The sequence below is a fragment of the Erithacus rubecula genome, assembly GCF_903797595.1.
Source record: "Erithacus rubecula genome assembly, chromosome: 15".
In the NCBI taxonomy this organism is placed as follows: Eukaryota; Metazoa; Chordata; class Aves; order Passeriformes; family Muscicapidae; genus Erithacus; species Erithacus rubecula.
The window spans coordinates 8,858,596-9,002,774 of NC_136667.1; positions in this window are offsets into that span (position 1 = coordinate 8,858,596).

A 144,179-nucleotide genomic window follows, 5' to 3' on the forward strand; every position below is an offset into this window, starting at 1 on the left:
TATGATATGTGTTAGAATGCATTAATATTCCAATGATTACTGTCATGACTGAGAAAAAATGCTGATATAATCAGGGTGCAGAGTGATGTGCATGCAGGCCAGTCCAGTTTGGGCATGACTGAACTGTTAATCAACATGTTTGCAAGAGCAGGGGTTATGAACTCACCAGGTTACCAACACTGTAATTCTCTCTAGAAATTCTCTGCTGTATTTGCCAGCCATAAAGAATAGTTTTTGGCAGTAGAGCATGAGGAATGGTTTGTTGGAGGCTTGGCCTTGAGAGGCAGCCTGCAGTGCCAGTCTGCAGCACAAGCACTGTGAGTAACTGGAGCTCTGGAGGCTGAACAGAAGTGTAGAATTGTTTCACACTGTCTTGAGATATGAGAGCTTTGTTCCATGCCAAAGTGAAAATCCTGAACAACTATCCTTCTAATGGATTGTCCCTTCAGTTTTCAACTTTTTTGACAGTTTAAATGTATTTATTTTTGCTGGTAAGTGTGGTTTTAATCTAGGAGTTTACTGTGAAGCTGCAGAGAAGAAAGAAATAATTTCTTTGTGTAACTTTCATATCCATCCTTAGTCTTTGGAAGCCATCCCCAGACCTCAGAAGGTCACATGTGCCATAGGCAATTCAGAGCAGCTTTGTGGGTGCTAAACACCTCTGTCCCTAGCAGGTGCTAAAGTAAAAGCCTAATTTGTGGAGATTTTGCACTTAAATACCAAAGGAATACATTACTAGTCTCAGCTGCTTGTATTTTTTTGATGGTGAGCCCTTTCTTTTCAAGCCTGTCTGTGTGGAGGGGTGGAAGGAGTTTGCAGTGTGGTGTTTGCTGAGTGTCTGTTCAGCCACTCCTTCTCCTCCTGCTACAGCTCAAATGTGAGACCTGCATGCAGCTCCCTCAGTTCTTTTGCATTCAGAGCCTTCTCCAAGGCAGTTATTTTACCACTGAGCCAAACATAAAGATGCTGTTTACTGGACATGCAGTTTGCCCAAAGTAATCTTCTCCAGAACAATGTTATGGGTAGGTTTTTAAATGGTAAGAGCAGGGTTTATGTGGCTGGTGCCCTGACTTTGCTACCTGAATTTTGGGAAGGAAAATGAGGCAAAATGTCTGATACAACCACTTCAATCACTAGTACCATGTCACAGATGCTGTTCAAGACAGGTGGATATTGCCTAGCAATATTTTGACTTGTAAATGATAAATATTACTGGGTTTTGAGAAACTTGGGCACTCAGAAGGTGTGAGGAACTGTGGTACCTGGGAGCTGTGCTGGAAGGACTCCATTCTTTGCTTCTTGTTAAGTACCTGAAAGCTCAGTGCAAACTTTCCCTTCTGGCACCTGGGGGCTGTGCATGCTTATTTTAGAGCAGAAAGACAACTTGCAGTGAGCTACATTTCAATCATCCAGTATACCCCCCTAAACTTTTGGGACAAACTCCTCTCTGCTGCAAACCTTGCATGCTGAGCAGCTTGTGTGGGAATGACTCAGTGTGGGCATAATGAAAAGGTTTAAAAAAGGGTAAATATTGTGAACTGTGGCTTCACTCTTTTTACTTGAGGAAGAAAGGCTGCCTCATGAAACAGCACCTCCTGACTTGTTCCAGCATCCATCCTTGTGTGGGGTCCTGTGCCCCATGCACACTATTGAATTTCTTCCCAGTGCCCAGTGTCTTTATCTGCTTAGTGCTCTGCAAGGTGCAGTGCTGCTGTTGTCCCCAGGAGTGGGCCAGTGCTGCACAGAGAGCTCTTGTCTCCTCCAAGTGACACCAGCAGTGACATAAGGATTTAAATCAGGGGCTCCCAGTGGGTCAGTGCTCAAACTGGGCATCTTCTCTTCCACCTTGCTGTGCCTTCAAATCTGGCTTTTAACACACCACAGGCATTCAATTATTTCTTGGTCATTGCTGACTTCAGTAATTGTCTGGAAAATTCTGAAAGAAAAAAAGTGTCTTTAAGTCTTTTTTTAAAAAGTTATTTATTTAGTCACTTATCCAAGCCTCTGGGACTTTGCTACCTCCTTGTTAGCCTGCTGGGGGATAAGGCCAGTTGTGAGTGTGTTTTTGGGACAATTTTAGCTTACAGACTCTTGTGAATATCCTGCTGTTGAGTGTTGGCATGGGTAACATTGCAAATGCATAGTTTTTTCATGAGAGTGCTATTTTTATGAAGAAAACATGGTATTGGAAGTTTCTGGACTCTTCTTGATTTGATGATAATGATAATTTGATCAGGGTGGTAGTAAAACAGTTAAATGTCTTTTAGTGTAACCATATGTCCCTAAAACACACTTATCTGCCAAGGGATGTTTTAGTCTATAATGAATACTAAATATTGTACTGGCTTAATGTGCTGTTTTCCTGACCAGGTAAGCTCATTGTCTTTTAAACCTCCTGATTGTAACAGTGGGAAATGTGTATGTATGTATACATTTTCTTCCACCTTTCTGAAAAAGTTTGGTGTGAGGCAGCTGTGATATTAAAAGTGTAGAAAATTTTTGATTGTGATTACAGTGTTGCTTTAATCTTGTTGTGGAGGTGAATTTAGACAAGCAAACTATTCCTTACAATATAGTTAAGTTTCACTCAGTGTGGTGGGATTTTGACCTCTGATTGCTGTGGATCCCTGATTTGCTTTACTGAGATTGATTCTGAGGCTCAAAAGGAGAATGGCTGCTGAGACTTCACTGGTGAAAGGGAATGACTGAGTCCCTGCAGTAGCATTAATTACTGCCTGGAGCAGCTCAAGAAAGGAAGGAAAGAAGCTGACATGTCACTGAAACATTCCTGTTCTAACTCAGTTTCTGAGGGACTAACAGAAGGAAAATACAGTGCTCTTTATGTAACATTTTATTGTTTACTCCTAATTAGGAAAGATCATACTAAAATGACAGTTTTTCATATTTATTTTTCATTTTGCTGTTCTTGAATTGTTTTAGATTTCTGTTGTGCCTTTTAGTTTTTTATATCTATGCACTTGTGTCAAAGGAGAAAAATATATTATTGTTGTATGCAGTTGTTTTTATATCAGGGAGATGTGAAATATTTCAGGCAGTGCATTGCAAACAACTGGAGGGGTTCTGCGTGTTCAGTAGTGGTGATTTGTGCTATTCTTAGAGGAATTTCTTCCTTAATTTCTGATTTCTTCAGCAGTAGCTGAGTATTTGTTTTTAAAGTTGGAAGAGGAGTGTATTTTATACCAAGCAATCCTGGAGATCCAAGTGGGAGTTATTGGTGTTTAGCAGAGCAGGGATAAGATTTTAGAATGAACTTGAAGATGTAAAGCTGCATCAAGGTTTATTTTAACAGTGGAGTAGTTCAACATGGAATTTGTTGTAAAGACTTTTCTACTGGAAGAGTTCCCTTATTCTCATTACTGTTCCTGCCCAGGTTTGAAATGCTGAACCATATCCTCATGCTGAACCATATTCTCATGTTGAATAGTGTGTAATGCTTATATTTTTTCTAATCTACTCAAGGAAGAGTGATAACATATATATTTTTGGGTGTTATCTCTATTGATATATCTGCTTTAATAACACAGGATTTTAATTATTTTAGTGCCTTTAATATATTCTCTGTCATGCTTATGACTTAAAATGAATTTTAAAACCGGTTTTGTTGTAAAGGGAATAATACAGGGTAGAGGTGATTTGCTTGTGCAAGAATGTGACTTTTGCATGTTATTACACCAGGATATTTGCACTTGAATTAATACAGGGATGTAAGGAGGGTGTTTTGTTCCTGCACAGTTGATTTGTATGTGCAAAGGCAAATGTACACTTGTGTACATTTCCCTTTCTGTAATCTGCAACATGCCTCTAGGGCCTCTATAGTTTTGAAAAATGTGTTTGTTGTTTGTTTGTTCCCCCCCACCCCCTGAGTTTTACAAAAGTTTGGATGGTGGTTTCAAATGCCTTTTTAAATTTTTTATTTGAAGTCTCCTTGGTGGCTTTGGTGATCTTGCACAAAAGGGAAGGAAATGCCAAGCAAGCTTTTCATTTAAGTGAAGTTATTTGGAAGAACATTTCTTTTATCAAATTGTGTAAATGAAAGAGGCCCAAAGGAAAAGACGGTGTCTAGAAGCAGAAGAAAAGCATCAGCCTGACTACAGAAGAGGGGAAGTAACTAAAATATTTATTTCTACTAGGTTGGAGAGCAACATATGTTAGGCAGGCTTGACTTTTTTGAAGCATGAACTTTACTGTGACATGCTCTGCTACACGCAGCAACAAACACTCCCTAAAGCAGAACATCAGACAGAACATTCCGTGAGCACAGGGTGGTGGATGCAGGATGGTGTTTATTTAAAAAGAAGTTGGCATTTCTCAAAAACCATGGCAAATATGCCGTTATTTTTATTTTCTACAGAACCTGTGAGGTATCAGACATGTTCTAATGAGATTTAGAAATACCAAGCTTATAAATATTGATAAGGAAACTGTTCACATCCATGGAGAGAGATTGCATTTTGCAATTATACAGCTTCACTCATGTGAACTGTATTGCAATTTGTTCTTCTGTCTCCTTCACAGGAGAAACTGTTCACAGTTACAGTTCAATCTCTGTTCTCAATCAACTCTCTTTTTGCCACCTGCATTTCCTAGTTGATGAGATATTTAAAATTGCCCAGTGTTCAGAGGATGCCAAACAGGGAGATTTCAAAGACTTATGTGCAAAGCTTATGAGAAGACAGCAGGTATTTTTCTACTAGAAGAATGTCAAAAATTATCAGTTTGTCATTTTAAGGAAAATATATTTTTAACCAAACCTGCTAAAAATATGGATATGTTAAAAATTTAACTTTTTTTTTTATTTTTGCATTTATTTTAGGGTTTTATGGATAAATTCTGTGCAATGTCCTCTAGGACAGGTCACAGTACATCCCAGATATGGCATGTTATTGTGCAAAACTGTGCTGTAACCCAGCAGTGTGTGCTGTGGCTTTTATATCAGTTGCAGTGAAACCACACAAGATTTTGTTTGTCTTCAGTTCATCACAGTAAAATCCATCAGAAACTTCCAGGTCTTATTTAACTTCAGACCTAAACCTAAAACAAAACAAGCTCCAAAATCTCATAAAACCCAAAGGAAGCAACACAATACTTTGTTTTCTTTGTTAATTGTCCTTCTGCTGATATTTTATCAGATGGACTTAATTTTGAAGTCTGTGAATATTAAAATTGGACCTCCTTTCATTATGGAGATGTCTCTCCTTAAGTCTGACTGCTGCACTGATTTGCAACTGACACGTGAGTGCACAGATTGCTTTTCATTCTTTCAGCCTTCACTTAGATATATTGGTTTAGATGCATTAGAGAGAATCTGCTGTGAAAGATGGCTGACAGGTACAAAGCCTCTTGTAAGCTAAACCCTGTATGTAATCTTATGCTGCTTGTGTAGTATCTTTGAAGCTGAAGACAAAGCTTTTGAATCTGATTTGAAATAAAAGAAATATCAAGCAAGTGCTTCCTGGGAAAAATGACTCATCTCTGCTGCTTACATGTAACCCTGATTACAGAAATTGAGCTTTGCAGTGCCTGTTTTGAAACACAGGCAGCAAAACTGGAATAGGAAGGTGGATTGTAATAGACCTCACATCCAGGAGGATGTTTGTAAGGGCATGGAGGGCTGTTGAAGCTGGCTGCTGCTTGTCTGTCTGTCTGTAGTGCTGTCCCTGGGTTTTGGCTATTAGGCAAATTCTTCTGGCTATTCTTTGCTCTTGCTTGACTTGCTCTTTTCCTCTCTGCTGCAGGGAAACCCTGTTGATCTTCAGCTGGGGGGCCCCTTTCAAGGGCCCTTGCTGTGATAGAATAGGTAAAAACCATCATGGGGACTGGCTACCAGGTAAAGATAAAATAGAAGGATAAGGATGCAGTGGCACTTCATTTCCTGTGCCAGCCACAGGCTGCTTGCCTGCCATCCCACAGCTGCTTGTATTTTTGAAAATGCTGACTGTAATTTTCTATGATTCTGACTTTGTTCTCTAAGTAGAAAACAAGAACAGGTCACACAGTGAATAGATCAAAGCTGCATTAATAGTACATTTTTTGTCAAAAGTACATACCTATAGCAGAGCTGTATTCAAACTGAATGCTGTTAAGCTTTTATTGGTACCCAGTGAGAGTATGTAAATACATAAGATATTGAAGTAAAATTACATCTTGAAGTTCTTGCCCCCAGATTTATGCAGGCATTGATTTTCAAGTATATATTGCAGTTCCTTCATGCAGAACCATAATGTATTTACTTACTATCTTGTAGAAGGGCATATGAAATTACTTGCTTCTGGGAACATGAACCTGTGTCAGAAATGAGGCAAAAATCAAACACAAGCAAAACCCCAGATATCTCCAAGTGCCTGAAGCTATACTGCCCTAGGCTGTGATTTAGCAAAAGGAGCAGGGGCATCCCAGCTTGTACTTGAGTCACTGCAGAAATCCAAACCCAGCTGCAGAAGGGAATGGCTCTTCAGGTACAACTTCTTCCATAGATGAGACCATTGAGACTGACACCTCTTCTGTCAATCTGCCTGGAGACCTTTTTTCTCCACAAAGTGAGCAGCTTCATGTGATGGCCAGGGGTGAATATCACAGGCTGCAGAGAGAAAATCCTTGTGGAAGGAATAAGACAGAGGAAGATGAGACTCACCTCTGGAACTCAGCAGAGCATGTCTGCTGGGTCACTGAAATACGAGGTGAAGTTAAAACAACATGAGCTTAGAAATTGTTTTTTATGGCGTGCAAACTGTTCTGATAAATGTACTGTGAGGGAGAAACCTGCTGTGGATGGGAGCTCCTCTGGGCTTTGTGCCAACAAAAAATCATATGGCTGTGGCGGGTACCATGCTGTCCCTGCACTAACAAATTCTAACAAGTGGGTGAATAAATGTTTATTGGCAAAAATTTAGAGAACTTGGGCTCAGCAATGCATAAATATGATTGTATATGTTTTGGCCTCCTTGGACCTTGGCTGGATCAAGTGGACATTCCCTGGGTATTATCCTGGACTTTAGCATATCTGTTTGGGATGAACATTCCCCTGGAATACCACTGTGCAGTGCAGCCCAGGAGACTGAACAGCCATGTGGCAAGAAGCTTTGCCCACTTGTGTTTTATTAAACCAGCACAGTAAGTGTTAAACCACATGTACTTTGGCTTTTTTGTATAATGAAATTATTTTTCTGTGCAATTAAATACAAATACAATGTTCCTCTTTCTTTTTGTCCTTTGTGTTGGCAGTTACAATAATTCATATCTCTGTCCCTTTTTATCATTTCATCCCCAATACATCTGCTTTTTTTCTGATGATGTAGACAATCTCTTCAAGACCATGTCCCCTGCTTTAAAGTATTCTTTGTGGCAGTGGGTGTTCTTCATGCACAACTTCAGTATCCAGACCTGAGACTTTTAAGAAGCCTTCACTGAATTCACCAAGTGAAAATGCTGTGAAGTGTAATTACCTTAAATTTAGAGTAAACTTAAACCCTCTTGATTTATATGTGTGTAAAACTTTGATGTATTGGTGGAGAAAATACGATGATGATCAGTCATGGATGTACAACTCATCAGTGTTTCAGTGCTGTCTATAGATAATTCCAAATGTGAAGCTTTGCCCAGTGCAAAGCAGCAGTGATGTGAAGCTGTCTGTGCTTTGTAAGTCATTTAATACAAGGAGAAATTTCCCAACCACAGGCTGTGATAAGACTGTAGCTTTAGATGTTCCCCTAATGCATGTGTGGGAAAGTTAAAATGCTTTAGAATGTGTGAAATGTTAGTAGAATATCTGCTGAGAGTGTTCTCTGCTGATATTAAGGGGAAGTGACTAAGGGGCAGAATACCTATTAAAATGCATTCTGTGCCTCATCAGCTAAGGCTGCAGATTTCTCATTGAAAGGTGGTGTTTGATGTGCCTCAAGGACAGGTGCAGAGGTGTTTCCTTCATTCTTACCTGGGAAAGTTTTTCACAAGCTGATGCATTAGCTATCTTGCATTTGTTCAAGGATAATTCACATACAGAAAGATGGGAATTTGAACTACCCTGGGCAGTCCTTTTATTATAGCTCAAAATTAGAAGGACGACATTTTTCATAATTAGGGAAAAAAGCAGGAGCAGCTTAATGACTTCTTGTTATTAAAGGACAAGTGAATATTCCTGGCAGATATGTGAATATGAAAATGAATTATGCTTTTGAACTGCTAGTAATAAGGTAGTGAATATTTCTTGCTAATGTAGGAGATATTTCCCTAGAATTGTTTGCTTACTTGCAATGTAGTGGCAGTGTTCTGGGACAACAAAAAAATAATACTGTATATCACTGTTTTCTTTCTATATTTTTATAGCCAACCGAAGCTCATAAATTCATAAATTCTGACAGATTCTAGTGAAATACAAGTGCAGTAGGGAGATAATATGTTTATTTTTGTTACTGTTATTAAAATTGCAGCACATGAAGACAAACACTGAGTAATGGAAAATCAATGCAACAGTAACTTCTACCAAAATTGGGCAGCAAAGATGTTTGACAGTAGGAAAGAGGGAAAAATATTTGTATGTGTTTAGAATGATTCCCTGAGAAGCTGCATCCCTAGAGAGGTCTTTCCTATCTTTTTCCTTGAGGAGGTAAAGCTGTTTGGAATTTCAAGACTGAACTTCTACTGTTGGGATTAAATAGCAAAAAAAAAAAAAAAAAAGAAATTTCCTAATTACTGAGCAGACCACACTTCCAGACTGTTTCTTGATAGAGCTTCCTGGTCAGAGCTGGATCCAAGATCAATTCAAATTGAATACCTAGGTCAAATTCAGAGTGATGGAGCTGCAGTGTGCTGGGAGAGAGCTGAGCTGCTGCCACCCAAGCTGCTGGATCTGTGAGGTGAGGGAGGATGTGCACAGGGCACGGTGGCTTTCCTGATCTGGGCCATGCTGCAAAGCTGACAGGAGTTTCTTTTGCTGTTGCAGAGTTCATCAGTGACTCTTGCAAAGTCCTGTTTTGTCCTCCATTCATCTGCCTGCTATTCCTGGTGCCCATCCATGGGTTTTCATCTGGAGTATTGCTCAGCCACAAGTCTATTCTTCACCATCCACTTCAAAATTGGGTGTGTGACTTGACAGGGACAATGCATGTTTTGCAGATGGATGATTTAGAGAGGATAATTGTGCACAGGGTGTTTCACTTGCTAACACAACATCTATTGGGTATCTGTGCTTTTTGTCTACTCTGAAACATTCCCTGTGAATGGAATGGAATGAATGACAGAATAAGCCATTCATAAGCCATCAGATGGAAGAGTCCCTTAAGGATGCTCCTGGCACAACACAGAAGCAGTTATGATCTCTTGCTGTCTTGAGGTCAGTTTCATAATTGTGAAATTTGGTTTTATCCAAGCTGTTGAAAAGCATGGTGGGATTTTTTGATATTTATTTTGAATGTCATCACTAAGATAAGGCATCACTAAACATAATAGAGACTTATCAATTCACTGCATACCACAGGCCAAAATATATACTCTAAGTACATTTTAACTTCTTTAACACTCTGTCTGTCAACAGTTTTGCAAATAGATCATACAGTTGAGAAGAAAATGTTACTATCATACTGGCAGCTGGGGCAACTCTGCAGTGCTTAGAAGGAGTAGGTGACACTGAAAAATATATATAATGTATCATGTTGAAGCAGTGAGACTAATCTGCTGGATGCTTTGTGGTAGTTAATTTCATTCTTGCTTTCTGATTATTGATACTGAGGCTTTGATGATATATATTTTCTTTTTGTCTTTAACCAGTTACTTGGCATGTATTAAATCACTTAAAGCACATAATAACAAATGGGTCTTCATCACTTTGTACTTAGGTAGGGAGAGGAAAGGTAGGAGGTAAAGACAGCTTCATATTGCTGCTGTTTGGTTTGCATGGTGACTGGGACACTGTCCAGGACTGGCCTGGACACATTTCACCCTGGCAAGCTGCTGTGAGTGAAGGGAGAGGAGGAAAGGCTCTGTGTGTGTGGCTCTGCCCTGGCTCCCTGCAGTACTCCCACTAGCCTGTGTTTCAATGCACTGCTCTGTGCAAAACTATTCCCCCTGTGTGTTTCACTGCCTTACTTCAGCCATTACCCCTTGCTTTGGTTTACCCTTCAACATGAACATTTTCTGTTGCTTTTTCCTCTGGAAGGAGCAAACAATTTTCCTATTGTAAAAATCATATCCCCTGTCTCTACAGAGCTGTGTCCCATGCAGGTGGGAGCTGAAAATTCCTGCTGCCTTCTGGCCTGTGATATAAATAGATTCTGAAAAGGTGAGGCAGGTTCAGCAGCTGGAGATAAGGACAGCACAGGGAACTCAACCAGGATGAAATGATGATGTTGTATGGCTGAGAATTTCTTGCTGAAGCAGATATTGGCTGTGAAATGGTGGGAATTCACAAGTATTGCATGACATCTCTTAAAGGAGAGATTTTCTAGAGATCTGTGGGCAGATTTGACTTCACTTTTTACCACTTTTTTAAATAAAAAATATTTGAAATTGGAAAATGATTATTCCCTTTGTCAGAATTTTCTCCCTGAATGCTGTTGATGAACTGTTATATTAGCTTCACTGGAAAGAGAAGCAAATAATTATTTTGGGCAGATTTGCAGGTTTAATGCTGTTTTCTGGTGCTTGCCCTGTGCAATCTCAAATTAGCACATAAGTTTATATTAATATGTGACAATTCTGTCTCAATTACGTGGCACTGAATATAGTGTCTGTGAACAGAGAGTGGAAGGATAAAATAGAGGGTGCACCTGGTCACTGCAGATGACAAGCAATATAAGCAAATATGTATGTGCTGCCTTTCATTTCAGGCTCTTTGTGGGACATAGATACTTCCACACAGATCCTATTTTCTATTTAGCACAGCAGTCTGACTGTGGTCAAAAGAGGATGCCTATGGGAACAATACATGGAACAAAGTAAATACACTCCAGTTTTCTGCCTTTTATGAACACTCTCAGCAAGTCAATAATTTAAGACTTTTTGACCCTATGGGAATGCAGAAATTCCTTAATATATTTCAAGGAATATATTTCAGATTAAATAATGTTTTAGTTCTCTGTAAAATGGTCATGCTGAGGGGTGAATCTTCCAGCCAGAAAATGGGCTAAGAGAATGATATTAAAAGTTGCAGCATCCTTGGTCAGAGCTGGGGGAAGCAAACTAGTGTAGATGAGGATGACAGATAAACAATAGCTGAGATTTTCAAGAAATTAAAAAAACTTAAAAACATCTGTTAAAATACTGCCAGGCTCAGAGACAGGTAATAAGTAATGTACCTTTTGCTTGTTCAGATTTAGTGAGGAGCTGCAAGAATGGTGTTCTCTCCACTTATTACTGTCATAGAGCTGATAATGCTACTGGATTCAATGTCGTGTATCGTTGTGCTGAGTATTCATTTGTTTTGTGTATGAATGAATTTTCTACTTTGTTAGAATGATGGATTATACTCAGTACAGATGGGACTGTTGTTGGCTGTGGTCTCCTCTCATTAGCTCAGTGAGGAAATTCCCATTGATTTCAGTGGAAACATGCTTATGCCAGTGCTGGAGTGCCTCTACATGCTGATTTTGGCCTGTGGCCACTTGCAGGGCAAAGGTAGGGTTTGTGCCAGAGCAACAGTGCCTTAATTATTTGTGCTGTTTGCATGTGGATGAAATGTGGGTGCAAAAATACAAAACCCTCAATCCTTGTTAATGTCATTTTTCCACCCCTGACACTGGAATTTGGCACATTTCCATCCTCCACAAATACCACTTTAAGTGCATGGCATTGTACAATCTGTGATTTTAGTTGTGTGCAAAGTGTTAGTGACAAGTTCTGTTTTTCTAATTCATTAAAAAACTCCCCATTCTTTGTAACATATAAAATAATGCTGTCCAGAAACTCTCTATTCTGTCTTGGAAAGAGCACTGTCTAAAAAGTGTGGAGAAACTGAATTGTTTGGGAATTTGTTAATGACAACAGTGTGTGATCTTTACCCATATTTTGCTCTGTGTAGCTACTCTGTACTAAATCTGTACAGCTAAACCAGACAAGATCTCTAACAGAAGCTCCCCAAAGCCCAGGAATATTGTGATATATAGTTTTTTGTTAAAGGCCATGATTTTGTTGTTTAATTGGTTAGGAATGGACTGTGAACTTCTGTACATTGTAATCCAGAATTACCAGAATCTAGAAGTGTAGATTTGCATTCCCTTTCCTGTTAGCACTGTGAAGGTAGAGTAATTGAATATTTTGCTTCATGTTTTTTGTCACAATGGATGTTGTTAGACATCCTCATCTGGCTGGAATCTTAGATGCTTGGAGAGTTGAGATGGAAACTGTTTAATTGGCTTTTGCTACAAATCCCAAGCCCTTTCTTCCTGATATCCACTGAGATTCCATTTTATAAATGTCTTTACTGGATGATGGATGTTGTGTTTGAGGTCTCACAGTTGAGACCAAGGCTGTACAATTTCTTCCCTAATTTAAGTCTTCTTTAGATCTTGTCAGTCTGAGAAGTATGTGTTTGAGATTTTGCTCTGTCAAATTGTCTTGTACCAGGAGAGGTCTGAAAGAAATCAGGATAGAGAAGGACAGAAAAGTGTGAGATCTTTCTCCTTTCTTCTCTTCCCATTCTGCTTTAGTAAGAGATGGCTGTGAGACCCAACACTATCTGGGTCTATCTAGGCAGCTATATGGAAGAATGGGAATTCTCTTTCCTGTAGTCCATCCTACTTTCAGCCAAGGAATTTTTCTTTTTATTTGAGGTGGTGGTGCCAGATGAACCTAAATGTGGTGGGTGTTCTTGAGGGAACAGCAGTCTCATTCAGGTGGTAGGCTGACTGGTTCTTTACATGCTTATAGAAGTTTTCCAGTGCTGATTCTGCTCCTGATTTTGTTTGTGAGTGTTTGGTTCACCTGGTATTTAAGTGGGCAAGTGAGCCTTTGTGATAGAGCCACCAAATTCTCACAACTTGGAGCTGATTCTAAGTTGAATGAAGAACTGCATTTTCTCACCAATGATAAAAGAATTGCTCTCCTGTGTGAGATCAGCTATCTTTGCAGAGCTCATTTTAGATTTCCCAGTTTCTACAGCAGTACATTAGATTAAGGGGTATCTCTATAGACTGCTTAAGTTATTCTGTAAATTGCTTTTGGAGGGAGAATATACATGGTGGACTGTAGGACATACTGAATTGGTAAAGAACCAAGAACTCATATCTCTGTTTTCCAGCCTTGTGCATTCCAGATAGCTGAGCATGGGCAGAATAGATCAATCCCAGAGCTTATGACTCAGGACCATCATTTAAGCTCATAGAAGCACATTTCAAAAATGCACTGAAAAATAAAGCTGTTCAGTTGGTCTTTTCTAGCAGTAGAAAATGTGGCTTCTGGTGATACAGTACTAGGTATTGTATAGTGAGTTAGTAAGCATTTTAATAATCCATCTATTCGGGGCTAGAGTTAGACATTCCTGTCCTGAGCAGCATCCTGTTTTGTTGAATCCAGGTACTGCTGACAGCAGGGGCTGCTTAGAGACTGCACGAGCAGTATTTATGCTAACATAAAGATTTTTGCCTCAGTGTTCTTAGGGAAGGTGCTATACCTGTATGTTGCTAATTTTAACAGTAATGTTTTATTACTTATCTGTTCAGTGGTGATGTGTCTTTCTGTTTACCTGAGCTGGAGCCTTTTACAAGCTTCAAGCTAACTGTCATCCGTGAAACTCTTCTATCCTGACTGATTGTCTGTGCCAGTTATGGTGCTTCAGTGAATCATTCTGCTGAGGAGGTTGCTCTACACCTCTGCATCCTAGCAAATTGCCTTCTGAGCCTTGGCACTGAAATGCTATTGGTTATGCTTCATTATCTCATTCAATAGAAATTCAGTCTCCTGAAGACTGCAATTAAGTTTCCTCTTTGTCTGAATGGCACAGAATTTAACTGCAGTCTTGTTGGTTTTCCCACAAGTGGGGGAAGGAGAATGCAGAAAAACACCAACCCAGAGACAAAGCACTTTGACAGACTTTTTACCTTTTTCATTTGCAAACTTGCTTTTCCACTGTGTAACATTGATCTGAGATTTGTGGTTCTTAAAGCTGGGCACTAGTAACTGGAGGCATTTATTATTGCCTGAATAGTATATGGTTTATTAATGGTTAAAGGAATTCTTGTTCTAGTATCTAGAATCCTTTTCCTGTCTTAAGATGAGCTAAATGTTTCTTGCCTTAATTTCTCATGCTTAAACTCTTGGTGAGACAAGGGCTGTGAGAAGTAGTAGAGGGAGAAATGGCTTAGTGATAGGAATATTTGGACAATCCCTTTTCTTTTAGATTGTGGAAGACTGAACAAGAGATGATCAAGTTCTGTGCAAAATCATTGCTGCTGTTCTGCAAAAGCCCCAAAATCCAGGTCTGTAAGTTTTAGTTCCTCCTAGTCCCAACAGCTGTCCCTCCTAGTTCTTCCCTTTTCATGTCTGCCTCATTCTGTCTGCTGTCCTCAGGCCTGCTGAGTTATTCCATATCCCTGTTGTGAGCTCAGTGGATTTTTCAAAATGATAACTTTATTTTTTTCCTGCTCTTCATAGTCCTGCCAGACTACCCTGCAGCAAAATGCATTTCAGGTATGAGCTCTCACCAGCCCTCTAGGAATAAGTCACTGCTTCAGTTCTCATTTGCAAAAGCAATAGCTTCCTCTATCTCATGGGATACAGAAATAGAAAATTCATTTGTATGGGATTTTGGGACTCTGTTGACACAAAGCTGCTCAGGTTTTTAGAAGAGCTGTAGATGTTATCATTCAAGGCATTTCTTTTCCTTGTTGGTTTTTTTTTCCCCATTGGTAGGGTAGTCCTGTAAAAATAATTCATTAATCTACTGCTTTGGCAGAGAAAAATAAGGCTTGTTGTTCAGAGAATAAAACAATATGAGGAACAGCCTCCCTGCTTAGGAACTGTAGCTATCAGTTTCTCTTGGATGAGGATGGATAGTAGTTTGTACTTCCTAGTTACAATGAGAATAAACCTTTTTTCCTGGGCTGTTTTTTAAGTTCAGACAATTCTACTAAGGTGCAGTGTAATGTGTTGGCTTCACTCTCCTTAAACAACCTCCTCAAACTTCATCAAACAACACAGTGGTGTTTCTGCCTGTTTCCTGTGATTTGGGAGAGAAGATGAAGCTCCAGGAAGCTATGATGTGCTTCCCTCCACATTCCTGCCACCTTCACAAGAGCTCAGCTGTAATCTTCCATCTTGCCCTAGGGTGGGGTAGTCCTGGTTGTTCACACAAACTGGGGTGCAGGGGGCTGGAATGCAGCCTTGTGGAAAGAGATCTGGGAGTCCTGGTCAATGGCCAGCTGAACAGGAGCCAGCAGTGCCCTGGCAGCCAGGAGGGACATCCCTGTGCTGGGGTATCAGACACAGCATGGCCAGACAGGGAAGGGAGGGATTGTCCTGCTCTGCTCTGGGGCAGCTTCACCTTGAGTCCTGGGGACAGTGTTGGGTACACCAAAATAAGAAGAGCATCATACCATTAGTGTGTTCAGGGGAAGGGAAACCAAGGTGGTGAAGGGCCTCAGGGGCAAGGAGTGGCTGAGGTCACCTGGCTTGTTCAGCCTGGAGAAGAGTGAGGGGCAGCTTCATTGCAGTCTACAACCTTCTCAAGGGGGACAGAGGAGAGCAAGATGCTGATCTTCCCTCTTTGGTGAGAGGAAATGGAATGAAGCTGCATCAGGGCAAGTCCAGATTGGGTAGCAGGAAAAAGCTCTTCTCTGAGAAGAAGATTGGTCACTAGGACAGGTTATCCAGGGAAGAGGTCATAGCACCAAGCCTGTGAGAGTTCAAGGAGCATCTTGATGGCACTTGTAGTCAAATGGTTTGGTTTTGGGGAGATCCAGTGAGGAGCAGGAATTGGCTTTGATAGTCCTCATGGATCAACTGCACCTTGAGATGTTCTATAAACCTGAGATTTCCTTGCTGAATTTCAGGTTTGTCCCTGGGATATTTAGATCATGGTAGTTACTACTATATGTGACAACAGTGATATCATCTGACAGATTTTATCACTGCTGAGAGTTCCCTTTAGACTTGGGTTTTCTTAGCCTTTTGTAGACACCTAAGGTTGTTATATACCTTTAGGTCCCTGAGGGAAAAGAAGTCTTAGCTGTAACAATCCCTTGCCCCTTTGTGACCAGAGTTCACCATGAGAAGCATCATCTCCATGAAGAGGGAATGTGAATTTCTCAATTCAGACATCTTCCACAGTGAAACAGAAATTAATGTCAGCATTAAGTGCTGCCTCTTGCTTTTCTTAATTTCTGTGCTCTAGAGGTTCTCCCACTGTTTCCTGTGTCTGTTTTCCTAGAGAAACTCAGAAAGTCCTTTCACCAAACCTTGGAGCCCCAAGTGTACAGTCACCAGTCACCTATTGCTGTGAGTGAATGTCTTGGACCTTTCTGCTGTCTCTCCTTATTACCTGACCCTTTCACTGATGACAATCTGACTATGGAGAGAATTTCTGAAGTGCTCAACTCCTTCATTTCAGTTGACTTGAAAGGGAGTTAGATGTCTGTTTAATGCAAGTCTGAGTGCTGATGACCTGTTTGCTGCTATGCAGAAATCTGGGTTGGAGCAGGGCATTAAGCAAGTCTGGATTGGTGTCTTCACAGTGGATCAGTCTCCCTTCTCCAGAGCCTGTTCAGTCATGCAGGCTGTCTCTGGCCCTTGAGGAACTGTTTTCTATACTGACTTTTCTTGTTTGTGCAGAGATATTTTCTGACTGTCTGGTAATAAAGTTTTTGCTACTGCTTGCTCTCTGTTCTGGTTAACTTGCTGATGCATCAGGCTGATGGAAGGGGGCTGGAAAGCTCTTCTGTCTTATTTTATTATGCTGTTCTGTAGAACAGACTGCTTCACATATGGATAGCAGAGTGTAGACAGGTAGTCTTGTATACAAAGCTCAACCTTTTAACATCCACTTAATGTGGAGAGCCCTATTAAAGCCAGTTCACTTTTAAGATATAACTTGGGACATTTTCTCATGGCATTTTCCTTGCTCTGCTGTGAGATTCCTCTGGATTTCTCTGTTGTTGACAGCATGCCCCTGGCACTCATCACCTGCCTGCTTTCATTAACATGTCTATTCTTTTTCTGGAGTGCTAGTAAAGACTGCAGAATTACAGCCTGCTCTTGGCAGATTCCTTGCTGTACCCCTAGCATGCTTTTCCTCAACAGATTGAGGCTTTATCTTTCAATGCTATCCCTTTTTCTAATAATGTTGGAGGCAACTGTCAGTAATCTTACATTCCCAGCTGTTCTTGGTCTTGAGAGTAAAATTTGAGAGACATTGTACAGAAACCAAATATATTCCAGCTGCTGCTATAATAATAAACAAGTACTTTTGTGACTAGCAGAACTAATGAAAACTTGTTTCTATGGCTTTGTGTCTCATGGATGATTGGCTTTTTAACTAAATTATTCTAAAGCTACAGTAGTGAGGTACAGATTTATAAGACATCAGAAAATTCACAAAAAGTGGGAAGGAATTGAAGAGAGCATTTTGGCTATGGGAAGAACTTGAAGTGAATTTATAACTAAGAGTGAGCTTTGGAGGATTCATAGTAGTGTAAAAATGTGAATAAAAGTTACAATTTCTCACGTCTCATAACTGCAAAGTTTTTGAGAGATGCTTTTTCAGCAATTAGGACACTCAAAGCAAGATTTTCCCATAAAGGTTTCTTAATTAAAAAAGGTTGAGCTCATACTGGTATCTTACTTCTTTATTTACCATAAGATCTTTTATTGTAAAAAACTTTTTTCCTCTAATGGATTGTTTAACTTTCATGAAAGTTGAGGGGTATCATAAATTTGAGGACCTCTGTCCAAGTGGAATGCCATCAAAAAGTAGGTTTGTATGTGATTGTGCCAGAAAGACACAAATAAACAAGGACTGTGCTTTCACACAGAGCTCCAAACCAGACTGATGCCATTTAGGTTATGTGGTTTTTGCAGTCAAAGCAGGCATTTCTTGGAGAATGAATGTATTGTGGCATGAATGTTTTGGCATTCCTGTTTTTCCCCATGGCTGCTCTACCCATTTTTCCAAACTTCTGCTTCAGTGTCCTTTTTCTTTACACAGTCCTGTCATTTCAACACTTCAACATACAGTGTGGCCTTTCAGAGTTAAGGATGTACTTGTGAAGCTGAAAGGTAGTTGGAAAGGCAGTGGAATTACAGCTCAAAAATGGAACTTTGCTCTGTGGACTGATGGTGTAAAACTTGCTGTGTTATGAAGAAGATCTTCGATTTGCTGAAATATTGGGACATTAACTGAACAGTTTATCCTCAGCATCTGAAGTGAAGGCCACAAACTAGCGTTTTTTTTTTTTTTAATTTAAATTTTCTTTTTCCTTTTTTATTTTTCTTTTCCACTAGCCCTTGGTATATTTGCCTAAGACTTTATACTTCCCACTTATTTCCCACATACCTTTTTCTTCCTTAGCTTCCCAGTGATACTTGCCAGCAGTTACTTATGTGAAGAATTTGCTAGCTGGGCTGCTATGGGTGATAAAAAAGCATATTGATTTTGGTGAAAGAGCAGGTAAGAAAAAAAAAAACAGTCTGAAAATACTTGTGTAAAACATTTCAAAGTCTTAGCTGCCCTAGGGAGTGAAATGCTCTGGAATTCCAGGGAGATGTAAAGTGTAGTACAAAATGTGTGAGGATGTCTTCCTGAACAGCAGGCAAGCCAGGGACCAGTTATGCTGGCACTGTTTTTATTCCCTCCAGCAATTTGTGTTTTGGAGTTTTTTTTTCTGTTCACCATATGAAAAGCATTAATACTGGGTCTGAATCTTACCTCAGGTATGAAGTGTTGTATAAACATCTTGGATGATGTGTTTAATATCTTCTGAAAGAATTCTGGGCTCCCTGGCAGATATGTTTGGAGAATCTACCACTATATTTATTCAAGGTAAATAAATTGTTTCATGCTGTGACCAGTGAAAGCACCTTCCCCCCAGCCCCATCACCTCTTCTTGAAATATTATCTCTTTGTGCTTAGCCAGGTTACAACTGTACTTTTCACCCAGTTACAGATGGATATGATCTGTTTCCTGTATTGTATCAAGCCAGTTTGAGGGAGACAGTAGATAAGGAGCCTGTCTCTGAGACATCTCTAACAGGATTCTGGCTGATTTTGAGGTTGCAACTGGTGAAGTTCATACCTGTATTGAAAAGTGACAGATAGGCATGACTTGTGATTTCTGTAGCTTCAAGTTTAACCTGAAAGTAGATGGAGTTGGTCTTCCCTAAATTCCCAGAACTCTGTAGACATTTGGTCATCAAAGTGCTGTGTTATGCACTCATCTCCAGAATTTACTACTTCAAAAGTCCTTGCCCAGCTCCTGTCTTCTCCTCCACTGCATTGCCCTGAGCTTGACTCAGCCTGTTTGTGGAGCTGTTTAAACCCCACTGTGCATCCCCCCACCCCTCCCCACTGCCACCCATCTGTCCATGTGCTTCCAAAGGGGATCAGCTCTGATAGCTGCTTGTGGTGGGTCCACAGCTGTTGTGTTGTCTCTGATCTTCCCCAACTCTGATTTCCACAGAGATTTCTTCAGATGATCAGGATACAATTACTCTTTGACACTTGTACCTTCAGTCTCTTTTAGGGGAAGTTGTTGCTGTTGTGTGTGGTAAAGAACATTCTTTATCTCTTGATATGCTTTGGAGAGAACCTTTTCTGTTTGTCATTAATATCTTTCTCTTCTTAATACTTTTCTGTCAAGTTTTACCTTCCCGGATTCTGTAGGTGTACAGAAGACCGCTTCAAGATTTTGTTTCAGACAAAGCTGTACCTTGCTTTTTTAGCAAATTCCTGGTGTCTTTTCAGTCTTTAGAAACACCTGGCCAATTTCACCTCCTTCCTTACTTGTTAGCTATACCCCCACAATGTCAGAGTACTGTGGATACCTATATAACCCAAAAGCAAGTTGCTTAACGAAGTTAGAATGTGGGAATTCAACTAGTTGTGATGGATGGGAGGCCAGATTTTGTCAACAGTGAAAGCATCAACTTAAAGCCTTGGGAAGTGGGATGCTAAGAAGAAAGACATCTGGTGAGGTTAGGGTGGGGAAAATGGGATTATGAGTACAGTTATGTTAATGAAGTAGTTCCTTATATGGTAATGTTATGAGTTAGGATTGTTTGGCAACTTGTTCCATATATGGTGATGATTTTTGTTCTCTCTGTCTATTGGTTCCCTACCCCTCAGATAAGATTATATAAGGTTCTGTTCACCCTGTTTTTGGGGTCTTTCAAGGTTGCCCCACGCTGCCATCAGTTTATGTATGTTTGTTGTTTTTCTCCTTTTATTACAGTTCTTTTCTGGGCTTTCTTGATCGTACCCATCCCGATTATTGCATTTGCCACTCCTGGCTGGCCCAGTCCTGAGTCTCAGAGCTGAACCATGACAGTAGAAAATTAATGCTGGCAAACTAGTGGGTGACAGGAGGGACTATACTAATTTTACTTTCCCCCTTTCTTCTTGTCCAAAGACTTCTGCTGTTTCTTGTGGGCAACCACAGCAAAGAAAAACATAATGGAATTGTTTTCTTATAATGTTCTGAGGCTTACTGAGCTGAGCACAGCACTGGGGGGCTGCTTGTCACCCTAAAAGTGGGGACCTGACCCGACCCTACATGAATATGTGCACACTTGTGTTCAATGCATTCCTTCCACACACAGCTTGAGATCAGTGTGGGTTTAATGTTCAAGAACAGTCTCAAGTGAGGCTTGGCAAACCAGATGGTGCCCTGCTCTCCTGGATCATATTGCCACTTCTTGGGAGCTCACATAGATTTTCAAAGGACTTCTTTGTCCTTTAGAAAATCACAGTTTTTAACTAAAGAGAACACTAGGTAGTATTTTTTATAAACTTATTCAGATGGTTTGTTTGTTCAGTCTTTGTTAGGAAAAGTAGTGTTGTAAGGGGTTCTTAGTCACTCTTTATAGTGCTGAGTTGCTGAGTCATGAATGCTGAAGTTTTTGGCAAGCTGAGAGGGCTGGGCAGAGTTGATACTGAGAAACTGTTATCATGGAACAGAACCGACATGTTAATTTTTGATTTATTTGTAACATGGGAAAAAATAAATCCATGTTTGCCAAAGGGAAAGAACAGAATCAATAGGGAAAGACATTTGCTTTTCAAGCATAGTGGAAAAATATTAAAAAATGGATTTAAAAAATAAAATTAAAAGCTATAAAAATGTCTTAGCAGTGTAATTTTAATCTTAAAATTGGCAAAGCATACAGATGGATTGTAATATGTTTTGCAATAATGGAGAATTGATTGATGGCTTGGATTTTGAGTGAATTTTTGATGTAAAGCATAGAGAATGGAGTAAATACATTTAACAGTGACAGCCCATTACTATCCTTTCTTCTTTGTGTTTTACCTCTATGGAATGTTTTTCTCCAAGGTAGAAAGACAGGTCAGTGTTACAGGTCAGTGTTAGGCAAACAGAAGTTCATCAGAAGAATTAAAGCCTAGGGAAAGGCAGAGAGAGAGGTTTATGTGAGGTTTGGAAGAAATCCAGCAGAGCAGGAGAAAAGAAAAAGATGAAGTAAAGGGCCTCTTCCAGAGATATACATTGTATAAAAAAGCATCCTGGGTGGCAAATTTATCAATTTAATTTTCACATGCTAGAAGGTGGTCTTGAGTCAAGTTTTTCCACATTCTTCTGAGCCCTAAGAAGTCTCTTTTCATTCTTGGAACCATCTCTCTTCAAGTGAAAAAATCTCCTCTTAGAAGCTTTGCACCTTTTTCCAAATTGGTACCATGGGGCTGTGCCTTACAGAACAGCATGTCTGGGCATTCTGTTCTTTATTATCCCTGTGCCTGCTGTTCTGGATTAGCTTCCTTTCTGCAGCATTTTCTCTGCTCAGGGGCAGGTTTATTTTTGCTTTCATTCTATTGATACACTTTCTTTTGGAAACTGTATTTATTTTGAAATTTCTGAGAATTAAATTGATTTATCCCCGTGTTCTTGGTAATGCAATAGTAGCATCAGATTATGGCAAACAGACCACATCCACCCCCTCATGATGGGTCTGAGAATGCAGCATGAAATTTTCAGAGGTTGTCTTGCAGCATTTCCAGCTGCTTTCAGCCTCCCCAGGCACAGTGAAAATGCTCTTGTGAGCTACATGGATGTTCCACCAATATTTCCTGCTGAGATGTGAGAAGCAGTGAACAATATTCTGTCTGTCTGCCTGCAGGAGTGGCCACACTCCTCAAAGGCCTGGTTGGAGCAGATGGATGTGATGGCCCTTCCCCATTCAGCCGGAATGGATGAGGTGATTTCACCCCACATGAGGTGGTGGAAGTGCTGGCAAGTTGCTGTTTCAGGCCTGGGGATGTGTCTGTGGTAAGGCTGATTCAAGGACTGATGGGCAGCAGCTGGGGCTGCGTTCTGCCCCATGGGCAAAGCTGAGCATGAGGAAGCTCAGTGGTGACAGCCCTGGGACGAGGTGGGGACAGCCCCTCTGGGACATGGGGCTCCTGGCAAAGTCTGAGATTCCTCAGCCAGGATGGAGCTGGCTGTTCTTGTTTACAGCCTTGATGTGAATGGGTGGGGCTCTTTGTGGGCTCTTTGTTATTTGTAAATGCATCCCATAAATCCATTTTTGCTTTGGAAAGGAAAAAGCTTATAAGAGTCTGAGTGCTTTCCTAGATACCACAATTTCTTAGTTTTTTGCATTGTGGAAATGATTTTACATCTAGGACTCTCCATCTTATTTCAAACCCATGATGGAAACCTCTGTGTTGTGAATAATGGGTGGGAAGTTCAGAGGAGAGGAAGTGTATGGGAGACATTTCTTTAGTGGAACCCTGGATAAGAAGAGGAAGGGGAGTGGCTTCTATTTCACATATATTTCACAAATAGGATGTAAAACATCTTCCTGAGGTCTAAGACCAACAGTGGACTCTGGAGAGGAATGCAAGTATTTTTATATTCTTTGTGTTCTATCAGGTCCTCGGGGCAGGAGATTCAGATCTTGGACGAGCTCACAAAAGACTGTGTGTCTGCTGCTGTCTAAATAATACTTACCTGTACAAGCCACTGAGAAATTAGCTTGTTTCTGTTCTAGCACTGAGAGCCACTCAACGTGTTTTATATATCTGATTCTGAAATATAAAATTCTAATGAATGCTCCTGTAAGTAGTCCTGTAGTCTGGTCTGCCCCTGAGAACATCCCAGTGGCCCTGGGGAAAAAATGGAGTGTCCTGCCTTTTTCCCATATATCCTGACTTCCAAACATTCATGGATAATTGCCAAACAGGGAACTAGTGAGTCCAGAAGATCAATAAAAAGCATGTAGTGTGTAGAAGTGTGGATAGAAAACTCTTACATCTGAGCATTTTTATACAGTTATAATGTTGAGAGTCAGAGACACACAAACACTAAAACAGCTTTTAATAATTTGATTCAATTTCTAGAGAATGCTGTAGTTGTGAATAAGCCTGTGCTGAGGACTGGAACTGTTCAGATGGATTTGTCATCCTTTAATTAGTCTTGGTAATGAGTCCCCATTTTGGAGGAAAACTGAATTTAACGGTCTCGGTATTGAGTGACCTTGATGTGGTTAAGACACTTGTCTGTATGTGTGTGGGAAATGCAAATCATGGCAGCTCCCACCCTGTGAGTCTTTGGCTCACAGCCTGTGAGCCTCAGTAATGCACTGGATGTTACTTTAAATTTGCTTGCTTTGCAGGTCAGATTGAAGGATGCCTGAGACAAGCAATAATTTTTTTTCCTGCCTTGGGAGGTTGAGCCTGCTGATTAATGCACCTCTCATTTTATTTCAAATGCTTGAATTCACTCTCCCTTTGAATTTTCTTTGTGGTGCTAGAGGCTTCCAAGACTTTTTTTTTCCTAAGTAAATGCTGCATGAGGACTGTGACTCATCAGGGCCTCATAATTGAATCCAAACATGCAATTTGTTTTAACTACAGCAGCTTTGAATGTGCTGCATGAAATTTCTGTAACATGTTGCTCTGGAAATAAAATTGCCCTTGAAATAATAAGGGCAATTGTTTTAATGGTTCATGCCCTACTTCATTGGGCAAATGCTAAAATAAACTGTATATATGATTGCACACATTGATATTTTTTATATACACATACATACATACATATTGGTATGTTTTCTTCAACCTTAAATTTATTTCTATGTGTGTGTTCTTTCTCTTAAGATCCCAACTCTATTTTATTCTTAGCATTTTCTCCTTATTGCTTCTTTGTTTTCAGTCCTAAGCTAGCTCTTAAACTCCTTATTTGAATTACTTTTTCAAACTTAATGGAAGCTTGGGACAAAACATACAACAGTGGTGAACTGGAACAGGCTTGAATTCAGAGAAAACTCTTTATTGCATCCTGGGGACAGTCTAATTTGTGAGAAGAGAAAGCAAGCTGCTGCTTTTACTGGGAGAGCAGCCTGAGCATGCAGTACAGGGGCACTGGGAATCAGGTTTCTATATCTAGTTCTGCTTTTAGTTTGCTGGATGGTCCATGAGTCACTTTATTCTTCTGGATCTGTTTCTCTACCTCTAAACAGGGGATTATGCAAATGGCCATTTGCAGCTTGGTGATCTCCTGATGGAAATCTTTCATCTGGAAAACCTACTATGATTGTCCAAGTGCTGTTAATTAGGCATTGCAGTGAAAGTGGTAGTAAGGAAAATTTGAATGACATCTTAAAACTGAACAAACTTGGTAGAAATGTGTGACAAAGACAGAAGGATGGGAAATAGGAGGGAAATGGTTGGAACTATCCAGATCATATCTACATTCTTCTGTTTAGATGGAGGATTGCCAGTTATAGCACATCCCTGGTTATTACAGAGCTAATGAGCCTTTGCTAATTGGTCCCAGCTAAGGCCCTGTGTTTTGCTTTACTTGAAACTGGCTTTGCACTTGTACTTGATTGCACTGCAAGATCCCATCAAGCAGCTGGGAGTCATGGTTGAAAGTGCTGCTTGAGATACCACCGAGGTGAGAGATGAACATGAACCCATCTGTGTCTCACTTTTCTTGTTTACAAAATAGATATTAGGCTCACTTGTAAAAACATCCTGTGCCTCACCTTGTTGATCTACAGGAAGAAGTTTTCTCTGTGTTTTGGTGAAGTTCAGTTCAGACCCCAAAAACCCAGAGCTGTGCCCAGGTGTTGCTGACTCCAAGTGGTGCAGTGCTGAATAAGGAGGGCTTTGATCAGTGGGTTCTGTGATTACACATTATTGCTTCTTGACCTCTATCAAAGTAAATTTGTGAGGCAGTATTATTAGCACTTGTGGTGAGTGAAATGGGATTGGGGTGAAGCCCAAGGTGAGGGATTTACAGGGTTGATTCCTTGCTTTGGTGTGTGGTGAGGCCTTGAATGTGTCTTCTGTGTTCTCAGTGCCTTCAGGTTTGAAACTGGGTTAGGGTTTAAGCCAAAGTCAGCAGAGCACCTAAGCATCCACTTGATGCACTGAGAAGTTTCTGTGATCATTACACCTTCATGCTAGGTGTGTTTGCTCTGTTTAACCTGGGATCTGTGTTCTGGCCATAGTGTGAATCTCCTCTAGCCACGGGTGGTGCCTTCTTTCTGTGTGTGTGAGTGTGCAGGTGTGTGTGTGGAATCCTGTGATATGCCATATCTCTGAGTACTTTTGGTACTTGAGCCTTTGCCATAATTGACAACATTTCCACCTTCACTGTCACGTGTGTCACCCTGGAAGCCAGTGGGCAATTTAGTGTTAAATCTTGCCTGTTAAGATGACTCAAGTCCTGCTTCTTTAAACAGAAGCTATTTTTCTGCCCCAGTGAAGCATGGTTGACATAGCTTTCAGCTGCTGTCACACAGAGATGCTTTACTGCAGGACAGATGTAGCTGGGGAGCAGTGATAAAATTTGGGTTCTAAAAAAAGTAAAATTATGTCCAGGTTTTATGTTTTTTAAAATTTGGTTTTGGGAGCACATTATCATTGCTGCACTGTGCACTTGCATCCTTCCTAGCTGCAGATGAATGCTGATTAAACTTCTGCTGTTAGACATTTGAGCAGCACATGTGTTGATAGGCAACAGAGGAATGTACAGACCTGAAGAACATAACATTGCATTTCACCAGCTGGGAATTGGTATCCTGTGTTGTGCATTCATTCTTCCTGCTCCTTCTTGATGGAGAACAAAAGGGGAAAGAGAAAAGAGAAATTTATGGAATAATCAGCTAAACTACAGCATATGTTAGGGAGTGCATATGTGCTGTGTGTCTGTTCTTATGACATCTCTTATTAATGTGCATTGTTACATGCTCAGACCACTGCCTTTGAACTTGTGCACTGGAGCAACGATAATAAAATATTTTTAGTTAGTGCTATTTTAGTGCATATTTGTCTCTGCTGCAGCATGTTTTGCTCACATTCTAAATACTAAATAAAAGTTAAAATGAATCCTTTTGTGTCCATAAATTATGGTCCTTAAAGATTAAAATTTGGGTCCCTGCATATCCATACCCTTAAATTTATGAACTTGTAAAACATTCACAGTTTCTTTGTGATTTGTATCTCTTTTTTTCAGATGCAATGCATAAGTGGAGTACACTGTTCCCAGATGACATCAGCTCTCTGGAAACCTATAAAATTTTTCTTGTGTTAAACTGACTTTACACTATTGCTGTAAAAAATCAGAATTTTATGAAGATGAATAGGAAACTTGCAGTTTACATAAGGCCTGCTTTGGAGCTGCTGTGAAAGCTGTTTACCATTCCAGTCTGCACTTTGCCCCATTGGATTATTGTGATGGTTCATTTACACTGACAATAGTACCTGCCACTGATAAAGAGGTGAGAGTCTGGATTTGAGGGAAAACATTTGAATATCAACAGTATTGTATTTATAAAAATTGTCCCTTGGGGGCAGAGCATTGCTGCAGATGAGCAAAACCCAGTTTAGTTCTTGTAATCCATTACGACTGCTAATTTGTTGTTCTCGTTAGGAACCTTCTGCTGGCCATGTGAGAAATAATTTCTTTTGCTGGCATATAGAGCCCTCTGAACTCCAAAATGTCAAACAGAACAGCAGAAATGGAAAGGGAGGGGGAGGGGGATTCACCCCAACCTTGCTTTTGAAGTCAGCAGCTCAGCCTTGGCATCCAAAGGGCAGCTATGGGAGGCAATGCCTCCTGCCCATCTCAGTTAAGGAAAAATAATCTGTTAAAGTGAAAGCATGACAAGATGCTCAGGGTTTCTCTAAGCTCATTAGACAGCGAGGCGGCAGGATCCTCGATGAAGCTGATCATACTGGAAGGCTCAGTCGCAGGTCAGGCAGCTCAGTCTGCTCAGAAGTAGGACAGTAAATCTGGAGGAAGGGATCATGTATCATTGCAGAGCCTGGCCACTGTAACTGCTGCAGGGAAGGGAATTCTGAATGCAGGAGATGGGAATAAAAACACAAGTTATTAAGAAAAGTTAAGAAAAAATTAAATTGAGAAAAATTAAGAAAACCTGTATTGGATGTATTGTTGGATGGTCTGTACAATGAATAAGGCCTATCTTTAAAGCTGAAGACCTCTCTCAAAAAGAACTGTTCATCAACACTCTCCTCAAATATCCCACTTGACAGTAACTGGTTACAGGCTGCATTCCCACTGGTCTGGGACTTTGGAGACATAAGGTAAAAGGTAACTGTCTCCGTGTGGGTAATCATTCTCTTACACACCCTGTCCACATGCAAATATTTTGGATAAAACTGACTGCTCTCTATCTAGCTCAGTTGATGCAGGCAGCTTTGCAGGACAGTCATCCTGATGCTTCTTTTCTGGTCTCTATCCTTGTCATCTCCCTTCCAGCAACTTGCTCCTTGGAGCAGAGGACTGCAACCTTTTATGTTCTGCACTGAATGCCAGCAGCTGCAGTCTATGGAGGGGAGGCTGCATGAGAGGGCAAGCTGAAAAACAGATTATGTGGTCTGTGGCTGGCAGGAAGCAAACTGTCTTGTGTATGTCAGAGCCCTGCTGTGCTTATGGATGTTAGTTTCACACAGTTAGTAGTGTAGGCAGTCCAGGGTATCTGGGTTAGTGGTAAGAGTACCACCAGCTGTGTCTGATATGCAATAGAAGATGTGAGTAGAGCATGAAATGACCACTAAAACTATAGCAGAACCAGTGTGTGGTTCCATGGAACCATTATTATTTTTTTTTTTAAAGAAATATCTGGAAACAACAATTTCTAGTGATTCATTTGCTCTGTCCATTCAGAGTTTGCTAGTAAGAGTTATACTGACCTTCAGTTGTGTCTGAAATCTACATTTGCCTTGGCTGGAATGGTGTTAGAACCCAAATTTTTGGAACAGTATCTGTAAAGTTTCTATTTCAAGAATCCTGACATATTTCAAAGCATTTTGTGGGGGTGAGCTCAAGCCGTGCATGCCTTTATTACCTGCTGCATTCTGTATGCCTGGAAACAGCAGCACTTCCCTTTGGAAAGAGGCTCTGAAGCTTTGTGTGAGTGAGCCAGGGACAGATGGGAATAGAAGCAAGATGATCTCTAACACTTCTGGTATGTTTTAAACCATGGGTTATATAATTACTTGGGACCATCTGATTGAACATCTTCTGTTGGTCCATCTGGTCTCTCCCTACCTCATGATGGACTTAGTGACACAGTTTTTGGATCAGCCCTTGCAGTAATCTCCTTGTGTTCTGACCATTTACAAAGTTTCTCTTTTGGTTTTATTTTTTGTTAATTTGACACAATATTCATTGGGCCTTCTTTTGTTCTAGTCTATAATTTCAATATCCCCTTCTTCAGTTTGTGATGGGCTAATGACTAAGCTGGTCACTAAAGATTTTTTTCTTGTATTTAGTGGTACTGTACCTGTGACAGAGCTACTATTTTGTAGCTACACAATAATTATAAAGTAAGAAGTCTGTCTCACAATTTATGAGAACAAATTTTGATCCTTTGCAGTTTCTTTTGCTCTTAACCGAATGTTTTGCCATACAGAATTTAGTGATGTTTCTGCAAGCTGGGCTGCAGTTTTCTACATTTCTTCTCTGTATGTGAATTCATCTTTAAGCTCTTAAGCCTGAGATATGTTCCTGACTCATTTCCTTTATATCTTGCTCTACTGTAGGTGGGAGGTTTATGGTTAGGATGTGAAGTTTTCCAGATCAAGGAGTGGGAGGCTGCTGCAGGTGAAAAACTCTGCTTGGTACATGGACTGCCTTTCATGCTTAGTTTATTGGAAAAGTGAAAACTGTGCGGGAGGAGAGTTTTCTTCTGCTATATTTGCAATGGTACAGGACATCAAAATCTCTGGTGACAGTTGTTGCAGGGGAGGACAATTGTATAGGTCAGGCAACAAAAGCAAGCATTATTTCAGGCCCTGTTCCTAATTCTTTAGGATAAAATTAGGGCTTATAGTGTAATGAGAACATTGTGAACAGAAGTAAATAAAACAAAGTTGCAGAAACTTGAAGCTAAGGCTGCTTATTACTGAGCTCATTGATGTATGGACATAGCACAAAGTTTACAAATACAGGATTTTGTTTTACAAATAATAGCCTTCTACTTTCAGATATCTCTGTTCTAGGTGCTAAGCCAAGTCTGTGAAAGTCATTTATATCTGCAGTGTGTAGAACCTGCTATCAATTAAACTGAACAAAGCAAGCATTTGATGCCTTTGGTGAGGATAAAGCAAGTGTCTTTTGTTCTCTGCCAAATTAGCTTTATAGCTAAACTGCCTTCTCTGCTGCATTGTACCTTGTATACTGATGAAATGACTCAACAGAAAAGAGTGAGCATCCAGTGGAGTCTCGTCTTGGTCCAGCTGTTCTAACTCTGGTGATAGTCAGCAGCACAGAGTTGAATCAGTGGTGTGCTCTGCTCAGAGCCTGGCTGTGAGAGTGGAGCTGCATCACACTGCAGGGACACAGCCTGTCACCATTGGCTGCTGCTTGCAGGGCTCTGGAAATGAGCATTCCCTTAATCTCACAGGACTGATCTGACTGTGTTAGAAGACTTGAGTCACCAGGAAAGAGATGTCCTCTACCACCTCGGATAGGCAATCCTGCATCTGAGCAAATGAAACAGAGCAGGAGATTGTTTTACTTATGGCTGTCCATGATAAGGCACAGTGAGGTTTTTCAACTCTGATTTGCTCTTGAATAAGAGTACCTGAAGGTCTTGTTGGTGATAGCCATTGGGTATGAATCCCTCAGGTCTGAACCAGGTAGTCATGTTCACTGGTGAAGACACAAAACCCCAGAGTATTACTGGATGCCTAGGACAGGATTGGAAAGGTTAAGAGACCTGAGGGAGGCGTTATTCAATTTTATCCTGTTCTAGCTTCCCTGTGACCTCTGCTTATGATACCTCTTAGGACATGGGAAGGTGGAATATTTGATCTGACCATATTTGGCCATTCTCATGTTTTTTCATTTCAAGCATAACTCTGGAAGTCTGAAGCCATGTCTGCTTTGCAAAGCTCTGCATCCAGTGTTCTTTCTTGGTGAAATGTGTGTGGGCCAACAGAATTCATAACAAATGGGAACTTGTTGGCTATTTGGGGTCTGTGCTGCTAATGATCAGCTGCAGCCCTGATACACTCTTTGAAGAGGCTTCTCTTCCAGCTGGTTTCCCAACCCCGACCTCAACAGCTTCACCACACCCTCCCTGCTGTTGATCACTACATCTTGGACGGGAAGGAGTGGAGACTGTCTGGATAAGGTTGTCTCCTGGTTTTGGTTTTTCCAGAAGTGTGGGTGGGAGTTTCTCCTGCACACCAACTCTCTGGGGTTAACTGGGCTCCCCCTCCCCTGCCATCTCAGTGTGTCTACACAACAAACACTCCTGAAGACAAAAAGGACATTGAGGATGGACCACACTGGTTCAGCAAGTTCTAGGTTCTGACTGCCTGTAATGGAGATGAGCAGTCTTCATTACTGTAACACATAGCTTAAGTTTTTCAAATAAACAGAATTGGGATGTATTTTAGTGGGTGTGGGTTGTTTGGTGGTGTTTCCTTTTATTTATTTCTTCTTTTTTTTTGTTTTTTTGTTTTTTTTTTTAATGAGAAAGGGAACAGGCACAAAGGTCTCAGTTTTCCTCAGGGTTTGCTCATTTTCTCTCAAACCTCTCCCATCCCCCAAAGCTTATAGAATGTTATTTTCTCTGAGAGGAAAAGGTGCTTGTTCAAATAATCCTGCCTCTCTGGTGTGTTGCAGGCATCAAGGCTGCTGTCACAGGCTATTCTCCTTTGCAGTCTCAGTTGCCTGAATAAGTGGCATGTGTTGTTTTGCAGTATTTTATCCCTTCCACCTGCCCTGCCTGAGGGGCTGTTCATTGTATCCCTGTGCTGTTTTTGCGTAAGGTATTGCATCAGGCACCAAAAGGGATATGGTGCTGAATTTAAGCAGCTGGATGTTGTGTTGTGTATTTTTTCAAGCAGACTTGAATGAGCTGTGCGGCTTTTTTTCTCATTTTTGGTGTGAGTCTGTCCATTCTGAATGTTATGACCATCACGTTATTTCTAGCAGAGGCTGTTGAGTTGGTAACCAGGTTTTTCAGTGGGGTATTTTACCTGTTAACCTATTAGAGATTTTCTTTTTGTCATCACCACACACCACTGTGCTTTTTAAGTGGGGTATATTTTACCTATTTGACAACTCAACCATGGCCATGATTGGTATTGAATGTTTTTCTAAATTACTGTGTTGATTCGGCTCAGCCTGGATTTTGGTAGCAGGGGTCACAGCGGCAGCTTCTGTGACGAGTTGCTGGAACCTTCCACGATGCTCGACAGAGTCGATCTCTGGTGGCTCTGAAGATGGACATGCTGCTGGCCCAATTAGGGAAGCTGGTAATGCCTCTGTGATGACATATTTAATAAGAAAATCAAAGCAGCACACGGGCAGTTTTTCCCAGGGGTGCGAGGCGCCGCTGCCGGGCCCATCCCGGCACAGCCGCGGCACCGCAGCCACGGCGCCAGCTCGGTGCGGCTGCAGCGAGCCCCGCCTGCCGGGCCAGCCCAGCTCAGCCCAACCTGCCCAGCCCAGCTGAGCCCAGCTGGGGCACAAGGGCCGGGCCGGGGCCACGGAGAGCAGGGCAGGGCCAAAGGGCCGGGCCAGCCGCGCGGGGCCACAAGCGGTTTCTCGTTGCCGGTGCCCGCCCGAGGAGCGGCGTTAAACAGCGCCAGCGCCGCGGCCGCCGCCTCTGCCCACACAGTGACAGCGGGGCCGCCCGGCCGGCAGAGAAAACGGGGCGGGAGAGACCCCGAGGCTGAACCCAAATGAGATCAACCTCTCAGTGCTGCGGGATCCTGCAGGAATCTTTGGATTGGTGGAACTTGTTGGCAACGGTACCTACAGGCAGCAGTAGGTACCTACTAGACAGAGAAGAGGAGGAGGTGAGGACATGTGAGAGAAAAGAACACGGCAGCACCAAGGTCAGTGCAGGAGGAGGGGCAGGAGATGCTCCAAGCACCGGAGCCGAGATTGCTCTGCACTGGTGAGGAGCGTGGTGAAACAAACTGTGCCCTGTAATGCATGGAGTCCACGGGGGATGCACAAACCCACCCACAGCCCGTGGGAGAAGCGCTCAGGCTGGAGCGGGTGGGTGCCAGAGAAAGCTGAGATGCAGTGACACCCGAATGGAGAGAGGCCCTGCTGAGAGCAGCCTGTCCTTAGAGCTGCACCCTGGTGGAAACGGACCCACGGCACAGCAGCTGTGGGAACACTGTTTGCCCGTGGCAGGGACCCCACAGCACAGCAAAGACTCCTCTGAAGGAACAGATCTCCAGTGATGAACTGACCAAACCCCCACTCCCTGTCTCCCTGCACTATTGGTGGGACAAGGGAGGGGCTGGGAGGAAAAAGGTGCTTCAAAGGCTTATTTTACTTCTCATTATCCCTCTCTGACTCCGTTAATAATAAATTTATACATGTAATTTAAATTTATACCTGTAAATTTGAACCTTTTTTGCCCTTTGAGTGTTTTATCCCAGTCCTCACCTCAACTCATGAGCCCTTTGTTAACTTTTTTCCCCTCTCCTCTGCCTCACTGAGAGCAGGAGAGGGTGAGCAAACGACTTTCATGGGTGCTTAGCATTTGGCCAGTGTCAAACTATGTCAATTGTGCTTTCTCTTTCCCTCACCCTCTGTGAAAAGTTTCTGTCTTTGTCTAGGGTTGAGGTTAACCACTGCTGCAGGGGATGTGTATTAGGTTGTTTTCCTCTGGAAGGAAGGGATGCTAGGGTCAGTCATGCAGGTATAGCAGTGTTTTATGGATGGTTTCTCAGAGCTTTCTTTCCTAGTGCTAGTCTCCATTGCAGGATCTTGGTGAGCTGCTGTTCTACATATATCTGCAGGCTTTGCATGCATCCTTATTTTCTGGCAAAGAGAGGGATTGCCAAAGCTTTGCAGAGATGGCTTTGCATTCAGGTCTGTGGGACCACTTGTGTCCTCCCTCATATATTTTTAATGACTACTTCAAACCTGTCTCAAAATTGTCATGTTTGTTAGCATGACCTCTTGGCTGGTATTTATACACATTTCTCTTTTGTCAAATTTTTTTTTTCTGATAGGTTGTTCTTCTTTTTCATTCCACAGCATATGTTTTAATTTTTTTTGTAGTCAATAGAGATAAAAGTATGTTTTAAAATTAAATAGATTGTGTTATCCTGTTGGAGTGGGTCCAGAGGAAGGCCATGAAAATGATCAAAGGATGGAACACCTCTTCTATGAAGATACAGAGCTGGGGCTGTCCAGCCTCAAGAATAGAAGGCTTGGGGAAGACCTTGTAGCAGCTTTAAAGTAGATTAATAAGAAGGGCAGGGCTTGGAGCAATAAGACAATGTTTTATTGTTTTATACTAAAAGAGGTTAGATTTAGATTGGATATAAAAAAGAAATTTTTATGATAAGGGTAGTGAAACACTGCCACAGGTTGCAGGTGCCCTATTCCTGGAAACATTCAAAGTCAGGTTGAATGGGACTCTGAGCAACCTGATCTAGTTGAAAATATACCTGCTGGTTACAGAGGGTAGAACTAGATAATCTTTAAAGGTCCTTACCAGTCCAAACTATTCCATGATGCTCAGGCATGGGGTTTATCTTCACACAACAGGTTGGGATTTATGGTTTGTTTATAAGCAAAGTCAACCTAGAGCGTAAAATATGCATCTCTGATAAGCTGTCATTTGAAACAGTTGGTTTCCAGTGCAGGGAGTATGAATACAAGTAATTTTAAGGCAGGCTTAGTTCTTGAATATGGCAAGAGCTAGAAATCAATTGCTCTGAGCTGCAGGGTTGCTGGCCTGTGTCAGGTCATGTTTACACACATAATTTCCTGACTTGTGGCTCTATTGCATTCACTTTCTGGACTGCAGGAAAGGTCTTGGCGAAAGAAGTGTATTAAAACAGAGATGGATATAACCTTCTCTGCATCTCCATTTGACTTGGAAAAAACACAACTGGGGACTTGGGCAGGCAGTGGGAAAGCTCCTCTTGGTAGTGGCACAGTGCTGCCTGCAAGTGCAGGCTGGTTGAAGAGGATCAAACAGCTGCTGAAAGGGTGGGTGGTGAAGCCATTAGAAGTGAGAGATACACTGGGGTGTTACACAAATTCCCAGCACCCTCACTTGTTAAGACTGCTAGAACTAGATCCTAGCACATGCTCTACTGGGTTTGGTCACAGGCTGTTCCATGTACAGTAATGCTATTTCTCTAAAGTATTATTTCTCTTATTATAATTTATGTCTGAGGACTTCTGTTCCGGCAGCAGGATTTGTAAAAGGGTAATTTACCTGAAATGAAGATTACATGCATGAATGTATACTGTATGTCTGAAGTCCTCAGAGTGTAAATGTCTTTCTGGGTCAAGAGATTTGAGGGGATGATTTTTTTCTCCAAGGCAGAAAAGTGATTCAATCTCCCCAAGTGCAACAAGGACCACTTTGCCCCCTGATATGAGTGTTGAATGTTGTGGTGCTTCTTGTTGCAACAGGGCTGTACCACTGATATCCATGATAGTCCTTCCCTGCCTGTTCAATGTCTGTGTAGGACAGACCACCCTGCTACCTGTGCCTGCATCCAGGCTGGACATGCAGGTGGCTGGTGGCACCTGGTTATGGACAATACTCAGCCAAGACTTTTAGGTCTGGGTAAAAGAAGCTGATGTAAACTGTACCTATAGGGGATTTGGAAAATGGGCTGGCAAACAAATATTAATTTTTATCTCTAGTGGTAAGAGCTCTTCCTTTTTGGCCTAGGTAATACAGCTCTAAAAGAGAAAGCAACCATCTGTTTTCAGTGTGTCTTTGAAAGTGAATAACTAAAGCAAAACTCTAGGATACAGTAATAAAATTTTTCAGGTATTGTAAAATAGTAGTATTGGTTCTATCTGTGGTTGCCCCAGGTTTTCAGCATGGAGTGGCTTGCAAGTTTGTATATTTTCTTAGTATGTCATGCTTGCTATGAATCTCAGGACTCTATTTCAGGAGTACCTTCAGAGAAAGCAGTATCTAAATTTTATAAACTTTAACAGTAACTTTCAGAATTATAATCATTGTAAGATATCCATCTTCTTAAAAATCTGGGGGATTTTGGGAACTCTATTTTGTCCTTCTGTGCACTAGCTATCTCTTTGCATTTTGTGAAGGTGGTGAACTTGCTATCAATTTTTCCTTTAGATACATTTTTATTAGGTTTTTTTGGTGATAGCTTTTTGATTAAGACTCTTGGTCAAAAGAAAGGCAAGCTGTGCTCCAGGACTCTAAGGTTTGGTGTCACCCTCTGCAGCTGCAGCTCTTCTTCATGTAAGTAAATTAAAACTTTGTGGGAAGGACACTGAACCTTGTAGTCTGTCATAAACTGACTGTAAGTCATGACTTATCTTTGTATCTTGCCAGCAGTAAACATTTACTTATAAAAGTAGCACTGCTCCAAAGGAGTCCTGTCCCTGTCAGGCACTGATAACTGGATTATATTGCTTACTGGATTGTGCCAGGCCTACATTCAAATCCTTTGCTTGAACCAGTCACAGCAGAGACCTAGCTCAGACACTCCTGACACTCAGGAACCCCTTGTTGAAGTCTTGACTTTATGCAGGTCACTAGTCTCTCCCTTTATTAGAACTAAGTGATTAACCTGGGACCTGACTGTCTTCACTCTGCAAATTTCTTTGAAGTCCCTCCTCTTCTTCCTTTTCTTCCCTTACTGTGCAGGATTGTCCTGATATTCTGTGGGACACAGATCTCCCCCAGGCTCCCCAGTCTCCAGGCAGGTCTGTAGCAAATACAAGCACATGTGCCCCTTGTGCAGGGAGTACCACAGACCCTGCTTTTGGTGAGAATTCCCAAGTGCTGAGCAGAAGGTGATTATTGCTGGGCTAGAGGAGATCTTATTTGTTGTTTTTGTTGGAGCCCAAAGTTTGGTGTGTCCCTCTCTGTGCTGGAATAGAAGTTTGGATGGGCTGTGGGACTCTGCTTCCCTCCCACCCCAGCAGTTGAGGAGGAGTGTTACCTCTGCAATTATACTGCTGACAGCAACAATCTCTGAGTTGTTCTGTTTAAATAGGATTATAATAACACATTATCTCATTACAGTAGTGTTAATACTTCAAAAACATCTTCATTGGGAAATTAAGTTAAAAGGAATTTGTAAAAGTGCAGTAAGCAGTTGTCCTTGTGGATGTCAGTGCTCTTCTCGTAGCATGAAGAGGGCTGCAGGGTCTCATCTGCACTGAGGAGTTCCCTGATTGTGGAAGCTGCTGCCTTTGTCTTTGCACCATTACAACCCATATATAAAGCTTTTTCTAAATATTTCCAGAGAACATAAAGAAAATACACTAAGAAAGGGTTTGAGCAATGGTGGAAAGACAACTGCTATGGGAAAAAGTGGGAAATCATCATTCCTAAAGTCTTATGATGCAGTCAGCATTTCAAATTGCTCATTTTTCTAAGGGAGAAGTGAGAATAAAAGTGACTATTTGTAAAAATGCTGTTTCTCAGCTAGACTCTTACCCATGGGAGGTGATTTTTCTACCTTGAAAATAACTTGAAATAGTTCAGCTCTGCTGATCTCAGTGTTGTCTTTCACTTTCTGGGGAAATATAATGCATTTCTGGTTTTATTAATTTCTTGAGGTGGGCAGGTTTTTTGTAAAAAGTGGGCTTGGATAAACACTCGTTTTTGAAGTTGTCTGTGGAATCATGTCATATCCTGTTTGAAAGAGAAGACAATGCTGTGGAAATGAAAAATGAGTTGGTGGAAAAAGTTATCTTTCCTCCAAGATACTACGGAAATAGTGTTCCACAGCAGGGTTTATTGCTTTTCCCTAAGATATATAGACATGTGTTATCAGTTTAATACAGCTACTGGACTTACAGAGAAATAACATCACTTCCAAAGTTGCAGATAATACTGAGTAGATCTTAGGGAGTCAAAGAATTTTGCATTAGCTCAGCTTTGGCCTTTGTTGTTGGTGTCTCTTGGCTTCTCAAGAGCTTTTGTATAATTATTTTAGTAATTCTAATTTTCTGTTCACAAAAGTATAACTAATACAGGTTATAGCCTTTTAAACGAAATTTTCTTCCCAGCAAAATGCCAGGCTATTTAAATGCAAATGGCAAAGGGGAGAAGTACAAATTATCTCACTGGATATTTGAATGCATTGAGTGGATATTACCTCGCTACTTGTTTAGCCCAGGAGTCATGTTTTTTGGAAGATACAGATAAATTTTCATTCAGTGAAGAAATTTGAAATCTTAAAGATAAGCTTAAGAAGTCTGTGAAAAAAACGCTTTGGAGATTTATAGAATTTAAAACTTGAGGCTGCTCTTTTCCCGTTCCAGGATTACAATAAAAATAATTTCATTCAGCTTTCCTGAATGAAAAGGATAAAAGCTCAATCCCTTTTCCATCCTTGTCCTTGATATTAGCATTGCCTCAATGTATTTAACGAATATAATTTTCTTGGGTGTAATAATTTCTGAGAGGGAGAGTAATCTTTGGAAAGCCTAAGAAAAATCGAAGGAGACAAGATAATTACAAGGAGTGCCACTATCTGATGATATGGAGGTGCACACATTCTATGCTTGAAGTGAAAAATCCAGGCATAATCAGGAGCTCATGCATAAACTCCCACGCATCTGGATGAAGTCAGGATTGAGCCTACTGTTGCAAGTGACAGTGGTTATTTAGGGTGGAAAGATATTAGTGATGATATATATAGTGCTGGAAACCTCTCTGCTAAACGTCATAAAGCCATCCTCTGCATTTTGATTTGAATGTAGTGAATTGCAAATGCCAACCTGTAAAAACATCAGCAGTAAATTGAGCATCTCATTTGTTAACTGTAAGGAAGGGTATTGCTGTTTCCAATATGCAAATTGATGAACATGAAAAGTCTTTTACATTTACCTTGAAATTTTTGCTCTGCTGTTGCATGGCTGATGCCTTTGAGGAGTACAAATGATTAGAACAGTAACATTTGTCTAGGTCGCTCTGAATCTAGTAACGAGTCTCAGGGGTATTCAGCCACTTGGATGAGTGCAAATTCTGAATCCTAGAAATAGGAGTGAAACCAATCAAAATGCAGCATCTGTCTACTTCCTAACTGTAATGTAAATAATATTCTTGTGCCGGCTCAAGGCGAATGCCTGAATGTGTTAGCAGTAAAAAATGAAATCATTGTTAGGTGTGCCTTGCAGGGCTTTCACAGTATGACTTACCACTCAGAGCAAATAAGAGATGGGACAGCTATTAGTCCAAAATTGCTCATATGAAGTGGAACAGCAAAACCTAATTTTAAACCTTGACCTTTGAGGTGCTGCTGCAGGGCACATGTTCCCAGTGCCCTTTGGAGTCTGAAGGCTTGGTTACCCTGCTTGAGAGAGGGCTGTGCTGGGGCAGGACTGATGAGGGGATGCAGGGCTGTGATGGATGCCATTAAATAAAACTGCCTCAAAAATTGGTAACAGTTCTTATAATGACTTCAAGACACATAATAGATCACTCCTGTACTCCCTTGGCCTCAGGCTGACTGATGAAATTAAATTCAAGCCACTCCGCTCAAAACAGTGTAACCCTTATAGGAAAACATAGAATTTAGTGGATGCTTAACAATAGCTGCTAGTTATTACTGCCTGTAACATTCTTGAGATGTTTTTCTACATCATGTTGAATACTGGAAAATGAGTTTACAGGAGGCAGCGTGGAAAAGTCCATTTGCAGATTGGTTAGATAATAATATCTTCTCATCCTTGTACTTCCCTTTTATTGTATGCTTGAGACATCAGAATGAATTTTTGCATTACTCCACAGAAAGCACAAGACTGCAGGAATCCCCATGAGCTGGGCAGAGGTTCTGCATGTCTGTAGCTGAGCACAGGAGCTCCTGGTGGAGCTGCCTCAGGTTCAAACAGAAGGTGCTTGCCCTTCAGTTTGTCTTGGCTTGGAGACCCCAAGACAGAATATTTTCAATTATTTTAAGAAAACTCTGCAGGAAGATTTGTATTTTATTTTCTCTTAAGCCATTCAGCCCCATGCTGTACCTTTGTCATGAAGATGTAAGTGATACCTGTCTTTTCACAGTTACTGTCTTCAATTCTAGACCAAGGAGTATAAAAACCTTGGTGAGCTAGAAAACAGGTTGCTCAAATGATCATCCTTTATGATCATCCTTTGCAATGTCCCTGGTGGAATGTTTATTGGAAAGAGTAGCATGTTGCTCTCTTTTTTCCTGGATTGTTGCTATTCTTCCTCCTCATAAAGATGCAAATCACACGTAGGTGTCTGTCAGTCACAAATAGGTTGCATCAAGAACGTTGCAAATCCTCCAAGAAACATAATGACAGCAGTAAACTCTGTGTGTTTCTTCATTAACGAGTTACTTTCCAACAAGAACTTAATTTGCTCTTTGCTAGTTTCTAATTTTTGTTCCATCTCACTGTTAAAATAGCTTTGTAACCCATTTCTGATTCCACCCTTTTGCATCATTGGTGTGGAAGAGTATTTTGCTTTTCTTGAGAGGAACGTGAACCCACGGGGATTACTAACAACTCAGTTCCCGGAAAAGATGTTAAAACACCCCTAGGTTCTTTGGAAGATGTAGTGGCTGTCGTGGTAAAATGTGCTAATTGGCATCTTCATGTTGACACTGTGTCAACTCTTTGCTCAGCCAAGGATCCAAGATGCAGCATTAACTTGGCTGGATTTTGCCCCAGCCAGCAGAGCTGGCAGGAAGCAGCATGTGGTCAAAGTGTCTGGTGAGTTTGAAATGTGCTTGAAGTGCAAGTTATTATATAAATTCCCTTGGTACAAAAGGGAGGAAAACATTTTCGTAAGTTTCATATGCTGATCTTTTCACTTTACATACAGAGGGGCCTCCAGTCTGTGCTTGGCTGTAAGAAGATGGATGGGTTAAAATTCTCCTGATTTTCCCCACGTTTTATGTAGGAATGTAATAGTTGGATTGAATTCACTGCTAAGTCTCAAAACCTTCTAAAATCTCTGTCATGGTGACTTGTTCATGCAGTTGAAAAGAAGCCTTTGTAATGCCAGCCACGGGTTTATGCTCAGAATCATGCTGTGGAATGCGTCTCGAGCTGCTTTATTTTCCAAGCATCACTCTCATTACATGGTTGGGACAGTGGGAAGATGCCAGCAGCTCATGTGCTCAGCAGCAGCCACAGAATTTGAAGGTTTATTGAGCAATCACAAAAAGCATATTCACAGTAGTTTTATCCAATCACTGTAAGTGCATGTACCTTTGGTTAAAACAATGCTTGCTCGTTTCGAATACAATACCTACTGTAAGCCTTAAAATACAATGCATAGAGCTCCATTATTAAGCTTAGACTTTCCTAACATCTTGCTGGATAGAATTTTCTGCAGCTTAGAGTTGTTCTAGCCAAACTTTAATACACAGACCATTGTTCTATTAGTCCTTGCTTTCCACATCTCATAACTTTTCTGCTGACAAATCTTATGACTGCTGCTTAGCTCTAATTGCAGATTGCTGTCTCTGAGGCCTGCTTTTTACAGCTTTCCCAAAACCCTCTGATTTTAAGGATTCCACACCTTTTGTCCACTGGGACCAGGACTGAAGTGGCTTATCCCATGGTGCTGCATCCCAAGTGCTGGATAATATCACCACTTCTTTTATCTGGTCTGGCACAAAATTTTTTAATGAGACAATGTAACTAGATGTTATTTGTTAGCCACTTGTTTTTTCAGGTCATTGCTGTTAATACTGAACAGCATGAGAAGAATCAATATATAAGAGAGGAATGAAAGATAAGCATTGAGCCCCTCAAAGTGAAGAGAGCACAATATAGGTGGTACAGAAACAAAAAACCTAACCCAACCCTCCCCCTCAAAAAGCTAAGGAGGGAGGTGAAAAAAGTTCATTTAATTTATGAATATAGAGTGGCAGAAAAAGGTGGTATTGTCTCTTACAGTTGTATACCTGAGCTCTTGTGTTTTCAGCTGAGGCTGTGTCTCATTTCTCCAGCAGCTGGAGAAACCATGGGGCCAGAGCATCACTGGTTTGGATTGGTATCCTGTTTGGATTGCACTTGTCTTTGCTTTACTGAAGGTGTCCTTGGTGAGTTTGGTGGCATGAAAAGGTTCTGTTTTCACACTCAGCTAGAACACATGGTGTGTATGGGTGTGGTGGTTTGTAAACAATGGACCAGCATCAAAGAAGGTGAGTGGGTGGCTTTTGTGGGAATGTGCAGGATAAGCAATACAGAGAAGCTGTTGGATGAAGAAACAAATTCAGTCTGCTATTCAAGGTTATTCAAAAACCAGAGTTGTAGCTCTAGAAACTTGAATGGAATAATTTGCAAAGTACTTTGATGTCCTTCAGCCTCTTGCAAAGTTAAATACTTCAAACAGTGCCTTGCTTTTGTCATTTTCCAAGGAATCTTGGGATAAATAGCCAGGTCATCTATAGAAAAGGTGTATTGATGAGATGGGCTGAAGGCTGGACACAGCTGTCACAATACAAAGATGCAACACAAGTACTCAAGAACATTTTAGGTGAATTAAAATTACTTTTGTGGGGTAATGTTCATATGGCTTCAGGCTAGTTTAACTGTCTACCCAGTTTTTAAATATGGCAATGAACATTAACAAATGTTCTATCACTGATTGCCATTGTTAAGCAATTAATTTCTGATTTTGTGAAACTTCCTGTAATAATAAAGAACCCTGGGCTATGAAGAAATTATTCAATGTGCTCTTTGTGCATCTTCTTTCTTTGTTATCTTAGGTCTACATTTTTTGTACCTTGCTACCTTGCAGCAGGAAATAAATGACTGAAGCCACAGGACAGCCAGGGACATGGGCTGTTGAATGTTCTGCAGTCACAGGCAGCTATAGAGCAGATGTTGAATGCAGAGAATTTCACAGAAATATCTGTTCTTGTTAAATGTCTCCTAAGCCACTGCAAGCAGATCATTATGGCTTCCATGTCTATTAAAATAATGAGGATGTTTAGTACAAAATCCTCACATGCTGTATGTCAAATGCTGCAGTAGGAGAAAACAAGAGGAAGACTTTCCAACTCCACTACAACCTTACAGCCCCTGGGAGTCTGTGAATTTCCTAAACAATCCAGATTGTTCCTTCCTCAGTGTCAAAACTGTAAATATTTCAACTGCCTTTAGATAATGGAATTGAAAATTCTGTGAGGGAGATGAGTTATTTATGCAATAGTTTGAGAGAGTTTTAGAGCAGAGACTTCAACTTAATATTTTGCAGCGTGTTTAATCATTTTGGCTCTAGTGAGGTCACTAAAGTCAGAAGAGGGATGAGTTTGCTCATTTGTTTCACTTCCATGGAAAGCAATTTGATGCTTACAGGGCTACCCAGAGTTTCCCTTCCTCCCTCTGAAGTCTCTCATTTTATTAGTCCTCCCTGCTTGCCTCCTCCATAACTTCTCCTCTTCATGCTTCTCATGCTTTTCTTTCTTTCTCAGTTTCCAAATTGCTATATTCATCACTGTCGGCTTTCCCTCCTTTTGTAAACTCCTTCTACTCATCTTCTGCTTCAGATAAATGGTTTTAATTTAATATTTTTGATGCTTTCAGGTTTCTTCTGAGTTTTCCTTATGCATCATCTCCAGGGTTTGTTGTTGGGGTTTTTTTTAAGCTATAACTATTTGATTTGATTTTTATGTTGAGGGCCTTGAAGACTGCTTTGCACTCTGATATTTCATGTGCCAAATTTCATGCACTCAGCAGTGCTTAAAGTGAGAAATATCTTAAGGGAAGAAAATTTACAGTAGATTTTTACTTTTCATGCAGTAGAGGAATAAACTTTTAGTTTGGGAAGTTGCAGAGAAAAGCATGTGTGGAGTGTGGCTTGAAAGCATCATTTACCAGAAACAGACTCAGTTATTTCTGGGTTTGTTTTGACATACTCAGGCTGACTTTAATCAAATGCACAGATTTACATTCTCATGAGTTTGTTACTGCTAGACTTGCTTTCATGAAGGTATTGGATATAGAAAAGATGGAAGGATCCAGAAAAAGCCAAGACTTACAGGAATATTGCATGTGGGAGCTTAGACCACCTCAGCTGTTGCTCTGTGAGCCCAATAGAAATCAGCCACCAGTCCTTCTCTGTTCTGCTCCTACTCTGGGGCTTTTCAAAATGGAAATCTGTGGAAACTGAATATCATGGATAAACAGAAATGCTATGAACTTTCTCAAAACTGATTTCTGAGATGTTGGTAAATCTTTAAGAAGTATAGGGTTGTATTAGACTGCATAGAATGTTTCAGGTTTTTGAGTTCCTTTTGGAGGAAGAACTGAAGTTTTGCACTTCTAAAATTATCCTTTTAGTGTCCTTAGGAAAATTCAACTTAAGTTTTGATGTTAGAACATAAAGTTTTTCAAACTCTCTGATAGTGCATCTGCTGTAGCAGCATGTGTACCTTTTTATTATCTCTATGGCATGGTTTTACTTACTTTTTATTTTAAATTTTTCTAAAAGTATGTTTACTTTTTTTTTTTACATTAGATGCACATTGACACTGCTTCAGAAAAAAAGCTTGATAAGGCTGATGTGAGTAAGGAACTCTTCTCACAAACTGCAATTGGAGTTTTTGGAGACAGAAGTCTGAGGGTTTTTATATTTGAGCATTACAGGAAGAAACAAGTCTTAGTTTAGAAATTTATTGCATTATTTTGCCCTTTCACTGTTTTGGTCACATTGCAGTCCTCTCTTTCCCCATTGTCTCAGATTTAAGCTTGTTGCAACCTTCTGGCCTGTTTGTGATGTGCCTTCCTGGCATGTTTCCTACACAAACATCTTGTACTCCTGGGCTTCCTTCCTACAGAGCTGTTCCTTTGTTATCTCTGGGTCAGTCTTCTAGATTTTCTATCTAAATCAGTAGCTAAAGCTATATAACTGACAAATTGAGGGGCTAAATAAAGAGGTTCTGGAGAAATCTGGATGTGGTTTAAAATGCCAGGGAGAAGGGAGCTGAAATGCCATTAGAAAAAAATGTTAAGAAGCATTGGGTAGATTATTTTAAAAAGTGAATGGCCTATTGCAGGCAGATTGAAAGAGTATTATGTTTTTAGTGTTTTACCTGAAAGCTAATATATAATAAATGTCATTGATGTAAATTTGAAAATATCACTGACTTTGTAGCAAAAATGTTGGAGTGGTGTTTAGTATTTTTATTTCTCTGCTAAAAATGTATTTTTTTGGTTCAATTTTTAATTGTTGCATTTTCTCAAAGGACCTATGCTGGAGCTTTAATTTACTGTCTTCATAACTGTGGAGAGTGCAGAATGTTTAGACTTTCACTTTTGCTACAGTGGCCTTATTAAATATGGATGTACTCTTGCTACATAAGGGAAAACTAAATCAGACCAAATTTGTTACACTTTACGTAATTATGCATTGAGAACAATGTATAATTAATAAAGCCATTATAGATTCAGGCTAGGGGTTGCCATTACCAGTGAAATCTAAATCTTTTTTTTTTTTTATGCTCAGTGTTTCCCATGTTTGTTTTGGAAAAAAAAAAAAACAACTCTACAAGTAGAGGTGTTGGCCTAATAAATTACTTTACTGGAATTATAAATTTCTTCTGGAGAAGTAAGAAATGGTTTTAAACCAAATTAACCTGCATGATTATCTTTCCCCTATGTGTTTTACACTTCCAAATTTTACACCATTTCCACAAGGCTACATAATTAAATAATTTTGAATTAATATTTTTAATAGCTCAGTTTTTAATGTGCTCAACAAAATGTACTTCTGGACTCTTTCCCAGTTAATAAAGCAGAAAAAAGATGCCTAAAGACCAAGGAAGATGGGAAGTTGTCTAAGGTTGTGAAACCTAACAGTAGCTCATACATTTATATAGAAAGGAATAAGACTACTGTTGATTTTGAGTATTATTGGGGTTTCTATTTTTAATATCAATCTCATATCTCCCATTGGTTTACTGTATTTTAGAAGCTGGAAATACAGATTTAAATCTTGCCCAAGCAAACATGTTTAAAAGATGCAAAAGGAAGTAGTGGCACCACACCAGTTGTGCTTCCCAGTTCTGCCCAGGTGGTTTGCTCTCCTCAGGCAGAAGTCCTGTGAAAATCAGTGTTTAGGAGCAGAGCAATGCCTCTCTGCACCAGTTCCCTTTTTGGCTGACACCTTTTTTTGAAAAAACAAGTATTCCTGCTGTAAGAAGCCAGAGTGTATCCTTTCATGCTCAGGTTTGTTCCCCATGTTTTTCCATATTCTGTTCCTATTCTCCAGAAGTTTCCATTGTCCTCTGTGCATTTTGACTGGGATTAGTGATAACCAGTTTAGGATTCCTGCTGTGGGGTCTGGGCAGCATCCTGGGAGCAGGTAACAGGTCTGGAGAATGGTGCCTGTCATCAGTGTTCACTGTACATTCAGGAAAGCAGAATCTAAATATGTTTGTTTCTCCTTGCAGACAGGGAATAGTTGATTGAATGCAGCTTTTAATTGCTAAGAATTTCAACATCTTAAACTAAGATATAAAACTGCTTAAATTAATTTGATTAAACATTGGAGGAATGACAGAACAGGTGTAATTTCTTCAGGTGTTTCTTTGTTCTTGCTGGTCTGCATTTCCTACAGGCAGCTGTGAAGATCTGAGAGAACCTTGGGTCATATTTTTTTACACCAACAGAAGATAACTGTATTTATCCTTCCTCTTACAAGACCATAGCAACAAGCTTCTTTTTCTTGTTTGGGAACCAATATGGAATATGTTCTGCACAGCAACTGAATTTTGTGGCAGCCCTGAAAGATTAAGTTTTAGGGGGACTCCTGATACTCTTTGTAACTGAATTGCTTTATTAGCTGTAGCTTCCTGCTAAGAGCTACTGCAGATTTATACTGACAACTGTAGGTGGAATAATAAGAGAAACAATACAGACAGAAGCAGAATCTGAATGGCAAAGCATCTGGGCAAAAATTTGGGGCTTTTTTTCCTTTTTTTTTCTTCCTTTGAGTACTTGCTGGTGAACAGTTTGGCCTTTTAGTGCAGCTATGCTGGGGCAATTACTGGATGAATTCTTCCTTTGAATCACAATTTACAAGATCTGTTAACAGGCATATGGTTTTTCTTGCTAGATGAAATGCGTGACATTACTTTTGGAGGAGAAAATTAGATTTCAGTCATAAAGACATCTTGTCTGTCTTCACAGATTATGATAGAAAGATAAAACCAAAATTGATCACTTCTCTTTTTTCCCTTCGAGAGTCCTGATTTCCATGCAACACTGCTGCTGTCCCAGCTCAGCTCAGGCTGTGCTGTCAGGGCATGAGGGTAATGAATAAAATGGTCATTTTACGTCTCTACATCAAATGGGTTCAAAAAAAGTAAGTCAGACTAGACAGCAGAAATGATTTTTGGCAGCTACAAACATGAAAAAAAATCCTGCTGAAAATCTGTTTAATCAACAGTGTTCACCAGCTCCTCTGCTAGTTTTGGCAGGAATAGTTCTGTTATGTAAACTCACCTCCAAAATATAGTTAATATAGTCTGATAACCTGTGTCTGCCTGTTAAAAGCGGATAAATTCATGGTTCAAACAGGATTTCCTTTCTGCTAATGCAGGAGATAATGCAAGGTTAGAGCAAGAGTGCACAGCAGTATTTTTCTCCCCACTCCTTTTTCTTTTTTTTTTCATTAGGTAAAAACTCAAGGCTTGCCTATAGTTTAATTGCATTTCAGCTGCTGCATTTTCAGTGGGGGAGAAAGTGAATGAAATGTCAACATCCTTGTGGGGCTGGATAGACAGTGTTACCTCCTGCCTTAATAAGTAAAAAGATGTAAAATAAGGCCAAAAAGATGCAGGATTAGTAGCATTTCTGAATATATTCTTCCATTATAGAAGGTCATATATCATATATCAGAAGGTCCCCCAGGAACCAACCCCAAATCAGATAGAATTTTAAGCATAAAAATTATCTCTCTGAACAGCACTTGGAAGAAAATTATAAGGTAGGGAAAACTTCAGGGAATGACTGTAATAATTCTTGTGTCTCTAATAGATAAATAGATAACTACTTTGTGTGTTTGTTAAAGCTTCTGAGCAGTCTTCAATGTTGGAATATATTATTAAATTATAAAACAATTACAGCTTTTACTGGATTGTGCTTGCAAGTCTTTGACCCATTATTTCAGCCTATGAGACCTTCAGCATTGACTTAAAGAGTACAAAAATAGTATTTCACTTATTTAAATGTAGGTATGGTGTGTTGGTTCCCAAATTTTCATTTGTTTATATTGGCATGTATTGCCATGAAGTCTGTGATTTCTATATCCAGTGTTAGAAACTCCAGGTATTTCACAGTATCTAGAATTCAAAACCAAATCTGAATGTGAAGCAAATCTGAATGGGAATCATATTTCAAAATGATTTCAAGTGCTTTGGCTGAAATTTGAGGAAAAAACTATTTCTACTTTGATTTGCCTCCCTGCTGTACACCCTTTACAGCCAGTGTATTTGAGACATTGTGTTTATCTGAGTTCCCACTCCTTGTACAGTCCAGGGTGTTGTTGGGTAGGTGCTGATCCAGGGGTGTTATCCTGCTCTCTGCTCCCACTCCCCAGCACAGACTTCTTATGGATTTATCAGCAAGTGCAGCAAAGCTCTGGGTTACTTTATCTAGCATCCAGAGCATGCTTTTGTCCTGATGAAATACCCTTGCTTCTGATTAAACAATAGTGTGTGGCTAAGTGGGTGGGAGTTGCAGCCCCTTGTCTCCAGACTCATGTGTTTCCCTATTGTGTCTGGTTTGGATTTTCCACTCTCTGTTCTTCAGGCTCTGTGGTGACACCAGACTGATGCTTTCTTCAGGCTGGCCAAGAGAGAAACTTCAAGGCCAGTGCTGCAGGCACAGCAACTTCTTAGGCCTGATTTTTAATTCAGAAACTAGAGCCCAAGGTCCTAAAAAAGACAAACTTGGATTTGTCTTTTCCTTGTAGACCAAGTATAGGTGCCAGAATCTAACAGATCAATTTGTAAAATATCACCTGATTCGTCGAGTTATTCAACAGCCCATCCTCTGCTCCTTGGGTGCCAGATGAGGAGGTTTGAGGGAAGCAGCCCCAATGCCTTCCTTGTCTCTCATAAGCCAGTGTGTTCTAAAGAAAGCCTTGTTTTAAATAATTTGCTGTTGCTAAATATATTTTGTTCCCGCCTCCTCTTTCATTTCAATGAAATGTTGAAAATTTTGGAAAAACAGCTGTTTATATGTGAACGTTTTTTGTATCTGATAATTGATACAGGGAAGTTGTACAGAAGAGCCAAACAACAGGAAAATACTTTTTTTCTTGCCTTTTCTTCACCCTGCAGACAGTATTACCCATGGATATACTGTTTCTCATCTCCTTTTGCTAGCATTTTTTTACTCTAAGCCTTTTAACCTTATGCTTACCTGGTGGCTTGGGAGGCAAACGTCTTATTTTTTTCCCACTCTGTCATGTTTGTTAGAAGTATGGCTATAAAATGAAAATACTCTTATAATACAGTGAATACTACAATAGTTATATTAGGCTGTACTAACCAGCCCAAGATTTATAATCTTCTCCGTGTTTTAGGTCAGTTAATTTATAAAATGAGAACATCTTGTACAAATACCAAGATAAGCTGAAATTTGAGACCTTAGATCTGTTTCATCCCACGTTTAATTAGGCACATATAACAAATTACAAATAGTGATTATGGATGAAAGGAGGGGAAGGAGAGGAAGGCCACATATTGAGAAGAAAGTTTTCTGCAAGCTACTTAGGAGTAAATGAGCCCTTTCTTTAATTATCTGCACTAGTCTTTGAAATGAGGGTATGTGACTACAACTGTTCTCTAGAACTAAATTAAAACCCAAAGAAAATCCAGTCACTGTCAGAAAGGATTTGCCAAGATTTCTTCATGGTGTAAAATGGCAAAAAGGGAACTGAAATTTGGGTGGCAGAAATTCCTATGCTGGGCACCTCCCTCTGACCCTTGAGAAGAGAGGGATTTTTAGGATGATGATGAACAAACCTCCGAGGTCTCTGATCTGATCAGTCACTTATTGAATTCAGTGTACTAAAACATGAGAGAGGTTGCCAGACTGAGAGAGCATGTCTGGATTTTCTGGTGTTTGAGGGGTAAAAGCCTTTTTTGGGCTATTAACTATCAGATAATGTTTAATATAGTGAAGTACCCAAGGTAATAGGAAGGGGAGAAAAAGGCACTGAGAGGAAAAGAAGATCAACTGTGGCTGCTTTTAATATAGTGTAAAATAATATTGCTCTGAGGCAGAGTGGCTCTTCTGAAAGTTGGAAATGTTGGGCTTTTCCAGTTCCTGGTGATAACGGGACTTTGGAAATGCAGCACTCTCCCTTGAGGCAGAACTTAGCAGCATCTGCCTGTTATACTGATCAATGGGGTAGTGTGAGAGATGTTTAATTCTCACAGAAGTTTATTGCTGGTGGAGAATGATGATAGGGATCTTGCAGGGAAAAGAGGCTTATAAGAAATGGCTATTTATCTTGTGCTGTGTTTGTAGCCTTTGTTGAAGGCTTAGCCTAACTCTTGGACTGAAGATTGTCAGTGGTGTGGAATATAAGTCAAATATTTTTTCCCTGATGTGCTGGATGAGTACAGTTAATGCCATCAGATGCAGGGAAAAGGATATTAGAATAGGACAAGGGGAGAGGAGGAGAAAGATGATTGATCCTGAGATTTTAAAGCATACTACCAGTGCTAGATGCTTAATACCAATTAAAAGTTAAGAAAATATACAAACAAGTTGGAAATTCACTGTTGATTAAATGAAAGTTTCATATATTGCTTAATGATTGTGTGTTGTCATATAAAATAGTTTTCTAGATAGGTGCAGATCATGGATAGAGTTACAGGGGGAAAGGGGCCTGAGACAAAACTGCAAGTTATAGAGGTCTTAGCAAGGAGGTTCCAGTACAGTGGATGCAGAAGTCGTCTAAGGAACAAAAATCAGATGCTCTTCAGAAGATGGAAGAGCTGTGGAAGTGACCAGCAGGTACTGCTGAGGACTTTGAGATTTACAAACATGCATTTGTCCAAATTTACACTGGGAAAAACCTTGGTTGAGAATTGAGTGAGAGCTTTGACGAGTTGGTGGACTTCAGTAGTGGACATGGCTTCCTAAAGAAGGATTAAATATCTTCATCCATGCACATAAAAATCTTTATTGTCAGTGTGGTGCTCATCTGTTTCTGTGATACAGTGGTCCATAGTTAGAGGGATAGAGTACCAGAACTCTGCAAGAGAATTGAACTGAGCAGAAATGCACTTTCTGAATGTTTGGATGGGACTCACATTTGTTTGTACCTCTTGCTGAATCAGGTATAATTTTCAAAGGCAAAGAGATGTCAGTGTATGAAAAATGTTTTGGTTTTACTTCAAGTGGAGATAAATTAATAGAAACCACCCCAGAGTGAACTGAAACCTTGAATGTAAGATAAAGAAGATCTAAAGGTTTGCATATTAATCAAACTATGACACTTTGTTCCTGACTACTTGTTCTGCTGTCACTTGCCTGCATAGAAAGTCAGTTTAAGACCATTCTTAACAGAATATGACTTCCTTTCCTAATCCTTGCTAGAACCAAAAGTGCCATCAATCCTCATCTGAGTTTGGATATTAATATAAACTCCCTTTTTTTTTGTCCTCTTCTCTCTATCTTGATATACAATTTTATGTGGGGAACACTTTTCAATCTTTTAAGCCTTTAATTTATAGTTGCAAAATGTGAAAACCAAAACATTTCCAGCTTATGTTTTTCTTCTAGGTAACTGGCAACTCATTAAGCATGCTGCCCTCTTAGTGTTCAGTCTAAGAGTCAGTTCAGTGGTGGTCTTTCTGGAATTAGTAAAGACATCATTAAGCTCTCCAGGAATAAAGCCTGTGTGAGGATAGCAAGAACTATTATCCCTGCTTGGAGCTCAGCTGAACCCATCCCTAAAACTCTTTGTGACTGGTTTTGTTGTTCTCTCTTTTTCTCGCTCTTTCTTTCTCTCTCTCTCCCCCTTCCCCTTCCCCTTCCCCTTCCCCTTCCCCTTCCCCTTCCCCTTCCCCTTCCCCTTCCCCTTCCCCTTCCCCTTCCCCTTCCCCTTCCCCTTCCCCTTCCCCTTCCCCTTCCCCTTCCCCTTCCCCTTCCCCTTCCCCTTCCCCTTCCCCTTCCCCTTCCCCTTCCCCTTCCCTCCCCCTCCTGCAATAGCTCAGCCTGTTACTTTCTTTTTCCTTTTCTGACAGGAGGTCTGTGTTAAAATGCTTGTTAACATAAGCCAAAGCTATGAATTCAAGTACACCCACATTCAAACTGGAAACTTGCCATCTGGGCCCACCTCTGCATGAAACCAATCACTGGTGCTGCTTTCAGACTATTTGGATTGAAGAAGCACTGGGAACATTAAGACATTTTCTCTTTGTTATGACTTCAGATGCATTTTGGAGAGTTCTGTATGAATTTTTACTTTACCCAGCTCTAATTTGTACAGCCACTGCTTCCTTCATCTTTCACATTGATGTAACTGCATTAATATTGCTACATAGAGGTTTTAATTTGCTATAATGTGACCCAGCATGCATAAAATGGAGCTTCTCTCTGAATTAGCTAAGTAGTTTTCATTTGATTAAGTACATAATGATTTATTTGGCAAACTTGCTGCTTTGCTTTTTTCCTGGCAACTCTGCTTCTGTTTAATTTGCTGGTGGGGTTTTTTTGTTGTTTTTTTGTTTGTTTTTAAAGGACTGAATAAAGGAAAATTCGGGATGATTACTGACAGTACTACCCTAAATGAAAAGAGAAATAAGGTGTGATAGAAATGTGGTGCTGCTTAAAGATGCTGTGCTGGCACTGGATGGAATATTTTAAGATTTGTTTTCATCTAACATGAGTTAGGGTGAAGGCTGGATTCAAGAGATAAAATGACATTGAGAGCTAGGTTATGCTGTTCCTATGAGCCTTGCATGCAAATCATGATGTAGACTTCACTTTATGAACGATAGCAAAGTTCTTGTAAATGCAAATTCTTTGTAAGCAAAAGTTAGCCAAGATTTGCATTTAACTGGATGATGGTGAGCAAGGTTTGCAGATGATTAGCAGGCAGCAACACAACTGCATTGTAAAGAGGAAGCAAAATACTGTTGTGTTACTATCTTATGTGCTCACTGAATTTATAGGTCTCTTTTAATAATTCTTCCTCTAATCACTGCAGAAAAAATTGTGATAACAAACAAGGTAGAGAAGGAAGAGTGCTCAGAACTTAAAGGCTGGATAGCCTTGATCCAGGGTAGTAAGCAAAGGTGTAATGGTGAATAAAATTGGTGGTGGCCACTCTCTAGCACTAAGATCAAATGGCCCAGAACAGCACACGTTTTCTCTGCCCTCTCTCTTGCCCAGAGATGAGGCCTGGTCTGTTCTGTGAATTAGGAATATCTCCTGAGTGCTCAGTTGAGGAAAGGGGGTGCTGAGGTGCTGAAGGGGAGATGTTAGCAGTCTTGGTGATGCTTAAGCCTGGTTAATCACTGCTGTGAGCTCGAAAGCATCTTGTTTCTCTGCCTCTAAAGTGCCTGCAGTTAAATACTGTTGTCCCTGGTTTTGTCCCTGGTGCACTTTAGGCATGGCCTGTGCTGTGTCTGCTTATCCAGGGTATTTATAAGCTCAGTTTTCAGTTGGTACACTCTTCTGAAGCTGATGATTTTTAAGGAGGTAATCAATGATGCAATCACAGGTACTGCTAAAGGCACATAGTGTTGGAAGAACCTGGCTCCATGTCTTTACATCACTGCTGTGAGGATGGGGGGCTGACATCAGCCCCTCTGAGGCTGCTGCTTTCTGGGCTGAATGAGCTCAGCTGTCTGAGCCTCTCCTGACAGGACAAGGGTTGCAAATGGTTAACACCAGGTTTCTACAAACCTTCAGGTTTCAAGGGGTGAGATGTGTGATGTTTGTCATGCTCTGGATGGTCAAGGAGCAGGGTTCTGCCCTGGGTCTGCCCCATCCTTCAGCTTGTGGGGGGTGCTGGTGGAGAAACATGTCTTGGAAGATAATGAAAAGGATATGAGCATATTTGTCATATGCTGTTGGTAATTGGAGGCAAATATTCAGGCTTTGCAGCAGGACTGTTTAATGGTAAGACTAACAAGCAGAATGGTGTTGCAGGACATTTGGGACTCATTAGTGCTCTGAACCTGAAGATGTGTTACCTTTCCAGCTGATGCCTGGTTTCTTAGTAATCTATAAAAAATAAAATCCCCCCTGTGTTTTATAGTCAGAAAAACATGGTATTGACAATGAAAAAAGAATATCCAGTGTAGATGGTTGCAAAATCCAATAAGAAATACCCTCATCAAAATAATCCTGCTAGAAAAAAAAATCAGAACAGAGGACTTGACTGAATGTTTTTGCTCACAGCTACATAAAACCCTTGTGGTGAGATGGAGTTAAGGTGGCATGCTTGTAACTATTTAAGAGCAAAAAATTCTCAGTGAGTGATACTAGTTATCCCCCATACAAGTGCTACATATCAAAAATAATTTTCTGTCAAAGAAAATCTTAACACTTCAAAGTGTGGAAATACAATATTAAGGGATGCAAGTAACATTAAAGTAACAATGATGCTCAGTGAGAAAAATAAAAATAATAGGTGTTTATGGTATAAAATGAGATAAAAAAACTGACCTTTTTATATTCCTTCTCCTCTGCTTCAATTAGGATGAAGTGCTTGATATATGGAAAGTTGCTCCATTCATGAGCAGTGAGTGAGCAGGGCTACTTTAAATCATGTAGATGTGTTTGAGTTAGAGCTCAATGTGTGTTTTATATGCTTATTTGTGCTGGTTTATTTAATTCATACTTGATAGTTTGTGCAGTTAGCCTCAGCAAGAAAAAATGTTCATAATTTATTGTGTAATATCAAAATCAGAGGGATTAATGGGGGGACTAAGTGGATCAAGCAATTGGTGCAGCTACATGAAAACATTTCATAGATGGTCTGATAGTATGCTAAATGCCAAAAAGTCTTCCAGTGCCAAATTCCCCAGCTGATAAGGAACTTTGCAGCCTTCAGTGGGCAGTCACACCTTGCCTGGGAAAAAGCCAGTCACCAGTAACAAACCTACTGTGTCAGGGCCAGCAGAGATGGTTGCAACCTTGTGCATTCTACCAGCCTGCAGGAGGGGTAGATTTTATCAACATTTCTTAATCAAAGGATGGGCTAAATTTTCTGAGAAGTTCAAATGCATTTGAGACTGGTTTGTGCAATACTGCCATGGTGGATTTGCATTCTCAATACAAGAAAAAATAGCTTTTCTATGTGTTAATTTTTTGTGTTTAATTTTCCCTTCCCTGTCCATCACCCTGCTTTGTGTGCTTGTCCATGAGCATCAGAAAGTGCAGGTGCTTTCTGTCTGTATTTTCTAAGGTTCCTTGTGTCATACACCCCTCAGGTGTGTCCTGGACTGAAAGGCATAGAAAGTCCCTTCCAGTCTGCATAATTCTGTACTCAGGGATATCTTGCATGGTATTTAATTAATTTTGATGATGTGGAAGGTTAGAAATCTCTGTTGTTCTTTTGGGATAGAAAAAGGTCAACACATTCTAAATTTTTTCAAATGTGAATTCAAGTGGAGCAATTAAGCTCAATTTCAGTAATGGTTTTGTTTGCACAGTCTCAGAGCAAGTAAGCACTATCTTCCCCAACATGTGTGCTTTAAATTTTCACACCCCAAAATATTCAGATCCCTGCAAAAATGGGGAGGAAGGAAGATAATGCACAGTTTCCATAGTTTGTGTGGGTTTTGTATAGGCTTTGAGGAATAGAAATACCAGCACATTCATAATGTTTTTTTCAGGACAAGAAGTTGTTTTAGATATAGATAAAATTACTTGCTTTCCCAGCAGAGAACTATGCAGCTGCACAATTTTGCTCCTCACCAACTCAACCTGACTGTTGAGTTTCAATGTGGAGCTCAATTTATTAAATTTATTAAATCCCCTGAGGCCCATGTTTAAACAAAAGTGGACAGTAATGGCAGATGAGCATTTCCATAAAATGAGAAATAATTGACTAATTTGTGACAGCTATAATTTTGCAAAGAATGAGAATTTCTAGTATTTATTATGGTATTATTACTGTGATAAGCTCAGAAAGTCACTGCACTCTCTTCTGTAACAATACTGCAACTCCTGTATCAGACAGTGAGAAAATGATAATGTTGGCTTAGGTTTTAAGAGAGTGCTCAAAATTTTAAGATTGTTTTCCAGATTTGGACTGCATAATGGTTAACTCCTTTTTCTGAAGCCACCAAAGCTGAAAGGATTCTTAAAAGAAAATGGAACTTTATAATCTTTCAGGAACTTGAACTTGAAGAAAAATAACAGAGGTCACAACTTAGCAGCATTTTATCACATTGCAAGTATTTCATCATGTAGCACCCAAACAATTTGGTAAGGGAATAACATAACATTATCTGAAATGCAGAGTCAGGTCTAAGTGAGTTAGACTACCTAGACTCTAAAAATAATGAAAAAGAAACAACCTCCCCCAATTTACCTGTCAAAGGCAGCTTCAAACTTCCCCACCCTTCAATTTATTGAAGAATACATCATTCAGAATTTCAATTACAGCATGTGTGTCAAAGAAAAGCCTCTGAAGATAAACCAACTAATTTAAATATTTTTCTGCATTTAATATATGAATAGTTTGTTGCATAAAAGCAATTGAAGATATTGTGTTAATGTGTGCTGTGGAGAAAGAGATGAAAATTGATGCATTCCAGGAAGGAGAAAATTTTTTTAAATTGTAAATGTCAGGCTAATTTGTTTTACTCTGAGCCATTGCTATTGTGCTACTGGGCTGTTGTGCAGTCTTGTCAGCTGTTTGCCTGAATATAAATAACTGTAATTTTCACACTTGTCTCTTCCTACAGTTTGTAAAAGCAGTTGGTTACAACATCAAATTAAATTGATATCTGCTGAGCAGGTTTTAATACAAAAAGTTCTCAACAGTTTTTTTTTTTCCCCAGTCTTTATAAAAAAATCCACAAATTGACTTAAGACACCCAGGAGTCCTGTTTTCAAGCATGCTGTAGTTCTTTGTCAGGGAGCTTTAGTCATGCTTTTTTCTTAAGTTCACTTTTTCTATGCAAAGCCCCTCTGGCACTGTCAGGGTTGTGTGGGATGCAGGGGCAGCTGCAGAGGGAGGGAATGTGCTGTGGGAGCCTCTCCCTCTAAAAATGATCTCCCACCCTGGAGTCTGATTCCTGGCAATGGTGAAACCAAGGATGCAGCTCTCCATAAACAAGCATGTTTCTTCACATATTCAAGGAGGGTGCTGTGGTTGTTGCTAATCTATTTTGGAAAACCTTGCTTTGAACCCCTTTTCTAGGGCTGAAGATAGTGTAGAGCCAGAAGAAGAAATAATCCCTGGGTAGCCTGTTCCATTGGCACTGCTCAAGGCTTGCTTCCCACCTTGGGTACAGGAAGACTATAGGACCAGGGGCTTCTGGATTCATTAATCAGCTGACCAGACCTGCAAGACATCTCCTCAAATAAGCTGTTTTTACAAGGTTCAGAATTATCTCTATTTTGGGAGACACAGCTACTTTTTGCATTCATAAGACTGGTGGGAAACAGGTAGTTGGACTCCCAAGTAAAGGATTTTGGGTGTGTAGCAAGGAAGAGCAGGTACTATTGTATCAGATGTCTGGAAATTTTCAGAGTAATGGATTGAATTCTTCAAAGTTGAAAATACTATTATTTGGTGCATGAATACAATGACAGAAAAACCTTTGACAATAGTTTATGTAATCTCTTTCTTACTTTGAGCCAGACACAATTTAGGAAAAAAATAAAAATGTCGTGCCTGCTTTTGTCTCAATTATTTGTGGAACTAAGTGGATTTATGGACTTGAAAAGCAGCAGCAATGTGACCCTTCTATTACTGGTTGCAAAAATTGGATAAACTATCTGACTAGACACCAGCAGTGCAGGAATGCTATAAAAATCCTTGGAAAGGTGCAGCTTTTCTCTGCCCTTCCAGTGAATTGGCACCTCTGTCAGTGTGCTGGTGGGTGACCTGAGCTGCCCATGGAAACTGCAAGTGGGGAAAACAAACCCCCCACAGAAAAGCAGAAGCCTTTGTTGCTCCCTTTGCTGTTATGTGCAGGACCCTGGAGCTCCCTGGAAGGGAGGAAGTCCCCCTGGTGCTAGCAGGACAGCTCCTGCTGGCATTGACTGAAAATGAGTGTTTTTCTCTGTGCAAATGGGAACTTCCATTTAGAGCCCTGAGCTTTCAGCCCTGTGCTCTCAGGAGAGCTGCTGGAGTTGCAGGTATGAGTTAATCAGGCAGGAATTGGCTCATGGGAGAAAAACAGATTTTCTTTGGTATGGCTGATCTTAAGTCACATAAAAGGACTAAAGCAGGAGACTGTTGGCTGCTGCTGGTTTTTTACCTTGTTATTTGTAGGTTTTTTAACATCTGTGGGTATTGTTTGGACCTGAAAATGTTGATCACCAGAAGAACTGAGTAGTTTCCTTGCCACAGTGCTTTTGGTGGCAGTGTAAAATCCTAAGGAAATAAACATGTTTACTTGAAAATGAAAAAAGAAATGGCAGGGTATTTATATTCTGTTAAAACATTACTAATTTCTCTGTGTAGATTTTCTTCATCTGACGTGAATGTCAAAAACATGGTTTGCTGTAAAATGGAAAAGTTGCTCTTCCCTTTATTAACCACCTTATTGTTTACCCTTCTTGTGCCACAAGTTACAGAAAAAATATTTTGGCTGTTCTTTCTTCTGAAATATCTGTTTCTTTTCATGCCTTACACTTATTGGGTTTTTTTTACTATTTCATGTTGTCTTGAGCAATTTTCCAGTTTTCTAATTGCTCCTCAGATCTCAGTTTGATGCCCAAAACCATTTAATGGTTTGGTGTAAGACCTTCTTTAAGACAGAAGGTGTTTGCCAGAAATGAAAAGACCTCCTAGGAGTATGAGTTAGATCAGTGAAAATCCGAATGAAACAAAACCACCCCCAAACAGTAATAATAAAAATAGTACACAAAACTGAGAAAATTAAATCCTGCTGCTCTCGTGACACTGCCATTGTCGTTCCTGTAGAGCTGAAGCTGCTCCCAGAGTCCTTTCAAACCCTGCCCAGTGCTCTGGGCTCCTGGGTTCAGGACCTGGCATTTCCTCTGCAACTGTTCTGAAGGTGTCTCTTCACTAGGGCAGCCTCGAGCTGTTTTTCTCTGCCTGGGTTGTAAACTGATCCCTGTAGAGGTGAGCTGACATGTCTGCACAGTAATAATGAGATACCCCTGTGCTCTAGCACAGAGCTGTTCATGGGTGAAGCTCAAAGCACACCTTGAGGAGATTAGGTGCAGTGCCTTAGCTTTGTACACATGATGCTGAAGTTTCTGGACTAGCTCAAGGTTACCTTGAGCCAGCAGCAGATGTAGGAGCAGAACCTGCACTTCCTGTGTTCCTCTGGGGTCCATCTGTCATGTTGTACTGCTGCAGCTTCTGTTAAACACAAATTACAAGCAGCTCCATAACTCTTGATGTCTGGCTGGATTTTCAACATCCTTTTGTGCTGCAAAGTCAAGGATTGGCACTGCCGAAAGAGTAACAGGTATATTATGTAACTTCTTCATTATTTTTTTTAAGATGGTGTTTGAAAGGTGGCATTACTGTCTGTAAAGCAGAAATTTGTTTAGTTGGAGGAATAGGATGAGATCCCCTCAAGAGCATGAATCATACTAGTATCTGTGGCTAATGCTGCATTAGCTATGAGGCCCCAGAACAGCTAATTCCAGTTTACAACTGGACCTGTGGCTCATGTAGTGATGGTGGTGCTCAGTTTGCTGCAGGTCAGTCTCAGGGCACAAAGCCCCATGTGAGGAGTGAAGCTGAGTGCAGTGCAGGGATGCTGCCCTGTACTGATGTGGTGAATGGGCTTGTGGAGCAGCCTTTGGGCTCCAGCAGATGTGTTCATTCCCTTTTTCAACCCCAACATGCCACTGTTCCAGCAGGCCCTGGGAATCTGCTGGTGGCTGCTGCAGCTCCTGCAGTGAGTGACTCGCCCACACTTGCTGTGTGTCAGGGGAGGTGGAGACACAGAAGGGGAGGGCACAGGCAGCAAATGTTGCTGTCACCAAGTCCCCCTTGCTGCAGTGAAGGGTGATTAAAGGGGTAGGTTAATCAGATGGTACAGGGAAGTCACATCCTGCAAGGAATTCAGGAAGGCTCCAATGGTCATAGATAGTTGAGTGAAATCACATTGTTATAGCTTAACTTCATCACTAAGGTACCTCTGAGGTGCTTCCCTGCATTGTAAAGCTTTACAAAGCTTCTGTTTTTGATAAGTGTTTGCCTTGTGTCTCTGTGCTTTCTAGTCATGCCCATCCTGTGATCTTGGCTGCTGCTGTCCCTGAGCTGTGCGCATCAAGTTCTTTTTTCTGACAAAGTTATTGTTCCCAGTGAAAAAAAAATTAAATGTGTGTTCGCTGTGGAAAGAATAAGCAGAGACAGTAGTATTTAGCAATATGCATTTGTAACCTGTCTCTGAATTAACCATTCAACAGTTATTGTATCAGGTCACTTGTAAGAATGTTTGCTTTGTTGTATGATTTTCAGTGGCAGAGTATACAAAATTTCACAACCTATTCTTATTTAAAGTTATATTTACTTCAAAGTTTCCTGGATATTGACTGAATTTTACTAATACAATGACATCCCCTTATAAATCAAAATTTATGGCCTTGACTCATGGTCTTTATATTTTTTGTCCATCTAAACAACCCACAACTACTGCTGGATAAGTATTTGAATGTTCTGCCTATCAAATGTGCCCCATCACAAACTATTGTTTAACAAAGCAGGTTTTCCAATGTCTTTCAATTTTTAGTATAAATATATAACTATAGGAACTACTACAGGCATTCTTCCTCTCCCTATAAACCTATAAATTCCATCCAGTTAAATTTTGAGTAAGAACAGTAAATTGTTGTAACACAAAAAAGCAGAATTGAGACATGTTTTGGCACTTGGGACCCAATACCTGCCTTTGAATCTAGTCCAGGGTGGTGATGCTATGATTGTACACAGTGGCTGATATGGGAATCTTGGGTACTTCAGTGAAAATCTTGAGGTTTTGGTTTATTCTGTCTGTGGTAAATGCCACAGTTCACCCAGACTGTCCACAATGTCAGCTCTCTATAAAACACTGGCTTGCTCCTGCAGCACCACTTTTAGTGATCTTCTTGGTAGACTAGAAAGGCAGGACTTGCATGTTGAGAGAAATGCTTGTGATTTCACTAAAATGAAAGAAATAATGTCCTGGAAGCTTTTTGATTGTCTTAGCTTTTGCTACAGCTTGTTATGAGCCCTGAATTTTGAGTTTAATTTAACTTGGCAATATGTGTCTAACTTCTCCCTTTCCATAGCTGTCAAAAAGCCCTTTATTTATTAGTGCCCACAATGTAGCTCTATCTGCACTTTAGATTTAAAACATGATTTTTAAAAGTGGCAACCAATATAACACTGGGTGTCAGCAGCACATCCATCATGTCAGAGTGCTGTTTAGGAAGATAAAAATGATGAGATGTTGTTTTAGCAATATTTATGTGTCTTGTCTCTCATACCTCACTCCTGTGATACCCATTGCTGTTTGGGGTCTGTGTAGAGCTCTGCTTCCTGCAGGCTGGAAACAAGTGCTGTGTTCAAATGGCTTTGCAGTGCTGAGCACATCAAGGACATTGCTCTTCTATAAAAGGAAACTTTGGAGGTTTAATCTTGACAGGAATCATGGGTTTTTTGGGTATTAAAAAATGTGTAAGCATTTGAAAGTCAAACAAAAGTCCTTAAACAGCATGAATTCCTGTCTCAAATCTGTTTTTACTTAAATCTTTGACTAGGATTTTATATTTCTCTGAAGTATCTCATCAGTTTATTAAGAATATCTGTAAATCTCTCTGCTCACCATATAACACCTAACCCAGAGCAGGATTTTTCCCCTTTACTGTGAGCATGAACTTTTTATTCAGAGCAGCCATCTGATGAGTCATTCTTTCATTTTTCCAGTGGAAATTAATTGTCTTTTTCTGGCATGTTTCCTTCTCCCAATATCTGGAATAAAATGGATAATAATGTTCTTTTTCTGTCACAGATCTGTAATTCTTAAAGGGAAGTTCCCTTGGAGATGGATGAATTACCTGTAATGATTTTGTTTACTTGTCCTGTAATGTAGCAATAGCTGCATTTACTGTAGGTCTTTTAAAAACCTGATGGCTGTGTTTTTCTTCCCATCAAAGACCAAGCCCAGATATCATCAAAGTCAGTGGGAAGCTACTGACTTTTTCAGGCTTGCATTAGAGCTATGGGCACTGCAGAACACTTGAAGGCAGAGCTTATATCCAAACACCTTTTTTCAGAGCATCTTTAATGTGTTTCCTCTGATAGCAGGGAAGCAGCATTATGGATAATCTTGGACAGGCCAATTTCTGAAGGTGGGAGCTGCACTCCAGTGTCAGAGCACAGCTCATTCTCACAGAGAAGGCCTCTTCTGGAAGCAAGGAGGGCTGGTAATTATGCAGTGCTCTCTCTCCAGACACTTTTTTGCACTCCCAGCAAGCTGGACCTGAATGCTTTCATGCTAGGAAGGGTTAAGTGGTTTCTGCTGCTTATGATTTCATTGCTCTGGCTTTTCTGTGAACAGAGCAGCCTGCATGGTGCTCTTGCAAGGCTTTGCAGGGACCTCCATCCATCTTCCCCTGCATGTTTCCCTTACTGGCACCAGCCCCTAAATATAATTCCACCTCTCAGATATTGTCTTTGAGCTCTCAGATGAATTTGTGGAGCTTACAGAGTGCAGTCTCTCACCCTTGGATGCTGAGGACAATTTCTGAGCTGGTTACTGTGAACAGGTTCCTGTACCTTGGTCTGATGATCCAGGGTGTCCTGGGGTACATGAACAAATATGCAGGTAATGCTTGCAACCCACAAATTCTAGTGGAATAAAGGTTTTAAAAAGTGTTAAAATAACAAGGCAGGTTATCAGAAGAGGAAGGCCTTATCTTTGCTCCCTCTGCATCTCATTTTCTGAGGGTGGTTAACAGCTGTCTCTGGCCTCTCCTGTGGCATTTTCCAGAGGAGGATGACCCTGGTAAAGGAGGTGACTGGGACACTCTTGGCCACCTCTCCCATTCCTTATCTCTTTATCCCCACTTTGTGCCTGGGGCTGGGAGTAACCATATCTCCAGTACTGTCTATCCTTGCTCTCCTGGATTTTAGCAATTCCCATTTTAATCACAATATAAATTAAAAGCATTGAAACATTCTTTACTTCAGTTCAGTAGCTGTTCTGTATGTCTTCCTGAATATTTAAAACAGAGCAATTTGGCTTTGCACATTGAATGCTAAGAGAAATATGGTGTAACTGTTGGTAAAATGTATAAAGTTTAGTTTGTTATGGCGCACAATCTAAAAAACCCTGGCAAACCAACCTGATGTAAGAATATATAAGACACTTGGCAAACCCTTCTGAGGAAAGCATCACATTCAATGTCTGTGTGTGTTTTGTTAATAACACAGAAGAGCAAAAGCATAAACAAGTGCTTACAAAGTTTTCCTCTGGAAACTCTGAGATCCACAGCTATACACAGAATAAATAATATGGGGAGGGAAAAGGAGATCTAACTTCTACCAATATCTCTTAAGCAAATGAAAGCCATTTGTACCTTATGATGGCAGATGTCTTTTTGCAGACGTGAGGATAAAGACTGACATAAATATCTCGCACTGTTAAAAGGGAAATTACAACTGTTTTTTCAGCAGTCATTTTTTTTTCTTTTTGGTAGTAGCACCCATACTACAGGGAAGGCAACTGAAAACTGTCCTCCTTTCTTCACTCTACCGAAGTTTTGAATGGTTGAAATGGAAACTTCTTACTGTCACTGCAAAAAGACAAGATTGGTAGGACAGCAGGCTGTCCCTCAGCAGCTAATGACTGAGTGCCAGGTAACATCAGGGCTAGGGACAGTTTCATAACCACCTTTGTAAATATCTAATATTTCTTGTCCTTTCTGTATTTCTTATTTTTGCCAAAATACAAGCTGTGTGGTAGGTAGCAGAACTACAAAATGTATGCATATCTAATCTGATTCTTTTAGAGAAGCTGCCTGGTTACCAATGGAAACAAGTAAAATGCAGGTTGGTAACACCCTAAGCACTTAGCTTAACTTTAAACTCTGGAATTAAGGTCACATATGCCTCTGTGTCTCTCTCCAGGTATCCTAGCATCCTGATGACCTCTAGATATAAGAAAAGTCCTGCCAACTGGGACAAACCTGATGATCTGAATAGAAAGATATCTCAAAGTCCCTTCTTGTCTCTTTTTAAGTGAGGAAGAAAGATCTTCTAAAAACTCTGTGTACCTGACAGAATATGAATGCTGAAATGTCCATGTGTTAAGCTTGCTTAACCAGCCTGTGTCTAAATCTGGATTAACCCATGGAAACAATTCCAAACAACAGTGATTTAAATGGCTTAGAAGTTTTGCATTGAGTTTTTGGATATGTGACAAAATTAAAGTTCATGCCATTGGTGTTTTTTCAGTACTGCTAAGCACCCTTTATCTAAAACTGCTCTGAAACAGTTTTTCTTTTCTATAAATTTTTGCTTTTGGACTATGTGCTTCTTGAGTATTTGTATCTTGAAAGAGTGTGTAAAAATATCTAATTTCTTTGTAAAATAGGCTGTTTATTCACTTTTTCATCCAGGTATGTATGCCTGGAATACTTCTGATCATTCCCAGGGTCCAGGTTCATTCCCTTCATTCCATGTTTCTACAATACAGAGATGGCAGCTTTAATTACCTTTCTAAGAGCACATGATGATTTTTGGCACATGATGTTGGTTGGTATCAGTCAATCTGTCTGATAATAGCATTTTGTCATTAATATTTTTGTTCTTTAAAGAAAAATTATCTGATCTATCTGTACATAACAGGGAAAACCTTTGTTTTCGTTTGGTAGTTGAGATTTTTCCAGTTAACTTTTGTGAATACCTTGTAACTTTCCCTGGATTTTGGTGGATCTGGCCCTTGAGACTATAGGAGTTGGCAGCAGAAACCATGGGATATGTGGGCAGGTGGATGAATTAAGGGAGAACTTTAAGAATGAGCTTTTAAAGGTAAACTGCTTTCAAGGAGAATTTCATTAAAGCATTTATTTTCAACACCATGCCTGGAAACCCATTTGTTTTGATCTGTGGTACCTTATTTAGATTAACAGTTACCCTAAACCCATAATAACCATTATAAAAGTATGTAATCATTCTCATCCTAAGAGTTTGGGAGTAATTGGATTTTTTTTTATTTTACTCCTTTTAGTAAAGTCAGCTTCACTAAACTACAAACAGCTGGGACCAGGGCTCTAAACTGGGGCTCAGCTGATGTGGTGGAGCCCTGCTCTCCTGTGGCTGTGGGTGAGCTGGGGTTTGCAGATGGATTGACTGCTGCTGCTCCAGCCAATGATTTTTCTTTCCAGCTCTTCCCTGCATTTTTAAAAGATCTGCACAGGAGAAAAAACACTGCAATTGTGTTGCAAGGGGAGCCTGGGATTTTGAATGTTCAGTGTTCCCTCTTGCTCCACAAACAGGAAGGCTGGTAATGTGCACCTCAAATACCAAGTATTAGTGCTAGAAAGCCTTTTTTGAGGCAGATCATAAGCCTCTAAAGGGAGATCATGATCCAAGTGCTGATGCAACCTGATTGTATCACTGTGAATGGAACTGCCAAGAAACAATTAAAGAAATGTATTGTATTCTTTCTCTTTACAGTCAAGGTACAATTGTTCATGTCACTATCACACTCTTTTATTTTTTTGCTGATAATTGACCTAATATACTATTTAGAAAACATATACTGATTCTCTCAGGACTGATTTATGGTGTGATAACATTTAATTTGTTACTTTGCTTCAGAAGTGTGGTAACTTTATATGTGGCATGTTTTCATAATATATTGAAATCACTAATTATGAAGAAAAATGTGTCTTTTAGACTGAAATATTTTAAATAAAACTATCTTCTCTTAAGCATTGTTGGGGTGTGGGAGAATCATTGAATTGGTAAATGCTGGTCATTAGTACACTAGTGTCCAGTCAGGATTTTGTCATCTCCCGAGCATCAAATTGCCCTGCTCATAAATAGGGGCATTTATGCATGCATAAATGATTAGGCAGATGCCAAGTCCCCTGCTGTGCAGCAGAGCTGATGTTTAATGAGATCACTTGTTTTTGTGGGGGTGCTCCAGGAATATCCATTGCTGGACACACGGTAGAGCCTCTGCTGAGGGATGTTGGTAGCTGTGGGGATGGGCTGAATCCACAATCAGCCACCCAGAGGGATGGCTCAGGGGAGTTTGAGACAGAACCTTCTTGGAGGTGCTGCTTGTAGGGCAAGAGGCAGAAGGTGTTTGGGGTAGAGCCCTCCAAAGAACCATCCCAATCTGAATTATTATTTCAGCCTGGTTCTCCTTACAGTAGTTTTAAGGCTCTGCTGCTCCAGCCTGTGAGTTTACATCCAGCTGATAATGTCTGGGGCCTTCTACCGAGTCACTCTGAACCTCTGTGGATACAAATTCCCTATTTTTCAGCCTTCCTGTTATAATTTATGTATTCTGCCCACGTGCTGCCAAGTACTACTGCAAGTATTGGTAATCCGTAAGGATTTATTAAAATCTGTTCTCTCTGAGGCCTGGAAGAAATTTTCTCATAATTTATCAAGCTGAATGCATAATAAGCACTTGTATCACTTACTGAATTCCTAGTGATATGTATTTCCCAATGGGCTGGTGGGTATCGTTGCAAATCATCTTCCTTTATGAATGTCTGTGTATCGACTGTCACTTCTAGTTTTGCTGGTTTTGTTTAAGAGCATTGCACAGATAATGGCACTTGGCCCAAAGGAAAGATGCCTCAAAGTGTAATGGGGATTTCTTTAATGAGGTTTGTTATTATTTGTAATGCACTGACCTGGTCATGAATCAGGCTTTTATTGTGTACTATAAAACCCACAGGGCAAAACAAGTCTTAGTTTTAAACTAATTCCAACCAAAGCATAGGTTAAATGTTAACAGAGATGACTATCAAAAGAACAAAGCATGTTAATAAAAAAAAACTTTTGGGGATAGAAAGGAAAACAATTATTCCTGATTTAATTAAAGAAGCAAAGAAATCAACTGTTCTGGAGTTGTGGCTATTTGTGAGCTGTTTCTCACTTGTACAGAATGCACATTTGACCTTTCGATAGAATACAGTATCTCATGGAAGAGCAAATGTCTCATTAAAACTGAGAGTGATAGATAGCATCTATTAATCAATGGTATGGAAATTCTTTGGGCCTCAACCTTCGTGTTTAGATGTATCTCTTGGGAATCAATATTGTTTCCAAGTAAATAAAACAAAATCAATAGAAGACATGTGTTTCATTTTGGTTGGAAATCATTAGTTTTCAGTGATTCTTAACCTTAAGCTGTAAATAAAATATTTAGAAAATTGTCTTTAAAAAATAAACAATACTCCAGAGACCTCAACATGTAAAGTCATTTGCACTAAAGCACCTTGCAAACATCTAAGAGCTGCTCCTGTGGTCATTCTTATTGGAAAATGACTGTGCTGATTCTGGATAGAGTTAGTTTTCTCCTAAGTAGCTGAGGTATGGGGCTGAGGTTTGGATTTGTGCTGGAAACAGTATTGATAACTCAGGTATTTTCTTTAGTACTGAGCAACACTTATCCTGAGCCAAGGCATTCTCTGCTCCTCACCCCACCCCAGCAGCGAGAGGCTGGGGGTGCACAAGGAGCTGGGAGGGGACACAGCCAGGACAGCTGACCCCAACTGACCCGGGGATATCCCAGAGCATGTGGCCTCATGCTCAGCATGTATCTGGGGGAGGAGGGGGAACGGAGGGCATTTGGAGTGATGGTGTTTGTCTTCCCAGGTCACTGTTATTCTTCAGGGATGCAGAACCCCTGCCAGCCCTGGGGAAGTGGGGAATGAATTCCTTTTTCTGCTTTGCTTGTCTGTTCATCTTTTACTTCTTAAACTGTCTTTATCTCAACAAGCTTTCTTATGTTTACTCTTCTTTTTCTCTCCCTGATCCTGCTGGGAAGGGAGGGAGTATCTGTGTTAGGCTGACTTACCAAGTGGGGTTAAACCACAGGCTGCAAGGAGGATTCTTCTTGAAAATATCCATCAGGGACTGGGAGGTCTGTATTAGAAATAAAACATTCTAGTTTTTTTTTCCCCTCACTCCTTCTTGTATCTTCCCATTTTTCTGCTCTTCTTTGGAGTCTGCCACTGTAGAAAATGCTAATATAAATGCTAATATAAATCACCTTGTTTCAGCCATTTTTCCTTTTCTCTGTCACTCCCTTCTTGAATAAGTTTCTTCCCAAAATGTTGCATCATAGCTGGTATCCTAAAAGCCACTAGAGTTGCACAAGTGTTACTGTGGCTTTGCTTTTCCTTCATCTGTGACTTGAAGGAGGATATTGGGCTGTGGTGGTTTTCTTAGAAACAAACAAACCCCACCTTGATTTGGGATGTAAAAAGCTCGAGGATAACATAAAACTGCTGTCTTATGTTATTCCTGAAAGCTTAGATTGGACAACAGCTAAAGCATAAAGAAAACAAAGTAGTAACAGAGGGTGTGGAGCAGAGCAGAACACAAACTTCTCTGCAGGAAGCTAAGAAGCCAGTGAGTCATTTTTCCTCAGGGACAGAAGCAAGAGCCATTTATCACACAAAAATAAACCAGTGAATTTGGGGACACTGCCTATGCTGCAGTGCAGCATTACATAGTCACTCTCCTATGTTGTTTCGTTGAGTTATTATGTTGTGCTGTTCACACAATCCCCTCAGCTGAGCACCTGACTGACATTACCCCGGTGCTCAGGAAAGAATGGGCATATTGTGAAATTGTATCCTCATTGGATGTAACCTGCAGAACATTCACCCTGCTTCCCATCACAAAAAGCCTAATCAGTGTTCTTGTTTTCTTCTATGGGATGATTCATACAGAGATGAAAGTATTGTAGTTCCATCTTGCCTAATGTTTTTCACAATGTTGTAATCCCCATTTCTGAAGTTAGTTTTGCTTGAAAATATATACTAGGGGAGAAGAGAATGAAAACTGGGTGACAGAACTTCTAGTACTTGACTACAGAAGATAAAGGGTGCTTAAGACGCACATTAGCATGAAAGTGTAAAGGAATTTTCTTTGAAAATGTTAAATATGCAGTTAATATGCAGAACCAGATTTAATACTAAAAGAAACAGAGACTTGGCAGCAGGAATGAAACCTCAACAACTCTGTTAAATGCTATCAAGAGAAGAGGTAGCTGGTAGAAGAAAGAAATAGGGCCAAAGAAGCTCTGGTTGGAGTCGAATGAATATGGCAATAAAGTATTTGCAAACATTCCTGTAAAATCTGCTGATTTGATTAGCTGCTATTGCCTACTATTTTAATCACTTACAGACATCTGGTTCAGCTAATTCTTATTCACAAGAACAAAACACAGAAGACAAAAGCAGCATGGAAACTTGTGTAGATTTCTGAGGTATTCCCACTAGAAGCGACTTAGTCCTTTTGAAAAGTTTTTTTTTTTTTCTTTTAATTTGCACAAAAGGCTATCAGAGTTGCATGTGTAATGAGGAAACTCTTGAAAGCCACAACCTGTTTGTAGAGCATTTGTGAATTAAGGGAAGGGAAGAGTTCTGATATGGTGTAGATCCTGCAAAGACAGGAGAAAGTCATGAAGGGTGTGAGTAGCATGTGGCTACCAGTATATGAGCAGAAGATGGTCTTGGGGGTATTGCTCCTTTCAGTTTAGTTAATCCAAGGCCTGCAAAAGTTGATTGGTTAACTGCAAACCGTGGATGTCAATGCATTACATAAACTTTTAGTACTGTATGGTTTATAGTACAATAAATCCATCTTCTCTGAGGTTGTAGCCTTTTGTCAAGTGCCACAGGTGTGTGGGTGCAGTGTCATTTCACGGCGGCTTTGTTGGTTCAAAGTGTTTTGCAAGTTTAACTGAGAGTGATGGGGTTTGTGCAAGTTCAAGTTTCATATCTCTCCACTGTCCCAGTTTTAAGCCAAATCAAATATTCTTTGCCCTTTCATAGCAGGAAGTGCATAATAATGTATATTATAGTGAACTAATGGTATATTTCCTAAAAATGTAAGAGCTCTTTCTGTGCTTGGAACAGTGTACTTTTCTGATCTTCAGCAGAAATGCCAGACTATCTTACTTTACATTTGTCCTCCCTCAGATACACTGTGTGGTCTCTAACATCTGCTTCAGTCCCTATGAGACCCAGCTCAGAGGGTGAAGCTTTATTAGGTCGTCTTTTTCACTTTTTGTTGCCAGTTTTAAAACTTCCCATGTGAGCTGTCAGCTGCCTGCTTCCCCCTGAGATATTGGAAGCCTTTTGCCCCACAGCAAGGGAAAGAACACACCAGTCCTCAAGGAGCTGCCTGAGGGGAACAAAGCTAAAAGTCCTTGTCCAGAATGGGATCTGAGCCTGTGATGTGTGGTGGCTCTCACACTTTAATTTTTCTTTTGTGTAAAGTAGGTGAAGAAAGGTCTAGAGTCCACATCTACTTTTAAGCCTTGGGTTTTTTTATTCTTCAGTTTTTCCTACTGTAACTTTGTCAGTTGGGGCTGTTGGTCTTACCACATCTTTCAATGGCATCTCTGTGCCTGTGCGGAGGAGTGATTACAGCTCAAGGAGGTTCTCTTCCTTGGAAAACTTATGGCTCTCAAATTACTACTTTATACATATTGGCCAGATAGTTGCTGGCTGAGGTGCCTCACTGCCTTTGAGGCTTCACTAGGTGTGTGGAATTCCTGGTTCAAATCAACACCAAGTGACTTTTTCATAAAACGTTGGTACACCAAAAAAAATCATCAGATGGGTATAGTTGGATGGGCGAGTATCAGCATTTTCCAAGAGTGAAACTGCAGCCTTTGTTGCACATCATTTCTCCAAATGCTCTTCCTGCCATTCTCTCCTAGAGGGAGACAGCCCTCTTCCTGGTTGTACATTCATCTTATCCAAATCTTGCTCCAAGTTTCACTGTATTTCTGAGTCCTATGCCTGAACATCCTGTTCCTCAACTTTTGCAGAAACAGAAGTTGTGACTATAGATATCAAAGGGCATATGCTAAACTCAGGTTGCATCTGCAGCCTCCAGCCATTGTTCTTCACTTGGTTTCTGCCTACTTTCATGTTCTCTCTTAATTCTTCCTCAAGATGTCAAGGGAAATGTTATATATATATAGGAAAAATTAAGTTGCACGTACTGAAACTGAATAAGCAATTTCCTTGATCCTGCAAAGATTTTTGTATGTTCTTGTCGTGGCTTGACACTGGCCAAATGCCAAGCACCCACAAAAGCCATTCGCTCACCCTCTCACTCTCAGCTGGGCAGAGGAGAGGGAAGAAAAGTTAACAAAGGGCTCCTGAGTTGAGGTGAGGACTGGGAGAAAACACTCAAAGGGCAAAAAAGGTTCAAATTTACAGGTATAAAATAAATTTATTATTAACAGAGTCAGAGGAGGATAATGAGAAGTAAAATAAGCTTTTAAAACACCTTTTTTCCCCTCAGCCCCTCCCACCGATAGTGCAGGCAGACAGGGAGTGGGGGTTATGGTCAGTTTGTCACCTGAGATCTTCTGTTTGTTCAGGGAGAGGAATCTTTCACAGGAGAACTGTGAACTTCTCCAGCGTGGCTCCACTCTCATGAGCAGCAGTTCTGCCAAAACTGCTGCAATGTGAGTCCCTGCCACGGGCAAACAGTGTTCCCACAGCTGCTGTGCCGTGGGTCCGTTTCCATCAGGGTGCAGCTCTAAGGACAGGCTGCTCTCAGCAGGGCCTCTCTCCATTCGGGTGTCACTGGATCTCAGCTTTCTCTGGCACCCACCCGCTCCAGCCTGAGCGCTTCTCCCACGGGCTGTGGGTGGGTTTGTGCATCCCCCGTGGACTCCATGCATTACAGGGCACAGTTTGTTTCACCACGCTCCTCACCAGTGCAGAGGAATCTCGGCTCCGGTGCTTGGAGCATCTCCTGCCCCTCCTTCTGCACTGACCTTGGTGCTGCCGTGTTCTTTTCTCTCACATGTCCTCACCTCCTCCTCTTCTCTGTCTAGTAGGTACCTACTGCTGCCTGTAGGTACCGTTGCAACAAGTTCCACCAATTCAAAGATTCCTGCAGGATCCTGCAGCACTGAGAGGTTGATCTTACAGTATCACAATATGATTAGGTTGTAAGAGACCTCCAAGATCATCAAGTCCAAACCACACCCTAATACCTCAACTAAACCGTGGCACTAAGTGCCACATCCAGTCTTTTTAAAATGCATCCAGGGATGGTGACTCCACCATATCCCCAGGGAGAGCATTCCAATACTTTATTATTCTTTCCATAAAGAACTTCTAATATCCAACCCATATCTCCCTTGGCTCAGCTTAAGGCTGCGTCCTCTGGTTCTGTCAGTGCTGCCTGGTGAAAGAGCAACCCCCACCTGGCTGCAGCCACCTTTCAGGAAGCTGTAGAGTGATGGGGTCACCTCTGAGCCTCCTTTTCTCCAGGCTGTAGGGAGCCCTGTTGAATATATACATGCACGTGGCAGAGGATTTCAGCAGTCTCAGTAAATCATTATTCAGGATCTTCATTTATGAAAGCTGGCATTTGCGAGTAAAAAGACTCACACAAATCTTTCCCCTCAGACTGACACTATAATGAGTCACAGCAAATTTCATAATTGTTTGTTCTTACAAGTACTTTTGCTAAGGCAATATTTTCTTATTAAGTTGTTTATTCCTGCTCTAGGTTCGTGTTCCTGTATGTAGATGTAGAGAAGAAACCACCTTCAACCCACAGTGAGCATCTGCTGAAATTTGATTTTTGAGTGACTCTGGAAGCTTGGAGATGGTATTTCGTAAGTGATCTTTTCTCAAGGTCCATTCTAATCTACCCAGTGTGGATTAAAGGAATCTCTTATAGAAGGTTTTTGATAATGTCCAAATGCCATCACCGTCGACTTCACTGTAGATTTCAAACAAAGGGAAATTACTCAAAAACATTTATTTCATGTGTCTTCTTTGAGACCAAAGGTAGTGATTAACAAGGAGGTATTGCAAGTTTGGAGTCCTTTTATCTGTCAATAACTGTCATGCAAGATACATTAGTTCCCTTACAGGCACTCTGCCACAGGAATTTTATGCCTCCCATAAATTTAAGCATGAATTATTGTGAGAGAATCACACAAGGGCTCCTACCAAATAATATGTGTTACAGTTAAGATAATAATTTCTTTCATGACCTAGTGACAATAATGACAAGTAAATGGTTGTCTTGCTGATAGCAATGCAAATATATCTCAAATCGGTCTGGAGACTGAGAGCCTTTGATCTAGTGTCCAGCTCTGTGTTGTCACTTCACTTGCTATTTTGATCCTGAATTTATTGCAGCTTGAAGTATGGCTTGCTTGTAAAACATTTTATTATATGCTAGTTGTACTCCATTTAGTTGTGTTTTGCTGATTGGGTGAATTTAATAGATTCTGTCATTAATTGCTGTTAGTCAAATAAGAGGCAAAACCACCACAAACTCATAAAATAACTTGTTTGAGTTACTTTTGTATCATTTTAGATTTAAAAATGTCTTATTTTACTTACTGCTCTAATAAGAAATGCAAAATACATTGATTTTCATATGCCACAGTCTTTTATTATGAGGTAATAGTGTCATGAAAATCCACAGAACCTTTTCCATTTTTTGCATTCTTCTAAATGCAAACACTAAATGTGTTGAACAAATAAATCATTCTAAAAGCATTTATTTGTCAAAGAAAAGAACAATGAGACAGGTAAGTCTTAGCAAGAATAGTTTTGCATCTTGGCAGCAGAACTAACCCAGCTGGAGATGTATCCTCTGACTAAAGCAGTACAGATCTTTTGACATGGAGGCCTCAAGGTTCACCTCATATCATCCAGGGCTGGATTTGAGATTCTCAAACGCCTCTTTTGGTAAAAAGTGGTGGGGAAGATAGCAAATTCTAAGAAGAATGGCTCTATAGGTGTGGTTGAGGTACATGAGCTGTTCTTGGAGTGAACCTGACCTTCAGCAGGACAGCCAGCCCTGCCAGCACTGGTGACTGCTTGGTGTCAGGGGTTATGGTAAGTTCTGTGTTTGTAAGAATCTGCTAAGGCTGGAGTTTCTCAGGGTTCTCCTATTACTGGTTATGGCAGATAGATCTATACAGCATTCTCCCAAATGTGATTGTGTTGCTGTGAGAGAGAAGGAAGGAACTTAGGCTGCAAATTGTGCAGGATTATTGATTTCAAACACAATGTACACAGCCTTTGACTAACTTCTGAGTTTAGGATGATTTCCTTGGCCTGAAGTTTTTTTGTCAGCTTTAATCAGTCTTGAAACAATTTTAAAGCACATCTTAGACTTTTTCTTGAAACTAGGATGTAGAAGAAAAGATTCCTCAAACAATTCCTGAATCCCTATTGGCTTTTACAGTCCATTTTTTTTTTTTCTTTTCAATTTTGGACAACAAAAGTATAGAAGCCTGTCTAAGGCTAAAGCTCTACCATCTTCCATGGTACTGGGGTGGCTTTCCTGAGCTGGATGTGTAGGTGCCTTAGGTGTCTCCATAGCAGTGACAGTAGTATAGAGTCTGTTCTCAATTTTGGCCTAGCAGCACCCCTGCCTGCACAGCATCTTCCTGCCAGGAGTGTTTTCCCAAGTGTTACAGAGATGACACCTGACATGGGATGTGAGAAATTGATTTTATCAGGGAAGAGGAGAGATGCTTCCCTTTTGGCAGGCACCCCTTCCCTTGAGCTCTTCATGGAGACAGTGGGAGATGAGGAATACTGTAATTCCTGTTATAACTGAACAGACCTTCTAGTGGTCACAATAGGTTCAGTTTTAATTTTCTCCACTATCGTATGTGTTGAGTAAATATGTTCTGGTAACATGTTGAAGCTATGACTTCAGTTGAAGATGCAGTTACATGAAGAAGTGAACAAGTGAACAAGTCTGCTCTCAAAGCTTTTATTCTTGTTGTTGTTGTTATTTGTTTTAAAAGCTTTCATTTTTATAGGAAAGAGCAGGCAAGGATAGGAACAGGAGTTGAGATAAGGGGACTATATTGAGAACATCAGGTAGATCTGTAGTTATGGAATGGCATCTGTCCTTTGAATCCCAGAGCAGTACCATGTCTGCTATTTAAATTAGTTGCAGAAGGAGCCATCTTTGTTAGAAAGGTTAAATTACTTGTACATGTAATTTACTGCATCCCTTCTCCTGGCCCTTCACAAGGTCTTTAGGAAGCAGCTAGGGTAAATATTTGAAAATGCTTAATTTTCCTCCTTGTTTCTCCTTTTTTTTACTGTTTTATTCTTAATTTGTGGGGCAAAGCTTCTATCAAAACATTTAGAGACTTCCCTCACTGACAGTCTTCACACTTTCCATGTCTGAATTATGTTACATTTGGTGTTCCACACAGACATTGCAGTGATTAATAGCATAAAAATAAGACACTGCTACAGTTCCCACTGAAGAAAGATTAACTGCCTCTATAGACTTAAAAGAGCAGGAGGAGATGAATTGAGGCAGGAAAACAGGCCAGTTTCTCCCAAAATGCATAGAAATATACAAAGGGCATCTCTTACGCCAATTTCCCTGTTGTATGTCTGAGAGAAAGGTTAGAAGTAGGTGTGTTGGGAGCACACAAGTCTGTTTGCTGTGAACACTGGTTTGGCCTCTTGCTGAGAGTGGGTGTTTATGCTGATCCCAGGGGTGGTTCATGACAAAAGGATGGATGTTTTTGGTGCTATTGCTCAATTCTGACTACCCTTGGCAAGCAGGGAGATTAATGAGTTGAATGCAACATGAATATATCAGGAGGGTATTTGTTCTTTGGAAAGGTTAAGAATCTCAAATGAGAATGCTTTGGGTGTGGGTATGTCAGGATATTTGGAGGATGCAAGGATGGGGGGTTCAATGAGTCCACAAAATTAGAATTAGGTGAAAGGGATCAGGAGGTGTTAGTCAGCTCAAACACCTTGCCTTGGCTCTGGTCTGAGCTGTGCTGTAGGTGTGCCTGTGCCCTCTCAGGTACCTTGCTGGTTCCTGACCTTGTCTGCTGACTTGACTTCTTGGCCTGCCTTGCTGACCTGCCTCTGGTGATCCCTGTGGTCATCACAGCCCTGCTCTGCTGCCCTTGCTTGGCACATTGGACCGTGCCCTTGTTGAGGATCCAAGTCCTGGCACTGTGTGAATTCAGCTCTGTATCCTCTGGACTGGTAAGAGCTTCTGTTGGATTCCCTGGAGCTTGACTGATGCAAAACATGAGCTTTGTGTCCTCTCTGTGTGGCCCTGGGACATCTGGGGGTGCAGGCTGAAATTTGCTGTCTTATACCAGCTGGACTCTCCTAGGAATTTTCTGCGGCAAAAGTTGGGAGACCTGATCGTCTTGTCCTGTAACCTGGATGTGAAGAGTGGAAAGGAGGTGGAGGAGTACTCAATGCAACTGTACTGACCTGGTCTGGGTAGCACTGACCTTGGAAATGCCCTGGGTTTGTGTGAGGCTGTCCTTTTTAAGAAGTGACATTAGCAATGATAATGCTGCCATTTACTGAAGTCTTTTTCCCTGCAAACCTTGAGTGCATAAACGCTGACAGTTTTGTGTTTGATCTTGCTGATGACCTGCAGCAGATTTGTTCTGTCTGCCCTTGTACTTCTTAATCTTCAATTTATTGAAAGTCCTACAACTAATTACAGTCAAACAGCTGCTATTTTTTTTCAGAAACATTCATGTTAGACACATAAACACTTTAAATTATGAAATGTAGCCTGATGTATCACTTGTGTGGATGTGAATTTTACTGTCTGCCTGATGCCTGTAACTGAGCAAACACATATCATATATTTTGAACCTTCCAAGAACAAGTGTGAAATTATCCCTGTACTTTGGAAACAAAGTCACAGAATCACAGAATGGTTGGGAAGTCCTGTCTTTGCTGGTTTTCTCTGATGTCCCCAGGAACAAATCTGGATTTTGCAATTACCTCGTGCATTTTTCACTGCAGGTCTCTATGTCTGCTGAGTGAAATTCACTCTGTTGCCAATGGCTGGTAGGTTTGGTCCCCATGGATGAATATGTGCCCGTTGTGCCAGCAGGGGTACAGGAAGGAACATAATGGTATTTATGGTACCTGACTTGACACTGTGTTGAGCTGGCCTGTGGCTTCTAGGACCTAGTGTGGCTTTTGAAAACTCTCTTGGGTATCCCTGCACAGTGCTGTGTGCAGTCTGGTAATGAAGAGTTACTTACTGTGTCAGAAAAACAGGGAGTATCTACATCTATAGGAATTTCCATACCTAGCTAGCAGCATGAGAATGTTTCCATTTTATCTCCATTCCGAGCAAAGGAATGTAGAATTCCACCATAGAACAATGACAACAGTGAGTGCATAACATGCACTGCCATGAACCCTGAGAAAGGAACAGGTTTCAGGAGACATAATGTAGGATAGACAGTGGAGTGTGGAATGGTGGGGAGAGCATGTGGGCCTTGTAGGGTCACACATGAATTTTAGCTTTGATGGTGCTTTAAAGTATATCTTTTGAGTAAAACTCAGTTTATATGCTAAAATGTGATTTGTGACTATGTTTAGATCACATTAATTAGAGTCCACGGCAAGACAAAATTTCCCATTATTTATGAGCAGATATGCATTTTTATATAGGATCCAAATTGTTAAAAGACAAAATATTGTTGGAAGACTATTTGATATTTCTGTAGTATTTAAACCTGCATTCTCAGATGCAGCTGTATTCAATCATAACCTGAAATGCTTGTGAGTTTGAAAATCAAACAAAGAAGTATCTGGAACTGAACATTAATTCTGTCACAAATCAAATATGTTGAAACAAAGGTCTTGTCACCAATTGTTTCTTGCTATGTAGATAATGCAAATAATTCCTTGTGATTATGCAGTTTCTTTACAGGAGCTTTTTAAAATCAGAATCATTAGATGAAATACTGTGTGTTAATGGCAACTAGTTTCCTACTACCTCTAAGGGATCATCATCTACCATTGACATTAATTATTCTGTTTTGGCTCATTAACTTGAAAAATCACTAAACAATTGCTTTGTTACAAAATGCCATATTTGAAAAATGTGTTTGATGGAAATGCATGTCAACTCATCATCTTCATATCACTATTGAGAGCTTGTCTTCTACCTCAGAATGATTCACTGTAAGAATTGTAGAGAGCAGGAGGTTTTGCAAATGGCTTTCAAAGGAAAATAAAATTGGAACATGTCTTCTTGTCACTCATACTTGGTTATCTCACAGTAGAAGGCAGAAGTGAATTCTTTTCAATTTGCAATTTTCAACTTGTAAATTGAAAACTCCTGATCTGCCCTTTCTTGCTTAAGAAGGATTGATGACAAAAGGTCACATTTTCAAAATGAATGTTTTATGCACTACCCCTTATGATATCACTGTTTTCAGGTTTTATATTGGCCCACTGCCATAGTGTTTGAGCACCTTGTAATCATCAAGGTAGTTACACTCTCTAAACCCCTGTGAAGAGGGAAGTCCTATTATCTTTTGTTTATAACTAGGAAACTGATTTGCCACAAGTCTCCTGGTCTGTCTGTCGATGACAAATCCATCAAGGTGTGGAGCAGGTGGTTGGACTCCAGGATGGGTCATTGTAGCATCTTCTGCACCTGGGACTCCACAGCTGTTCATAAGGATGAGGGGTGGGTTTTGACTTCCTGTTCTCTTTGTACACTCTAATTTTTTGCTGTAAATTTTTTGACACACTAACATGCATTTAAATGTTTTATAAGCTCCCTGACTTAAGAGGCATTGACAAACAAGGAAACAGCAAAGAGCAGCAGTCAATGGGTGCTTGGCAACAAATATGAGCAGAAATTCTAGAGAACAGCAGGTGGAGAGTGTGGAAATATTTCTCTCTCTGTGGTTTGTGAATTTGGGCTGCATGGTGTTAAATAGACACCTGGTTTGCTCTGAAGACCAAAAATAAGCCTTTTGACTTGTATAATTTTTAACTCTAGGGATAGCCATATATGTTTTTTAGTGATTGCACTATTATAACCTACAATTAAAATCTCTCTGTGGCATTCATTCCTAGACAGTGACCATCTCAGAAATAAACTCACTGGGGAATGCAGTTCATACCAGGAAGGAGGAAGAATCTGACATATGAGTTAGCTAAGTGACAATGATGGGTCTTGTATATAATCAGACAAGTATCTTACAAGTATGAGCATCAAGCAGGAAATATTCAGAATGGGACGAGGAGCAAAATTAGGAAATTCAAAGTTGTAACAATGGTCTCCCAAAATAGATGGGGGAGGCACATTAGAAAAAAGTATAGTGTTCCCACTGGAAGAAGGTATGTGACTGGTGTAATTTGAAAGTGCATTTCTCTTCATCTTCATCTTCACCTCGGTTTTATACCAGGTCTGAGTGAGAGCAGACTCAATAGCTCTTCAGTGTGTGATGGGAACCCTGTAACAAGATTAATAAATCACCTTCCTAGCTTAAAAAACCCCAAACAACACCACAGCTTGCCTGGATAATAAAACTTTCAAGAATGAAATAATCATAAATCTGTTGCATTATCTGAGGCTAAAAATGTGTCTGTCTTCCTGCTTAAGATATTTTGCTGTTTTGCTTAACCATCCATTTATGGTATTTCTCCACTGCAGAAGCCCAACCCAACACTTCTGTTGACTGGAAAGAGGGTCAGATCAATGCAGGACAGATTCCTGTTAATGAGATTTTGATTCTTTGACATTTTCAATCAATGTATACTTGAAACATGTGGAAGAAGTGTGATGTTACTGGTCCAGTTCTCAATTGTTTTTCAAGTAGGCAGTCAGATATATGTCTCACGTGGGTTTTATTTTTAAATGAAGGTAATAAACTTGTGTTTTTCCATGTTAATATCTCCATAATATAACACTCTGTACTTCAGTGAGAGATTGCTTTTGTTTGTGTTATTACTTTTCTAGAAAGAACTACTAGACATTATTAATGTCTCTTAATTATTAACTTTTCCTAATTTATTTTCTTGACAGTAACTGTTTGAAAAATGAACTATTCTTGCATGTATGTAATGGACATAATGCAAGCAGAAGTCTTATTGAATGTTGTAGGTGCACAACCAGGGAAGATGGACACCAATTTGTGTTCATCATGTTTTGCCAACATCTTGTTTCTGGGGCATTATGCTTTCCTGTTACTCACCTAACTCCACCAAAGCAGCAAATCAGAGGTGAAGCCTCTCATTTCTTGGGGAAATGAGGTAGCTGTTTTGATCTCAAAATACTTCTTGTCCTATCTGGGCTGTCAGGAACAAGAACTTGTGGTAATAATGATCTGTGTCTGCCCAGATAAATGATGTTCTATCTCAGAGGGCACAGGAACACCCTGAAGTGTGGAGCTAGAACATGAGCATACACATCATTGTCAGGTTAGAAGTGTTTACTGTTATCTTTCTTTGATAATATATATTCAGTACTGGTAGACACATTTTGAGACACCCCACTTCTTACAAAAACAGTAGGTGCCTCTTCTCAATAAAGCTTCTTTGGATCCAGAGTGTGCAAAGTCATCCAGACTTCCAGGACTGTGTGGAGTGAGCACCTGCATAGAGGCTTAAGTCTCAGTCCTGGGAACTAATTAAATGGTTAACACTGGAATACTTGCCCTGGACTGCCTGTGCTCTGCTTTAGATCTCATCCTGGGAACCTCCAGCTGTGGGAACGAGGATTGCTGCTGCACCTTCACTGTTAAACAGGTTGTTTTGAGTTATTTGTTATAGCTACTGCAGTCCTTTTGTCAAAGATTTGTCACATGTGCCTGACACTGAAAGGCTTTGACTTGAAAGTTTTATTTTAGAATAAAATGTAGCTCAAGGCCTGATATGATAACTTTCAGTTTGTTTGAAAGAAATTTAATGGAGGCCAGTGCTTTCAGAAAGGACAAACTGGAGTTTGAAAATTTGGTCAGCAAGAGCTCTTCCAACAAAAAGTCATTTAGATGTAAGGGGAGAGGTGTTTCCTTCCAATTGATACTTCCACTGTGGTCTGACACTGAATTTTCTTGACACTGCATGAAAGAGAAAAAGAACAAGATTCTAGAACTCAGCTGACCCTCTAGCTTGACACAGCTCTGTCAGGCAGCCATAAAGTAACAGTCAGAATAGTCACATAAAAATTGTGATGGATTAGAATTTCCCTCTCTGGAGAGGAAAAATAAAACCTAAATCTACTGAAATTGAAACATAATAAAATAAAATGTTTCTAAAGAGGGTAATCATGTGCATTTGCTTTATAAATCATGCTTTATAGGATCTTAAATGTACTTTCAATTTCTGTCTCTTTATTTTTTAGTCTTGGAAAACTGGTGTGTTGAATTTGACTTTGAGAATAATGTAATGCAGCCAGCATAGCTCTGCCCCCAGATAGAACCATGTTTTTATTCAAATGAGAATATTCAATAAACTCCTTTTGTGCTGGATTGGATATTCTTTAGTATAAATAAGTTCCCAGTACAATTATTAGCTAGCCAAAAGAGAACAATACTTTTTCAAGATCTTGGTGGAGGAAATGAGTCTCAGTGAATGCTGTGAATTGCTCTGGTAGTATCTTTTTAGAAATGTAATACTGAGCCACAACTGTAGTCAATTATCAGCTTTTGTCTACTATGCTTTAATCCTTATAGCAATTCTTTCCTTTGCTAGTATGCATACCCCCAAAAAGAAATGGAACAAGATGCCTAAATTGCTGACTGTCTTGTGTGCACTATTGATTGGGCTCATTGATGCTGTGTTATCTAAGACTAAATTGGCATCAATTTTTCCCCTGAAGCCTGAAGATTTTGTGTTCTATTTAATTGTTAGAGGAAGGTCAGCACAGACTGTACCCTCTGGCTTTTAATTTTAGATGGAAATGTCCTAAATGAATAGGAAGCTGCATGTCAGCAAAATGTACTCCTGCTGATAGCAATGTGTAGGTTTCTCATGTTTTGCGTTTGTGATGACATAAGCTTTGACCTTGGCCTATATCTTTTTGAAAGAAGAGTAATATTTGCTCCTTTCAGCCTAATAGCAGCACTGTTGGTAGGAATTGTGCTTTTGTGTGAACAACAGCTCCTGCCCTTCTGCAATTTGTAACACTGGATGGAGAGGACTTTTTTTTAATATATTGAAGTGCTGTTCTTTACAATTTCCCAGTGTAAGGATCCTGACTTCTGTCTTCATACAGTCAAAGAGATGGAGATTGAACAGACAAGCATGATTAAGGCTTAACATGATAAATTAATATCTTTACTCATTTGGCTGGTCCTGTAGCCATTCTGGCAAATGGAGTGCTGAATTTGTGTGTAGGACCATTCCTGCAGCCTAAGGACTTTGATTTTATCCTTCCTCTTGTTTCCCAACTATGGCAGTGAGGAAACAGTGTTCCTCTGTGACATCTGTCTTTTCCTAGAAAGGGTAGTTATGATTATTTTTCCCTGAATGCTCATTGAGGACTAGGAAATGGGAGGAAACATGGATAAAAACTCTTAACTTGTAAGTAACTGGCAGGATGGAGCTGTCAGCATAGCCTGTGGTGGGTTCTCCTGAAAGAAGGGTGTCCATCCCAGGAGATCCACATCTCTGTGACAGGCAGGGAGGAATCCTGTGCTGGTGCAGGGCAAGAAAATATTTTTTTCAGCATCTACTTTTGAAATTATTTCAGGGCATTTGTATTCAATGCTGTGGTTGAATGCGTGGGAAGTTTATTCTCCCTCTACCCATAGCTCACCAAAACCATATGGAAAAACCCTCACAACACCTCAAGCCCATTTCCCTCAGGGCATTGGCTCATATTTTCATTTTGAGACAGAGATTTGTGAGTAGAAGAACAACTGCCCATCTGTTAGGAAGGTAAGAAGTAAAATAGATCTGGTCCTCTGATTACCTCACCACCCCCACACCCCCCTCTGCTCACAAACTCTGTACATCCTGAGAAGAAACTAATTCAGTTTCCTCTTGCCCAATGAGGCCAAGAAGAAAATTAAACAACTGAAAAACTTCTCAGCGTCTTAAAGAATAGCTGGAGGATGAAAGAGGCCTGAGGGTATCACTTTGACTTTGAATGATGTTGGGAAGTTTTACTGGTCTCTTTTGGCAGAAATCTGTGTAAGCAGTTTACACTTGGTTGAATTTAGAGGTTTCCCTGATTTGATCAGAGATTTCGCTTCAATTTTTTCCCAGTGGCTCAGGGACCCTCAGGTAATTGTATTTGGGAGATTTTTCATGTCTCCAGTTTTGCCAATAAAACATATGCACCAGTTCAGATGTTGCAAGGAAACACACAGAACACACTGGCAAAATGCTGGGAGCTCTTTCTGTCTTATTTTCCTTAACCCTGCAGCTAAGGAGAGCTGTGGAGCAGATGTAAGCCCCAAAGTGTGTGTGTGCTTTGTACATAGAATAATTGAAAAGTGAACTTCAGTCTTTGAGTATGAACCAGCTTTGAGAAATACAAGGCACCTATGCAGTGTTTGTGGGAGTTGGTATCAAACTCAGGTGTAAAATCTCTGAATAGGAAGATTAATGAAGACTTTACACAGACTGTTTTATCAGCAAGATGATGTGGCAGAGTTTATGGTTTCTACACTTGGTTAGCTTAGAATATCCAGGAAGAGTTTGGGACATCTCACCCATGGGTTCCTTAAGATGGCTGCCATTGAGAAGGAAAAGCAAGCCTGGACAGTGTGTGATTGTCAGGTCTGGCCTTGAGTGAAGGTGGAGGAAAATCCACCACTCCAGCTCTGCATCCTGCCAAAAGGAGCCAGGTCACTTTTCATCTTCCTTCTTGTTCTGGACTTTCTGTCACAAGATGTGCTTTTGGCCTCACAGCAGGAGGAGATAGAGAAAGGAATAGAAGAAGAACTGAGTCCCAGTTTTCATTCAAAGCTCCCTGATAGAGTCCCAGTTTTTCTGCTAATGAGATGTAAGAACTGCTGTAAGTCCATCTCTCAAGCTGCATAGATGCTGTGCTGCATACATAGCATATCTTCTTGGTGGCTTCAAAAGTTGAGTCAGAGAGTACAAAGGCAATGTTTAGTTATTAAGTGCCTTGATGGTTACTAGGTGGAAAAATCTGATTTGTGTTTGAAAAAATATTTTCTGAGACTGCAACCAGGAAAGATCTGTTGAGTTAAAGTTGTTTTGTTTTTTTTTAATATTTTTCAATGAACCATGATTTGAGACAACACTGAGACCAAGTTGAATTCAACACTTAGCAAGTTGAATTTCTGGCTTAAATAATTTCACTTTGCTTTCTTCATGATTCCTTCCTCATCCCCTCTCTACCTCAATGTCCTTTTTCTCCCTCAAGCTCCCCCAGCTCCCTGCATTGCCAAGGCAGGAACCTGTGCTGGGGCACAGGGACCAGAGGGAAGCTGAGGACCACAGACCATGGGCATTGATGGGCTCAGAACTGCCCTTCTTCAGTCCTGGCAGGTGGGGTCGTTCAGGTGATACATCACAAAGCAGGAGCACTGTCTAGAGACCACGTTTGGGTAGCCTTGCTCCATCTGATCTCCCTTTGTTTGCAGGAGAGGCTGGTCCAATGTTTGGGCTTTGGATGCTGCAGAGGCTGGAAAACAGCACATACTGAACGGGAGGTCAGTGAAGGAAGCAGATAATGTGTTTGTGTAATAAATCCTGGTCCATTTTTTTTTTCATTTTCCTGGCATGGCCATTTCCAGAGGGACCCATAACCATGAGAGGTGCCTGTGTGTGCCGCAGCGTTGCTGCAGAGCTCAAAAGTTGTGAAAATCTGGAAGGAGGCAGTGAGGTTTTACTGCAGAGCTGTGCTTAAGCAGTTACCATGGGCATTGCTCTGCAGGGATGGGGGTTTTCAGGAAACCTAGGGAAAAAATGTTTCAGTTTTTTAAGAAAAAGGGAGTAACCTTAAATGCTTAGGGAACAGATCTGTTGTTTTCCAGATCTAGGCTTTCTTCATGCATAAAAAGAGTTACTTTTGGTTTATATGGAGCTAATTTTGGAGGACACTTTTCTCTAGTGGTTGCTAACATTTTGTTAATGTTTTGTTGTGATGTGTTAGAGCAAATGGAGTTATTTTCTTTTGGGAAAAGAAATAAAAAGCAGCATTTTTCACATAACGCAGTTCAGTGGGATAAGGGAGAACTGAAGCTGCACACTAGGAGATTTGTGGCTTTATTTTTTTCCTCTTGCAATTTTTTCTGTGCCAAACCTAGATGCTTCTAGGAGCAATGTGCTCCTACTCTTTCTGCACAACTGCAGTGGGGATAGCCATGCCTGCTTTCCTGCAAGACAAGGCAAAGCTTGAACTCTGTGTCAGCTCCTGCTCACTCTGTCCCATCCAAGCCACCTGCCAGGTCAGAGCTCCTGTGCTGGATTTCTGTCTCACTCATTTGGCACATCCTGTACCAGATGCTTGAATTTATTGCTCTACTGTGTTGAGGTTTGACATAAGAAATGGCCCTTCTCTTCCCACTTTGCTTCTTTGAAGGTTGTGGTTAGGAGAGGTGGATATTTTTTCCCCCTCACTTTTCCCTTAAATGCTAAGGGCTCCATGTAGAATTACTAGTGTTCTCTGTCTTGTAGGTTTGAGGAAGTGAGATTTTCTACCACATGGGAAGATCAGACTTTCAGTGGGACTGCTCTGATGTGTTATGTGAAACACTTTGATTTCTCTTCTTGCAGAGTACATTATGGGTCATATTGCCCTGAGCTGTTCTCCTTCTACCCACCTGCTGTCTTGAGCTCATTTCCTTACACAGAAAATATGTGGGAAAGAATTGACTCAGAAAATAGTTCACAATTATGCAATTCTCTAGTTTTTAAAGGTAGAAAGAGATATTTAAGTAATATATCAGTTGTTTTTGGACACCTCAGCCTTCACCTGTAGCTGTTTTCTCCCTGGTACAGTTAGAGCTGTCCTTGTCATGCTTGTCTGAGCTCTCTGAGGAACCCTGGTCACAGATGTTAGGATGTACTGTAGTGATTTATTGCATAGAATGAAGTGGGGGAGAGCAATAAAGGATGTTTATAAATTGGCTCTCTAAGCCAACTGTTGGACTGTTGTATTTCTGCAGTGTAGTTTCCAGTACCTCATCTGCATGTTCAGCATTCAGGCTTACTTTGCAGTTTTTTTGTTGGCCTGCTAAAGGAAGCATTGGACCAGTGTTATAGTAGAAAATCTGCTTATGAAGCTACTGAGGAGAACTTCTAAATCATCTCTGTGCTCTTGTAAATTCTATTGTAAATTCATGTTGCCCAAGGTAAGTGTCTTGTTTTAGTACAGTATGTCTCTCAGTTTTCAGAACAAAACCCATATGTAACTCTGTTCCTTTCAGTAGATCTCTGTAATAACAAACTGCTGGTGTTTCCCTCTATGCATTAATTTTTGCCTCAAAAGCTGATAAACGTGTTTGCACACTTAATAATTAAAAGAAAAAGTGATTTTCTGCTCTGTTGTATTTTGTTTCATTAGATATTTCAAACAGTTCTAGATGTTTCATGAAAATAAATACTAAGACCTAATTAAAAGAAATTTATGTGTCAGTAATATAAAACTGTGTACTTTCAGGATTTTTTGTTTCTTTTTCTTTTTCTTTTTTTTTTTTAGTACATATTGTCATCATAATTTTGTGATATAGAATATGCTTTTTTGCAAAGAGTGGGGTTGTAATAAAACAGCAAACCACCCATGAGAATGAAACAGAGGACAAACCATAGAGTTCAGACACAGAAAACACTGTATAAAACCACAAATATAATGAAGGGTAAAGTCAAACCTGCTGTGGCTTTCTCCCAGTGGCACAGAGGAGTGGGACAGCCAGCAGTGAGCTGCCCTGTCTGGGGACCTGTGGGTACCAGGCAGGCCCTGCACTGGGCCATGGCACTGACTGGGTGATCCTTTGTCCTGTTTGCTGCTGCTGCTAAAGCAGCAATGCTGTACTGCTTAAGAATAATTTACAATGATGTATTCCTGTTGATACATTCATGTCCTCTAGTGCATTTTCCCATTAAATTCAGAACATGCATTTTGTAGAGTATAGAACCCATTAAAACCAGGGAATTGTCAGTAATGAAACAGTGCTTCTCACACAAAATACTAAAATAGGCTTTTGATGCATATAAATTCATATAAAGTCTTCACTGCTCCAACTGAGCCTTATAAATGCAAATTATGAACCATTTCTTATTTATGTCAGGTAAAGTACCATCTAAACATGTTTGGACAGAGGAAGTGTTCATTTTTTGCTTTCTGCTGTAAATCTGTTCCTTGACAACCTGGTAAAATACAAAATAGCAGAGACATGTAGTTAATGTTCATTGACAACATTTTTACATATTTGTTGTTGCAGCTGAATTAACTTATGTGGAAAACAAAAAAACCTTCAAGTGAATTTGAATTATTACTTGTCATAGAGTATATGTATTAAATAGCCTAATTGCAATTTCAGTAAAATCTGTACTCTCCTCCCCCACCCATCCAGTGGGTTGATGGCAGTGATAATTAACCTAGAGAAGAAAAAAGGCATAATATTATCTGTTTGACATCTGGACAAAGAAAAAGATAAGAAAATTGAATTCACTTAATTGCAACTTTTTAGTTGCTGCTTCACAATGTTATCAATGCAGAGATTCTCTGGAAATGTTGAATAATCCATTCCTGTTTATCCTTTTATAAACACAAAAACAATGAAAATTATTTCTTTTAATAAAAAAAAAATAAGATGGTATAATACACCATTAAAAGAGGCTAGTAACTGCTATAGCCCAGTTATAAACCTCTACTTTTCTTTTAAATTATAATTGTTCTTTTTGTTCTTGAGACATCACTACTTTGGCTGAAACGTGTGTTAGGATTATATTGCAGAAAGCTGTTGTGGTACTGAAACACAGTTTTCCATGAAAGAAATTGCTGGGTGAATTGAGGTGGTCAGTTTTGTCCCCAGTGATCTCTGCTCTGCAGCTCTGTGGCTGATTTCTGTCCCATGCACAGACAGGTGAGGACCAGATGTGGTCAGGCAGGGGAGTCTGGGCACCCACTGAGTCTCAGAACCACTTGTTCATGTGCTGAGTATTTGATTACTTTGTGCTGTTGCAGTAGCTGGGGCAGAGTTTTGTTGCTAAGAACTTGTTTTTCCCAGGTGTGTGTTTAGCAGCCCACAAGGCTGGGTCAGGCCATCCCTAGCCCAGCCAAACACTGAGTTACACTGTCCTGGAGCCTGGGTGTGCATTGCTTGGGCATTTTGCTCATACACCAACAAACTGAGTAAATGGCCCAGAAGGGCTATTGGAGGTGCAAAAACTCTGTGGGGTTTCTCAGACTGGTTCAAGGCTTCTCAGCAAAGCAGGGAAAGCCATGTTTTCCTGCCTTAGCCAGAGGGTTGGAAGCAGAAGTGGGGCAGGGAAGAGTGAGGGCAGAGGTCTGAAAAACTGGGTTGCTGACTTAGCCTCCCTAGGGTGCTGGAGGGAGCCAGGAGGCTGGGGCTGCTCTCCAGCCCTTGGAGCAACCTGCACTTGTGCACTTCATTTAGATGAGGAGCTGTCCTTAATAAGTAGGTGGGAACAATCTGTTCCCCTTTAAAGTTTTGTTGCTACTCACTGTGGGGTGACTTTAACCCAGGGAGCTTCTGCAAAGATGCTCATCTTCCTCCCAATGCTGTTTTTTAGCACCAATCATAGAACTGTGGTTATCTGGGTTTCTAAATGTGTGAATCCAGATGTGTAGGGTTGTTGCCAGAGCAAGGAAAAAGTGGTCTAAACAGTGATAGAGATGTTCCACTTTTCTCAATTGGATTACCTGAAGATGTGAAAGAGATCTAAGTTCCTTTTATATAAGACATGTTGTTGTCCCATGGCTTGCATTCAAATCTTACATCATGTAACATCATTATAAGTGAAAATTACTCTTTGCATTCCTCCCATTTCTAAGCATGTGAATACTTCAGCTCAGTTAAGGTGTTTCTGATATTTTTCTCTTTCCAAATGGTGTTAGAAGTGCACTTCAACAAGCGAAGTTTCCCAGTGTTGCTGCATAGGATTTTATGGAGATTACTTTTAGGATTCTCTTGCTGCTGTCATGCTTTTGTATGAAAAAGCTCACAAAGGAGACTGGGTGTGAAATGTCCATAGGCAGCCTGTGGAGTTGGAGCTCACAAATCTGCAGGGAAATGTTCTGTTATTCCCAGTTAGCATAAGCAGTCTCACAGCAGATGTAGAGTAACACAAGGATTCAGATAACAATCACTTTCACAGATGCTGTTTCTTGAAAAACATGTTGCAAAGGACTCTTGAAGATGCTAACCTTACACTGTACTTGCCTGTTATGTGGTTTTGAAACTGAAGCAGAGAGACCAGCAGGATGAGCTATTAAAATTCAGGTGTACAACTGGCAGGAAAGGTAGAGTGAGCTGATTCCAGACACTTGCTACAGCCTTTTGTTCTTGTCCTTTGTGTTTTGCTTAATTAAAGAGCAGAAATCTAACCTGAAAATGTCTGTGTAAGTACTGCATACTTCCCTGTCCTAGGCTTATGTGCAGTACTGTTAAGACCTATCTTTTATGCAGATGGTTGTTTTAGCTATTAAATATAAGTAAGGCAGACAGGTAGTTGTGTGTGTGAGATTTCAGATGTGGCTGGGCATGACCAACATAGACTGCTAGGGAAACAGGCAGGAAGCATTAAACAACATGCTCAGATCACTTTTCAGGCTTTTTGTCAAGGCCCTGTTTATTGCTTCAAACAACAAAACCACCCTCACAAAGCAGGACAAAATGAATTGCCTTCCTTCAGCCAATCCAGCTGCTTCACTTGCCTCCCTAGGGCTGATTTCAGGAGTCACCTTGCCCTGCTGACCCTACATGTGAGTGCCCTATAAAGTAGAAGAGACCTGGTTCCACACCTGGATGTGTGGCAGAAGAGTTGCTGGGTTTTAAGATGCATACTGTGAACAATAATACCATGTACAATTAATTTTAAAATGCATACCTTGAACAATACCATGAACATGTACAATTGCATGTAAATAATTATTAATTATTAAGCTCTGTGGCTGAGAAATATTCAGGAATTATAGAGTTATTGTGTCTTCTTCCTTGGCCAAGGAAAGGCATTTCCAGCCATTTCATGGATGACAACTCTGCCCCTAACCTAGGAAGTAAATTATGTCCCTGATGTAAGGCCGTATTGGTATCTCTTTTAATTTTCTTTTTCAGGCTAAAGTTGGTTCTGTTGTAAATCTACCACTTTCTATAGATGAATAATGTGAATTTGGTTAGTGAATATTAACATGACCATGTCCCTTTAAAAAATATAACAGTGTGTGACTAGGCCTGCAACAATTAATTAGTTGGACTCTCTTAGTAATGAATTACCTGAGGATATTAATAGCCTGTTCGGGAGGAGGAGAACTGCCACTGTTACTGAAAAAAAAAAAGGTTTGTAGAAATGTTCCCAGTGTAAAGTGTGTTATCATAATGCTGCATTTCAAGAACAAATGTTAATACAAGTTTTCTGTTGAAATAATTTAATTCTAGCCCTGATGGTTCACAGAAACAACACATTTACACCAAGTAAATATCCCAAAGTTTTCCATAATGGAATTGTAGAAGTGAAAAATGTGTGCTTATTCCTGAAGCCTCATTACTCTCTCTTGCAGGATTGATTCTTCTAAAAATATATGCTGCTTTTATTTTCTGCAAAGGAGTTTTCCTATGTATTTTGCACAGAATGCATTGGAATCTGACACTATGTTAATCAGAAATTTTCATTTTATTGAGTGATGGTTTCTTTAGTAGATAATCAGCAATAATGTTAAGCATAACAAGTAAAGAAATGGTAATTCTTACTCTGGCTCAGATGTGTGGTGGGATGGGAGAGCGTGTCTTCCCCATGGAAATTCCAATGGGCATGGAAATGCAGGACCATGTCCTGTCTGTGCATGTCCTGCTCCCTGAACACCCATGGCAATGAGTTGAGCATCTGACTAGTAAAATCTACTGTTGATACCAGTATTTAGGGAAAATAATTATTAATTAACATGCAACACTCATATTTCCTAGGGGAAAAAGAGGAATCCAGTATTTTTCCTACTATTACTACTGCAGGTGTCTATTGTAGCCTTGATGATGAGGAGGATTTGAGCCTAACTCAAGGGGTTGTTTAATGAGTTACAGTGGCACAGGCTATCAGAAAAGTGGAAGGGAGGGTACAGGAGACCAGAAGATGAGACAAACAGTGGGGACGAAACAGTAATTAACTGTGTCCTTTCATAAAGGCTAAGCTGTCAGAGAGGCTGGGGCAGGTGTGGTGGAGCCCTTGCTGGGGAAATGTCCATGTGAGGGGTGAGCCCGTGCCAGGGGCTGGAGCCAGGCAGCATCACTGGACTGTGGGTGCTTTGTTCCTCAGCCAGAGAAAACCTGGGACACTGCTCTTGTGTGTTTCTTCCTCATTTGCTGTACAATCCCCAAAGTGGTTTTGTTTTGTTCTGGAAGTGCAAACCCTGATTGTAATACCTGAAATGCTGCCTGTTCTCACTCTGTTGCCTTCCAAACACAGACAGCACCTCTGATTGTGGCTTGCTGGATCTTCACAGCAGGTCATCCACTAACTGTAAAGGTTAAAGGGAAGTTTTATGGGTCATTCAAGCATTTGCTTGTTGGTTTGAATGTGTTTGCCTGGACTTCATAAAAATAACAGCAATTAGTATGATCCTTCTGAGAAACAGGAGTGATTCTATAAAATTTTGGGAGGAGGTTAATGCTAAGTTACTTGTATGGCTTCACATTGAGGAGTTTCAATTTGCAGCATGAATAGTTCAGTTTATATTTAGGGTACAATTCCAGAGGAAATACAATTACAGTTAAGGTGTGTTACAGAACTTTAAGGTGTGTTACTGAACAGGAGCTTTAGTTTAAGAAAACACAGGAGATATTTTGCAAAAACATTTTAGGGTTATGCCTTACTAAATACAGAGGAGGCATGACTAAGTGAAAAACAACTTACTGCTCAGCTCAGCATGTCACCTTTAAAAGTATGAATGAATAAATAATGCTACTCCTGACTTTGTTAACTTTATTTTTAAAAATATCCTCCTCTGTTAGAGACAGTATTTATGTGTTTATATAATTTTCTAAACGTGCAAAATAGTTACTAGTATAGCTACTAGTGTGTAAAACAGAATTCAAGTCTGTCATGTTTGTGCTACTTTTGTTAATGAGAAGATTATTCAGCACCATCTCAAGGCATACATATATAAATCTACTTACTGGCAGAATTTATTCATTGAAGTGGGTACAATTGATATTCATTTAACATGGACAACATTTGAAGATATTAATTTTTCTTCACTTTCTTTCTCATTTGTTTTCTCTTGCACAGTAAGAACACTTCATAGAGATTGTGATTATCCCCTGTACACACCTGTTCAATCATGCTGCTCTTTAAATCCACCCCTTTGCACCAACTCCTGCTTTTACTAAAATACCAAGATGCAATCAAAGCTGTCAGGCTGCTCAGTGTCTGAAGCAAGCTGCTGATTACTGTTGCCACTGTCAGCTGAATTACACTATTACAGGCTTTTATGAAGTATTTGTATTGCTTGCTGATACAAATATCAAATCATGGCTACACCACACTGATAAAGGAAATAATGCTCATTTTGTGACACATTTCTTCCAGGACAAGGCAGCAGCATCAATCTGTGGAAAGCATCTATATACAGAGCATATTTCAGAGTGTCTTTTGGTTTTCTTAATTGTTAAATTGTTCAATTGCTAAATTGTTGCTTCCAGCTCGTTGTGCCACTCTCAATAATGAAGGCAGAGTTGGTGAGGATAACCCAGCAGCCAGAGTTTCATGAGCTTGTGTGTGACTTGAAGCCCTGTGTGTTCTGACATGCTTCAGCCTCTTGTTGAATCAGGGGCAATAAGAAAAATGAAGCAACTATGTTGCATAGCTGTAGAGAAAACAGATCAGCCAAGTATCTGGGAAGTAATTAATGGGAAGCTGCACCTCATGGCACTGTGCATGTGCATCTGTTTAGTGTCTGCTGAGTGTCAGATACTGCTGTTTCTCAGAGGCCAGGTATTCCTCTGTGGAGTCTGAGTCCAAGAGGTGTGAGATGGTCCAGGGTTATTGCAGAAAGATGACTGTGATGAGCCTACCATTCTGAAATGCTTTATGGCACTGGATAAAGTTGAGTGAAAGGCAATGCAGGGAGAGATGTCAGCCTCTGCAGATAATCCCTGTGTTATGACAGTTAGTGAAATGGTGTTTGTGACAAGAAGGACCAAGAAGTGGTTCAATCCTGTATGAATGCTCAAGTCAAATCCTCATACTAGCTCAGCAAAGGCAGTGGTTAGAGATGTGGCAAGTGAGGGAGTGATTCCAGAGAAATCAAACAAGGGAAGAAGGGCCTTGGTTAATTTACAAAGCAGAACTCTCAAGCTCTCCGTGCTTTCAGCTCTAGCTGAAAACATCCTGTAAATGAAAACAATAAATGGCCAGGCAGCTTGTGTGCTGCTGAGGCACATCTGCTTGTTTCCTCACTCGCTTTAGTGGTGTTGTATTTTTTCTTGCATTCCTTTGTATCAGTTCTGCTGCAAATACAAAGGGAAATATCTCATTGTTTAACAAGAGCCATTCACTCCAAGCTGATAAAGCTTTCAGCAGGCAGGCATTCTGAAAAGCCCAGAAATGCACTGCTGCAAGTTCATCTATGGCAGCAGGGAGTGCCACAGCAGCATGGCCCAAGTGTTCTGCATTTCTGTTTCATTGCTCCAAGGACTCTCTCAGCTGAGAGAATTTTCCCTATGTTCAGTAAGTTTGCTTCACCTGGGATAAATGAGCAGGGAACAATGCTTAGTGCCTCTCAGTTGCCCAGTGTTGAGTGGCTTCCAGAGCACAGGTGCTGGCAAGAAAACTCTGAAGCTGCTGATTTTCCTGCCCTGATTGTTACTGCTCCTGGGCTGGTTTTGATGCAGAAGCCTCTTTGTCCCCTCTGCACTCTACTGCCTTGCCCCTTTCATTTCCTAGCTGATAGCTTCATGTGGGAAAAGACACCAGAGATGTGGTTGGATGGACTTCCAGCACAGCTCACCCAGAGTGTCCCTCCTTATTCGTTGTGTAAGTATCCCCTGGATTTTGTGCTTTCTGGGGGAGGGCAGTGTCCACAGCATGTCCAGCCTGCCTCTGGGCACTGGGACAGAGATGCTGGGGGTCATTTTAGCAATGACAGAAGCAATTTGGTAGGTGACCTTTTGTTTTAAGGCTGTGGATGTGTGATGTTATCTGTGTCTGGGCACTTTGTCACTCTTGTCTGGAGTGAAAATGTGTGAAGAGTAACCATGTAAAGTGGAGCTGTAAGAAATAGTAAAAACCCATAATTCTGGGAGTGACTTGCTGTTGCCCCTTTCTAAAAACTATGTTACAGTAATACACTTGGAAGAAAAATCTTCTGCCTTGTCTTCTGTGCTTTATTTTTTGTGACTATCATTCTGAAATATTGGTGCATTTCTATTATTTAATAACCATTTAATGAGATGGGATAAATATTTTATATTTTGGGTTTTGCTTTCAGTCTAACAGGCACTGTTTGGTGTGGTAATGGCTCTGGTAATCAGTTTTCAGTGTCATGTGACTGAAACTCTAGTGACTGTGTCTGCTTTTGGCCAGCCATAATCTGAAGTTATAAACACTTGCAGAAGTTGCTTTCATGTTGCTCACTTTAATTTGTGCCTGTTATAAATGTAGGCCTGTCAAGCAACTCTGTTGTCAGAAAGGACAAACAGACATCTGGAGTAATTGAATGCTTGATTATTTTTGCAAGCTTTTTGAAATAATGTTTTATCCTATACTTCAATACTACCCTTTTTCATTCTCACTACTTTGTATTTTTTGCTGATAAATATTTATAATAGAGTAGAAAAAATTACACTGGAGGCAAGTTGTAACTTTTATGCTCTGTTAAGACCTGAAAAAATGACAAAAAAAGAAAAAAATAAACTGATGTGGAAGCAAATATAATGAGAATGTGGAATAAAATAGGGACATTCTCCTCTCCAAGTATAACCCTTAATGGATTTGTGTTTCCTTGTGAAATGTGTTAGAGTGCTGAGCTTGCTTGAGGAAGAATCTCTATGTGCCAGCCTGGACCAAAGAGCACAGAACTCATGTCCCAGATTCTGCTTTAGGGCCTGCACCAGTCGTGACACTGGTGTTGTGTGGGTGGCTTTACCTCTATGCCTGTTTCCTCACCCATCTCACCTCCTGGGGATAATTAAAACTCAATGAAAAGTTCTTACAAAAACATTCAATGAAACATGCAATGAAAATTGCATATACTTGAATTGGCCAAATATTGAGTAATTTCACTCCAGTCAGTCTGTACCAGCACATCCCTTTCTGCCAGCTTCAATTAATCTGTTCCTGAAATTTTTGACAGCATGTGAATGTCTCTGCTGGTTTCTGTCTCTCCATTTAGCACATGAAAGGGTGATGGACTAAAGACTCTTGTCATTCCCTTCTGATGTGGTTTGGCAACAGATGGCAACAGGTCTTTGAGGAGAATGATGTTGTTGCTCCTCCAAGCACCAGTATCATGTTTCAAGCCATCTGGGAGGGGTATGAGCCATGAACCTGAACTGGCTTCCAGCCTCAAACATTCTTTTATCAATTAGCAGAGCCAGTGATGGATTTGATACAGCCTTGGGAATGTGTTTTTGTGTCCTGCATATTATCTGCTGTGCATACTGATGATCTGCTCTATGCAGAAACTTCAGGTATGTGTAAGTCAAATTTACAGTAATTATTTGTTCCCATTGGGTATACTGGCTTTTGTTTATTCTAGGAAGCACAGTTATGCACAGTATAAAACAAGGTAAGCATTACAAGTAGAAGCTAACAAAGCAACTTAATTCAGGTGAAATTTCCCAAGGAGTGTCTTCAGTTTAGTGCTGTCTAAGTGCTGGATGGTAACCAGCTGATATGCTGGGGAGCTCTGGTTTAGTTAATGTGATCAGTATTTCACAGTGTGGCACACAGCATCTGTACTGCTAGATGGAGAAAGAGCTGACACTGGAACTGGCCAGGACATGCCAAGCATACTGGGGGCCCACTTTCCCTGCCTCTGAACCAGCAGTGTTTGGCATTCTTGCTGCAGCATCTGTCCTGAGCTTCAAGATGAATGATACATGGGTGATTTTGTGGAAAGAGAGCCTGGGAAGTGCACAAAGCTAGATTGAGGGTTAACAGCTGGGTCACATTTCTGTAAATAGCAGGAGGGATGAAAGGGCAAGGAGCAGTTGGCATGTTAAAATAAAAGGCTCAGGGGGTGCTGAGGTGAAAGGTGTACTGAAGCTTAGGTAAAAGCAGGTGCCAGGACTGTTATGTCAGGATTTGCTGTGTGCAATTCTGGCTTGTGTGTCTCAGCTGGGTCAAATTGATGTGGAAACCCCAGTGCATCCAGAGGGGCCTTCCTGCCTGTGAAGCACTGAAAACAATCCCATCAGTGCCCAGGCTCACATCTTAACATGAGTATGGATCTTCAGTTTGCTATTGGTTGCTTCTTTTTGTTCCCATCTCTTTTTTCCCTTTTTGTTTGCTGTGTTATAAACAGTACCCCACTGAGAGCATCAGTTTTGGTCTTCATCATCCTCATTTTGAAGGATCATTCACTAGTCTTAGAGTCATGTCTGGTTCTACTCCTTTACAGTTCTTGGATATCTCCAGGAGCACCAGTAGAAACTATACTCTAGTATTTTGGCCATCTCTGTTCTCCTGTTCACCATATGCTGGGACAGATTTATAAAGGATTCTATCTGCATAATCACCAACCTAGTTTATGGCATCAGCTGTTCCAGTTGGCAGCATCAGGTGCTTTCCCCAGTCTTCCTGCTTTTTTTTTGTTTTAGCTTTGATCACTGCCCACAAAACAAATGATTCTCCTATGGCCACCTAAATGGCTGCCACTTTCTCATCACCATATGGCTCATCCCTCAGTGCCTCATCCACAGTTCTGGCACTGCTGAGCCCACAGGCTTTTCTGCCTTTTGCTGACACACAGTGCTGTTTGCCCTGTCTGGGAATATGGCTGGAGCAACTTCTGACAAGGCAAAGTGACCTTGGCACTGTATCCTTCCCCCCGAGTGAATTCCTCATTTTTACAGAAATAATTTCATCAGTTCATGTCTCTTCTGTGTAGTGAAATAGGCTGGGATATAGCCTGGAGTACCTGGAAAAAATAGTCTTACTACTTAACATTTTTATCTTTGGAAGACATCTTTGACAACCTGTTGGCTGTCCCTTACTAGAAAGAAGCTTTTTATTCATGTCAGAGTGCTGTCTCTATTAGGGTTTGCAATATTAGTCCCAGCTGAATTTGTTTCACAGACCTTTTTGTGTTTCAGAATTGGTTTTGTGTTTTTTCTTTGTTTAGAATAGCCATTTGGGACCTACTGTATTATTTGCCATAGAGATAATGCATGGTGATACATTTAAAAATGCTTTTTAATGTGTTTTCTGGCAAATTGTCTGTTGCTGTGTTAGGTGTGAAATCATCTAAAGGGGGACAAGTGATTTGGCATTTGTGCAAGCTTGTTGATTCTAACTAACATTTGCATTAGATTAGAACAGTGAATGCTGTCTCCAGTGAAGAAATGTTTTGCATTTTCTCAATGGTATTTTAAAATGGAGTATTGCTAGTTTGAATGAGTCAGCTGAAATTACAGAAAATGTTTCCTTTAAAATAACATCTGAATAGAAGCATCTGTCATATCACACAGAACCTGAAACAAAGCTTAGCACAAAACTTGGTTGACGTGTAATAACCCAGCTATTAGATTATATAATGATTTAATTTCTTCTCTGGGATATCTTTTGTGCACTAGGAATAGTTTATTTGCATGTGAATGGCAAAAACTAAATTATATTCCTAGGTTTGTGCAAAGAAGCTAATTTCTAACACTATGATAGAGGAACTCCTTGATTTTTATTTCTAGAATCATTGTATCAGGCTAAAACTTCTCTCATTGCTATCAGTGTGTTTGTCAGCTGGAGTTCTGAGCTCATCTAAATATTGTATGAGGTTTAGTGAACAGTGAAAATAATCCTTCTAAGACCTGTCTCACTAGTGGTTTAATCAATACAGTAGTTTTTTTGTAGGAAGTTATTGGTAGTCAGCTTAGTTTATGTTCATCTTTCTATTTATTTTTGGAACTACTCTCTGCAGCTCCATTAATTCTGGTTCATTTTAATTCAGTGAAAATGCCCTGAAAATTTTGTAAGATAGACATATTTAATTTTGTTTGGGAAAAAACCCCAATCCAGAAATAGTATTCTTTATTGGAATATTTTTATGCTATGACATAATATGAAATATAATTTCTGGAAGGGCAATCAAAATGAAATCTTGAGTGTATTTGAAATCAAAATGATCTGGAGGCATAGCAAACACAACGCATTTTATTTATTGCACTGAAGCTTCACAAAGAAGAAAGATAAGGGTGACTTGGTAAACAGCTAGCTTTTAGATAGCAGATAAAACTGTAAAATGAAAGCATAGGCTGATGGACAGAAAGTGTTATATGTCTATTCTCAGAGTTATATTATCCATTTCACAAAGTGAAGCAGCAGACTGACTTTTTCACCTCTCCTATAGCCACATAAAATAGCAGCCACTGTATTTAGTCAAATTTTATTTAGTCATTCCAGATTAAACATTTCCAGGACCTCAGCACAGAAATATAATCAGCACACTGAAAGCATTTCCTGAAAGTGGAGAAAAGGATAATGGTAAAAAATGAGTGAAATACTCAGAGCAACCTTTCTTTTATAGTATTTAGGGCTGGCACAAAATGTAGATGAAGAGGTGGTAGGATCATACTCTCCTGCTGCTCTTGCTGAAGGTCTCACTTTGCTTAAAAGGAGGTTCTCTGAGTCTTAAAAACTTGTTTTAACCGTGTGCTGCACTGAAGGCAATTTGCCTCTAAAATTTAAGTGGAACTCTTTACTTTCCCACAGCCCTTCCCTAGTGTGGTGGGGATTTCCAAGCTCAAAACTGAGGGTGAAACACAACCTAAAGAAAAAGAGTGGAGTGCAGAATAGCTGCTGTGGCCAGCTCATTACTGTGGGCTCATTGTCACTAAACATGCTCAGAAAAATCTGCTTTGAAATCTCTATGGATCTCTTAGCACTAAAGCAACAGGGCTGAGGTTTGTTAAGTGGTCAGGGTGAGCTCTGTGATTTTGAACTTAGTGTGTGCATTAGAAGCATCTGTTTGGGGTTAAAAGGATGAGGAAGGTAAAAAAAATTCCAATAAATAATGTGGGAGTGTATTGAGACTGCCCCTTGGTTTTAACTTAGCCATTGTCCCTGCATGCTGTAGAGAATATGATCACCAGGTGACCTGATAGAGTGCATCATTGGAGTAACATTTAATACTGAAAAACACCCATTAATTAAAGATGGAGGGGAAACCTTCCTCTATAAAGATGGGAAACTGTTTCTTTTGTCCTCTAGGTGTCCTTTTATTTAAATAAATAATGAAGGAATTATATCAAGATCAGTAAAGGCTCCCTGACAATTTTTTTTGGTCATAAATCTCAAAGATTTTGATCTAATATTTTATGTGTATATTAACCCCCCATACTCACCTGTGCCTTTGCAGTAGCTCTAAATGGCCTCTTTGTCCCCAGATAATAGAGGGAGAAATATCCCCAAATGGAAATGCATAACACAAGCACTGGGAGTACATTTGGTGCCTTGGAGTGGCTACCTAGAACAGAGGCTAGACAAGGTTGAGAGAATAAAAGTCAGTATTTATTAAAGGTCTTCAAAAGTCAGAAGCCTCAGAGGATACACCCAAGATGGATGATCTTGAGTTTTTTAGACAGTTGTAAGTTTGGTCCATTTACATATCAGGGTTAATCCTCCAATTACAGCTTCCCCCAGTTTTGGGGAAACTTGCTCCCCCCAATTCACTTTGGTTTATACATTTTTGGGCCCTGAGGCTGCAGGGTGTCCTTGGATCTCAGACCTGTGTTTAATGTGGTGGATGAATCTCTCCAGATACAGGGAATCCTCATCCACCAACAACCATGCAGAAAGGGATGTAAAACAAAAGGCAGTGCAGCATAGGTCAGCTCAGTGAGGGAAGGGAAATGGATGTTTGAGCACCAGCCCCTTGGCTGAGAGACAGGAGAATCTCAATATTGTACACCTCCTTGTAGTAGGGCACAAAATGGGAAGCCTGCTTGTGGCACCTTTGAGTCCCCATCTAATTGTTAGCTTTATTTAATGCCTGTTGCCATGGCTGTGCTTTGTCTTTTCCTGGTGACTTGCATGCCCTTCAGTGTTTGAGAAACCAAAAATCAAGTGATGGCTGCCTTGCTTTTTTTAACTCCTTGGCTAAGATTCTCAATAGTTTTCACACAGGGTATTTTGGTAATTCTTAGCCAAATAAAACTCCCTTTCTGTGTCTGATAATCTACCTTCTTGCCCTTTCACTTCACTACACAAACAGTATAGATCTGGAAGACTTTAAAGCTCTTACATTACTCCCCTTACAGTCTTGAACCTGTGCAGAGGATTGATTTTTTAAAATATCCTTCCCAGTCTGTGACCTCCCCTGTATCAGCCCAAGGCACACTGCTTGGTGTTGAGTTATAACATTCCAGACTTGAGCATGTTTCTCATGTTTTTGCTGCTGAGGAAAGGGTAGTTTGTGCCTGATGCACCAAAATTGATGCATTTCAATATGAAATTTGGGACTTGCACTAAACGGAGAAATTCTACATCTCATTTGGTTTAAATATTTATTTTAAATTTCTTAGAAAAATAGAGAATAGTCAGTGTGCTAGTGTTGTAGGACAATATCTGTGTTTGTTCAATAACTGTTTGATCAAAATCATTCATAACATTTAAAAACAAGACAACAGCTTTCATTTTTCACACACCTTCTAGGCAGATGTATCCTCAAGCCACAGCAAAACTATACAGTGTACAAAAGAATTGTTTTACCTTTGCTGATTTCTTGTTGCCTCAGGGACATGATGTAGCAGTTGTTTCAAGTGAGTATGTGTGAAGCATTGCCATGCTGTGGGGAGGTTTCAACTGGAATTTTCCCAGGATGTGTTCTGATGTTGTTTTTCATTTGTGTCAAAAGCCTCAGTACTTCAAGAAGCAGATTGATCTTGCCTCAATCCTCACTTGGGAAGAGAGTTTTCTGCTCTGCCTTCTACTCATGGCATTTTCTTAGCTGGCAATATATCCATTTTTTGGCAAATATCCAAAATATCTATTGTTCTCCATTCCTTTTCAGCCTGGCATGTGGGTGGATATGTGTAGGTGTTAATCTGCAGCTAAAGACAACATATTACGGACAGAAGAATAGTCTATTATAAAGTAATAAAAATCTTTTCAGTTCATTATGCCATTTTTCATTGATGTAACAGTTGTCTACAATTAATAAAAATAAACTACAGAGAATTTGCAGTTTTGCAATGTGTGGGGAAGATTAGGCTCAGGCTCCTTCATCAAAAATATGATCTTTCCATGGATATTGTGAATCAGAAATTTATTAAGAAGGAGATAGAAGGAGACAAGAGAACTTCATAATTTAGAAGGAGACACTTGAACACCTGGTCCATACCCAAGAGAGTCATGGGTATTTATACATCTAAAAAGTAATAAAACTTCATATTGAATAATGGTATCCATCCTAAAATAATTCTATTTTCAATCAAAACTAATTACCCCCTTACTTCTGAAAAGTAAAGGACAGTGCACCTTGATAATTTTATTTTACATTTGTTTTTTATTTCCTTATATTTCAGATACTTACACTCAAGGGCTTAGAAAATGGAGGGGAAAATTTTTCTGTGCAACTAATAACTTGTAAGCACTGTTAGTGTCCCTTCATTGACCTCAATAGTGATAGTGTGGGCACATTTGCTGGTCAAGTAACAAGTGATGTAATTCATGTACTTCGGGAATTAATTCAGCTTCAATAAGCAGAAATTTTCTAAATGGTGTCAAATTATTGGTAGAGGTTTTATGAATAAAGAGTTTTTTTTCCCTAGAGATGTGACTGGCTAACAAATTGTCTGGTCTTTTTAAAGGAAAAAGAAATGAAAAAACTGAAAGGGCATAGAAGATTTTTGCACTCACAAAATTAACTGTCATTGTCTGAATTTTACATTAGAGCCACAATGTAGTAAGCATTTTTAAAAACAGTATCACATCATACATACAGTGAATCTTGCAAAATATATTCTTAGCTTTATGCTTGCCATTATATTGAGTTGTTGCTTACACACTAGATAAATCAGTCTTTCTATAATAAGGATTTCCAAAAGCAGCCCTGAGTTTAATATGTTGATACCATACAAATAGCTGGTTTAGGTCTAGAATCTGTAGTGCTTACATGGCTTGAGATTACAAGCACTTGTATAGTCTTCAGTTACAATGCAATAGCTTATGTAGCTGTAGCAGCTTGCAGGACTGTGTGCTGCTTATTTTAGTTAATAAATTCTCATTGCTACTTTTTTTTTTCTATAAAAGATTGTTGGTTATAGCCAGAATGTTATGGTTTAGGTGCACATATTTTTATAATGGATTCCATTACAGAGAACGATTTGCTAGGTTGCCCTGCAAATCCTGCAGATTTGATCAGTGCTCTCCAGCAGTGTCACCACCAGAGCAGTTTATCAGAAAAGGGAATGAGGCTGTTGCTCATGTGCTTCTCAGCTTTTCAGTTCATTTATATTTATTTACTTGCTCCAGGACTCTAAAATCTTTTCAGTGCTTCCTATGTTGGCTCCTTCCTTCCTGCTTTGTCTGACCCCTTTCTTCTACATAGACTATTACAGAGATATTAGAACATCTCAAAGATATGAACTGATTTTATTATCTACCAAAACTGGAGCATCTTGCTCAACAACTCCTCCAAAAGATACCCTGGGCAATGTTTCTTACAGAAAAAAGTAGAAGGGAAGGTGAAGGCACTGGTGACTCAAATCATTAAACACTCCTGGGCTGGATGTTGTACGTTGGGGATAGCAACTCTAAATTTTCAGTGAAGTATTGGGCAGAAATATTCCTTTCTGTAAGTTCTATAAAACTCCACTGTTACAGTCATAGAACTCTGTTTAAGTGGATAGTTGTCAAAGAAGAAATGAGCCCTAGGTAAAACAGTCCATTAATTTAATCAGCTTATCACAAAATCCTGCCAGTCCCAATATGGCAGAGGTGAATTCAGTGAAATGAGTTCCTTTTTGCACGTGGCTGCTTTTGAGCTCCCAAGAGGCTGCCTGCTTGCAGAACCTCCCTGCAATGCTCTTTCCACTCTGTTTCCCTTGGCATTAAATTTTGAGACACACTAAATTCAAGTGAAGACATAGCTTGTTAGCTGTCTCACCACCACATGTATTTATTGTTTCTTTTGTTTTCCTCTCTTTTTATCCTTTTCTGAGACTTTTTGAATGATAAATGAGTGCTTTAATTAGCTATTCAGCAAAGGTAAGAACTTCTTGAGCTCTACTGGCTACTGAAATTCTTTCTTGTAATACATGTACTTTTAGCCTGAATGTGATTTATGTACCCTAGAATAGTTACTAAAAAAACCTCCTGTTTCATGAGAGAGGAAATGTTCTTTTTACTCAATAGAAAACATTTTTCCTATGTGTTTTGCAAAATGTAACTAATTTCTTTTACTCTTTCATTGATTGGATTTTGCAATTCAAAGCATCTTTTACCAGTACACTTGTATGCATTAAAGCAAAACAATTTCTCTGAAATGAGATGCTTCACGCTCAATTATATCTAAATTTCTCATCTACAACTCTTGATTTCAATCTCGGGTCTCTGTGCAGCTATTGAGGCTGAAACAATGTAGAAAGGAAATGCTGTTATTTTCAATTTGTAGCAATTATACTCAGAGTGTGGCAGATGTGGTGGTATTGAGTTTCTGCACATGGTACAGGCAGGCAGTTTGTGGAAAGGATGCTGATTTCTCTTATACCTGTGGCTGTCCTCCTGACTATGTACTGCTGGACATGATGTCTGAAACAAACTCCCTCTGAGCACAGCACAACTCTAATGAGCAGTTAAATTCTCCATGCTTAGGACAGCACTTAAGCATCAGAAATAGGACTTCAGAATATATTTATCATAAAAGATATGGCCCTGATTTAAGAAAATCATCCCACATAAGTAGATGCTTAACCTTTGCTCTAATATGAGCATGCTGATGTCTGGTATTATGTGTATGTGTCCTTTGAGGCAGATTAGCAAGAAATCAAGAGCATTAATGCAGCCTGGATGCAGCTACTCCCAGTAACTCTGACATATTCAAGAAGAGCAAAGTACCATGTCTTGATTTAATTATTAAACAGAGTCTGGAATTGTCTATCACAATCCTGGCTGAAATTGAATAGATGCACACTGGAGCTGGAACCCTCAGAACAGTGTTGGGAAGCTGTATCTGTATTCTGCCTGGCTGAACTGGAAGTTGTGAAGCCACTACTGGCATTATTATAATAATTGATATGCTGGTAGGACCTGGAGGGCTTGGTCACATTCTAGAGCCAATTATGGAGACTTTTTCCCTAAGATATGAGAAAATGTTATTTTGTCCAAATATAATTTAGTGTATGGTGTTTGTAATTGGCCTTGGAGTAGGGTGTGTAAAGTGCAGCCCTCTGTGCTTAGTGCTCTAGGCCTGCAGAGCAGTGCCCCATACTGTTCTCCCTCTTTCTGAAAACTCTTCTACAAAGTAGAACAGCTTTGAAAGAGGGAACAGAAAGCAAATGTCACCATCATATGCTATAGCCACACAGTGGGAAGGTGCTTGGAAAATAAAGGTGATGGGAAGATTATTCAAAGTATAAAATCAAGGTCAAAATGTGAAGGCTGACTACACAATTTAGGACTTCTTCAGGTCCCACCTTCCAATTAGAGGTGTTTTCTGGAGGGCAGGCAGGCATGTCGGACGTGGCATCAGGAGGGGGAACAGAAACCGGTTCACCATGTCCCAGCTGAGTGCTGTGTTCCTGTGGAGAGGGCACAGGGAGGCTCTGAATCTCCCTGCCTCCTTCTGGGACCCTTCCTACCTCCTTTTGTGAGCCTGTGCCCCTGCTCTGGGAGAGCTCACAAGCTCAGGCTATGGCTTTAGTGAAATGCTAACCTCTGTTTGACAGCCTGGTCAAATCCATGCTCTGGGAATAACCCTTGTCTGCTTTGAAGCAGTGCTAGTCAAAAAGAGACTCTACAGAAAATTACTTCCTGCTCTTGGGATCAGAGAGAGCAGCAGTGCTTGAGACAATACAGGGTATTGAGCTGCCTTGATCTCCTCACTCTTCAGGAGCATCTGGTCTGAAGGCAAAGTCCCCTGAAAGGTCAGGAACATTCCTTTCTTTGGTGCAGTGTTTCTTCAGGCAATTGGAGTCTTGCCTGACTGATTTTGCTGCAAGTCAGTTTAACTTTGTACCAAAAGACTGCTTGATTTATAGTGCTTTATTTCTTTTTTCCTGTGGCATTCTCTTCTACTCCCACCCCTTCTCATGAATTTTTTGGCCAGGTAGTCTTTGTTTTGGTTGCCATCCCACACAGAACTCAAATTTTAAGCAGGAAACAGCTTTACCTCTGATGAGAGATGATCCAGTGTGTGTCTGTTACCACAGAGACACCCAGAGCTGTTCCCTCTGTGCTGATCCTGTGCCATCACCCTTTTGAGGAGTGGAATAAGGAATGGTAAGGGTGAGCTGTGCCACCAGTGTGGAGTTTGGAGACTGACTCAGGCTGCACAGATTATGTGTTGCACACCAATTCCCAGGCACAATCAATTTGTGTTAGTGTTCTGAGTGCTCATTATGTAGGCAACTGTGAGCGTCTGAATTATTTTGAGATTACATTTTTTTTTGAGTATTAACATAATGTAATATGGGCTGTTAAATTAAGCATTGCAGATTGTAAAGGTAGCTATGGGCCAGATTCATACATTTAGTGGACAAAACAAAGTTTCAAATCAAAGTCCTGCTGATTAGGTAATGCTCTGTATAATTAAGTTGCATTCTGTTCAAAAAGTGTCAGCAAAAGATAATGTCAGGTAAGGAGAAAAATACATGAAGTGCAATGCATTTCTAAACTGAAAAGCAGCCAGCTTACCTGCAGCTTGTTTGTTCCTCAATCATTCTGAAGGTAAATGAGTAAAAGAATTAAGCTTGAAAAGAAATGCAAATACTTTATTACCTTTCATTTTGGGATGTTCAGGGTTGTATCTATTTGCAAAGCTGGAGCTTCAACTCCATGCAGTGTGAAAAGAGATTGTGGTACCTAATCCCTGTAAAAGCAGAGAGGAGTCATGTATTAAATTGCATTATAGAAATACTGATAGAGAGTTTTCAGTTTCTTTAGTTATGCCATTCAAAGAAAGCTAAGTGCTGAGAATGTGCAAATCCAGTCTTTATGAATAAACTGGTGCTCTTTCTGATTTGGATGTTGCAAATTCTCCAGTACTTAATGTGTCTTCTGGATTAAAACAAATGAAATTGCATAGTTGTATGGTCACTAAGATTCTCCAGATTAGAAAAAAAAAAACAAACCCAACCAAATGGAATTTAACTCTCTGTTTGAAATTATCAGGGGCTTTTCTACACTACAAATTTATTTCTTTTTCATCCCTAGAAATACATTTTGCATTTTGTGACTATGAAGCTGTTGGTTTGTGTGGGGAGTTTGGAACATGTTCAGAACCTTTAATTTTTCTTTGACTCTGAGATGTTCTCTTCCAATAGTATTTCATTGCCATAAATAAGTTCATGAATGTGGGTAACTCTGCCTTGTAAAAAGCAGATATGAGATTTTGTAGAATTAAATCTGAGATCCTCCAAGTGTAATTGCTGCAAGGTGTTATTACCAAGAAACCCCACTCACTAACCAACCAATCAACAGAAGAAATACCTGCCCTCTTCCCCCACACCCTTCCAAACGCCAGAAACACTCTAAGTAGTTTAGGCTGATAATTTGCTTACAGCTTTCCTGGTAGAGGCTGAAGTAGAATGATTCAACTGCAGAGTTGCATCTTATTCTTGTGGGTATTTATACATACTCTCTGCCTGGGTGTTATTTGAAGGAAAGTTGAAGTGTGGCAGAAGGCTATGAGAAGATATTGTGTTTTGTTGTATCTCATGTCTGGCAGCATTCACAAAAATAACACCTGTAAAGGAACAGTTTCATGTGTTTACTTCAAATTCCTATGTTTTGGATGATTGTATTTTCCTTAGTGAGGAATTGCCTTACTGTCACAAATGGAATGCAGGAGAAAATACTATTGTATCCATCACAAAATATCAAGTGTGGCCCTAGTTTATAAATCTTATGAATATTGAGAGAAAATTTTTTTCAAGGATTAAAATCCCACTGATTTAGCTATAGCAAAGTGGGGAAAATCTATGAAGAAGATTCTTTCTTATTTTATTAATAAGAGAAAGCTGAGGATTAGGGGGAGAGGAGTGACAGGGGGACATCAGGACAGAAGAGGGGCAGAAAAAGCTGATCAGGGTGAGGGGATGCTGCAGGGATGTGGGTAAGGAACAGGTCTGAATTTTACATTGAAGGGAACACACTGGGAAGGGAGAAGAGTTACTGTTTTAGTGCTAAAACAACTATGTGGGCACATGTGGTGATAAGAAAAAAGAAGGAAAGTGAGGTAAGTATTTGCTTCATGTGGAGATGATTTTAAGTTTTGTTTGCAAGGCTTTTCCAGAAAGTGCCATAGCTGGAGGTTATGACATATCCCAGGCTCCAACATCAGCAGCTGCTTAGACAGTGCACTGAGCATTATACAGTTGAATTGCATATTGAATTATATATCATCATGTTTACTTATTAGGCCCAGTCATATGTGCTTAAGTTTCTGTGTGTGAGAAGTAGCAAATGAATGGATGTCAAGCCCAAGACAATGCAGCACCCTGTATTCCATGTATGAATCCATGGGGCTGGGGCACAGCTCTGCCAGCCCTGCTGCCTCTGGTCACAGAATGCTGCAGATGTGATCCAGAGTGTTCAATTACCAACATAAAACTTGTTTGCTGTATAAAACTTGAAAGCTATTTACCCTACTGTGAAGCTTTCTGTCAGTATGCTTTAAAAATAATGCACTGCAAACTGGAATTTACTGAGCTAATGAAATGCCTTAAGGGAGGATATGATGACCCACTAAAAGAAAGGGCACTGTCAGATAATTTAAGCAACTTTGAGAAAAAAAGCTTCAAATGTGCTCTTAGGAAAAAAAAAAAAAAAAAAAAAAAAAGTAGTGCTGCTAATGTGTTCTCTTTCAGTATTTGAGGGTGAGAGAGCACTGATGCCTCTTTCCTTGCTCAGGGGCTGTGCTGCTGTGGGCAGACACACTCTTTATCCAACACGAGGTTATCTCCTGCTTCACTGTGGAGCTGGGGCAGGGCTGACCTGGGGCTGCAGCTCCTGTGCTGGGGTTTCTGCAGGCTCCAGCCATCCTCTGCCCTCCATCCCAAAGGTTCCCACAGCCCTGTGGCATGTCTTAGCTGTTCTCCCAGCTCTGCAGCTCAGTCCCCTGGCAGATGCTCTCTCCTGCTTGTGTTTAAGTCCATGTTTGATGTCTGTGCAGGCAGGATGGATGTAATGTCAGACTGTCCTTGCCAGGGCAGCTTTATTTGATTGTGACAACACAAATTCTCCCTCTTCACAGACAGAATCCCAGGGCAGGAGTTTACCTGCAAAGGTAGTGTTGGAAGGAATTTTTATTGTACCCATTTGGAAAACAATCTTACTAAAAATAAAATTGATACTTTGTAATATTTAGCGCTGGATTTAACAGAGTTATGTGTGAGTTGAAATAAAACCCACAGTTTATATGCTCCTATTTAACAGAAAATACGTACAAGCTGGCTTTTATTTTTGAACATATTCCTTTCACCAGCATCACACCTTATCTAGCAAAGCAGGATTTCTTAAGTGTACTAGTTTGTAAGCAAAACAGCAAGAGACTCCAAGTTAGAATTTAATAGGAAAATTACAATAAAGGCAATGGTACAGAAACACTGGCTTAAACTGATAGAGTCAGAAAATCACCTGACACCCTGTTGGTCAGGGTGGTGGTAGCAGTCTAAATGGTGGCTGCAGTCTGGTTGGAGTGATGGATGTGGTTCTGTCAGAGTGATGATCCTGTAGAAAGATCTGATCCTTCTCCAGTGGTGGTTGTCAAGCTCTTGTCCTCTGGGAATCCAGTGGTAGGTGTTGCCCCTGCTGTTCCAAGCCTCAGATGATTTTTAGGTAGGAATACTTGGTTCCTCTCCTCGGGACAGGGCATCTCACAATGGGATGCTGGAATTCTGAGTGATGCTGTGAGACCCTGATGGTCCATTAGTGGAGGTGACTCTCTCAGGGTGGTAGCTGCTTCCCTGCAGGGAGTGGTCAGGGTTCACTCATGGAGAAGACAAAGAGCACTGCCCCACCTGTTTTAATGGTTTATGTAGATAGTAATAGAATATGTACTTTTGGTTACATTGTAACCCAAGACATTATGTTTGTATGAACTGAAGATTGGTGCTACTAGCAGGAGAAACTAATACCTGAACCAGTGAAGCCATTTTGATGTTATGGAAAAATTCAAGGTGTCTAAAAAAAAGAAAATGCTTGTTCTCCTGTCCTTTGGTTTCAAATATCCTTTGGCCAGTTTGGCTCAGCCGTCCTGGCTCTTTCCTGGCTCCCTGTGCACCTGCTCCCTGCAGAGCATGAGGCACTGAGGAGTCCTTGACTGAGTGAGCACTACTGAGCAACAGCTAAAGCATCAGTGTGTTATCAGCATTGCTCTCATACTAAACCCAAAGCACAGCAGGATACCATCTACTAAGAAGAAAGTGAACTCTATCCTAGAGAAAGCCAGAACATGCACTTTATTTGTTCAGTTCTCTGGCTCCCTGAAAGAGATCTCTGAACAGTTTGGTGCTTTCAAACTGTGTCTTTAGTATCTTTGTGCATACCACTTATGCTTATGAACTGCATATAGCTGTGTTGAACAGTTTATTTCCCTGTGTTTTATCAATGCAGTATATCCACAAATTCTTAATGTTTAACTTTTTCTCCTCATCGTTTTCTTGTGAAGTACCAATATTTGCAATTAAGCAGGGAAGTGTTTCTGTTTTATTTATTTATTTGTGATTCTCTGTCTCCTGGGCAAGCTGGATAGATTATCCTATTCATCTGAAATTTTAAGTATTCTCTCATTCTTCTGCCTTCTGCCTTTTATTATCCTATAGCAAGCCTGTAACCACGTGTGTAGGCTACCTAAGGTACAGACTGCCCTCACATATCCCACTTGACTGCTCAGCATAAATGAGATTTTTAATGGTCTGGTTACTTGTCATTAATTGGCTTAGACAGGCTTGAATTTTGTCACACATCTTGACCTTTATTGAACCAACAACTCTGGCAAATATAAAGGTCAAGAAATTCTGGCCTTAACACTTTTTATTGGATTACTTTGCTCACATGCCAAAATCCAAATCTCTGGTTCTTAAAAGTGCTTCTATAAATACACATAATTATTCTAGTACCTGAGTGGAGCCAGAACATTAAAATATGTTGTACTTTAACAGTGATATGATTCCTGCTCCTGTGACTGAAGTCTGCTTCAGTGTTTGAAAGGAAAAAGCTATCCACAAAAGTGAAAACCACTCTGCTTCAAGGTTTAGTACTGCAAAAAAAAAAAAAAAAAAAAAAAAAAAAAAAAAAAAAAAAAAAATCACATTTCAGGTCCTACTGTCCTTAGGCAGCTTTTCAGAGGGCTCTTCATGTGAGTGACATCAGGAATAGCTCAGACTTGCAGAAGACAGAGGCAATGAGCAGAGTGTCTATTTTCAGGTGTCACCCCCATACTGCCTTGCCCAGACTCACCTCTTCACCCACCTTCTTGTGTGTTTTTGTTCACATCCTGAGTGTGATGAGTAATGTTTGTTCTTTTAAACATAAAATCTTACCCTGTGTTACAAAAATGGATATTTCATGGAGGAGTTCTGTCTGTAAGATTCAAGGGGAGAATGAAAGTTTATGTGCTGTCTGTAAATCAGTATGTTATTTAAATATTGAGTTTTATACATTTCTATGCTTCTGTATTACTGATGCAACATTCAGTAGTCTTGGGTTCAATAGTTGAAGAAAATAGCAGCATTTTTATCACAAAGAAGTAAAAAAAAAAAAGGCAAAAACCCAAACCCACTTATTTGTGAAGCAGCTCTTCCATTTGTGAGTGTGATTCATTTCCTGCTGGTGCTCTCTGCAACCTTTCTGTGAATGTAGGGCATTGTTGTGTACCCATGTGTGCTGCTCTTCTAGTGCCACGAGTCTGTAGCTATTAATAGTAATTTCTTGAATGGCACTTTTCTTTCCCTGTGGTTCATTTGTCCCAGGTGTTTATGAGTCTTGTAGCTTTAACTTTTGTGAGCTGTTACTGGGCCAGACATTCTCCTGTGTCAATATTCTCTAAAATCTGTGAGGGCAGGGAGAGTGCTTGTGCTTGTAAATGGCAGAAGCAAATATATTAATGAACCTGACATATGGCTTTACATGAGGAAATTCTCAGTGGCACTGCCCTTACCTGAAGCCCTTTAAAGCTGCCCAAACTGCATGAATATATCATGAATGTGGTTCACACCTCTAAATAAGTGAGGCATTTTATACAAGCCATTTGAGATGTTGGTCTTTAATTTTGTGAGTAAAAACAAGTGACCATAAGTCCAGAGTTAAGTCAGTTATTGAAAGGTTATGAAATGCTCAAGGAGTAAAACTAGGGAATGGCAGTAGTCCTGGACTCAAGCCTTTATAATGGGGCTTCTCTCACAGCATTTGGGGCCCAGCACTTGTAGCAAAAGCTGATGAACAGGAGGTGTCAGATTATGGCAAGAAATGTAGAGCACTGGGAGGTTTTGTGTTACAGGGACACATGAAAACTGCTTGGCTTTTATTTTGCATATATGTACCACATATCTCAAAGTAAGACAATCAAAGGCTGAAACTCCCCATGGTGGGAGTGCAAAATTGTAGATTAGCCTGATTTGCTTCAGAGTCTGGAAACCCTGTGATACCAAATACTGATGTCCTAATTTTCATATGGGGAGATAAAATAACAGATTATTTTAAATATAGAGGCTCAGTGTAACAAGACTATTTATATTCCTTCCTCCACGTGAGACATATTGTGCTCCTCTATGATGAACAAAAAGATTTAGTAAGTGAACAGTCAGAGTTATGAGTTGATCAGCTTAAAAAGCTTCTCAGCTCCATGTCCTTGTATGCATTGAAGGGCAGTACTTAAGTGTCCAGAGAAGCTGTGGAACAAGCCTGACCTATTTACTATTTAAATTGTGATGTGCCTAATTGCCCTACTTTGCTATTTAGTTCTCCAAACCAGCCATCCAGCTTGTTGTATTTTTGTCATTGACAGAACCCTGCCAAGTCTTTCATTTTAGAGTAAAATCAACATGTTTAGAGACAGCTGCCTTCAACTGATGCTGTAATTGTTCATGTTCATGTTTTCTCAGTCCTTGATACTTTTCCCTGTAGTATGTTTTACACTCAGTATACATTCCTTGAATATCAGAAAACCCTCAGGAAATTGACAATAGCATACTTTTGCTCCTAAACTCAGGTTTTGGCATAGAGATTTTATTATATATCTATGGATGACTATGAATGAAATATTATTTTAGGAGCTTTTTCCCCCTTCAGGTTATTATTTTTGGTAGCATAGTGAGACAGCTTCTGTCTACTCACTATCTTAGCACACATAATATAACTGAATTAAATCCTGACACTAGGTTCCAAATTCATTTTGAAGGTCAGCAACCAGACAAGAGGAAAACAAGGAGTAGTCAATATGTTAGACAGAGCAATGATTAATGTAGGTATCTGTTACTATGTCAGAATCACAATCACCTGATCAATTGTTGATAAAGAAATATCAAAATGAACATTAAATGAGTTTTCCAGTTGTCCTCATTCTCTTTTCCCTGTTCACTCTGGCAGGTTGTGGCCATGTGTGGCCTGTTTAATAACAATTCTGAAGTTCTTGTTATGCATTGTTACTTCTGCAGATGAGCATAGATGAGGACAGTCCAAATTCTTTGACTGCAAGTTCTCCAGGCCAGGACTGTAACTTCTCATGTTTATGATGCTTAACATAAGGAGACCTTGATCTTAGCTGATTGAAAACAAGCAGTACATTATCATTAATCTTGGAAGATGGAAAATAGCATCTCATGACTTAGACACCTAACTGGGTATGATTTAAAATAGGATCTCATTATGAAACAGTGGATAAAAAGTAAAAAATAATCACTCTTGTGTTAAATCTCAGCTTCTGATCCACACCAGGGTCAATAATGTTTTATTTCTCCTAAGGGAATTTTTACTGCACCGATTAAAAAGATGTCAAAATATTCTCGCCATTTAGTGCATAGTCAGGGTAACATCATTTTTATTGTTTTAACATTCTGTAGGTGTCTTAAAAGATTTTGATGCAGTAAACACTTTCACTTCTATTAATCAATATTGGCTTCATTATGACATCTTATTTCAAGGTTAATGTTCCTGTATTGTGTAAGATTGTAATTTTAGTGAGCTATCCAGAATAACCTCTAATTGCTTGTTTTAAGAAATCTGATAATTATTTTGCCCCAAAGCAGATAATTTTGTTCCTTTTATATTGAAAAATACATTATTTTTTTGTTCCTCTTATATTGAAAAATACATTATTATTTTCTTTTCCCATTACTATTGAGATGGATATTTTTCAGCGTATTAGAAGATCATTACTAACGTAAAATAGACTTATGAAACCAGTAATTTGTCTGTCAAAAGCAGGCCACAGATGTAGCTGAAAGAGGTACACTAATGGAATGGCACTAATGCAATTTAGCAAATAACTTAATGAAGCATGTAAAGCATATTTCTTCCATTAAGCACACATAGTATGGAGTCACATCTTGCTTACTGGGTGTGAAAAATATTTTTAATTAACTTAAACATGAAGAGACTCTTCAAGGTTATGCTACTGAAAACCATTTTAAAAGTGCAAAAAATCAGAGAAGGCAGCAGAAAAAGCAAAACAACAGTATCAGATGAGTAGAGCACTGAATGAAACAGATGAAAGCAAGGCAAAGGAAATGAACAAGCACTAGTGCAAACCAGGGAGTCTCACCATGAATTTATCTGAAGTCATTATGTCTTAACAAGAATGTGTTTAGAGGAGTTAAATACCAGACCCAGGACTATTCCCATAAGCCTTCCAAGCCTTTCCTTTCCTAAAGGTCAGTGTGATGGAGCATGCAGTTGCCTTCTCACAGTGAGGGTGAGTGCTGCTGAAAATCCATACTCCCAATTACCATTTTCCAGTGTTCAGCATGGGCTCAGCCCACTCTGGTGGGCAGGTTCTGTTTGTGTCATGGTGCCATCAGTGATAAATACCCTGAATGCCAATGCAATCTTTGCCTGTGCCACTCAGGGTCACCCCTGCAACCCCTGCTTAGTTAAAAAAAGAATTTAAAAATCCTTTAAATGTTTTCTTTCAAGTTGGAATATTTTTGTTGAAATCAAAAAACAGTTGCTACTGTTTCCTATGGTAGATGATAGTAAATTCTTCTCTGTGTGTTCTTATTTAAAATGCCAGACGTGAAGGAAGCAATGTCTGTAGTCCAAAAGTCCAGAACAGACAAAAGAGAAAAGGTTATCTCTGTTATTTCAGTTAGGATTTTAGTTTTAAAGCTTTGAGTTAGCAGAGAATTTAAGAAAATGTTTTATTCATCCAAGCATTTTAATATACTCATGTTCTTAGCTAATGACAAGTAGTGAAATTGGATTTCTGTTTTAAGCCACTTGGCTGATGGTCTCTTGTGTTGTACAGACACAAATTCATCATAATAATGAAAATACAATTTTGAGTTGAACTAAAAGAAAACACATTCAATATTTTTAATGAATTTAAAAGTAAAATGTGGGTAATGTTGAGTAGAAATTTTTGTTCTTCATTTTTTCAAATATCGATATAGATTGATATTTGCTTCTTATTTCCAAGAGAAATTCTTTCAGCTAAGAGTTCAGTGCAGATTTAGCAATAGCAAGATATGATAAATCTAATTTTTTAAGGAACTTAGTGAAAATTATTTACAACTGAGAATAAATTTGAATAATTTTCTTCAAGATTTTCTAGTGCTACTGAATATTTTTAACCCAAACAATTTTTTTTCTGGAATGTTAAAAATTAAAGTGCAATGTACTAAGAAGAATTGAAGTACCTTTCAAATTAAAGGAACAATAGCCTTTATTAGAATTACAGGTAGCACAATGAAGAGCTTACATTTTTTCTTCATATGAAATGGAATTTACACAGTTAATTATTGTCTTCCTTCTGACTTTCTCCATTACTTATGGTGCTCAGGAATGAATTTGAACATGTACTAGCATATTACAGTCATCAACCCAGTTTTATCAGATTAACTAATTTAGCAGATTGTGGTGTGCCTGTTTCATTATTGGATGCAACAACTGCCCCTCTAAAAGCTTCCCATTTCAAAATGGCAGAGAAAACTGCTGTATTCCAAATCCTCCAAATCCTTTTTTCTAGCTATGAACAAAAAGGCTTTTTTATTGATTCTGTCATGAAAGAAAGTTCCTTGCATGGAAAGTTCCTCTGAAAAATTACCATAGTCACCTATAAATGTGAGAACCAGTAAAGGACAATTGCAATAGTTCCTTTCAGCAAATGACCACAAAACAGGGTGCAGGTTTCACTAATCTTAGTGATTGCTTACTTTCTAGTTCTCTTTAGTCATCCACACCAACAGGATTCATCTCAAATATATTGGATGGTAAAAAGTTTTCAGAGTTAGCAACAGATTTTAGTGAAAATAAAATTGTACTTATGTTTTCAAAACACTGGCATTCCTATTTTAGCATAATCTAGCATTTCATTGAAAATCTTCTGGGATATATACTCCTAATTAATGCTTTATTGAAGAATTCTGGGAGAATCATTCATTGGTTTGTCTACTAAAATCTCTGAGGGAGTTTAATTTACAACATCTGCATTCATGATTAACTTCTAGGCAGATGTTTTGTGTGCAGTACTGCTAAAGTCAATGGAAATTTGCAGTGGAAATGCAGAATGTTTCCACCTAAATTTCCCCTCAAGGTATCCATCAAGCGTAAAGTTTGGAAATGAGATTTACGTGCACTTCTCAGGTACAAGGTTAATTTCCCTCTGGCTGCTACCTGATAAGAATCAGACATTAATATCATTGATTTCAGCTGTTACACTCATATTAAGGCTGTTTAATGGAAGTTCACTTATTTAAAGCACTGCAGTGAGGTAGAACAAACAGGGCAATGAGTTGTAGCAGGAGTTTTGCTGTTTCTTGTTTCTTTGCTATAGGACAACCTGGCCAAGAAAGATCCTTTCTTCCTTCTTCAGTTTAGATTTTGCCAGAATTCAAAGCTTGTGTTTAGGGAGAAGGAGAGTCTAGCATGTGATCTGTAAGATTTGAATTCTCAGCAAGCATAATGAAGTTAGAAAATTTTCTGATACTTATTTACCTGTCCATAAAATATGGTAATTAACCTGTGTATATTAATTAACCCATATCTTAAGGTAGTTTTCACAACTTGGTCCATGTGCTGAATTCATAAATCCTATTCCAAAGAGGAAAAAATCTAATTAGAGTATAAATGATATGAAATAAAAAACACCAATCAGTAAACAGAAACTACTCTACATAAATTTTAGTCTAAGTTTCTTTACAGAAATTGAATGTTTCTCATGCCAAATTAAAGAGATCAAGAATGAAATTGCTATTAATTCATAAAACCTAACACAGGAACATGCCAATAAAGAAAGTATTAGTGGGAGTTTATGAAAATGAAGTAAAATTACTTTAAAAAATACTGTATGTAGTTTAATAAAAAATTTTAAAAAGACCCCCAACTAGTAAAACTAGGTATGTGTGCATATATAAATAAATACAAATTACCAAATTTTTATACTAATTTTTAAAACTTTTTTTGAATGTCACTATAGATGATCTGTAATAAACATTTATTAATAGTAGCTTTTATTTGTGTTTTAAATAATTGGTCTACCTGGAAGTCCATATATTTTGTACTGGTATTTTTTCATTAATAAAAAGACAAAGTCTGGTCCACTTTCTGGATATTATTTGTTTGTAATAGACAATATCTGTTTTGGAGGGGTTGCTTATAATCCTGTTTCTGATGGTATTTTATCAGGGTTAAGAGAAAGTGGCATGTTTGTCAGACAAATATCTTGAACAGAGCAAATTCTTCCAGTACATCATCTGTATACACACATCATTTCTGGAAACTCCTTTTGATCTGCAAAGTAAATGTACCAGAATTTTTCCCCCTCTTAATACATTTGATAGATCTTAGTGGTACTGTTGGCTCCACTTTTAAAGGGTTACCAGGCTCTGAAAGCACAGCTTGACTTTGTCATGCCAAACTTTGTGCTGAATTCTTTTGTCAGTGCTCAGTTAAGTCAATGAGGCTGCACTGATATAGAGAGGGGCCCAAGGACTCTGGAGTTTATTGCTGACTGTGAGGACAAATATATGAAAATAGTGATCAACTCAGGAACTTTGGTGGCAAACCCTATGAAATTGCCAGTGACAGTGTCCATCAGCTGGGAATTTCAGCTCTTTTATTAAGATACCAGCTGGGTGATATGCAAATTCAGGCATTTATTGCATTGTCACCTGCAGATATTGGTAGTCTGAGTTTTGAAAGTACATCCTATGCTGTATTTTCAGAATAGGCTTGCTTCAGCTGAAGAATTGTAAGGACATGAGACAGAATCTATTTACAAAAATGAAATTATGTTTGCCAATGACAGAATGTACACTGATGGAACTGAGTGGTACAAGAAATTCTGTAGTAGAAATTAAATGTAAGAAGACTTTGATTAAATAACTGCAGAAACCTGAAGAATTTGAGAGTGCTGCACTCTATTTGTATTGCCTTTAAGAAGGGTTATGATTCCTTACAAAATGTTATTGATTTCAGAGCAAGGAATTTTCCAGCTTTATGTTCTTTGGCATCAGGGTTAGTATCCAAAGAGCTTTACATTACAGTTTTGATGGGAGAAAAAAGTGTCAGAAGCAAGAACAAACCTAGTAGGAAATTCTTGAACTGCATAAAATACATAAAATATAAATCTAGAGATTAGTGGGATGCACAAACCAGTTAGGTGTTTTGGTATTGATTTTATTGATCCATATAATGCAGAAGCTTTATTTGCTGTCAGAACACATCTCTGTGTTGTACTCGGTGTTTAGCATTTGGAATTGTTTGGAGAGTGGCACAGGGTGATTCAGCTGAGCCCTTCTGAGGGCAGAGGGGAAGCTCGGGGGTGACAGAGCCACCACCACCCCACCAAGAGCTGCATGGGAGAGGTGGCCCTGCCTTCCTTGAGCCTCACCCATGTAGGACTAGAAACTAATTCTCTTTGGGAAGAAAGAAAAGACAAGCTGGGTTAGATTTCTTTCCAAAGACAGCAGATGCTCCCCTAAGGATGTGGCTTGTAAACTCACTGTCATGGCAACCAGGAAACCTCCCGGGCCACTGCTCAAGGAGTTCCCCAAAATAAAGCACAACAGCAGCCTGCAGGAAACCTGCAATGAGGCAGAGGGTGAGGATTTAATGTTCAGGAAAGGTGAATGAAAAAGGTGGCACTTTGGAGAATTCTTTATTTTGTACCTCTGTGCTTTTGTCAGTGAGGCTTGAAAGACATGTAGGTTACTTGGACAAACAGGGACAGGATTTAAAATGTGCACTGCACTGGTTAGGGATTCACAGGTGGTCTTAACCTTGATTTACTGAACATGCAAAGAAACAGATCAATACGATGCCACTTGTACTAGGAAAAGGCTCGACATGCAGGAGGACCAAAGCCAAGGAAAGCTGTGTAGTGTGTAAGGGCTCTGTGCACTGTCTAACCTCATCCTGTCCTGAATCCCTTGACTTTGGGGCTTGAAAAGGCAGAGTGGAGCAGCAGCCTCCCCTCAGCTCTGTGCTGCAGTGATTAGGTTGCTTTTCTGGCACAAGTGGTTAATTTACAGGCTGCTTGGGTATGTCTGTGTTGAAGTGAAGGTTATGGTTTCCTCTGTGTTAATCCCTTAAATACCTTCATTTTCCTGTGCCCTACTGTAACTCTGTTACCTGCATATGAAAGTGTGCCTCAGGAATGCAGGTTTTGGCTCATGCTGTTGCCTAGGCTGTTACTAAGTGATCATCTTTTTAAATTTTATTTTATTTTATTTTTTTAAACCAGAGCTAGCAGTTTGGTTATAATAGGGGTCAACTTTCTTTAACTAGTTTTTAATCTGTGTCATGAGTGTTTGGCAGTTGTGGTTATTGAGTTGCTTTAACAGCTTCATGCAGCTTTCGTTGCTACCTCTGTGCTGTTTCCCTCTCTTTAAAAAAGTCAAGTGCTTTGTGCACTAAGAAAACATGGTAAAAGCCTTTAATGTGCAATTTCATCCTGAGTGCTCAGAGGCAAATGATTTAACTTGTGTGACCTTGGTATTACTCTGGTTGATATACAATCTGTAATTCCACTCTTAATCTTCAAAACATTCAAAAGAGGGAACCAATTTTGTTCAATTTCAACAGTAAGTGTTGCATCTCATGTAGTCAAGATCAGTCAAAACAGAGTAACTGAGCTTAATTGTAGGATTAAATTCTCAGGGAAAATTGGACATGAACAATTGCAATTAAAGAGCTTAGTAACAGAATCGTAGAATTACTTTGGAGATAGTGCAAAATTTTGTCATTTGTTTATGGATTTCAGGAGGCATTATTCTCTAAAATTCTTATCCTTGAAATGAAAAAGTAGGACATTTAGTAGCAATAACATGTTGTAGCCTTTACTCAAAATGTGGTTTGACTGTGATGCTCTTACCTGTCAGTGGCACGTGTGTGTGCCCAGGTGCTCAAAGGTGCTACAGGTTCCTCAGAGCAGGGAACACCATGATATGAGTGGCACAAAACCTGCCAGGATCCTGGCACTGAAATCCATGAGATGCTGAGTGACATCCTGACTCACAGCTGGGGTGTGTCCTGAAGGTAAGTGCCCTCAGAGCACTGCTCTTCAGTGACACAAATGTTTCTCCTGAGGTTTGCATTCACAGCAATGTTTCTCCAGCAGCCTTTGTAGCAACCTCCCTTAGCTGTCCCCAGTGTTGTTGGCTTTGGCCAAAGTGAGCTGGGCTCTGTCCTTCACCCCATTGCACTGAGCAGGCTGCTGTTCCTTGGGATCCCCACTCTGCTGGTGGGGCCAGGAGGGGACCTAGGGATAGAGAGAGCCTGCAGGTCACTCAGCCCCTCTTGATTGTGTGAGTGGATTTCTCAGATAATCCCCTTTTGTGGAGGGTTAAAGAGCTGTAGTATGATAATTAATGCAGTGACAATTATTTGTTGCACTGTGAAGACTGGAATCGTTGCTGGCAGTTAAAAATATGCAGAGAAATACCCAGAGAAATGTGTTTGACAAACAGAGCAGTAGGTGCATTGTGAGCAGAAGCAGTGTTTGACTAAATTTAGCCTTTTATTACAATTACTTAGGATCTAGTTTTCACATCATGTGGGACTTGAGGATTTTTCAAGAGGCAGTTGATTATTTTTCAGATCTTATTTAAAGAGAGCCAGTCTATCAGATACTCCTGGCATAATGAGTGGACCTCCAGAGGTCCCTGCCAAATCAAAATTTCCATGGTTCTGAGAGCATGTTTTCTAATGTACAATTTGAATAACTGCTCAGCAGAGTGGAAGTGAGTGGTATTAGGTACTGTCTGAATTGATTAAATCAGATGGTGTTCGATTTAGTGATCACACATTCATATGCATGTGTACTTATGGTTCTGGGAGGAGACAGTATCTAATGGGAAATTCTTTTGGGTTTGTGTAGGATTAGATGTATCCTGAGCTGCTTGAGCAACTGATAGTTTGGCTTGCAAAATGATTAAAATACAGAAAAAAATGCAAATAGAAAAAAACACTAGAGTTTAATGTAAGTTTAATTTTATAGAATCATAGAATGGTTTGGGTTGGAAAGAACCTTAAATTTTGATATACAATAAAATAAATATTGCTCTTTGAAATTACTAGAAATAATATTTTTGCTTTAAAAAATACATGTCTGTATATAGATTGAAACGGATAAGTTAATTCAGTGTGATTTGTGAATAGTTCTATTTGATTGAATTAAAAAGGGAATATATATTATATATAAGGAATATTTATTGATTATAGCGGTTTTGAATTGGCCTTAATGTAAAACCATTGTATTTAGACATGAAAAAAGAATAAAAAATGCCAATCAAAAAACCCAACAACAACAACAAAAAAAAACCCAGCCAAAAAAACCCACAAAAAAACAAACCCAAACCCAAAATGCCTCAGTGTATCTTCTTGGTCTCCCACACAAAGTATCACAAGCTTCTGGAGACAGTGGTAAATAGATTATAAAGATCTGCAGTGAAAAATACAGACATTGTAAATGAAAATCTGGTGTCTTAAATCCAAGATGTCGTATATTTGATTTTGAAGTACAGAATATTCGAGTTTTGCATTCTGAAATGAGTATTGTGTGTGAGAACTTTCTTATTTGTGTCTCAGTGGGCTCATAAAGATGAAATAAAAAAAGCCCAGATATAACTCTTCAAAATGTTGGGTTTCTTGAACTAGTTGTGACATTATCAAAAATTCTAGGTAAAAAAAATGTCTGCTGAAGAGTAATGCAACAAATATAGCTGGTTTTGTTTTTCTTTATTTGACTGCTCCTTACAAACCTCATTATGTCTTGCCCTATGCAAGACTTCAAGTGGCTATTAGGGCATTTAAATCCCTGAAAGCAAAAATATTCTGCATATAGGCCAGAATGTTCCCCTTATTTTGCTCTCTATGGCATTGCATCTCAGGAAATATGGCTGTCTACCAGCAGCTGACTCAAACACAATGAGGTGGAAAAACATGACCTTCAGAAGGATGATTTAGCATGTAGATTGTAGAAAACATTTCTATTTGAGTGTTCCCAGCTTGGAACCACTGAGCATATTTGTAAAAGAGTTTCATAAGTACAGAATGTTGCATGTACATGAGTTGCTATCATTAGGAGTAAATCCTTGCTATAATATTAAGGGTAGTCTCCTGACACTGACAAAGTGGAATTCTTGTACCACATATCTTACTTAGCCCTCTTGTTGGGTGGGCTATCCATGTGCAGAAATCAAGTTTGAACAATTGCTTTTTAAACACAAAGTGGCAGCTGATAATCAAGATTTTACCTCTAAGGCAAGGAGAGCCAAAATGAGCCTTTGCTGTATAGTACAGCAGGTCTTGACCCCAAAAGCCTTTCTTCTTTATCTCTGCATGCCCCAAACTTAAGGGAATGCTTTGTCTAAATACTGGCACTGTTCCCAGCCCTTTTGTGTGCTTCCTGGTTATTTTTTGCTCTTTCCATATGGTGTGCAAAATTTTGAGCATCTCTGTCCTGCCTCTAGAGCTATAGGTTAGCCCTAGCACCATGTGGTCCTGGAAAAAACCTTTATGCCAGAAAGACACAAACTGTCTTTTAATTAATAGTAATACTGACTGTGAATAATAAGGTTTTATCTGCCACGGTTTAAAAATCCAGGAACGAGTAGGAAGGTTGGATCAGGGATAAAGAAATATTAGAAGGAAAATTCAAAAAAGAATTATAGAGGAGACTTTTTTGAAGTACTCATATTAATTTATAATCCTTTTCTGTCATGATAGAAACAAAATCAGTGCAGTAGAGCTTGCTCAGACTTAACTCACATGAGAAGCTGGGCCTTAAAAAGTCACTTGGTTTGATTTCAACATAAGACCATATTTGTCACTCTTTTTTCCTCTCCTTAGGTGTGACCCCACCAAAGACTATTATGCTTCTCCCAATGCTTTATATTGAATAGTCATAAAGGCAGATGGGGTTTTTCAGGCCAACATCCTCTATAGCAATGACCAAAGGTTTAAACAAAACTTCCTTGAACTAAAGTAAAAAAAAAAAACCAAAAAAACCAAAAGAACAAACACTGCAAAGTTTCTTTTCCAAGGCATAACACAATCTGTTCATAACCATTCATGGAAGGATTGGGAGACACTGAGAGGAGTTGCTAGGACTTTCATAGGAATAAGTGACTGGTGTTCAAGAAACCTGATTTTGAGAGTGGTTCTGGACTGAGTAAAAAAGTTACTGGGGTGGAACAAATTGGGTGAGACAGAGGAGCTAAGATGAGAGCAGTCAATATTTAGAGTGGAGATGCAGACTGTTGGTGTCCAGGATGAGGAGGATAAGAATGCTATTGATCATAGGTATTTATAGAGTACCCATCTCTGAACTATATTCTGTAATCAATGATTCCTTTTGCAGAGGCACCCATGAGAAATGTAAGATTGTGGAAAATCTGCTGATGGAAGTGATCTAGGTCTTGGTGCATTTCTGTGGGTGCCTAAGGATGCTCTGAGAGCCACTGCTCAGCTCTGCAGCCACTCTCTGAAGAGGGGAAAGGATGGCTACATATTCCAGATTTGACATTGACTTCAAGCTTGTAGCTTGTCCACAAAACACATTTTGATAAAAACCTGCCCATTTAAAATGTGAATTTCAGGATGTCAGCTAAAGATTTTTGACTTTTCTGGCTATCAGTTTTGATTTTGTCATATTCTTGTTAGTCATGCCTTATGCACTGCCATGTAACAGTTCTGATTGACCACAGATATTATAAATGATCCCTTTTGATACATTAGTTCATTATGAAGGAAATCTTCATCCTTCTCCAGGCAAATTCAAATCCATCTTAAACTTTTATGGAGAGTCAATTAATTATGAGGAAAGTTATTTATGAATTTACTTAAAAACCAGATCTATTCTCATTAAAATAAGCTTAAAGGTAAAAAATGATAAAATGTCAGTTGTCTGCTTAACTCTTTTGATGCATTTCACTAATGAGCTGAGAGACTAAGATTTCTCAGCACTTACAATTAAATTCAGCTAATGCAAAGCAAAAAGAGACTTGGAAAGACTTGCTTTGGAGGGATGAAAAATTAAAGAAGGAGGAAGGAACAGACATAATATATATGTACAGATTTGGTTAAAGAATATTTAGATCCTGTTCAATTATTTTCTTTGTCTTCCTGTTAAAACACATCAAGTTTTGCCAGTTGTCATTACCTGCTCCAAAAAGAGCTTAGGATTTAAATTCAGACTTTGCACAGTTACTGCCATTTTATCCAGGGAGACATGATAGAATTGGATATGAGCTTTGTGAAATTACTTTCCTTCTTTGATTAGTTTCTGCATTTCTAGAATAGGATTTTGCTAGCATGATTCAGTGCTTTCAGTTCCTGAGATGAGGTGTGCCATATGAAGCTAAAGAAGCTAAGTTTTCTTTCCCTAATTTTCTTTCTTGACATATCAAGGCCTTGCTTAGGGGTGTGGACTGAGACATCAGCTGATCACCCCTGAGCCCATCTGCATGCAAAGGAGGGGATGTGTTATAAAGCCATTCTCTCACCATCACCACCAAATTGTCCCCAAGGTGTGATTTGAAGAGCATGGAGAGGACACAGTAAATTTGTGCAGAGAAATGTGTGAAGGGGGATTCAGGGCACCTTTTCAAGGGATATGGAGTCAAGAAGATGGAATTTACCAAATTGCATGGTGAATTTGTAGGATGTGGTCAGCTCTAGTCTAGAGGTGTAGCTCTCTGCTGTGTTACAGAAATAGTGGCTCTGCCCATCCAACAGCAGTGGCTGTCACTGCCTGACCTCCTGCTGTAAATTTTCATTAGTGATTTTGCTGGATGGCAAAACATAACTTTTTCTAAATGTGCAATCACACTTGCTTTTGTTTTCACAGGTGTTTCTTTGACTGCATACTCTAAGATCAGTTAAATGAAAAGGAAAAATGTGACAAGTGTTCTTATGTTTACCAAATGACTGGAGAGTAGTTATCATGGGATCTGTGTAATAGGTTTTCTTCTGCTTTCTTCCTGGCTTCCAAAATGTGTAATTTTTCCTATCAAAATTGCAGCTTGTAGAAGAATTTTCAGCGGGAAAAAATGATTGCATGTTTTCTCTCTGTTGTTTCTGTGATATTGAAATGTTTCTGGTGGGCAGCAGTCTGTTACATAGTGCTTGGATTCCAAGGTATTGAACTCTAAAAGGACCTGGCTCTCCAGCCTGCAGGTCAGGGGTTATTGTGGATGTAGCTAAACTGCTCTCTACCAGTTCAGAGTTATGACTCCTTGTAAACATTCTTACTGAGCCTCAAAGCAGATTTCTGAAGGAAATGGATGTGATCTTCTCTTCACCTTGTTCATGTTCCTGGGTAGGTTCCTGCTCTGTGCCATGAGGCAGGCAGAAGGCAGCAGCCACCACATCTGCATGCCCAGGTCAGCCAGGTGTGCTGCTGCCCTGCTTTGCCTCTCACAGCTCTGGGAACAGTGCTGGCACCTTCCAGACTTCAGTGTTTTCTAGGGCTTGTTTATCATCATCTAGGCTGGGATGTGCTAATAGCTTAAAGGGAAAATTGAGGAAAGGGAGTTAAAATTCACACTGTCTTCTGAGGTGTTTTTTCATTATTATTTTTAGAAGTGATGATAAATGTAATTTCTTTTTCCTCTTACTTTTCTTATCACTGATTCACACTACAGTTCTCATGGATTTCTTTGTAATGTAAACTTAGATCTGATCTACCAATATACTCCAATGTGAATCAGGAATTCTGTCAGCCCTCTATGGACACCTGGAATAGCAATGGATCAGCTTGTGATTTCTATGAACCTTGGGCAATGTACTCTTACGTGGAAAGTATATTGAAAGTGAAGAAAGGCAGAGTAATTTAGAGGTATTGGCCAAATCAGTTTTAGGTTACAAAGTTGAACATATGCTAACACAGATATTTATTTTTTACTTGTATTTTGCTAAGCTTGTTAATTTTACTCAGCTGTAGGTTCACCAGATATCCCTTGTATATCCTAAACACTGCCATTTATGTTTTTTGAAAAATAATTTTGTCTTCTATCTTGTTGTATTACAAAACAGTGTATTCTTCCCCAGCAGTCTACATCAACTTTTGGTTTTTTTGTTCAAATCAATGTAAATCATCATAGATTGGATAGATATCCCACTCAAGTTTGATAAAAAATAGGTCAGCTATATTATAGAGTTCTTTTACTTTGTGCTAAAAGGGGATGTTCAGGTTAAAGAGGAAAAATGTATGGTTTAAAATTAAAGCTACTGCACTTGTGGTTCAGCAGCCAGTATTTTACCTATTGAAAATCTCTGTGATCTGTCAAACTTTCAATGCATTGTGCAGGCTGGCATGAGCTATCTGCAATTAAATACTGGGTAGAACCTTAAAATTTACTGCATGCAAATTTTCTGAGATGGATGTGAAGACGTTATTAAAAATGTTGGCCATTCTATTTCCTGTCTTCTGATTCTTCAAAAAACTCCTTGCTGAATCCTTGTGAATTTTTATGCACTTCTATTGTTCCTCTGCTGTCAGAAAATTAATTACCTAGAAGATCCTTTCTAATCCTGCCTAACTCTGCTTCACAGTTTGAAAGAGAAGTGGCCTCTGGAAAAACCTGAGAAGTGTTTCAGAGTCCTTTTAAGACTTCAAATTGTTCTTCCCCATGGATAGCTGGAGGATAGCAGGAAGTAAAAAAATGTCAGAGCTTCTATTTCCTGTCTTGGCACCAGCTGCAGCTTTAGCTTTTCTTGTTTAGCAGAACACTTGTAACACTTGGCAATAATCAATTCCAGAAACTACACATTATTAAATTTCTTTGACTAGGTGCTTATCTAACAACATGGGGCAGAGCCTTCCAGCCAGGTAGCAAAAAGAAAAGGCTCAGTAGTGGAAAAAGGTTGTGATATATTGAATTAATTTAATTTTCTACCCCAGCAAAGAATATAAGATGGCTGCAAGGCCAAAGGCTGTTCCTAAATGCTATTTAGGCATCATTGGTAATTGGTTTTGTCCCAGCTAATTTTCAGCTGCAGTGTTAGGGCAAAATGGAACATAGTTTTCTAAAATAGTTGCTGCTGCTTAAACAGGGTTTTGTGTAGACAGGTGGTTGTAAACCCTTTTCCCACTAGAGCTGATACTCTGTTTTAAAGATGATGGCTCACACTAGTGAGCTAGATGCTATATGTATCTAACAGGGTTTTATTCTGTTGAATCCAATAGCATGAGCTTCATTTACACCCTCGGATAATCCAGCAAATGTGCAACCTAAATCTAGATGAGAAACTTTCCTTCTTTCAATTTAAGAAAGCATCAATAAGAATTTGAACTTATAAACTCCATTCACAGTGAAACCCTGTTTCCCAAATGTTCTTGTGGGGCTTCTGAAACCCTTTTTGTGTGTGAATGATCTGTGAAAGGGCTTTAAGTGTGTTCATTAATTTAAAATTATTCAGTGAATGCCTATGTAATTGCTTATAAATGCTCATCTTTGCAATCTGTAGCAGGGATTTGCTGTGTGTAGTTTGCTGATCATATGATGCAATCAGTGATGTGATGATTTTGCATCTGTCTCTCAGTGGCTCTTGAGCTTGCAAGTAACTTTTTCAATGTGAATAGCCACAGGATAATCCTGAATAGGGAGAATCTGGAGTGAATTTTAGCTCCTTTCTCCAAGGGGGACTCTGCTGAGGATGCAGAGTCCCACCTGCACTGGCTGCTGACAGAGATGGGCTCTGGTAGCCAGCCTGGGTGATGAAAGAACTGTTCCCATGGATGGATGTCAGACTGTAGCTCTTTTCCCTCTCATCTTCCCTTTAAAGAAAGAGGAAAAAGAGAGATGAACATGTGCCCAGTCTGCATCTGTATTAACTGGCCTAGTACCATGTTTTTCACAAATGTTGTGTGATATTGGATCTCTAAATTATTCAGTGAGTTTTAGTCCATAAATGAAAATGCCTACCTGTCCTATGCATTTGAGTGGGAAAAAAGTTGCAAAGAATTTCCATAAATCACACAAAGGACTGTCTGTTGCATTTTGGTCTGGAATCAACTGGAGCTTTGGGGCAAAATTAGGACCCTTATAAAGTGCATCTGCAGCCCTGTATTTACTTCCTTCTCTGAGATGGTGCCTTGCAGACAAGGCTGTAAAGTCTCAGTCCTACTGATGCCCCTCCCAACCTGGTTCAGGAGAGTTCATGGGTCCTGAATTGAGACCACCCAGGTGTGTACCCACCACGGGATTGTTTCTGGTAGTTTATAAGCTCTTTTCTCCTTCATTTCCTGATGAAACTCTGCATGTAACACATTCACAGTATGTAGAACTGTTCCTTCAAGATGTAAGCTGCCACTTACATGATTCATTGAATTAATTTACCCCCTCTCCCTTTCAAGGCATCTTCCTATGATCCGTTTGAAGAATCTAGCTCAGATCCTTTTATTTACACAGGGCACATGCTGTTGCTGAACTGGTGGCACCCACATGTATCTCCCTTGTTGCAGTAACACTTCCCTAATCCTTAGTGCTTGCTGTTAAGATTATATCAATCATTTCAGATGCTAGAAGGCAGTATATTTTTAATATACAAACCAAAATAATTTCCTTTATCTCTCCTCATTCCCAGAGCATTAATTAATGGCAATGAAGGGATTTTTAGTGGCTCTGTTTTTCTGATATTTAGCAACAAAAATAATTTTGCTGTGCCCTTCCTAACAGTTGATTTAATATGTAATTAGTTAATATGATACCTCTGTGTTTTTTATTATAATTTTAATTTCCCGGTCAGTGAATTTCTGAAGAGTAATGAAAGGAAAGCCCTCAGCTTAGAAAGTGACATTGTGGAATGTGCTTTGAGTGTAGTGGTCAAACTCAACAAACAAGGTGAGTGAAGATGAAACAGACAGTATTTATGATAGGATTATGTGGTGATTTAGAGCACATTCTGGTAGTTATGTCACTGTTTTAAAGCTCTGTTGTTTGACAGAGCTGCAATATAATTGAAATCATAGTGTGCAGTACATTTATGTTTATGCTCTGTGTTTAGAAGGAGGAGCATGTGTTTAGATGCCATAAAATACAAAATGGCTTTCTTATTTCTTCCCTCTCTGTATTGTGAGAAAATTACAACATAGTTTTGTAGTTTGGAATGATACAGTGTTGTGAAGGCAGTATCTGTGTCTTAACAATTGAAACTTACAAACTATTTTTACTTGTAAAAATGGAGCTAAGTTCTGTGTTTGTTTAATTTGTACTTTATGCATACCTCCAGAAAATAAGCCTGTCAAAACCACAAGATTTTGTGTTCTGAAAATAGTTGTTAATGTAGGATTTAAAAAATAATATTTCTCACTTTAACTAGTATCTGAGATACCTTCTTGGAAACATTTTCATCCTTTGCAGGGCTTGCAGATTATTTGCTATTCAAGGTCTCAAAAGAAAGAGGAAGTTGGGAAAAATTAAACCTTTGGGGACAGCTTTCTAAAAGAAGTGATAAATGAGCTTTGCCTTCCTCAGCAAGGTCTCCTTTGTAACTCTGCTGACATCCACTCGCCTTGGGGCTTCTCCCCTCTGCCTGTGCCAGCTCAGTGTGAGCCCTGTCCTGCAGCTGCACCTGCCCTGGCAGCACCTCAGCCAAGGAGGAGTTGTAGGTTAAATTCTTTGGACCAGGAAAACCAGGGTGCAAGCACAGGTGTTTGTGCAAGTCTGGGAGCTGCTTTGTGCTGAGGCTGCACAGTGCTCACACATCAGCACTGCAAAGCCTCTGCAGCTTTCCTGCAGTCCTGAGCAGGCCTTTAACACCACACAAAGTACCTGAAACTGCTCTTCCCAGCACAGGGAATCTGTAATCCTGCAGAGACCATTGCCTGGTAAGAGTTAAATGTTCTGTCTAAAAGAATAAAAACTAGACAGTCTGTAGTACAGATCAGTAAATTCTACAAGAGAGGCAATTGTCTTAGGGAAAATAAAGCTCTTTCTCTTGCTGTTTTTATGAATATTTGTAATCTTGGGCATCAATATTGCCACAAAGTTATTACCAATTTATATTGAATATTTCTGAAAATTGGAAGCCAGCATTGAAATCTTTAAGTGGAGGCAGTTTTAGAACTTTTTCTTTTACACTGTTATTTGTACTGACATTGATTTTGGGTAGCAAGCTTAAAGAGAAGTAAAAGGCTTGTTAATATTCTGTACTATCAAAAATGGGCATGAAGCACTGATGATTCGTAAGTGTTGTTGTAAACAGGCTTTATTGATGTTGCTGTTCTTCCCTTCTTATGAGATGTTTCAGTTTACTGAGAGCCCTTGGGACTTAGGTTTATAAAGAACGAGGAAAAATTTTGCAATGATTTTGCAATGAACATCCTGAGTGTTACACAATTTCTTTGGAAGCAGCTAATGTTTAAACAGTTCCCCAAATGCAGAGGATCTGTTCCCAGCAATCAGGGCTGATGCTTGCTCTTGGCATGTCAAGAGCTGTGGGCTGTGCTCTGCTCCCATCAGTCTAGCCCCAAGCATTTAGACCCAGTTCTATGCTGCTGGATTCATCCTACCCACTGGTTTTCCTAATGAGACTGGAGCAGAGCCATTGCCTGGGGGAGCTGCCAGGTGCTCCTCTGGCATGGGCAGTGTCCTTGAGCTGGGGGGGAAAGGGTGGAACTCTCTGTAGGCTCCTGGCACGTGTGTGATGGTCAGCTGCAGTTCAGCTCTGAGCCCTGCCTGTCCTGCCTGCCCTGGAGAAATGCCTGCATCCAGCAGCACTCCTCTGGCTACAAAATCCCCTTTGAAACTGGCCACAGGCTCATACCCAAAAGATGTGGAGGAACAAAATAGACTGGGAGATGCCAAGTAATACCAAAAATCACAAAGCATTTTCTGCCCTCAAATATGAGAGCTGGCAATCCAAATGGAATCTCCAGTCTGTCTTACCCTGCTTTTATCCCCATCTCTTACTCATTTTTCCTCTTTTAAGACAGAAGTATAAGGGGTAAGAGTTTAAATGATAAACAAAAATTAGTGAGTCTGATTTTCCAGATCATGGGATGTCTGAGTGTTATTGAAAACACTTTAACTGTCAAGGTCTTATAGTCAGAACACTGATTTGTATGAGAGGTAGATATGTAAATATATTTGAAATATGGATTTATGAAATTGTAATTTCAGTGGTGGGATTTAATATCCCAAGTTGCTTTAAGTTGGTTCTTTTTTGGCAAATGTTACAATCCATACTATATAAATATCTATCTATATAATCTATAAAATCTATAAAGATTTTCTGATTGGGACTTAATTTCAAGATATTATTAAATATTATAATTAACCATAATGATAAAATCATATTATTATTCAGGTGGCCCTTGTGATCTCCAAAGTATGCCTGAACTTATAATTGCAGAGTTTTTTTCCCAATAATATTCAAATTTTACTTAATACCAATTTATTCTCCTAGACTGTTTCACTTTAGCATCTCAGCTGATTGATTGTCAGTTCAAATCTACACATTACACAGGCCTTATTTTCCCTGGTGAAGCTGAAGCTGGAAGTCATGCCACAACTTCACATTTTCCAAGTAGGTGCTTTAAAAGATGGTCTCTGAGCAGGGGCTGTCCATAAATCCCACAATTTATTACATTCATTAGTATCTAGATAAAGGTTATTAGGCAATCAATCAGGGCCATGTCTCATTACCCTTTAGTAGCTGGGATGTTTTTGGGGTTTTCATTAGGGAGTCAAGTTATTTTCTTTCCTGCTGCTGAGCAAAGAACTCCTCCAAGTGGATATTGTCTAAATTGGAGAAGTGAAACATTGAGACCAGACCATGTGAAAAATGGTGATGACTCAGGTGGTTTATTAGCCCTCCTCAAAAGAATAGCAAGATATTCTCTCCTGATGGAGAAGGGGATGAGTCATTTAAAGTGTGGCAAATATGCAAGAACTGTGGGAGAGAACATGGTATGGCAGACAGAGATAGTGGTGACCAGTGCAGATTTGGCTGTGGAGATAATCTGGAATGTGAAGGTTTCTGGTGTGTCTTTTGTCTCATTTTAACTGTGAGCTTGTAAAAGCAAGCACAAGGTGCTGTCAGGGCTCTTCTGCAGTGCTCTGTAGGAGAATGGATCCAGTTTGGGTCAGCAGTTGCAGGACTGGACTCCACCCAGTGCAGCTGCATTCATGCATTTGGGCATGGTTTTACCTCTGGTCCTAATCAGCTTCTCTAGCTCTTTTCCTTCTTCAGCCTGGGGCTGGAGACCTTATGTTAGTTGCTTTTCTCTAAGTATTTCAGCATCCAATCCCTGCTTATGTGAACTCTTTAAGTACAGATGCAAGAGAAGTTGCCAAGATATTAAAAAAAAACCCAAACAACAAGAATTGAATTTATTTAAATGTCAGCAGAGATTCTGCTCCAGCTACAGGCAAAAGTTTGAGAACTACTGAAACCAATTTACTGTGCTATCCCATATTATTAATGATACTTTTATCAATATTTATATTTAAGGTAGGTGTTCTTAGGTGCTCTTTGCTATAAGTCAGCAAGCACATTTGTGTTGCCTCTGTATGTATGTACTGTGCACAGGGATGACAAATGGCTGCAGGAACTGTGTGACATTTACAGCTGAAAAATCTAAGTGTGTGTGTGAAACTGGCCTGCTAATGGCCTTATGTCCTACCTCAAATCTACTGATGTTTTGCCAAAGATCTCTCTGAAACTCAGACTGTATTTTGCAGTGGGCTTGGTTTCCAAACCCCATCCAGGAGAGGATTGGGAAGCAGGACAGAAATGACTGATGCTTGTTGTGTGGCCCACTTTGCATAATGAGGGCACAAAGTTCTAATCAGCACTGGACTAAGCCCTGCCTTGAAATTGGTTTGTGACTTTGAACAATGCAAAGATTGACTGAAATTACTGACTTTTATTTATGATGATGAAATTAGTAAATTTTGATATAGCTACCACTTTAAGGTAGTTGTTCAAATTTGCATAGCTGACAAGACTATTATGCCAGTGAAGAATAGCAAGATGTGCTGTCATATAAAGGTTTGTGAGGACTCACATTTTTAACAAATCTAAAAGTAGATCATGGATGTGTGGTTTTGAATTTCTTCCCCAAGATTGTTTCTACTGAAATTTTATCTGTACATGTATTCCAGAGCAGAACTGGGAAACCAACTCTTCAGTACTCCTGTAGGTCACCTAAGTAACTGGGAAGTAAACTTCTGTGCACTACTTTTTAACCAGGATGTGCTCAGTTTGGTGTGGTATCAAAGGACCTGTTGTAAATGAAAGTGGAACCTGCTTGACTGCTTACCCAATTTCTTTGTTGCATCACTAGAAGATGGCCTGCCAAAATGAGTGAAAGTTAATATCATGTTCTCTGACATCAGTTTAGTGATGCATAGTCCACAGAATGAAGTTCCCTTGTCAGTAAACCTTTAAAAATATTTACATATATCAAACTCAAAACTCTGAGCATCTGTAATGCCCTTTTAATATATACCATGCATCCTAGGAACAAAATGACAGCTGTATATCTGTGGAGAGGATTGTTAATTTTCAGCTGGAGACAAGGGTATCATGTCATTGTGCATTTACTATATATGCCAGTACAAAGAGAAATAGAGATGAAAAAATAGATAGTACTTTTCAGAGACTCTAATTTTGCTATGATGACAACATCCAAAATAAGATTTAAATGTTTTTAGAAGTGCAGGAATCTCTCTTTGTAGTTTCTTAGGAACTCAAGATAAAAGTGACCCCAATAGGTTTTCATATATTTCTTAATTAAGTCAACCCAAATAAATATGTGGGACTTTGACATTACAAGGAAAAGTTATAAAAACATAGCTCAACCACACTTGTCTCAGAAGTAAAATTCCCTGGACACTGATACCTAAAAACATCCAAGTAACCAGAATTTTCTTCTGTATGGCCAACAATGCAACACTTTACCTGGATGCCTCCCCTCTGAGGCCACACTTTTGCATGGACCACACAATCTGACTGCATCCTTTCTCAGGACCCAGCATGGGTACTCTGGTGGGGAGCCTCCTCTGGGGATTTTAGTTACTCTTGCTGCTGTATAAGGGCAGTGACTCATTTCAGCAACCCCTAGAGCAGCTTTGAAAAGCAGCAAGAAACAGAACAGTGAAAGAAACCCCTCCAGCATGGGTGTCTGAGGTGTTTTGGAGAGAAAGGTGACCTGTAGGGTTGTATGCACAGAATCTGCTCCCCTGTGTTGGCCACAGCTTTGCTGCTGACCCACAGAGGGAGAACATCTATTTCATCTTCATCAGCCCCAATTAGCAAAGCAGCACAATCAGCAATTTGGGGCTGGCTCAGAGGTCTCCTTACCTGCAATTCTCTATGACTAAGCCCTTTGGGGAAAGCACTGAGCTTTGTAGCAATCATGCTGTCATATCCCCTGGGAAGACCTCATGGGCTTGTCAAGGAATTCTGAGACATTCCTCTTAAGTGACTTCCACTCTGCCATTGATAGCAGGAGCAGCTGGATAGTGGGGACAGCCTCAGAAGTGATGAATCCACGTGTATGTACACCAAGGAGATGAGAACAGAGAGGCACTAATCCTATTTGGAGTAGTCACAGTTCCAAAACCAGTTTGTAGCCTTTGCCAATATTACCATTACTTTCTGTGCTGGAGCTGGAAAGCCAAGAGCTCCTCCTTCAGATATGGTGGTTGTTTTATCTTGTGTGGTTTACACTTCTGACAAAGAATTTCAACGGAAGCAGAAGAGGGTAGCCTAAATTTAAGTAAAACTTTATTATGAAGTGCTGTTATTTAGTATTAAGTGTTTGAAAGGGAAGGAGCAGCAAAGGAGCTGCTGTACTGGTGTTTGCAGTTCTTTGTGGCAAACCAACACTTCTTGCATGCTGGCTCTGGCATCCCATGCTCTGGGATGCTCCTTGTCTTTTGATTGTGTTCTTTATACTGGCCCAGCAGAGAGATGAGGTACAAGGGGCAGTGCTCCAGCTCAACATCCATCCTGCTCCCTGCTCACACAGCAGGAATTCTTCTGGTGCCATTAACAAGGGATATTTGTGCTTGTCTCCAGCACAAGCACAGCTAAGGCTGAAGTATAAATTGGTTTATTAGGATTGGTTTTCTTGCAGTTTATTTCAAGCTAAAATTTTTTAGTTTTTTTTTTTTTAATGTTTTTATTTCTCCAGTGTTGTTTAGCATTTTCTCTGGTGACAGAGTGTGTCTCATGTCACCAAGCACAATCACTCCCACCACAGTGCTTTGAGCTTAGAGCAAAGGGACAGAACTAAAGAAAAGAGGAATGTGGAGTTTGGCATGGGTTGACACAGGGTAGGACACTTAGAGAGCTGCCTGCTTGTGTGAAAGTAAGCAGTTTACCATATGCATGCTTCAGTTTTACAAACACAGGTAAATGCAGGTGCATCTATTTTTTGAGCTTTATGACACCTGTGAATTACATAGAAAGTTGTTAAATGCCACTAATATATTTTCTGTTTGCTAGTCTTCTAGCAAGAAATGGTGAAAAAGAATAGGGGAAGGAAGAGTGGCTTTTCCTGAATGAATTTCTAGCCACAAAGCAGCAGTTTTCTTGTTGATGACCTTAGACATTCATTGATGCTGCTGGCCAGAATTTGGGTGTTAGTGTGTTTGTTTAGGTCCTGGTATTATAGTTTCATTGTTTCTGCTAATTTCTGCTCTACTGTCAATACTCTAAGATACCTTTCCCAAGGCTTGTACATTAGCAATGTAACCTTATTATATAAGAATTTATGTAACTTAGCTCATTGCCTTTTACAACTTCTCAAGTAAATACGTTGTGCTTGTATTTAGAGGAATATAGAATAACTCCTCACTAGTAGTAATTTCTTTTTTAAAGACAGTTGCATATTTTATTGTATGTTTTTGCATTTTAGTGTCTGATTACATTTCAGTGTGCAGCAGTAGCCCAGTAAGTCCTTGTGTTTGTCATTTGCTGCAGTGGCTGGCTGGAATTAGTGAACTTAAAGTAGGTTTTCATGTATTCCTTAATTAGGTCAAAGCAAATAAATGTGTAGTACTTTGGCATTACAAGGAAAAGCCATAAAAATAGCAATATAATGCAAGCACATCCAGACGTGTGTTTTCTTTTGCTCACTTAAAAATCTTTTCACATAAGAATGAAAAATAAAACTATTTACAATCACAAAAATGAAAATTGCTTGATAAGAGCTAGGGTAGAGCTGGTAGAGTGCATCCAACAGCCACTGCAGTCTGTCATGAGGTTCTCAATATTTGTTTTATGCTCATGTAAGTTAATTGATAAATTCCACATATTTTACTGTTGATGCTTTATTAAACTAATAAAATACATCTACAAGTATGTCTTCAGCTGAAAATCTGCTTCCATCCTGAGTGCACTGCTGGAATCAGAATGTATTTTCCCCTTTACTTTGGATAGATTTCTTATTATAAAATGCTGTCAGAGAAGTAGAATTGCCACACACTGAAACCAACATAAGTCATGTGAGGATATAAATGAGAATATAAAGTGAGAATATAGATGGATTTAGAGCTGTAGATAAGAGCTTGACTGTATTTGTTATACTCAGGCACCATTTCTGGTGTTCAGGCTGGAACACATCTCTGTCTTGGCAGGGTAGGATTCCTGGTCAGTCAGAAATGTGCCCATGCTTGTTGATACAGTGAACCCTGATTTGTCACTATCCTCAGGATTGAACTCATTTAAAGCTTTGATCCATTGCTATGGAGAGACAGAAAAGACCCACAAGTGGCAGCTGCCTTGGGAGCATTCATAAGCATTATATTATCTTTTATGAAGTTTAGCAGGAGTATTCTTTAAAGGAAAAACCTTTTGCTGCATTACACATATGGGTAACCGTCTCACATTTCCTTCTCAGCTGCAGTTGTGATGTGAGTGTTCTGCCTCTAGAAAGATGCTGCCTGTAACTATGGAGGGCCAAAGAAAGGACCTTGGCAAATGGCCCTGCTCCAGTGAGTAACCTGGGCTTTAGCTTCACAGTTAGAGTTGTCTCCTGATTGTTCTGGACTCTTGATTTAAGGCTCCAAATATAGCTAAAAATACTCTTAGAAGCTATTTGTCTCCCAGCTCAGTGCCTCCACTGCCAGCTAGAGCAGTGCTTACTATGAGGAATGACTGATCTCAGTGGTTGTCTTGAATTTATTTAGCATTTGGACATGGCAGTGGCTGTGTTTGACATCAGCTTTGTCACAATACCCCTGTAATGTAGGAATAAAAAGTTACCTTTCTCAGTGCACAATGAGACAAGTAGGAGTATGTAGCTCTCTGAAATGTTGGTGGTCCATTGGTTACTGTGGGGATGGCAGTGTCATACTTGGAATTTGATACCACACACGAGAAGAGAGTCCTGACTTTGAGCAAGGACTGGGCAGTACTTAAAATTCACATTCATCAAGACACCCAGATATTTGCCATTCCTTTAAATCATTAAATGAAAGGATTCCACCTGGGTTGAAAAGTTTGTAGGATTTCTTCTAATAATTTTGGCAAGCTTCCTAAATTAAATGTGCTGCAAATTTCTCTCCATCACTAATAGCTTTCTACATGCTTCACATAGGAAAGATTGCTTGCATTTATTGTTCCACATATTTCTTCTTTTAGCAGAATTCTATAGGATTTTCACCCAATCACTCTCGTATTGCTGCTGCTGAATATTTGAATCTGTTTGAATCATTGTTCTTTGAGATCATTGGAAATACATGCATTTGGGAGATAAATTTGTTTTTCACACATGCAGCAATTACTGTACAGAATAAGTTATTCTAAGGAACAGAAGGCAAAGAAATGCAGGATTCAACATAGTTTTCCACTCAACAATAAGAATCTTTGATTTAATTAAAAAAAAAAATCATCTATGACATTTCAAGGTGAAATTTGGACTTATGGGTATCTTAATCAGACACCACAATTTTGACTCTAATGGGAACCAATAAAAGGAGGGTGCAGTTTTACTGGTCTGGATAATTTGTGCTAAAATATTTGCAAAATCTCTGTAACATTTATTCAGATACTGGTTTACCATCGTTAGGGATGAATGAAATGCCTTTTCTCACAAGTGTATTTAAGGTTTCCAAATGCTCCTAGAGAACTTGTAACAGCTTTGTAGTGTTGGGTTATTTTGCACTGCCATAACCCAGTTGTGTTATTGCAGTAGGTCTCTTGTGAGGGTTACATGGGTTGTTCAGGAATATTAAATATATCCCATGTTACCACTTAACTTTCACTTACAATTTTGGTTCCCCTCCTTTATATTTTCCTTTAGTGCAGAACATAATGAAAGAGGATGTAGATCTGATATTCCTGGTTTGGGAAGTAGGAGGCATCTCAATGCTGCTCTTACAGATGTTTTACTGTACTTCACTCTGCACTGTTTACCTGGATCCTCAAACAACAGCCTGAAGTTATTAGATCTCTTTGGACCTTTGGAATTTAACTCCTTCATAGACTCAGGTTCTGACTGGAAAAAATGGAGGCTTTCTTGTATTTTAAAGGATTTTATTTATAATTTTACAGTATGTAACTGTTGATGCTTCAGCCACTGGGAGCTATGGTGCTTTCCATTCAGTTCAGAATTTTATATAGGGTGACTGCAACCTTTTCTTTTGCTGCTTCTAATAAATATTATATGTCTGACATTTAGCTTTGTATCTCACAATCACCAAGATCCTTGCAACAGCAGAACCTGAGCTCCTGTTATGTGAAAAAAACAGCTGTGCTGAAATCCAAGTGTGTAAAATACCTGTTCATATAAGGAATCTGAAAAAGGACCACAGTGTCCTTGGCAAGGAACAATTTCAGTAGCTCAAGTGATAATGCAGAAGCTCCAGTCAGTTGACAGTCTTGTCTACTGAGTAACACAGCCTAATCTTAAAAAGTTCCTGCTCATCAGGGGGTCAGGGGGTAGCAGTTTTGCATTTGGACAATATGAAATATCTGTCTAATTGATTGAAAATCCACACTTAAGAGTTTTAAAGATCTTGGAAAATGCACAAACTAAACAAGAAATAGACTTTCCTCTTAAACATTGCAGTCCCTGCTTTTATTCAACGAAATTATTATTTATGAATATCCATAAATTTTCTCTTTTCAACTATCTCATGTCACAAAGCGTCACGAAAGTCCTAATCTGTGCAGAATGTAGTTAAACTAGTAAGTGAATGAAAAAAAAAGAAAGAAATAGGGTGCAAAATAATTACTTAATACAGGGTTTAATTGGGTTTTAAACTACCCCAGATCTCTAGAGGAGACAGAGCCCCTGAAGAGGAGCAGAACAAAGACCTGAGAAATTAAGAGTCGTTGATTATGAGCTGAATAAAGGGAGGAGAAGAAGAGAGAAGATGCCAGACTTAGAAAAACTGGGATGCTATTCCAGGTTGGGTAGGTGGAGTGCCAAGGAGCTGAGAAGCATTCATGTAACATTTCTGCAGTGAGCACACCTTCTCTGCTCCCTGTTCCATCGATAGACACACATATATTAAAAACTGTGTGTGGGAGCACCACATGGTACTTTCATATATCTTTTAAAAATTCCATATGAAAGATTTCATGATTTACCACCTGTCGGCTCCTCTAGATGTTTTTTTGCCTTTACTTTTTCAGTTGTTGGAAACAAATGTTCTCTGTTGTTGCTGTTTGTCTCTGCCCACCCCTGGCTCCCCCAGCAGCTGCAGTGAAGGGCACAGCCTGGGGTAGCACTGCCTGGCAGAAATCACCCCCTGCCCACAGAACACATTTGTCTACTGTGCTCAGCAGTGGGAGAGGGACAGGAGTGACAGAACTTGGGTTTTTTTTGGTGCTTGGGAGAACAATCTGTGAAGAAGAACGTGGGCAGGAGAAAAGGGGAGGTAGGAACTGTCTGCTGGTTCTCAGGCTTGATAGACTTGAGGGCTGGTTCAGTCTGCCCAGAGAAAACTTTCCAAGACACCTAAATGGAAAAGATCTCTCCTGAGCAGAATTCACAACTTGTGCCTAAACTGCTCTGTGTTCCCTGATTGTACATGAAATGGGATTCTGGAGCTGACAAACACACATGATGCCACCTGACAACAAGGGATGCTCTTCTCTAGAGGTGGGGAGAGAGGCTGAGTGGAGGAAATGGGGATTCCAAGGTGAGGGAGAATAACACTTGAATCTGGATTGACTCAGATGGGTTCTTACACATAGCTGAGGACTGCAGGTTGCAAATTATTATCTTTGTTTTGTACAGCAGTTCTACCTTTTACAAGGAAAAGACAATGTATAAATCTGTCAGACTGGTGGGTACCATAATAAATCTCACACATGCATGGCATATTTACAGCTTTATACATGCCATTGTTGATGAATCTGGACAAACAGCATGCTAATTGCTGCTCTCCAGAGGAGTTAGGGGAGAAGAATCTTTAAAGAAGTGTTTCTTGGCATAATAAAACATTGCCATTGTCTTTTTCAGCCTTCTCTTATGTGTCCATGGAGGATGGATTGAGTTATCTGATTTTAAAAAGTAATTTTTTTTTGGTAGGTTTCTTTAATTTCATTATGTGAGAACTCTTTTGAAGAAGAAAAAAGTATTTATAAGGTAGGTATTGGCCCTGACAAGGACAAACATCTCTGGAATTAAAATGCAAAATGGGTTATGTTTATTTGAAATTTTCTGTCATTTAGTAGAGGTTCTTTAATTTGTTTATCTCTCCCTAAAATTGCCTATTGAATTTAATTAAGTGCATCGTAGATTTATGAGTCAGGGCAATATGAAGATTTTTTTTTTTAAGCAAGCTTATTTGTTTCTCAGATGAGCTTTTTCAGAGATGTTGTAATTATATGCCTGGGTTGCTGCTGGCACAGCAGAAATTCACTCAAATACAGCAATTGCAGATTGGCAAGAGACATGTCAAGGGCTCAATGAAATCTGTCAGCACCCATGGCCACCCATCTACACCCATCCTTGTTGGCTCAAGAAATCAGCATTGATGATACATCTTCAAATTGCTCATTATGGTTATAATGATTTTAGTTACACACATGATGTATCTTGAGTCATCACATGTCTCCTATAATCTTCACATGTTTACTTTCCATGTTTGTCTAGAACCTTGTGCAATTCAATTCTCTTAATATTTTCTTTCAAGAAATATATGTCTGTATGTCTGAATTTGTACCCATAAAAAAGGTTAACCTGAGGACTTTGAAATTTTACCCATTAACAGCAACAAAAGTGATCGATCATTACGTTTAACACAATATTAAATACTCATTGTAAAAACTAATCTGTGAAACTTTAGATTTTTTCTGTAAATCAAAATATGATCAGGGAAGTGAGTAGTTCTATTCCATAGTCTAGCTCACATGAGTGAAGAGCTGTCATTCCTATGAGTAAGTGGCTGGTTATTCCTGTCCTGTATTCCTGTGTGAATTGTTCTCCTATATATTAAATATACCTTTAACTGAGTGAACAGAGTCTGACCCAGCTGCAGCAAATTCACTGGAAAGCCCCTGACTGAATCAAATTAAGGGAGAAGAGCAGCTGTGCTTTTGGGCCTTCTCTGTTCCTCCAATGACTATAACACACTGAAATAATTACTAATTGATAGGCTCTGAACTTTAGAGTAATGTGGCTACAAATTATATATGAAAGGATGGTTTACTGTACCCATGTTAAAGTTATTCCTTTGAGTTTTTACCTCAAAAATGTTTAATAGGTTGTTTTTAATACATATACACAGATTTAACCCGCATAAATAATAAAAAATGCATTTTTAATTGTAAAAAATGTGAAACTTTCAGTGCACTATCACCAAAATGATGAAACTGTAGTCCAGACTGGGCTCATGGCAGCATTCCCATTGACTTCAAATGGGCTGAAGTGTGAACTGCAGTAAGTCATTTACCAGCTATGAATACTAGTTTTTCAAACTAGTGCCACACCATGATGAGGGTTGGGAATCTGTGCAAAGAATTACTGTGTTAGTTTGAGCTTCAAATTGGCCACTACTTGTTCTAAAGCTGTGTGAGCATTTCAAGAAATCTGTAAAATTCGAGGCTGACTTACTTCATCTCAGTAAAATAGACTAGAAGCAAAAGAGGGAATTGATAAATTTTGAGAATGCCAGGTTGTTTGAGATTTTGGTTGGGAACCATGAGATATGACTTTGATCAAAATGGGAGAATCTTGATGGCTTCAGCTGAATTTCTTGTTCCAACCTGAGGCTGATCAAAGCTAGAAAGAGTAGCTGTCAGCTGATACTGAATGAAATTTTGCCTGAATTCTTTCAACATCTCCATCCAGTAAATCCCATGCTATTGCTACTGTGCCTGACTGTCAATAACTGTTTCTAAATAGTTGTTCTGCTTTCTTTATAACAAAGAGTGGTGAGAAGGTCAGAAATGACATTTTTTTGGAAATGCAGGAAATCTTGAGGCTGTGATTCAGGCATATGTGAGAGAAAGAAATGGGGCATGGTGAATAAATAAGAAACCAATGTCTTCTAATCCTTCTAAGAAAAGCAGAAAATACATATTAATCTTTAATTTCAATTGAAGAATTGGTAATGAAGTAAATATATGAAAGGTACATAAGTACAGCATATTAATTGTAAATGTTTAAAAATTAAAGTTATAACTTTCTCTACCTGTATGGTCTTGCTTGTTAAGTCACTGATCACAGTAAAAAATTTCATGTATTTGAAAAATTACAAAATCAATTATGCAAAGACTAAGCATCTAGAGTTATGGTGTATTAGCCATGGGAATTTGGAAGAGATATATATCTATATATATATATTTTTTTTTTTTTTAATACACTGCTTTGAAGTTTATTAGATGTTTTCTGTGACATTTGTGGTTTCACAGATTATAAAAGCAGAAGAGAGAGCTGGGATTGTCCAGCCTGAGCTCTGGTGTACCACAGGTAACAGTTTTTGTTTGCAGTAGAAATTGGTGAGTTTCTACCAAGTGTATCTACTCTCACTGTGAAAAATGCATCTGATCTGATTTTGGAACCTATTGTGTCTTTACCTGCTGGACTGAGGTCACATTATTACTGTGAACTTTATTGTAGAAGCTTTTAATTTATTGTATTGCTTTTAATTTTCTCTGAGTCTTTGCGACTAAAAGTTTCTTCTGAATTTCCTTGAGAGACTCTTGAGAAATAGAATATGTCTAGCTGGGAAGTTTTCTATCACCACGTTTGTTGACTCAGGAAGACTGGCCAACAATACTTCAAACCTGAAGCAAGGTAGCAAAATCACCTGCTTTAAACACACTTCTCAGATGGTGGTTGAAGCTGGTCTTCAGTTTCTTTTCTAAATCTGTCTGTAGCTATGCGTACATGAGCACTTCTACCTGACATGTTTCTGTGCAATCTTATCTTTCAAACTGTGTGTATTTGTTGGAAATAATAATTTTCGGGCTTTAATTATTTTATGACAATTGTTTGACAGATGAGTGTCTGAGTTGTGGGGAAATTCCCTAAGTTCTGTCCCAGGCCCCAGGGTGTGGGATTTCTGGAAGCCCTAGAACAAGGTGGAGAGCTCTCCAGGATTTTGGTTCGAGTCTGCAATGGGAATTTTTAGGCTCAGGCTTCTGCAGCAGAACAGGTCACATCCACCTGGGGTAGGCAGGGCTGGGGCTCTGTGCAGACCATGAGCAAAGGACTGCAGCAATCATTGCTCCCAGGGACTCAGATCCCCTGAGCAACAGGACTGCCCTCAGTGTGTCTGAGCCTTGAAACTTCAGCAGTTCAGCTGAACAGCTGCCAGAGTCCCCAGAAGCATATTGTGTTTCAGAGTCAACATATGCTGACATTTCAAGAATGAGTTTCTCCTCTACCCTAAGATTTCCACTTTATGGGAATCCTGAAATGTCAGAATTTCCAGTGTTGTTGTCTCTGACTGCTGGAGAGTTGGGATCATTCTTGGTGCAGTTCTCTGTACCTTCTCTGGGCTTTGGTGCTTTCCAGGATGGGGAAATTGGATTTCATGCAGCAGCAGGCTTGCTTTTGAGCTATAAAATGGCATAATCATGTTTTCTCTCTCATTTTCTCTTCATTTCTAAAAATTCCTCATGTTTTATTTGCCTTTTTAAGTGCTTCTGAGTATCAAGATGATGCTTTCATGGTACTATCTGTTATAATTCTGAGATAGCTTTCCTGAAAGATAATAGCTACTTTAGGCTCAGTTACTGAATAGCTACAGTTAAAGTTACTTTTCCATGTGTGTTACTTTACATTTATTTATACTGAGATTTTTCTGTACGTTTATTGCCTAATCTTTCTGAATCATGAAATTCCTAGGCAAGTCT